This window comes from Leptodactylus fuscus, chromosome 5, assembly GCF_031893055.1.
Source record: "Leptodactylus fuscus isolate aLepFus1 chromosome 5, aLepFus1.hap2, whole genome shotgun sequence".
Lineage (NCBI taxonomy): Eukaryota > Metazoa > Chordata > Amphibia > Anura > Leptodactylidae > Leptodactylus > Leptodactylus fuscus.
The window spans coordinates 207,288,025-207,419,500 of record NC_134269.1 but is presented as its reverse complement, the minus strand read 5'-3'; the positions used below and the strand labels follow the sequence as shown (position 1 = coordinate 207,419,500).

General features: G+C 45.0%; 3 protein-coding genes across 3 annotated transcripts; 1 reads left to right on the top strand and 2 right to left on the bottom strand.

Moving 5' to 3' along the window:
• Positions 1 to 10,624: 10,624 nt before the first annotated feature.
• On the bottom strand, positions 10,625 to 82,881 carry LOC142204002 (troponin I, slow skeletal muscle-like). The gene is made up of 6 exons (XM_075275169.1): positions 82,831 to 82,881; positions 74,127 to 74,258; positions 73,597 to 73,686; positions 72,079 to 72,252; positions 68,734 to 68,848; positions 10,625 to 10,644 (listed from the first exon to the last, which is right to left on the bottom strand). The coding sequence occupies exons 2-5, from the start codon at positions 74,250 to 74,252 to the stop codon at positions 68,753 to 68,755; spliced, it is 486 nt and encodes a 161-aa protein (XP_075131270.1). The 5' UTR covers positions 74,253 to 74,258; positions 82,831 to 82,881; the 3' UTR covers positions 10,625 to 10,644; positions 68,734 to 68,752.
• BPGM (bisphosphoglycerate mutase) lies at positions 41,604 to 53,886 on the bottom strand. Its single transcript, XM_075275109.1, has 3 exons — positions 53,709 to 53,886; positions 49,071 to 49,709; positions 41,604 to 42,625 (listed from the first exon to the last, which is right to left on the bottom strand). Exons 2-3 carry the CDS (start codon positions 49,669 to 49,671, stop codon positions 42,447 to 42,449), a joined length of 780 nt encoding a protein of 259 aa, XP_075131210.1. The 5' UTR covers positions 49,672 to 49,709; positions 53,709 to 53,886; the 3' UTR covers positions 41,604 to 42,446.
• A 15,220-nt stretch (positions 82,882 to 98,101) lies between the features above and the next one.
• On the top strand, positions 98,102 to 116,427 carry CWF19L1 (CWF19 like cell cycle control factor 1). The gene is made up of 14 exons (XM_075275108.1): positions 98,102 to 98,198; positions 100,020 to 100,104; positions 100,476 to 100,560; positions 101,984 to 102,085; positions 102,424 to 102,638; positions 103,915 to 104,033; positions 105,838 to 105,922; positions 106,303 to 106,446; positions 108,081 to 108,186; positions 108,708 to 108,787; positions 111,195 to 111,404; positions 113,658 to 113,777; positions 113,997 to 114,094; positions 114,325 to 116,427. Exons 1-14 carry the CDS (start codon positions 98,176 to 98,178, stop codon positions 114,467 to 114,469), a joined length of 1,617 nt encoding a protein of 538 aa, XP_075131209.1. The 5' UTR covers positions 98,102 to 98,175; the 3' UTR covers positions 114,470 to 116,427.
• Positions 116,428 to 131,476: the final 15,049 nt, after the last annotated feature.

The following is a 131,476-nucleotide window of genomic DNA, read 5'->3' as shown; positions in this document are numbered from 1 at the left end:
CTGCGCAGTTGGCTCTGCCGGTGAGACACTAGTAAAGCCGACTGCGCATGCCCGCGGCCATAGTTCCGATGCCGCAATTGCGCGCATGCGCAGTCGGCTCTACTAGTGTCTCACTGGCAGAGCCAACTGCGCAGGCGTCGGAGGTGACGTCCAAGAAAGATGAAGAAAGAAGGGGAGGATCCAGCCAAAGATAGAGGCGTCGCAGGATCTTGTTTTTGAGCAGCAGTGGGGACACCCCCATAGCATTTCCAGCGCTGGGGCCGCCCCCATCGCTGCGAGATAACTAATTTGCATACCAGTAAAAACTGGTATTTCTAAGGAACGGCGCAGCGGAGATCACATCTAAAGGTAAGAGACGAATAGCCTTTCTAAAGGCTATTCCAACGTCTTATCTGCAAAAAAAAAAGTTTTTAATGGTAGAATCCCTTTAACTTCATTCCGTCTATTTGTTTACATAGAGTCTGAATCTGCGTCCAGCTCACACAGAAGTCTACAGAGAGGGGAGGAGGAGGAGGAGGAGGAGAAGGATGTTAACTGAATTATTGCCTCATTCTGTGCAATGGTAGAGTCTTATCTTGAAGATTAGCATTATAAGGATGTGTTCACATAGAGTTTTTTGCAAGCTGAAAAAATCTGCTTCAGGAATTAGGAAGCGGGGTTTTTTACACATTTTTTTTATATGATGTGTTTTTCTTGCGGTTTTTGCCACGGTTTTTATTTTCGCTCTAGCTCACAGTACAGACCTGGAATCTTCTCTTTTAAAAAAAAGGCTAGTTTACAAAAACCGCATCAAAAAACACGTAAAAAAAAAAAAAAAAAACACGGCGAAAAACGCTAGTGGTTTTTCCGTCTCCCATTGATTTCAATTTGTTTTTCAAGGCAGAATCCGCCTGAAGATTGGTCATGTCGCTTTATTTTTCCGCTAGTTGAAAGAAATTCACTAGAGGAAAAAAACTGCTACTGATTCTCACTGAAAGGAACGGAAGGCGTTTTTTCAGGTGGATTTTGAGGCGGATGCCATTTCAAAATGTGCCCTTAAAAAACTGAGTGTGAACATCCCCCCTAAGAGCTCCCTCACTCATACACTATACTGCGTATGGAGGCACTAAGGGGCAGCTACTGTATCTGGGGGCATTATACTGTGTATAGGGGCATTAACGGAGCAGTTTACCATGTTTGGGGGCACTAAGGGAGCATTATACTGTGTATAGGGCCATTGGGGGCAGAAAGTTGCTATATATGCGAGCACTAAGGGGGCATCATACTGTATATGGGGGCACTAAGGGGGCAGCATACTGTATATGGGGGCACTAAGGGAGCATTATACTGTGTATAGGAGCATTAATAGAGCAGTGTACTGTGTTTGGGGGCACTAAGGGGTTGTTATACCGTGTATATAGGCATCAATGGAGCAGTTTACTGTGGTCAGGGCTACTAAGGGGGCATTATACTGTGTATATGGGCACTAGAGGAGCAGTTTACTCTGGTTGGGGGCATTAAGGGGGCATTATATTGTGTATAGGGACACTGGGGTCAGCAAGCTGATATATATGTGAACACTAAGGGGGCATCATACTGTACATGGGGGCACTAAGGGAGCAGTATACATTGCTTGGACCCCAGATATGCCATATCAAGCATTGGATTATATGATATGAGCCTCCCCTCCATTAGAACGCAATGGAAATCTAGGCCGTTACCCAAAATGTTTCCTATTTACTTTGAGTGTGGGAGTAATTGACAGTATACACAACACACATCACGCAATGGGCAATGTGAGTCACATGAGCCGCCCCTGGCCGCCATTATACTAACTGTAGCTATAGTCTGTCCCCGGCCTAACATTTCCATCCTTTTCTCTTCGCTCTCCGGCGCTCGGCTCACATGTGTTTTGCATGTGGAATAACATTGAACATTTACTAACAGACTCCGCTAAGTAATACCCAGTGGCCGCTCTTTCCTGCCGCCCCCGGGGGCTTCACTTTTAAATATTTACCATCTCCGGAAAGACAGAGTTATGACTAATGGACGTCTTGCTCGTGACAATTTCACTTTACAGCCTTTTAGATGCACATGGAGCGCTGGTGAACACTTGTACTATCACTTGGAGGATATTGTTCAGCGCTTATTCGGAAATTTATAGATCATATTTTTTGGATTATAAGAATATAGAAGACTCTTGAAGCTCACTAAACAGTGTGCATGTCTTATAGGAGGCCGGCATGGGATCCATTGCCACGGTCATAGAGAGAACTCTGCAGCTGCCCTAACACCCAGAGAACGAAATAACATCCCCTTATTAGAGCCTAGGTCACCGGATATTAAAGGGATTTTATATTATAGGACTTCAGTGTCAGGTGGGATCCTACACTTGGCACCCTCACTGATCAGCACATTGAAGTGGCCACGGAGCTTGGGTGAGTCCTGCGGACTCAAGCAGAAGACCATAAAACGTGTAATGGCGTGAATGTAGTGAATGGAACTGGGTTACCAAAGGATCATGTGACCGATGGATGTCAGTCACTAAGAAGAGGCCCAAGCAATGCAACCCCTTAAAGGGATCCTATGATTGAGAATGAATTTTTTGTCCCTAACACGTCGGAATAGCCTTAACATAGGCTATTCGTCTCCTATCTTTAGATGTTGTTTCTGTGCCGCCGTTCTGTAGAAATACTAGTTTTCGCTAGTATGCAAATGAGTTCTCTCGCAGCACTGGGGGCGGTCCTCAGCGCTCAAACAGCACTGGGGGCGTCCCCAATGATGCCAGAGAACTCTCCAGCGCCGCCTTCTTCAGGAACGTCATCTTCCTGTGCCTTCTTCCGGCGCAGTCTTTGAAACTTGTCGGCCTAGGCCTCGGGCAGAGCCTACTGCGCATGCCCCACGGCCATAAGAAAAATGGCCGCTTACACAGTAAGTAAGCGGCCATTTTCTTGTGGCCTGTGGGCATGCACGAGGTCCAAGACCTACAAGTTTCAAAGCCTGCGCCGGAAGAAGACACAGGAAGATGACGTTCCTGAAGAAGATGGAGGCGGCGCTGGAGTGTTCTCTGGCATCATTGGGGACACCCCCAGTGCTGTTTGAGTGCTGAGGACCGCCCCCAGTGCTGCGAGAGAACTCATTTGTGAAAAATGGTATTTCTACGGAACGGAGGCGCGGAGAAGACATCTAAAGATAGGAGTAGAATAGCCTTTCTTAAGGCTATTCCGACGTGTTAGGGACAAAAAATTAATTCTCAATGATAGGAACCCTTTAAAACAGCTGATCGGTGGGGGTCCAAGCTGTCGGATTACCACCAATTATATATCGATGACCTATCCAATAGGTGTCCAGTATCTGGTTAATCAAGATTATCATTAAGGTTGAGGGCAGAGTTTGTAGATCAGACTTCAGAGTTTCTTTGTAGTCTGTTACCATGGAGACACATAGATCTGCTTGGGACCCATAGACACAAAAAAGAAGGAGGTTTTTAATCAAGACTATTTTCAAGGTTGCTTCATTTTTTTTTATAATTTCGCTACCATTTCAAGGGTCATAGATTATAATGTAAACATTTCAGGGGCAAATCTTATCTATGTGTGCTGTCTCTTTAAATGGCGAAAAATAACCCAGAACTGCTGCCATTCCCTTTTATCGGAGGACCTGGAATATTTCACACAAAATATTATCGGCTTTGTTCGATTCTAAACTAATCCACATCGTAAAATGAGGAAAACATCCTACAGAAACTAAAGACAGAGATAAGTGCGGTCTCCAGCTAGAAGATTGTTATCTCGAGGCATAATACGGTGGCATTAGGGGTGTATTACTAGGAATAACCTCAAGTTTTTGACTGAGGGAACTTAGTTCATAGGGAAGGAGGGATACAATCAGGAATATAATAAGTTGTCACCCCATTTCTGTCATGAAGCCAACCTTACGATAGGAAATAACTAAAAAAAACATGGCGGGCATTTTAGACATAGGACAGTCTCCTTAAATGGCCACTAACTTCTGAGACACCTTAGTCTCACTTAATAGAACATTCTAGACCGAAAATGTAATGCACTTTATATAAAAAGATTGCTGTTTTCTGCCTGATAAGCCTTTTTCAATTTCCTGCCACTAGGTGTCTCCCTCCTTCCTAATTTGATGTTTCTTCCCTTTTATAAATCCGTCTTTAGAAACCAACAAACACAAGACAGGACACAGGAAGTGGAGGGGGAGGGATATGTCTTTCTTCAAAGCCTCTACATCCTTAAACACAGCTTTCCCAGTCTGTATACTGCACAGAGAGGATTCTGAAGCTTCTCACAGCTCAAGGCGAGTCTATGTACTTCTATTTACTTCTGACTAGCTACTTGTGTTATAGCTGATAGGATGTTAGTCAGACAGCGAGTAGATTTCCTGATTGTGCTCAGATTTCTCTTTTTTTCTGTTTCAGGATTTTTTTTAGCTGAAGCATAACCTGGATTTGCAGTCTAGTATCCCTGGATCTAGTACATTATGTTTACTTGGGTTTTTCTCATCTATTTGTTTGAAATGTCACTGTTATTCCTGGCAGAATTGTATGTAAAGAAACCAGTAGTGGTAATAATGGATAAGGAGTGGGCAGACAGCTCTGTATTGTATATGCCTCCTGCCTCAGAGAGAAATGCGAAATGAATGTGCTGCAGCCATAATAGGGCTATGCTATGAAGACTTATACAGCCGGAGAACAGACTACCCAGCAAGACACTACAGATATTTCATCTTCTGATGAAAACTGAAGTGGCCTTTAAGGAGACATAGCATGCCTTCAACCCTCATCTACGGCCCATGACCTAGCCACCTAATACCCTGTTTTGTGCTGATGAAGGACAAAAACCCCAAAACAGGTGTCTACAGATGAGTAGATGAGTCTCCCTTCGTATTGCAGGAGATATTCTGGTTGGGCTTTAATTCCAGGTCTTCCCAGGTCTCTTGAAAAACAGGCATTGATCTATAGGGAATTGCCCTCCAAATGGTGGCGCTAGAGCAGGTTTTCCTTTCTCTAGCAAGGATAAATCATTTGCATATTCTTTTCCCAGAATACTTGGAAGAGCCCGGTTTGTAAGACTCGGCACAGCAAAAGGTGGCCTGCAAGGACAGTCTTCTTAAAGGGATTCTACCATTAAAACCTCTTTTTCTGTGGATAAGACGTCGGAATAGTCTTTAGAAAGGCTATTCGTCTCTTACCTTTAGATGTGATCTCCGCTGCACCGTTCCTTAGAAATACCGTTTTTTACCAGTATGTATGTAGTTCTCTGGCAGCGATGAGGGCGTCCCCACTGCTGCTCGAGAACACGATCCTGCGACGCCTCTATCTTCTGCTGGATCCTCCCCTTCTCTGTTGTTTTCCTCCTTGCTCACCTCCGACGCCTGCGCAGTTGGCTCTGCCAGTGAGACACTAGTAGAGCCGAGTGCGAATGCCGGCCAGCGGCCATTTTTGGGAGGCCACTCTTGCTCTTGTAGTTCAATGCAGGAGCGGCCTCCCAAAAATGGCCGCCAGCCGGCATTCGCACTAGGCTCTGCTGGTGTCTCACTGGCAGAGCGAACTGCGCAGGCGTCGGAGGTGACGCAGGAGGAAGACAACAGAGAAAGGGAGGATCCAGCCGGAGATAGAGGCGTCGCAGGATTGTGTTCTCGAGCTGCAGTGGGGACGCCCCCATTGCATTTCCAGCGCTGGGACCCGCCCCCATTGCTGTGAGAGAACTAATTTGCATACTGGCAAGAACTGGTATTTCTAAGGAACGGCGCGGCGGAGATCACATCTAAAGGTAGGAGATGAATAGCCTTTTTAAAGGCTATTCCGACATCTTACCCACAAAAAAAGAGGTTTTAATGGTAGAAACCCTTTAAGGAGACATAGTGTTCCTTTTGACCCAAAACTTCTACAAAAATTAGGTTTAATGTATACAGTCTCAATGCATATCTGTTTCCATGTTACAGACTACAAGCATACCTCATGTAGTCTGATTCTGCAGTCATGTGTTACTTTCTTCTATTTGTCCCAATGGACAATGGAATGGGAGGCCGAAGGAATGGAATAACTCATTAGGCATTATATCCTGAATGGGACCACGGATTAAATCAGCTACCAGATCCCTATATACACCGTATACAGCCCAGGTTATCTTCCTCCTGCTTCTGATCTATTATTAGGTTTGTGAATTACAGGAGTGTATGAAACCAGCCCTGAAAATAACCAGAGTATTAGGTGTTAATCCGGCCGTGTAGCCCACATGCCTTTGCAATCTCCAGCCAGCTAAGCCCCCAGAGACATCCTCCTGCCCCGCACCAATGGGGCTGCCGGTATTCATTAGCTCCAGATTTCTCTAGCTGTTGGCGTTTTCTCGTACAGTAATTTGAAAGTCATGTTTGCCGTCTTCCTGCGCTTTTCATCTTGGATACGTTCTCTCTACACAAGGAAGCAGCGATATTTTATAGGGGGTGGACGTACAATGTTCTAGATGTAAACCAGGAGTTGATCAATGATAAGCGGCAATTGACATTTATCAGATATTAGATCCTTGGATAAATAAATGGAGGTGGGACGGACCTGTGATAAGTTTTCAACATCTGTCGAGAAAAACATGGCTGCTCTCAACATCCTCCGTCGTCTTCTAGATGATTTATGTAGCGTGCCTGAGGGTGCAGTGTCGTAGCGGTATATTTTATGTACAAACGTATAGATGTTATCTCGGATGCTGTGTCTGTCATTGAAACCCTAAGAGAGTTGTTATGTGGACGTTCAGACCCTAATGATATAATGTCAGCCTATTGTGCCCGTACACATTAGCCAAACCATCAATTTTGGCAAGACTGGCCAACAGGGTAATGTATATGAGTGTACCCGCAATGTAAATGTCAGGGAAAAGTTGCACTCAATCCTTTGTTACCACTGTCGGAGGTATCTATTAGTGGTTTAATACCTATTTCCCACTGAAAACACAAGCATAGGGAACATCTTGGAGGAATATCTGTCGACCAATAGCTATCTAAGATGCACCTTTCACCAACTCCAACTCTTTACACAATGCAATAGGCCCTGCTCTACTGATTCCGGCGCAGTTGGAATTTTTTCTCTAGCCCTCACCGTTCCTGAGTAATCGTTGTTAGTTTCATCACAAGTATACTCTCTCTGCTGTCTGGTGGGCGGTGCCTGAACCTTCTGCTTCAATCTAGGACCGCCCACCGGATAATAGACAGCATAATTGTGCTGAAAATAACAGAAATGATTGCTCGAGAATGGTGGGGGCTAGAGAAAAAATTCTAACTGCACTGGAATCAGTGGAACGGCAACTATTGAGGAATGCAATCTATTGTCATTGGGGGAGATTGTGAAAAGTCCCCTTTAAGCGGTTGTTTACATGTAGGAATTTGATGCTGAATTTGTAAAGCAGAAAATTTCTGCTTCAGGAATTTGAAGCAGATTTTTTCTGCTTGATGATGCTGAATTTGAAGGATTTTGAAGTTGAATTTGGAGAAGGGTGCATTGTATTTTTCCTATTTTTCCTTTATTGGGCAAGGTCAAATTCCAAATGACACAAGCAGAATTGTGTCAAATTCCACATCCAATACCATGAATTCCAGAATGGCCTAGTAGGGTTTTGAAATGGACTTTCAAATCCAGAGAACCTTTGAATATTCTCTACATAGAAAATTCTATTTCATGACTTATTTTGTACTTTTTATGTGGTTTTGGCATTGAATATGCAGCTGCGAACGGAGACGGTTAATCATTGGGTCAAGGGTTTAGGAACGTTTTTGTTGTCTATCGTGCAAGCTCCTCTACCACCAGAGGTTAGGTTGACATCAAATCTGAGGGGGTCCTATTGGAGGAAGGTAGCATCCTGTAAAATGGGTAATCTCCAAAACCTTTAATAAAAGTGAATTATGAACGTAAGTTTCGTTGGACGTCATTTTTATTACAAATATTTATGTTCCTTGGATTGCTAATAATCAAGGACCAGAACACGTCGCCTCCTGTTGAAGACCATTAGGTAAAGATCACTAACAGCTGTCAAAACCATGGAGTCAATAGCCCCAGTCTTTCCCCGTGTTCTTACCATTTGATGCTAAATTCCACCGCCATCTCTAATAACAAAGACGAGTCTACAACGAAAATACAATATAAATATTATGACCCTTGATTGGGATCTTCCCTGCACCCCTGTCCATAAGTATGGACATCTGCATGGATATCTTCCTACACATCTTCAATCCCTAAGGAGAATGGAGACCTAGAAAGACATCTCCTTGTCATCGTCCTCATAATTCAAGCAGACAACAAAAAGTTTTATCGACCATTGGTTATTTTTGTAAATTGGCTTCTAAAGATGGGGGCAAATGTCGGTGCAAACCTCAAGGCGGTAATCTGCAAGATGTACCCTCTAAGAGGACCTTTCCCCACCACCAAATTCTGTTCTTTGTTACCTTTAACCACTTCCCATTTGAGGTATTTTTTGATTTTTTCATTTCGTTTTTGACTCTCTCCTTCCAAACCCCACAACTTTTTAATAAGGTTGAGCGATCGGGATCAGGAAAGATAGATCCCGATCGGTGATCGAGCAAATTTCACGATCGGGATTGGCTGGAAAATGATTGGAAATCGGATTTTAAAATTGATCCTGAAATCTCGAGATTGGCTCAACCCTACTTTTGAAATTTTTATCCGAGGCAAAACGGTGAAAAAAATGGCAGTTCGGAACTTTTGATTTGAAATATATATATATTTGTACACTGTTTTTGGACATGGATACCTAAGGAATACCCCCGCCATTCCCGAGCAATTGGTGCTATTAATTCCAGCACCCAATATGCTAATTAGGTGCTGTACTGTCAGATGGGCAGTCCTTGGCTTAAGCAAACAGACCTGACTGTAGAGAGCCTAAGTAGCATATTGGGCGCTGAAATTTCCAACACTGATTGCTCAGAAATGGTGGGGGCTAGAGAAAAAATTCCAACTGCGCCAGAATCAGTGAAGCGGTGCTTATTGAAAGCTAAATAGTCAGATAAATGATACCATATGGATAAGTTTGGCATATACACCAGGAGCTTTTCCAAAAAAATGCTCTCCAGGGCGTGACATCTAAAGCGTAAAGGACTTAGAGGGTACCAATGAGAATTCTATAATGGGCCCGACAAGAAGAATCTTTGGGTCCCCTCAAGGTCCAATGCCGGTGGCAACTGCTACTGCACCACCAATAATAGCTCAGCCCCTGGTGACCATAGTCAGTGTTGAACATGTCAGAAGATGCTCTTTAACAATGGAAATAATTAGGAGAACACACTCCTCCAATCTTAGAAGACTCTTCTCACCTCAGTTGACTTCCTTATGGAACAAAAATTCTCACATGATAAATCAGGGGCTGGAAGTTCACAATGGAGCCACCACTGGTCTCCATGCCTCCTAGAAGGATCTGTAGACTATCTATGAAGCTTAGGCATTATCCTCAGTCTAGTGGGACCTTTATTTTCCCAGCTGCGCGTTTTCAGGAGACGTCCATAAAAAGAATTAACTCTTGGCACGTAATATTATTATATATTTGGGAGAAATTTATTTTTTTGTGCTGACTCAAGAACACTCCCTAAAACAGTAACCGATAAGGCCAAAAAGTAGACAGATGTAGTCCATCAGCAGGAACGAATGTGAAAGAGAAAGGTCTGGTCCAATCCAAAATCCCAAGTTTACAGGGGGTTTCATCAAGAAGTACTAAGTGAAGAAGATGCTCAACATCGGGTAGTATCAAAGAACCCGAAACAAGTACGGAAAATAACTTTAAGCAAGCTTTCCAGGTAAAAAAAATTCCCTTAATTTGAAATTGGGCCTATTTATTGTGATGATATGTGCTCCTCTCAGGAGCACTGATGTTCTCGCTACTCCTGTTTCTTGGATGATAAGGAAGTCGATCTCATAATCTGGGTCTATGGGACTCAGATGGCAGCTCTAGTAGACTTACATTGTGAGTTTGGCCCCCTGTTAATACAGGACACACCGTGTACATCAGTGGAGCAGAACAGAGGTCAGTGCTCCAGAGGGGTACACATAACTGTAAAAAAAAGCTGTCAGTAAGTTAATAAAAAAAAAATATTACATTACACGCTGGCTCTTTTTCAAACAATGGGGACAACATTTTTACTAGAGTGCTTCTTTACGAAGGTCTCATAGTTAGAAATAGATAATATATTGAAGGGTAGAGGAGGGGGATGCTGCTGCAGTTTCTCATTAAATGTTTCATGAAGGGAGGGAAGGGAGCGATAGGTACAGTATCTAATCCATAAGGTGTGTATGTTATGTTCCTTTGACCCCATCTTTGTGACTGTGCATGGATGTCTCTCTATTCACTTCTATTGCTGAGAACAGTTAAATGCACTAGCTTTGGGGATCAAGGAACTTCCTAGAAGAAAACAGAGAGCGAGGTGCAGATGATGCAACTTCTCCATTGACTGTAAACCTGGTACCAGTCGTAACAGGGACACTCTTGTGGATAAAGTAACGACAACTAACAGGGTTTGGAACGGTCTTTACTGAAACTGTTTTCAGATAGTTGATAGTACTGCAAACTTATAAGGTAGCTGCCGCTCACTGCTGGTCTTCAGCCACCACGCCTGTGGAAAGGGAGTCTCCCTCTTCTTCTTCTACTCCTAGCTGAAGCCCACTATACACTCTCTGACTTGGGTACAACACTGCACACCCCATCCATCTTGGGCCCCATTTTAGGCTCATTGTGGCTCAATCATGTAGGCTCCCCTAAATTGGTCTCCTCCCTCATTCAGGTATGCGGAGCGTCTTGATGCCAACTGAACTGTCCATGCCAACATCCGGGACTCTACCATCCCAATACTCCACCCACCTTGGACTCATGCACTGGCATTCCAGGGTTGGCTGCCATCCACATTGCGATGTCATGAATGTCATGTGATAAGAGTGCTCCTTTAAGGGTTCCATGGAGAAAGATTAGGCATGAGGTGCCGGAGCAATGGACTTTTTCTGTACCGGAACGTACCTAGCTCTGTCCACGATTATCCTAAGTAATGCCATATTGCGAGATCTTTGATCCACTTTGATTTCTAGCAGAAAGGAATGAGCCGAAAGCTATCAGTCATAAACACAAGTAAAAAGAAAATCATTGAAATCTGCTCCGCGAACTGGAAACATTTCAGGAATTTTGCTGAACGTCGCTGCCTACCCTGAAACAGCATAAATTTAATCATTTTACCTTTGCCTTCAAACCCAAGGACAAGAGAAACAAAGGCGGCCGAGGCCGAGAAGGCATTACCTGAGGAGGTCACGTCTCACAGCTGCGATGTTCAGGAATCCCACATCTGACGGGGGGAGAGAGCATTTGGTGAAAAGTGGGGAACATCAGACATTCCCGAGAATAATCTGGGGCTCGGTATCAAAGAAATGTGTTGGTCGGAAGACAAATTTCGAAACAGATGTGAAAAATCACTGAAACTAGTGAAGTCTGGCCAGAACTGGGGTTTTATGCTCTTAGCAACACGCGGGCGTACTACTGTATCCATTTTCTTATTTTCTTCAGAGTATTAACTAGACTGATTCTTGGCTCGGACGACGCATTTTTTTTCTCTTTTCTTTCTCGCTTTCCACTTTTGTAAGACACATGTGTGTGCATCGGCAGTATAGGTGTGCGAATGTGAGCTTAAGTAGAAATCCGTTCACTATAAACTAGCTAGTAGTAAATGGTAAGATCCTCGGGGGTGGGACATTGCTAAGGGGTGTGGCCAACTGTCAGTTTTGTTTCTAGAATTCAAATTTGAATTCAAATTCAGCAACATTGTAACCCAAAGTGTTTTTCATGGCTTCATATACTGCATATGGCTATGTATTCACACAGAGTGGGAGAGGGGTATTTTTAGATTCTTACCGACTGACTTACCATACCTTTGCTAAGGAGCACTATATATATATATATATATATATATATATATATATATATATATATATATATGCGTTACACAATATCCGGACCATTTCAATAATTTATGCTATCAGCTGATAGTAGGGATCCCAAAGGGCGTACATACCATGAGGCATTTGGTTGGAAGGGCAGAATAAATTACCCTTGATGGTCCCATTCTCTCTGACATTTAGAGAGTAACTACATAGTGTGAGATCATGGAGTCAAGGGATTGGTCCAATGGTCATGGTAAGGGCATGGAGTGGGGGAACAAATCAGGCCCTTACATTTCTGTGTAGCACACTAGGTTTCGCCAGACCCTTCTGTCCTGGGTGGCTAAACCTATTCCAATAATGAAGATCTCATTTTTTGGCCACTAGTCCCCAACTTGGAGACCCATTCTAATAAAGGAGTTGTGCAGATATGTGCACTTATTCCCTATGCAGAGGATAGGATATAACTACCTGGGGGGTCCGACCTCTGGGTTCTCCTGTGGTCAGGTGAATGGGAAACGAAAGTCCCCCTAAGGCCCCCTAAAGCCTCTATCCACTTCTATGGGGCTGCCAGGACTGTTATCTCCATAGAGATAAATGGAACACCGATCACGCACTGGTGCTCCATTAACAAGGAGGATTTAGGGGGTCCCCTGTTCTCCTTATCACTAGGGGTTAGGGTTAGAGATCACGACCCAGGCAATCGGACTCTTATGCCCTGTCCAGTGGGCAAAGGATAAGTGTCCATAGTGGGACAACCCCTTTAAGTCAGTATCCTGTAATAGGGTTTGTGCAGCACTGGCAGGTTACTGACAGTCTCACCTACCAACTCCAACTCCTTTATGCATGCGACTGTTTTTCCGATCCTCATTTCAAGTCAAGCTCTTTCCTTCTCCCATCGCTCTGTGCCCGAAGGGTTCGCACTGGCACTCTCTACTTCTTAATCACCATCACATGCCCCATATTTTTCTTCCCTGACCACCTATTCCTGTCTAACTGAGCAATATAGGTACATAGTGTGTTAGTTTCTGCAAAGCTCCTCTGAATTTGTTGGCTTCTCCATGTCTTGATCTCCATCTTGTGCCTGTGCTTCCCGCCCTGACCTTATGCTTGTTAGAACCCTTAATAGAATCGGCTTGCTCATGAACCTGGCCTATATTTGACTACCCTCTCGCCTGACCTCTGGTGTATCGCACTGGCATCTTTGTCCTTCAGCCTCAGATCCTCATATAGGGGTTAAAGAGTGAATACTGGAGAGACTACTTTGGGAGTGGTCCAAAGTCAAAAGGCTAGGGGGAATGATGGGTCCACACCCACTGCCCAATACAATTTGTTATAGATAGGCAATCATGTTAAAGGGGTCGCCCAATAGCAACAGTCCCTATTCAGCCCTTGGAAAGATCCTCTGATCCTTACAGGTCCAACAGCCGCAGTTGCCCAGGCAAATTACTACTATATGGTGGCTACGGTCTACTTGAGTCTACCAAAACGGGAGATGCTTCTACAGAGCAACTCAAGATTCTGGCTCATACATGGGAAGTCCTAAGTGAAGAACCCCCTCCATGACCTCCACGTGCCCTATAGGTTACACAAAAAAGGTCTGTCTTCAAATGTCAACCCCTTTAAGCCTTAAAAATCTACCTGATAAGTAATGGACGTCCCCACACTAAAATTATGTGAATTTTTTGGCAACCAGCCTTCAGTGATCAAAAGCGGACGGGTGCTTCCATTTAGAGTCAGACCGATGTGGTTGAATTTGCTTCTTACTTCCTCGATCATCATGGGTGGACCTTCTATACGGCATGATGAATAACGGCGGCTGTCAAATATCATATCAAATGCGAGCGTTCACGCTGACGTGGCGATTGTGCCGGGTACGGAGACCAAGAATGTCCATCATTTACAGCATGGCCTAAAAATAATAATAAAAAAGGACCGGTGAAGAATGTCAAAAATACACATTGTTACTCTCTATCCGAATGAGAGCGATACCACAAGCCTGGCAGGAAAGGATCTGGAAAATATTAGGAGTTAGGATTTGACAAACCGCTCTGGACCTTGGTAGGAAATCAGATACGTTACGACTGAAATGGTATTTTTGGTCTATTTTTACAAATGAAATGACTCTGACTAAATAAGCCGTTCAGTGTATGCAAAACAGATCGCCGTATAAACACCAACCCGCTCCAAGACCGATAGCTTTACAATCAATACATGGCCGAGGCCAAGGCCATCAAGAGTCGGGGGCCCAACAATGGCCGAGGCAAAGGGAAAATCAACCCCTGTGTATATTATAGGATAATCCGGGACTATTCATTATTCCAAAATATTTATCATATTAAATAATCTGTTAAAGGGGATTTGATTTTTATAGTGTGTATTATTTTTTTGGGAAAATTATGGATATTTTTGGCTGTTTCAAAAATTTTCAAAAATTTGAAGGAAAACTTACAGATCAAGAGGGTGGGTGGAGTGATGAAGGGCAGCCCTTATACCAGAGACTAAAAAGTCACAGGGTAGCCGTCACACGTTTACACCACAGGGGGCCCCAGCCTTAAAGAGGACCTTTCATTGCCCTCGGGCATATGCAGTTTTATATACCCGATATGTGCCCCAGGGCGGAATTCAGCACACTGTCGGCTTTCCCATTATGTGACCCAGGGCTGGAGATATTGGTGCCATTACCGATCTCTGTCCACTGTCAGAAGGGTGTTCCTGACAGTCTAGATGAACTGTGAGGAACGCCCCTCCTGACAGTACTCGTCCATAGCCTTGTACTGTCAGAGGGGGCGTTCCTTACTGCCCAGCAATGACGTTAAACTGTGAGGAACACCCCCCAGTACTAGTCTATGGATGAATACTGTCAGGGGGAGCGTCCCTCACAGCTCAGCTAGACTGTCAGGAACGCCTTTATGGCAGTGGAGAGATATTGGTAACGACACAGATATCTCCAGCCCTGGGGCACATAATGTAAAAGCCGACAGTGCGCTGATTTCTGCGGCTTTCCCGACATGTGCTCCAGGGCTGGAGATATTGGTGCCATTACCAATATCTCCCCACTGTCAGAAAGACATTCCTGGCAGTCTAGCTGGGCTGTGAGGAACACTCCCCCTGACAGTACTGATCCATAGCCTTGTACTGTCAGAGGGGGCGTTCCTTACTGCCCAGCGATGACGCTAAACTGTGAGGAACGCCACCCCCCACTACTAGTCTATGGATGAGTACTGTCAGCGGGGCGTCCCTAACAGCTCAGCTAGACTGTCAGGAATGCCCTGCTGACAGTGGGGAGATATTGGTAATGGCACCACCATCTTCAGCCCTGGGGCACATGCTGTACTGTCTGACAGTACTAACAGTACTGATCCATAGCCTTGTACTGTCAGAGGGGGCATTCCTGACTGCTCAGCGATGATGCTTAACTGTGAGGAATGCCCACCCAGTACTAGTCTATGGACAGTACAGTCGGGGGAGGGGGGGCCTTCCTCAGAGTTCAGCTAGACTGTCAGGAACAATATCTCCAATATCTCCAGCCCTGGAGCACATGGCGGGAAAGCCACGGAATTCAGCGCACTGTTGGCTTAACCATTATGTGCCCCAGGGCTGGAGATATCGGTGCCGTTACCAATATCTCCCCACTGTCATAAAGACATTCCTGGCAGTTTAGCTGGGCTTTGAGGAACACCCCCCCTGACAGTACTCACCCATAGCCCTGTACTGTCAGAGGGGGCGTTCCTTACTGTCCAGCGATGACGCTAAACTGTGAGGAACACCCCCAAGTACTAGTCTACAAAACCACATGTACTGGAGGACATAAAAGGTCCTCTTTAAGATGTCAAAGGTGCTAGGTCCACACCCATGTTTGCATAAATTAGTTTCAGAATGAAGGGCACAAATTCCTTGAAACCCTTAAAAATACCAACAAAATAGCCATAAACAATTTTTTTTATTTTAAATATACAAAATTTCCAAAAACATCAAATTGTAAAATTTTCTCATGATTTTTAAGAAAACTGACTAGTCATTTTTTTTTCCTGCCTCATTGTTGAAATAGTTGTCTTATCTTGTGATACATCTTGGCTAGAGATTTATTTTTAATCTCATCGAATATTACTAGTTGTAAAATAATGAGGTGTTTAACGTGTCTGGTCTTCTTCCTGCTTGTCCGATTGACTGATGATGAAAGAGCCTTCGAGTCTGGCAGAAATTCCAGAGTTAAAATCCACAGGCCCGGCCTATGAGATGATCTATGATGGATGGAGAGAAAATATTCTAGGCAGAATTTACCGTTTCGACACTGGATATTTAGTAGAAATGTTCATATATGGTTAACGTCTCGCTTCGAGATGGGGCAACTATGATCGGGGCCGTGGTGTGGGCCCCATATGGCATGTCACGTTATAGACGGAACACTTTGGTATCACGATGTGGCATTTTTATATTCTCATAGTACCGTAATGCAGAATATCAATGATCAACCGCTAACTAACGTGGTCATTCTCTGCCCGAGGCCATACAAAATGGGGCAAAACCCAAAAAATAAATCCTCAATCCTATCACTTTCTCAGCAACCTTTTGAAGGAAATGGCTTCTTACTTGGCAGAAGAATATTCTTCATGCTGTTGGCCGGAACGCGTGTACAATATTTTGAGAACCCCTCGGCCTCTTGGTTACGATGGTTTCTTCACCACTGAAAATTGGACGCCGAGATGAAGAACACGACTGTAATTATTAGTGTCAGGTTGTCAGCGTCACTGTCTTGCTGGAGTAACATCTATTTTAGGCGTCTGGTTTTATGGCCAAGTATAACCGCGAACTACAGATCGTCTGTCCACCCAACATCTGATGATCCTTCTGCTCCTCGGCCTGGACATACAAGGTCGACGAAAAATGAAAATTTTTGTTACGGTAAATATAAAAATTGCCGTAAGTAGGTGCATCTTCTCGAGCAGTCACCCCATAAGACGTCTCATAAAAGGAACACTCTTAAAGGGGTGGCTAAATGTAATGGGGGTGAGGAGGTGATCTGTCATTCATGACCCACTCTATGAGTCAGAGGAGAGGACGGGCACAAAAACATCTCTTCTTCCGGAAAACATAATATATCCATGCCTTATTATGACAGATACTGATTTGAATGAAAACTGTATAATTCCATATACTGCACCTCGCCATATTTCTCCCCACAGTATAATGCCCCGTTAGTGCCCTCGCACAGTATAATACCCCCTTAGTACCCTCACACAGTATAATGCCCCCTTAGTGCCCTCGCACAGTATAATACCCCCTTAGTACCCTCACACAGTATAATGCCCCCTTAGTGCCCTCGCACAGTATAATACCCCCTTAGTACCCTCACACAGTATAATGCCCCCTTAGTGCCCTCGCACAGTATAATACCCCCTTAGTACCCTCACACAGTATAATGCCTCCTTAGTGCCCTCGCACAGTATAATGCCCCCTTAGTGCCCTCGCACAGTATAATACCCTCTTAGTACCCTCACACAGTATAATGCCCCCTTAGTGCCCTCGCACAGTATAATGCCCCCTTAGTACCCTCTCACAGTATAATGCCCCCACACATTATAACACCCCCTTAGCACCCTCACACAGTATAATACCCCCTTAGTACCCTCACACTGTATAATACCCCCTTAGTACCCTCACACAGTATAATACCCCGTTAGTGCCCTCACACAGTATAATGTCCCCTTAGTACCCTCACACAATATAATGCACCTCACACAGTATAACACCCCCTTAGCGCCCTCACACTGTATTATACCTCCTTATTGCCCTCACACAGTATACCGTAATACCCCCTTAGTGCCCTTGCAAATACAATGCCCCTTTAATGCCCTTGCACAGTATAATGTCCCCTTATTGCCCTCACACACTATATTATACCCCCTTAGTGCCCTCATACAGTATAATACCCCCTTAATGTGCTCACACAGAATAATACCCCCTATTGTCCTTACACAGTATACTGTCCCCTTAGTGCCCCCACACAGTATAATGTCCCCTTAAGGGTCCAAACACAGTATTGTCACCTGTTTATTAGCCCCCATACAGTATAATGCCCCATTAACTGGCCCTCTCATGGTATAATGCCCCCATTAGGGACTCCCAAGCAATTCAGTGCTGTTTTTATTGACCCTTACACAATATATTGCCACCTTTACTGGCCTCGACACAGTATAATGCCCCATTAGGCCCTTACAAAGTATTAGGACCTATTATAGCCACACACTAAAATGCCTCCTTAGTGCCCCCACACAGTGTACTGTCCCTTAGGGGTCCACACATGGTACTGTATCTCATTTATTGGCCCCCACACAGAATAATGCCCTATTTACTGGCCCTGACATAGTATAATGCCCCATTTAGTGTCCTCTACACAATATCATTGGCCCCAATATAGTTTATTTCCCCCTTTGCTGGCCCACACACAGTATCATGCCCCATGAGGTCCTCACAGAATATAATGACCTACTATGGCACCCACACAGTAAAATTAATCCTTGAGATTTCCGAATTGTTTTTAAAATCCGATTTTCGATCATTTTCCAGCTGATCCCGATCGTGAAATTTGCTTGATCGCCGATCGGGATCCGATCTTTCCTGATCCCGATCGCTCAACCCTACATATTAATAAAGTATCGGCCATTACCTACTGGAATAAGCCAATAGGTACCGACGAATTACAAAAAAGAAATGGAACCCGCTCTCCTGGGGAACCAGACCTGCGGGAGAAGACACAGAAGTGATGGACATCCGAGGGCAATGAATGGTGGGAGGGGGGCAGATTTCTCTTCCATGGAGGAGTCTAAGGTGGTGGCAGACATCTTGAAAAGAATATGACAGGGTGCCAGAATGGACGCACAGAGCTGGCACCGTTGAAACGTATAGTCAAGTTCTAGGTTCCGACCGGAGGATGGCATTAATACACATATCCTAATGATTACTTAAAGGGATCCTCCACACGGCCTGCAGATTTTCCGATAACACTACGTAGCCCTCGATGACAGGTAGATAAGTCGCTCACTCCATGAAGCGCAGAGAACGCAGCTCTTATCTGATGTGGGAACCGCTGTAGTGTGAGGCAGCAGAATTCCTGGACTAGTCCTGACATAGACGCAACGTGCGCTTCATGTTCTCCTGGAATGTTCTGCTGTGACGTTTATAATAACATCGGAATTAAAGGAATTACATTATAGCCGAAAACAAGGATGAAAACCCATCGCAACGCCAGCACCCGAGGTCACTAGCTGGAAGCAAATACAGGATATTCTACCTGGTACTTATAAAGGGGGAATTATACTGATATACAGTATACGGGATAATGCCCCTCCCCCTACTGTGAATTATACGATGATTGTGTTATGGGGTTCTGCAGCAGCTGAGGTGTGTATTATGAGGTTCTGCAGCAGCTGAGGTGTGTATTATGGTGTTCTGCAGCGGCTGAGGTGTGTATTATGAGGTTCTGCAGCAGCTGAGGTGTGTATTATGAGGTTCTGCAGCAGCTGAGGTGTGTATTATGGTGTTCTGCAGCGGCTGAGGTGTGTATGATGATGTTCTGCAGCAGCTGGGGTCTGTATTATGAGGTTCTGCAGCAGCTGGGGTCTGTATTATGAGGTTCTGCAGCAGCTGAGGTGTGTATTATGATGTTCTGCAGCAGCTGAGGTGTGTATTATGGTGTTCTGCAGCAGCTGTGGTGTGTATTATGAAGTTCTGCAGCAGCTGAGGTGTATTATGAGGTTCTGCAGCAGCTGAGGTGTGTATTATGGTGTTCTGCAGCAGCTGTGGTGTGTATTATGATGTTCTGCAGCAGCTGAGGTGTGTATTATGAGGTTCTGCAACAGCTGTGGTGTGTATTATGAAGTTCTGCAGCAGCTGAGGTGTATTATGAGGTTCTGCAACAGCTGTGGGTGTATTATGAGGTTCTGCAGCAGTTGAGGTGTGTATTATGAGGTTCTGCAGCAGCTGAGGTGTGTATTATGATGTTCTGCAGCAGCTGAGGTGTGTATTATGAGGTTCTGCAGCAGCTGAGGTGTGTATTATGGTGTTCTGCAGCAGCTGAGGTGTGTATTATGGTGTTCTGCAGCAGCTGAGGTGTGTATTATGGTGTTCTGCAGCAGCTGAGGTGTGTATTATGAGGTTCTGCAGCAGCTGAGGTGTGTATTATGGTGTTCTGCAGCGGCTGAGGTGTGTATGATGATGTTCTGCAGCAGCTGGGGTCTGTATTATGAGGTTCTGCAGCAGCTGAGGTGTGTATTATGATGTTCTGCAGCAGCTGAGGTGTGTATTATGGTGTTCTGCAGCAGCTGTGGTGTGTATTATGATGTTCTGCAGCAGCTGAGGTGTGTATTATGAGGTTCTGCAACAGCTGAGGTGTGTATTATGAGGTTCTGCAACAGCTGTGGTGTGTATTATGAAGTTCTGCAGCAGCTGTGGTGTATTATGAGGTTCTGCAACAGCTGTGGGTGTATTATGAGGTTCTGCAGCAGTTGAGGTGTGTATTATGAGGTTCTGCAGCAGCTGAGGTGTGTATTATGATGTTCTGCAGCAGCTGAGGTGTGTATTATGAGGTTCTGCAGCAGCTGAGGTGTGTATTATGGTGTTCTGCAGCAGCTGAGGTGTGTATTATGGTGTTCTGCAGCAGCTGAGGTGTGTATTATGGTGTTCTGCAGCAGCTGAGGTGTGTATTATGAGGTTCTGCAGCAGCTGAGGTGTGTATTATGGTGTTCTGCAGCAGCTGAGGTGTGTATTATGAGGTTCTGCAGCAGCTGAGGTGTGTATTATGGTGTTCTGCAGCAGCTGAGGTGTGTATTATGGTGTTCTGCAGCAGCTGAGGTGTGTATTATGATGTTCTGCAGCAGCTGAGGTGTGTATTATGAGGTTCTGCAGCAGCTGAGGTGTGTATTATGGTGTTCTGCAGCAGCTGAGGTGTGTATTATGAGGTTCTGCAGCAGCTGAGGTGTGTATTATGAGGTTCTGCAACAGCTGAGGTGTGAATCATGAGGTTCTGCAGCAGCTGAGGTGTGTATTATGGTGTTCTGCAGCGGCTGGGTGACAGATTTTTATAATACACATTGCATCTACTGAAGAACTCCTTTATAGGGCACATAGGAGCCCCATCTTGGGGTCCCGGCAGTCAGATGGGCATTGCTTCCATGCACCCTGGTGAACCTCTTCTTCTGCCCCAGGAATCAGACACTAAATGTAGTGGGAGAACAATAAAAGTATAGCTGAGAGAAGCGGCCACTAGAGGGAGCTCAATAACCACCAGTAGTATGAAATGAACTGGCAGTGGTAAAAATGAATTAGCTCCCTCTAGTGGCTCTTCCAGGCCATAACTTTAAAACAAGAAGCTGGGTAGCAGTTCATTGCTGGGCCCCCTCTCACCATGGGCCCTACAGCAGTCCTATTGTCTGACATTGGTGCTGGTTTTGGTTTTAGCTCCATGTAGCACACATACCATTATAGTCATACTATTGCTCTACCACATATTATACGGTATATTACATATTTTTACGGTTGCAATGGCCGGGCCTTAGTTATAACTTTGTGCACATTGTATTATATTTTCATGCATTAAATACATATTTTCTAGTAAACCACATAGGACAGGCGTCTGCTTCATCCCCCCATAGTGCGCGTTGGGTTCTCCGTGTACTTGCAGCGAGCTGACAGCCGGATCATTGCAGCCCCCGCTCTGTAGCCGTATATACTGTAATTTTATGTCACGTGGCTCTCTTTATGCCACATTCGGTTAACCACAGAAATTTAAAAATGCAAGCTGGCAAATCGGCCTCGAAATGTAATCCAGCCGTATCCTATAAACCCGTGTAACTAGGGAAAGTAACGCTGGCTACGGCTCCCCTATTAGGACCCTGCTATTGAGTGAAATAGGGATCAGGACGGGTCTAATCCTTACGTTTTTAATGGGATAAGCGGTGTCTGATATGTCTGGAAGCCGCTTATCAGTTTCTTGTATAAGAATAACATGAAATTAACCCGATTGACTTCATTAGGGTAAAAATTACGTTCATGAGTAGAGATGTTTGTAATGTCCAAAATGTTCCAAAAATGAATCCAAAAGTTTTGGGTTTGTCCCCCTGTGAATAACTATTATGAGAAGACTCCATAGTACGTTAAGTGAAGGCCCAGGTGGAGGTGCAGAAATATAATAAACACTGATACTCACCTCTCCTGGGCTCTATCATGGTCCTCTTTGGTCATTTCTGGCCTCTTGATGCCTACTGGGTGATGTCATGGGACTGCTGAGCCCTGTGATTGGGCCTCAGTGGTCACATGGGGTACTTGACTTCATGACATGGTGATGATAGAGCCCACCATGTGACCACTGAAACCCAATCACAAGCCTCAGCCGTCCTCTGGAGCCCATGACATCACCCGGGAGGCCGTAAGAGGCCAGAAAATGAGGAGGCCGCCTCAGGTTCCGGTCCAAAATACGGATAGCTGCGACTGGATGTCGGTGCACTCTGCTCCGGATTAGGCCCAAATGAATGGACCTAGTCAGGAGGGAGTGTCTTCAGGCGGATGTCGCGAGGCGAATCCGCCTGAAAGACTGAGCATGTCGTTTCTTTTTCCGGGAGCCGTTTGTTCCAGCTCCCGGAAAAAAGAACTGGATACGGCCTCAAAATCCTGACCAAAAACCCCGTGTGAACTCACCCTAAGAGGGCCAAGGACAGGGGGAAAGTATCAGCCTCGGGGAACCATTGCAATGTGGCCCCGTTCCCACGGAGTAACACCGCGCTCAATCTGACACGTAAACATGTGTCAGAGTGAGCGCTTCAAAACAGAATCCCAATGGGTTCCGTCTTATGCGCGCTACACATTGAAATCAATGGGAGGCTTTTTAACCCACTGATTTCAATGTGTTACGCGCGTTAAAACGGAACCCATTGAAGTCAATGGGATTCTGTTTTGAATCGCTCACTCTGACACGTGTTTACGTGTCATAGTGAGCGCCACGTTACTCCATGGGAATGGGGCCTAAAACAGCATTTGAAGAAGAGATGAAGGGGGATCCCTAGGGATCGCCATCTTGTCTTTACATAGCTATGCACTATGCGGTGTCGCTTCCAGGCCCCGGATCCTAAAGGGGTCCTCTGACACATATAATATACCATTATTCTAAATGACCCACATAAGTCAGGGCCCCATTACCGATTTTGCATTGTGGCCCAAGAGCTTCCAGCTATACCTCTGATGATGACAACCATCCCAATCCAGAACTGTGTTCGCAGTTGTTGTCGTTTCCCTTCCCCCACACCTGTTCACATTTAATATATTGTAACTAGAGTTGATTCGAATACCTCGCTCCCATAGGAATGAATGGAAGCGGCCGGACAGCAAGGGGTTAAGCGCCGGCCGCTTCCATTCATTCCTATGGAATACTATTCGCTCATCTCTAATTATAAAGCTTCTCCCAGGATATTCAGAATACAAGACTATTTACGGTGACGTCAGTATCCATCGGCCATTATAATCATCCACGTAAAGACGTCAGCGGTCACGCTTACATTTTATCAGTATGAAATTCGCCGACATCTGATATTACGCCCGATGCACATGATGATCCTGTTACCGAAAAACTACTTAAAGGAATATTCCAAAGCTTGAGGCAAAGGAACGCCAATCCGGAACAAACACATTTCACGCCTCCTGGACCCTGCAGGGGTTAAAAAAAACCTGAACCTTTGGAGTATTCGGCCAGGCTTAGATCTCCATCCCTGTTCCATCTGACTTGCATTCACACAGTAATAATGAGCAGGAGCTGGCGCGGCGCCATGTACCACATGCAAGACCAGGCGCAGGCGCTACCGCTGGGAGACGGAATAGCCGAGTCCTGGGACTTTACACGGCCGAGTCTTCTCACAGACCTAAACAAATGTCATTTCCTTCGCCATGGACAGAACGTAGACGGCTTCGCTATGAAAACATGACGTGCGCCCAAACTGGAATGCGGCTCCTATATGGGAATAAATGTATAGATGTACACATTGAGTTTGTTGCAGCTTTCATTTTTCAAAAGGGCGATAAGAAATGAAAGCTGCGCAGTGATTGGGCAACAAAGACAATGCTGTAAATTTGGAGTTACTTGACAACAGGCCGACATCGTGAAATATCGACCAGGACATGTCCTGAAAAAGCACAGAAGTGACACAAACCCCACCGAAATGTCGCCGTCCTTGTTTTTATAGGGTGTTGCTTGGGGTAAAATTTGCGTATAGACCAGACACGTTCCGTTTTCTCAGCACCCGCCATACGCCCCTTTAACAATATTAACCCCGTATCCCTTTAATTACAATAGTCACGTGGCTCTTTAATAACACCAACCAAATCTCCCCTTTAATAGCATCAGCCACAAGTCCCTTTAATATCATGTGCCAAATGTCCCTTTAACAGTATCATCTTCATGCCTGCTTAAAGGGGTTTTATTGAACTGCCCACTGAATACCTAGAACAGCGCCGTATAAATCCTGTGGGCGTGTTTGGTATTGCAGCTCAGTCCCATTTACTTGAATGGGACTGAGCTACTTCTGTACCATGTGGCTAAAGTGCTCATGAGTGGTGCAACCCCTTCATACAACCGATCGGCGGGGTCCGGGTGTCGGACCCCCACCAATCACATAATGGTGACCTATCCTAAGATTCAGGTTAGGTTTACATCTGTACCGGAGTCTCCGTGGGTTCCAACGAAAATCGGGGAAAAGTCCTACATGGTTTCATTATAAAAATCCCAACGGACACCCAACAGACCCCAAGATAGTCTATGGGGTCCACAGGTGACCACTGTTTTAGTGGATGGGCTCTCCCAATGGACATAGCCATCAAGTCATCAATATATACTGAAAGTCATGGAAAATCCCTTTAACATGGGTCATATCACATACCCCTTTAAATAGTCCCACCCACATGCCCATTTATTGGTGTCGGCTAAATGCACCTTTAATAGCACTATATATATACCCCTTTAGTGCTCCTTTAAGGCTGGGTTCACACAATGTATTTTGGCTCGTAATTTGGCACGTAGACGGCGCAAGAGCTTTTACGGGCCGTATACGCTCCCATTGATTTCAATGGGAGCCAGGACCGTATACGCGGCGCTATTTTGCGGCCGTGATTTTGAGGCGGCCGCAAAATAGCGCCACGTATACAGTCCCGGCTCCCATTGAAATCAAAAGCTCCAGCGCCGTCTACGTGCCAAATTACGAGCCAAAATACATTGTGTGAACCCAGCCTAAGAGTGCTGACCACCCCTTTAATAGCACCAGTCACATACATATCGCTTCAGTAGTACCTGCTACATATAGGTCTCCTGCCCCTTTAATAGCAGCCATCACATGCCGCTGTATCCCATGCCCCTGTACGGTTTAGGTGGGCACAGTTTCAGGGGTATGGTGAATTAACCCCTTGGCACCTCGAGATACCTTCATGCATGTAGCAGAGCTGAGCGTGTGTTGCCGAGTACTTGGAGGACAACCCCCATCATCTCTGTAATGGCTGCCATGAGCAGTCTGCTGTAGATGATTGGGATAATGCTCTATGTCATATTACGAGCTTTCATATAGGAGGACATGTCTGGGACTTATATGGAAATACTGCTTAGGAGAACATCCTTGAACTCCAATTGCCCCCGGGGTCACTTCCTGCACCCCACCGAGTCATCCTTAAATTAAAATTAGAGTTATTATGTCAATTGTGAGCTAAGAACGTTGCGAATACCAGAACCTGCGAGCAGCCAGGTGCTAGCCATTACATCTCCCCAGCCAATCCAGCACTATCTGACCATAAATGAAGAGTTGTGGGATGTCACCCAGCTTTCTGACCGTCCTGAAAGGTGCATCTATTTGGTCATGTAACTATATACCGGTGGAGATTGTATGGACGTATAACTAGGCAGATATGACTTTGAGGATCCTAGGAAATATGGGTGACAACTCCTCTAGAAACTGTCATGGAGGCCATATTGGCGGTCTGTCCTCTGATGGGGAGTGATGGACTATAATATGGACAGCTGGGGTGGTTGCCTACGGTTCAAAGCTGTCAGGAAGGCCACGACGTGCCAAGGTGGCCACAGATTTGGCTGTTTTATGTAATATTCTGTAAGACCCATAGAAGGACCTGCACAAAAAATGTCACATGACCAAATAGGTCCTTAAGTCAAAGGAGCGAGCAGCAAGAGACAGAGGAGAACATGAGTTGCTGAGTATGGGGTCTGACCTTTATTAGTTTAGGGGTATAGCTATAGGGGGCCCCCGAGTACACGTAGGGACATACTAGCAGAGAACATGTAGTAAGTGGGAGCCCCATTACATATTTTGCAGTAGGAACAAGGAGCTTGAAGTTACGACCCCAAGTCACATGATCGGAACCAACATCCCAGCCCCCAGATTGCTCCGCCGGCTCCCTCTTCTCCTGTTTTCACAGGAGGCTACCATACTACAGCCCAACCAACACAGGTCATGGGAGACAATGGAGGAGGCGGAGCAACCTGAGGACCAGGGACTGGTCCTGATCAAGTGACCCTGGGTCAAAACCAACCAGACCCCCCAGATCCAGATTTTAAAAAATGCAAAGTAAGTAAAGTAAAGCTTTAAAGATAATGCAACTGAGCTGCAATACCACACTCAACCTGTGGGCAAGGGTGGCGCTATTTTTTAACAAAAGTTTTCTTTTTGTAATCCCTTACAACCCTTTTAAAGGCATATATCAACATGACCTTCATGAGGTGGGATCTCACCGCTGGGACCCCCAATTATTGCCAAAACAGGGGTTGCCTGAGAATTTTCCCATAGATTATTATGTATTAGTTGTTTCTGTTTTATGGCATTTTGGTTTTCTTGATAATAGTTAATATTTTGATATAAAAACAGCGATACAATGTGATTGAACTCTTGTCTTCTCGACGTCACGGGGACATCTGAACGTGGTCAGGATCATTCCATAATCTACTAATTTAGGATTGATTACATCGGCTCCGAAATCAACATGGCCCCTCTGTTTACTATAATCCCCTAACTACGGGTAATGAAATCAGTATGGATTGTATATTGTTTGCACCGCGAATCTCAAGCCCTCGCTCGTTGCGGGACACGTCACAAGCCGTCCCTAATTCTTCATGATTATCCTCAGAGGAGATGATGCTTATCTACAACGGGAAACGTCCCTCATCTGCTTCTATTCCCCCAATTTATAGAAGGATTACCCAGAATCAGTGAAAGTGGTCGTCTACAAACAAGGCCTGGAGATCGGAGGGGTCTAGGATCCATCTACTGACCCATTCAAGGTCCTACAGACTTTATACTGCAGCTCGGTCTGCTCTGATATCTGTATAAGCACAAGCCCACCCAAAGTCATTAAGGGGTTAGCCTTCACCTAGGACAAAGGTTCAGGGAGCGGCCCTCATTTCCAGGCCTTTCAAGCTACAAGTTATACTCACCTCACCCTGGCCCTCTGTTGTACCGTCACAGTCCACTTTACCTTCCGTGCCTGGAATTGCCAGAGGCTCACATGACCGCTGAGACCAATCACTGGCCTCATAGGTTTCTGTATGCAAGTGATGTCACCAGTTCTTCCCCATTCACCAACGGTCATGTGAGTGTCTCCACTGATGAGTCCCGGCACAAGAGGAAAAGGGGACCAGGACTGGACAATGGAGCACCAGGGAGAGGTAAGTATGACGTTTTTTGTTTTACACCCCTATACATTTGTAAGTGATGTCACCGTTCCCTCTCTAGGGATTGGTCCCAGTGGTCATGTGAGCCTCTCCACTTACTCCCGGTTGAGTCCTGGCACAGGAGTGAAAGGGGACCAGGACTGGATAAAGGAGCACCAGGGAGAGGTAAGTATGACATTTTTTGTTTTTCTCCCATCCCAGCCACCTCTAGGTTTGCTATAATTCCTTCTCAACCAGAACCAAATATATATATAAAAAAAAACTCATACTCACCTCTCCCCGGTGCTCCATTGTATAATTACAGTCCACTTTACCTCCCGTGCCAAGACTCAACAAGTTGGAAGAGGAGAGGCTCATATGATCGCTGCTGATCAAGATACCAAGCGAGTGATGTCACCGCTCCCTCTCCAGTGATTGGTCCCAGTGGTCATGTGAGCCTCTCCACTTCCTGTTTGATGAGTCCCAGCACAAGAAGAAAAGGGGACCAGGACTGGGCAATGGAGCACCAGGGAGAGGTAAGTATGACGTTTTTTGTTTTACACCCCTATACATATGTAAGTGATGTGACCATTCCCTCTCTAGAGATTGGTCCCAGTGGTCATGTGAGCCTCTCCACTTACTCCCGGTTGAGTCCTGGCACAGGAGCGAAAGGAGAACAGGACTGGACAATGGAGCACCAGGTAGAGGTGAGTATGACATTTTTTGTTTGTCTCCCATCCCAGCCAACTCTAAGTTTGCTATAACTCCTTCTCAACCAGAACCAAATATATAAAAAAAAACTCATACTCACCTCTCCCCGATGCTCCATTGTATAGTTACAGTCCACTTTACCTCCAGGACTCAACAAGTTAGAAGAGGAGAGGCTCACAAGATCGCTGCCAATCAAGATACCATGCGAGTGATGTCACCGCTCCATGTCCAGTGATTGGTCCCAGTGGTCATGTGAGCCTCTCCTCTTCCTGCTTGGTGAGTCCTAGCATTGGTACTGTACAACAGATCAACATGGATAGGCGAGTATCACTTTTTTTTTCGTTTTACACTCACCCCTGAGTTTGCTACAAACTCCTTTAACTCTGGAATCTCGCCCTTGCAGAAAGTCTCAGAGACTTTTTTTTACACATTGCCAGAAATGAGAAATCTCCTCGGCGCATTCTTGGAGGATAAATGTAAATTCTGTTCATGGATGGAAAGCTTTATACGCCATCCGGGATCACCATCAAAGCCCAAATCTGATAAGTGTGAATTGTGTAAATCATCTCCTAATCTATCACATCTGCAGTTACCGGGAGCGCTGCATGGACAGTCTTCTGTCTATAGGTAATCCCATGGCAGCACAACCCTAACACCCCCACCATCCGTAACTCCCCACACCCCTAACACCCCCACAACCCCTAACACCCCCACAACCCCTACCATCCGTAACACACCCCCACCCCTAACACCTCCACCACCCCTAACACCCCCACAACCCCTACCATCCGTAACACACCCCTAACACCTCCACTACCTCTAACACCCCCACAACCCCTAACACCACCCCATCCCTAACACCCCCACCATCAGTAACTCCCCCACCCCTAACACCCCCACAACCCCTACCATCCGTAACACACCCCCACCCCTAACACCTCCACCACCCCTAACAAACCCACAATCCCTACCATCCGTAACACACCTCCATCCCTAACACCTAAACCACCCCTAACACCCCCATAACCCCTAACACCACCCCATCCCTAACACCCCCACCATCAGTAACTCCCCCCACCCCTAACACCCCCACAACCCCTACCATCCGTAACACACCCCTAACACCTCCACTACCTCTAACACCCCCACAACCCCTAACACCACCCCATCCCTAACACCCCCACCATCAGTAACTCCCCCACCCCAAACACCCCCACAACCCCTACCATCCGTAACACCCCCCCACCCCTAACACCTCCACCACCCCTAACACCCCCATAACCCCTAACACCACCCCATCCCTAACACCCCCACATCAGTAACTCCCCCCACCCCTAACACCTCCACCACCCCTAACACCCCCACAACCCCTAAGACCACCCCATCCCTAACACCCCCACAACCCCCACCATCCGTAACTCCCCCTACCCCTAACACCTCCACCACCCCTAACACCCCCACAACCCCTACCATCTGTAACACACCCCCACAACCCCTAACACCTCCACCACCCCTAACACCCCCACAACCCCTACCCCACTCTCATAATACGAAAAAAGGAGATATAGTCCTTGGAAAAAAAAATGTTCTGCAACTTTCTGACATACTTTGTGTTTCCCTTTAACCCCATTTTCAAGATCTCTGCTTGTTGTCAGTAAATGGAATCCGATTTCCATCCATAGGTTGCCCATATGATAATGTCCTGTGACTACAAAGAGTGTCTCTCTGTCAGGAGGACCCCACGTGTCAGTGCGTTATATGGACAGCCTATTGATTTCAATGGACTCCATGCAATTCTTTCTTTGTCCAGTGGTAGTGCTGTGGGGAATTTGAACACATGCTGCAGTGATCTTTTATTACAGCCGATCACTATGGGATCATTTGTAAGTTACAAGCGTAGATCTTCACTGAAACCGGGAAAATACACCTCAACGTCACTGCGAATGTACCCGAGGTCAAGTCAAGATGAGAGAGTGCACAGGAGTCAGATAGGTGTAAAGTGGGCGGAGGCATCGGCCAAACCACTTCCACTACCAATTCCCCCACTTTTTTGGGTACAATAAGCCGGTCTTTGCCATATCCAGGTGCAAAGGAGCTGAAAGGTGGTACAATGGGAACTCCCATAATGGTGAATGGAGAGGCCACGTACATGGGCGACCATATCTATATCTGAACGTGACAGGGGGGGTCGCCTGATCTGGAAGAGTCTATCAGACATATCCTGTAAAATGCCATAAGAATCCTAGAAGAAAGTTGCTGTAATCCGCCTCATCTCCAGAAGGAATGTTTTTGGCCACCAACCAAAAACCCAAAAATGGCCTGTGATAGATTTATTTAAAGCACAAGTCACATTCCATGTCCAGTTTTCTCCCTTCTCATCCTCGCCGTTTACGCGGCGCCCGCCCTCGCTATATAAATGGGGCTGCTCTCTTGTGGGAAAGGTCATTAGGAATCTCTTACATTCCTCACAATGAAGAAAATGGCGGGCCGGCAGCTGTGTTTTGCCGGCTCACAAGATTGTTGATTTTCCCACTGGGCTGCTGTGTTTGCTTTGAAATGTCGCAGGTATTCGCCATCCCGGACCGCGAGCGAATCTGAAATATGAAAAAAGTTATAAATTGGAAACTGATGTGAAAAATGGAACTAAAGTTGTTAGGCTACGTTCACATCTGATCGGAGTCCAGTCTCAGGCATAAAAAAATTCCCGTAAACCCAACTTTATCAACAGCGAATAATTAACGGACGCTCGACGGACCCTAACAAGTCAATGAAGTCCCTTGAGATCCGTTTTCTATTGTTCTGGTTCTGCGACGGATACTACAACCTACAACATACCTCAGAAGCAGTGTTATTGGTGTAATTCTTTCTGTCACCACTAGGGGCTTTATTATAGACTTCTACAGGAGCTGCATAAATCCTTATGTAGTGAGCTCCCCCTAGTGGCGACTCTAGACAGACAAAAATGTATTGTTTAAAGGGGCATTCCATTAGGGAAAAAACGGCAGTGGGATCAGAGAGAGTTAAAAAAAAAAAAAGAACCGATTGGCTGTGCTGGTGATTGGCACCGTTGTGGCCCCTGATTGGCTCAGTGGGTATTTAGGGGCACTTCCTGTGTACCAGGAAGTAGAGACCAGCAGGGACTTTGAAGGCGTTGGTGTAGGAGTATCAAAGAATCGATGAGGTTCAATTTTTTGGAACCCGTTACCACCAATTTTTGGCCTGCTTGGCAAACCCCTTTAACTGAATAAGCAACAGGGGATTTTGAGCTATGTATCAGGAAAAAACAGAAGTTTGACCCCTCTTATAAACCATTACATGGGATAAAATGATAGAGAGATTCTATCAGGACATGTTCAGTTTTCCAGTTTTCCTGCAGCGCCACCACAGGTGATAAGAAGCATTACATGCAGACCACTGAAAACAAAGGACTATAGGGGGCAATGCTAATATATGCTGGGTCCTCCAAGGAGGAGGAGACACTCTTTATAGCTGATTTCTGCTCTGTTGTATTGACACATCTGATCCATTAACTCCGAATGTGCCATAGGAGTATTTTAAAAACCTTCTATATCAGTATATCAAGAAAATTCTCTACTTTTTTACCATAATATTTCAAGATCACAAATTGCGGTGTTTACATTCCGTCCCCCGGCCTAAAACAAGTTTGGACAATCTTTTATCTCGGCATCATGCTGTTCCTCCGTTATTCCTCCTGGAAATGTGTAAATAAGCTGACAACTGGGCGTTACCCTTCCCTTTGTCAACAACTGTGTCTGAAACCTATTGGGACCATGCTTGGGAAATGTACGGATCCTCTTCATTCACCCAGTTGTCAATTTATTTATTCTTTTCCCAGAGGGGTAATAGAGGAACGACTCAATTCCAAGACGGGATTGTAATTTTATGGTAAAGTACTTACTGAGGGGTGGTGATGGGTCCGCTAAGGCCTCAAGACCATCTGGTCCGTATGTTGATCCCTAGACCTGGACTCCCCCATCATAGTGATCTGTGATGTCATGTTCCCATATATAGTATATAGACCTTATATAGACAGTATATAGTATAGGACAATAGAGCCACGGCGAGGCTGGGACTCCTCGAGTTTGGGCCAGGAAATCCGACTGATGAACAGACCAGATTTTCAGGTCTGGACTCATCCATGTGCACAAGGATTTAGGGATTTTATCATTTTCTAAGACAAAAAAAAAAAAAAATTAAAAAATTTTTTTTTTTAGAAATTAATTGTCCCAGATTTTGACCAGCAGGATATAACAATGGCCGCCTGATTTATTCGCTTACACCTTTTAGCTCATTTTTGCTTCAATTTTTGAAACTGACTACAAGGATCGGTCACGTCTGATTGTTTAGGTCAATGAAAAAGTCAAAGTGACGCGTGTTTTATGGCTGGTATAGGACGCCACCTAGTGGTGAAGCAGGAATTACAGCTATTACAGTCAAAAAGTGGTGAGATTTTTCATTGATAGGAAAATGACATTGTGTCCATGGACATTGATGAATACGTCTCACATGTTTTAGCCCCGCCCACTTTTGTGTTGAGTCCGCCCATTCTCATGAATTTTTTATGTGCCCGCACACAGTATAATCCTCCTACAGTCACCCGTAAATTATATGTCCCCCCTCTATCTCTCCCCAGTTTCATTTACACCCTTCATCTGCCCCCAGTTTCATGTCCCCCCTCCATCTCTGCCCCCAGTATCATGTCCCCTCCATCTCTGCCCCCTGTTTCATGTCCCCCATCTGTGCCCACAAATTCATGTCCCCCCTCCATCTCTGCCCTCAGATTCATGTCCCCTCCATCTCTGCCCCCAGATTCATGTCCCTCCATCTCTGCCCTCAGATTCATGTCCCTCCATCTCTGCCCCCAGATTGATGTCCCCCATCTCTGACCCCAGATTCATGTCTCCCCATCTCTGCCCCCAGATTCATGTCCCCCATCTCTGCCCCCAGATTCATGTCCCCCATCTCTTCCCCCAAATTCATGTCCCCTCCATCTCTGCCCCCAGATTCATGTCCCCCATCTCTGCCCCCAGATTCATGTCCTCTCCATCTCTGCCCCCAGATTCATGTCCCCCATCTCTGCCCCCAGATTCATGTCCCCTCCATCTCTGCCCCCAGATTCATGTCCACTCCATCTCTGCCCACAGATTCATGTCCCCCCATCTCTGCCCCCAGATTCATGTCCCCCCATCTCTGCCCCCAGATTCATGTCCCCCATCTCTACCCCCAGATTCATGTCCCCTCCATCTCTGCCCCCAGATTCATGTCCCTTCCATCTCTGCCCTCAGATTCATGTCCCCTCCATCTCTGCCCCCAGATTCATGTCCCCTCCATCTCTGCCCCCAGATTCATGTCCTCTCCATCTCTGCCCCCAGATTCATGTCCTTTCCATCTCTGCCCCCAGATTCATGTCCCCTCCATCTCTGCCCCCAGATTCATGTCTCCACATCTCTGCCCCAGTGTCATGCCGTCCTCTCCTTCATCTGCCCCCAGTTTCACGTTCCACCGCAGTGTACACATTACACTTACCTTCTCCTCGCTCCCCCGACGCTCTCTCCGCGCCTCTCTCTCTCTCTCGCACACAGAGAGCAGCGGCAGCGGCGAAGCAAGGAGCTGAACTGTGACAGCTCCTTGCTTTAGCCGCGTATGTGTTCAACTCAGATCTGTGTCCTCTGAACGCAGATCTGAGTTGAAATTGGGACATACCTCCCTCCAACTGGGACCGTGGGACACGTCACCGGAATCGTGAATGTCCCGCGGAAATCATGACGGTTGGGAGGTATGTCTTGTGCTGTGACATCACTGTGTGTATTATCCCTGTATTGTGACATTACTTTGAGCAGACAGACACATAGCACTGAATGGAGACCAAACTATTTACAGGCTTATTCTTATTTGCTGCCATCATATTCCGCAGCGCTTTACAGACATTATCAGCCAATGTCCCATATAGGGCTCACAATCTACATTCCTTACCACCATGTCTTGGAGTGTGGGACCCTTGGCATGATCCGAACCCAGGACTCCAGTGTCACGAAGCTAACAGTGCCTACTGCCCACTTGCTGCACATTTGCTACTCAGGGTGGTCATGATGGAGTGGGGCCCCTTACCCAGTTTTGATATTGGGCCCTACAATGACTTGTTCCCCCTACACTAAAACCCCCCCCCGATTTTTTTAGACAATGAGCCCTGAATAACATAGATTTATTTGGGAACATCAGTTAGAGGCTTTGTCCTCCTGTGACGGCCCCCGGACCCCTCCATCTTCCATGTTCTCTCTTTATGTTCCCTCCCATCCCCCATACAGCAGTATTAGCGGCGGTGGCGGCGGAGCGCTTGATACAGTCCATGCCGCTTTTATAACTTTATAAAGATCCCATAAATCTCCGCCATGTATCGTAAGAAGAATTTTGCCTTTTTCAACCAAACAAAACTTCAGGTTTATCCCGTAAAATTTATCGGGCCATTCCTACGGGCTTAAAATATCATAAAAATAGAAGTGAAGCCTAATCTCAGATGTAACATTTCTAAAACATAAAAAATTGTTAAAGCGAGAGAAGAATCTGTCACGTTATACGAGAGATCTCCAATAATCCAGCACCCAATAATAGGGAGAGTCTAAGACCGTCCTATAAAGGTGCCCGTAGATGGCTGCCAGCTGGAGAAGTATTCCTCCCGACTGCCAAGGAGCTGACGTAGATTCCTGTATAGGCGCATGGACCCTGGAGAATGGGCCTACTTTATGATGGGGGTGCACCTACGTGCAAGGGGGCAGAGATTATCATGGTATGGCCCTTCCAGCGCATACAATATATAGGGTTGACATCTAGATCTCTGAAAATCACTGCACAGCTTTACTGTGTAGACTGGAACAGAATGAGCAGTCATCTCATTATATTCAGAGGGCAAGGAGGACTAGATAATACAGGAAAGTAACCGGTGTTGGACTGGCCCACCAGAGTAGCAGAGGATCCTCCAATGGGCCCAGGCTCTAATTCAATAATGGTGCAGCAGAAGGCATCCAATTTAAAGGGAACTATGGTCTATTTCCTAGGTGTTATCATCTATTGTAATCTTGCCTGTGATGTTAATGAGTTGAAAACCCCTACAGAATTGGCAAGTGTTTGTCTATTATTTGGTTTAGTGGTCAGAGTAGAAATTGCAATATATAGTAAATTGCAGGACACCTTTTATCCAGCAGTCTCTGTGTAATAGTGTATGGAGGGAGTATGAAGGTAAAATGTAAGTATTAGTACAACGTGATGGTTTTATGCAGTATCTGCTCTATGTGGTGGTATGAGTTACATGTACAATATGACAGTGTTGTATAGGTGTACTATATGACAACATTATAATTTTACTATATGGTGCAATTATTTATTTCTACAGTATGACAGTGTTTTACACGTGTACTATATGGCACATTTATTTCTACAGTGTGACAGCAATGCATGTGTACTGTATGGTGCAATTATTCATTTCTATAGTATGATAGTGTTATATATGTGTACTGTATGGTGCAATTATTTCTATAGTATGATAGTGTTATATATGTGTACTGTATGGTGCAATTATATATTTCTATAGTATGATAGTGTTATATATGTGTACTGTATGGTACAATTATTTCTATAGTATGATAGTGTTATATATGTGTACTGTATGGTGCAATTATTTATTTCTATAGTATGATAGTGTTATATATGTGTACTGTATGGTGCAATTATTTATTTCTATAGTATGATAGTGTTATATATGTGTACTGTTTGGTTCAATTATTTATTTCTATAGTATGATAGTGTTATATATGTGTACTGTATGGTGCAATTATTTATTTCTATAGTATGATAGTGTTATATATGTGTACTGTTTGGTTCAATTATTTATTTCTATAGTATGATAGTGTTATATATGTGTACTGTATGGTGCAATTATTTATTTCTATAGTATGATAGTGTTATATATGTGTACTGTTTGGTTCAATTATTTATTTCTATAGTATGATAGTGTTATATATGTGTACTGTATGGTGCAATTATTTATTTCTATAGTATGATAGTGTTATATATGTGTACTGTTTGGTTCAATTATTTATTTCTATAGTATGATAGTGTTATATATGTGTACTGTATGGTGCAATTATTTATTTCTATAGTATGATAGTGTTATATATGTGTACTGTTTGGTTCAATTATTTATTTCTACAGTATAACAGCAGTGTAGATGTGTACTATATGGTGCAATTATTTATTTCTATACTTTGATAGTGTTATATATGTGTACTGTATGGTACAATTATTTATTTCTATTGTATGATAGTGTTATATATGTGTACTGTATGGTGCAATTATTTCTTTTTTTTTTTTTTCTTAATGTAGATTGTCAGCTCCACATAGAGCTCACAATGTACATTTTTCCCTATCAGTATGTCTTTTTTGGAATATGGGCTGGAAATCCATGCAAACACGGGGAGAACATACAAACTCCTTGCAGATGGTTTTCTGCCCTTGGCGGGATTTGAACACCAGGACTCCAGCGCTGCAGTGCTAACCACTGAGCCACCGTGTGGCCCCATACAATTATTTATTTCTATTGTATGATAGTGTTATACATGTGTACTATATGGTGCAATTATTTATGCAGTGAGATAGCAATGTATATGTGTACTGTATTACTTATAAGTAGAATATGGCGGCATTTTTTGACAGTAGGCGCTTGTTTTGTGTTGCCTAAGCATACTCGTACCTGACAACACCTCCTAAACATAATCCACTATACACTCCTGCCCTCAATACGTTAGTCACGGTCGGTCGGCCAGCACCATTTAGTCTGAGCGTCCGTTTCAGCACTCGGTATATAGCAATGAATCTGAAGGAAATTGTAAACTGCTTGTATTTGCCAGCAACCTTAATGGCCTAATATATCATATGATACGTGAAATCTCATTTATACCCTGAAGAACAAATGTTCCCCGTCAAAGAATCGCGTCGCCTCCGATGTACTTCGTCACGGACAAAGCCCTGGCCAGAAATGGTGTCTGTGTATACATGGGACAGGCCACTTCTGGTGCACACGTATAAACCCGCTGATGATTTATGGAGGGGGCTGTGAATGTTTCTCAGTGTTACCTCAGTTGATCTCCTTTTGGCGGTATTTTTTTACATCTGGCTTAAGGCTCAAAAATGAACACAGAAGGTCAATGCAGGGGACAACAAGGTCATGATAGCCACATTAGATCTGGTTGTCCATGAGAAGCCATTACTAACTGCTTCTGCACCGCCCAACCCCTTCCCTAAATGGCGCTATGGCAGAGGTTAGGTCTTTTAGATCTGTGGTGCTCAACGTTGTCAAGCAAAGTACCCCGTAGTGAGAAAAGATCCCAACCAAGGACCCCTAAAGTAGCCACCACTTATAAATGTGAATAAAATAAAGATTTCTGGAGCTTTCATTAATAACTATCAAATGGCCCCCTCATGTAGCATAATGGCCCCTCAGTGCCCTCACCTCAGTGGACTATCCGTGTCAGTGCCCTCATACTCAATATAATAGTCCCTTCAGTGTCCCCACATGTAGTATAATGGCCCTCACACACCAGTGGCCTACATGGTTTGGGGGATATTGTCACTCCTTAGGGAGAGACCACCATATAGGTGTGTGGAGACTTGTTAAGCCTTTAGCACTCCACTTTGCAAGGAACTATGGGAAGAATATGCAAATCTGCCTTCCATGATGTAATTAGGAAGACAGTTGCTGCCTCATTGTTGCAAACCAATAGAGGGCGCTCACTGGAATGTGCAAGCCCGTCTTAAGACAGGATTCCAGTGAAACAACCCAATAATGGCTGCTCCCTTTAGCCTCATGCCCGACCTTCCAAGAGGCCTTTGTTTAGCAATGACGCTGGGATTATTACCAGGTATAGTCTCTCAATCGAGGACAGCTGTTTCGATCTGGTTGGATCTCATCAGCCCGATGTAGAGAGGACTATAACCTGGTGGCCTACATGTAATATAATGGCCTCCACAAGTAAGAATAATAACTTCCACAGTGCCCCCCCCCCCCACACACATATAATAAAATGGCCCCCACAATGCCCCTTGGGACAGAATAATGTTCCATAGTGGCCCCTCCACACAGTATAATGTCCCATAGTGGCCCCTCCACATAGTATAATGTCATATAGTGGCCACTCCATAGAGTATAATGTCCCATAGCATAATGTCCCATAATGGCCGCCATAGAGTATTTTTGAGGTTTGTCACTACTATTATACTCCGGGGTCTCTTCAACAATCCTTGATGTCATTTATGGAGGCCAGAACATCACAGGGAGCAGCATCAGAACACAGGAGAGGTGAGTACCACTGGTACTTATGTTCATCACCTTCCCCGGGGACAAGGTGGGCTCTCACTGTGAAGCATACCCCTGGGAACAGCTGGACGTACCCCCAGGGGTATGCGTACCGTGCCTTGAGAACTACTGTTCTAGATTTATCCCGTTCTAATAGTATGGACAGAGGTTTTCTCTACTTCTAAGAGAGGATTGCTGTATATGTAGTACATCCCCAGGATACATCTCCACTATTATAAGAATGAAGACGCCCTTCCCCCCTGCAACAGCATTTGCATACAAAGAGGAAGATGCACAAAAATAGCAAATTCCACCCCCATCCCCAATATAATGCCATATATTCTGCAGTTTCTAAAAACAGATGAAACACTAAATAAAAAGTTACAAAAATTCCTCTAATTATATATACTGACTTGGAAGAACTCTGCCGTCCCCTAGTGATAACTCTAAGTACTGCAGTCTACTCTGCACTAAATCTGGGACATAGTGTATGAAGGAACATTCACACCAAACCGCCTCAATTTGTGTAATATTCTTATATAATATGGCAAAAAAAAACAACCAAAAAGGGATGTATTGTTTTATTGTAATGGTATACAGGGCATGGAGCTACCCAATTCCGGGTCAGTGCACTGTATAGCACGGAAAATTGGATGCACTCCACCTGTTAACCACCTGAAGTCCTATCAGTTTTCTGCTGCTAATAGCCCCATTATGGCTGCAGCATATTTTTCATTTCTCTCCAATGCTGGGAATGTCTGCTCCCATCCATTACTACTACTACAGGTTTCTCTACATGTAATAACTGGAATAACTGTAAAATAGCAAACAAATGGCTCAGAAAAAATGTGATCTGCACTGCAAATACATGGCATGACGCATCTAAAAATATCTGAGAACAATAACAAAAGTTACTCCCTGTCTATGACAAACATCCCATCAGCAAGGGCAAAAACAAGTAGTCAGAGGTAGAGACTCTCCTGCATACTCCTCTGTGCAGTGTACAGGAGAGACCAGTGTAAAGAGAGCCCAGCCCCTCCTCCTCCACTCACTGTGTTCAGTTTTGTGCCTGCTAGTGCCTAATGACGGAATTTCCTTAGTAACCGGGAGTGAACAGCAAATAAATGTGAAGAGACACTAAGGTAAGTTCACGTGGGTTTTTTGGATCAGAACATGAGATGGAGGCCGCCTCAGGCTCCGATCCAAAAGCCGGGTAGCTGCAACTGAAAGCTGGTGCACTGCACCGACATCCAGCCGTGCGCTCCGCTCCGGATTAGGCCCAATGAATGGGCCTAGTCCGGAGGAGGGAGTGTCTTCAGGCCTGAAGAATGAGCATCTTACTTCTGATTTCAATGGGAGCCGTCTTTTTGATCAGGATTTTGAGTTGAATACAGCCTCAAAATCCTGACCAAAAAACTCTGTGTGAACTTACCCTTAGGCCGGGGCCCCACGGGACATAAACGCCGCGATTTGCCCGCAGCGGAGACGCGGCGGGAAAAATCGTGGCATTTTACAGTGCAAGCAAAGGGGATGGGATTCATGCAAATCCCATCCCACTTTGCCGAAGAAATCGCAGCATGTCAATTATATCTACGGAAACGCTGACGGCTTTCCCATAGATATAATTGTTACAGAATATCCGCAGAGGAAAACTCCGCGAACTTTCTGTTGAAAGCGCTGCGGAAAGAACCGCAGTGCGTTCACGCCGCGGTTCTTTCCGCAGCGCTCTAGAGCTGCGATCACGGCCCGTGAGGCCTTAGCCTTAGAGAGGTTTTTCGGGCAGAAAACAGCAACATATAAGACCAAGAGAATTTTTGCTACCATTAACTCATATTTCCCCACTAGGATATACAATTTTTTTAAAAAAACCTTTACAAAACTGAAAAATAAAGCCAATACATATTATATACAGTAGTTTTGCACTTTTATTATACAATCAGGACAGAAGGAAAATAAAACTTTTTTATGCATACTCCATACAATCTAAACAAGGAAAGCAGAACAAAAACAGCCTACAATAAATGAAAAATACTTAGAAAAATATAAACAGTAAAACAAAAAAAAAATTCTATTCATTTGGGATTAGTCAACTAATCGCTCAATATATCCTACAGTGTACTTTATTATTTAATAAATACAATCCTAAACCTTAAGGAAAATTCTGCAATACTTGTTCATATAATGCTACATTAGGCTTTGACCTTTTTTTTGTTTTTTGTTTTTTATTTTTAAAGATTTTAAAAGCCCACCTCGACATATGGCCTAATGCAAGGAAGAAATGGCGGAGGTCTGTGCTGTTATTAAGGATTTGTCTGGAAAAAGCATTAAGGATTAAGAAAACAAATCCCATTCCAAATTAGACAGGAGAAAAAAAAAAGAATAAATAAAAAAACTAAAAATAAAATTAAATGAAACTTTGGAGTAAAAAAAAAAAAATTGTTATAGCTTTATATAGTGAACAAAAATGTCACTGATAAAAAATAAAAAAGAAGAAACTTCTGGGGGGGGGGGGGTTTGGGGAGAGAATAAAAAAAAAAGAGGGCGATTTAATAAATCCCCCAAAAAATACGGTTTATTTTTTTAATACAGAAATAAATTAATGTCAGTTTTTATTTATTTTTGGTATTCAATAGGCTTCAAAAAAAAATAAAAAATTTCACCACTCAAAAATATAGCAACGCTTTGCATTTTAAAATTTTCAAGGGGGGGAAAAAAAAAAAATACACAAAAAAAATAAAAATGTAAAAATGTTAATATAGTTAAGGTGCGAAAGTCAACTTGCCATTTAAGTGCCAATTAATAAAACATTTAAAGGGGCTCAGGGGCAAAATGATGCTGACAGAGCCCCACATATGCGTGAGTAGCCTTTAAAGAGGCCATTTAGGCACCGCTAAAGTTATATTAAACTACCCCCCCCCCCCGTTTTAAAAATATTGCACTAAAGAAGAATATGATAATCATACCGTAACGTGTACGCTGGGCGGGAATGCATAGTCCGACGTCATCTTTAGCCACGCCTACGTCTTCTTTCTTCTTGCTGCGATGTCCTTGGGTCCAGTCTTCCTTGCCTTCTTCTGGCGTCACTGCTTGTAATCCTGCGCCGGCGCAGTAGCAGGGGAACTGAGCATGCTCAGTTCCCCTGCTACTGCGCAGGATTGAAGACGAGGAAGACAGGACCAGAGGAGTAGCAGGGAAACTGAGCATGCTCAGTTTCTCTGCTACTGCACTGATGCAGGAATACAAGAAATGACGTGGGAGATGGGACCCGAGGACATCGCAGCAAGAAGATGTAGGCGTGGCTAAAGATGACATCAGACTGTGCATGCCCGCCCAGCGTGCACGATACGGTATGATTATCAAATTCTTTTTTGGGGTATTATTTTAAAACAGGGGGGTAGTTTAATATAACATTAGCAACGCCTGAATGGCCTTTTTAAAGGCTACTCACGCATATGTGGAGCTCTGTCAGCATCAGTTTGCTGCTCGAGCCCCTTTAAGGAATTCTAATGACATTATAATTTGCCAATATGTACGCAAAAAAAAAAAAAATTCAGTCAACAAAGGGAAATCTATTTACATAGCTTGCTACAAATAAGGAGCTATTTACTGTGAAGCACCGCTGGTTAATGGGGTGGTCCAGGATTAGAAAAACATGGCTGCTCTCTCCACAAACAGCGCCACCACTTGTTCACAGGTTGAGTGTGGTATTGCGGCTCAACACAGCCATGATTTTTTAATTCTGGACAACCACTCTACCTGGAAGCATCTTAGTTATCGACGGGTTTAACTTTGCCTTGATCTTCCACTTTCTTTATAGCAGCCTGAATAGCTTGTTGGTCACCCAAAAATTGGTGAGGTTTGGCAGCTCGTAGATTCTCGTCCAGTTCAAGCAGCACAGGAACACCGGTGGGAAGCGATAGATTTATGATGTCCTCATCCGAGATCCCTGCAAGAAAGGAAAAATTAAGTTGTGAAGCAACGAGAGCTTATGGGAATTTCATTCAGAACTGTGTAATACTTCATTTCCCCTTTAGAGGCGCTGCAGGAAAACTGAACAGTTGCTGATTGATTCCTTTAAAGTCTAGCTAATCTTTTGATGTTTATGGCAGCTTTTGTGACATTAAAATTTTAAGATAGATATATAGATATGAGATAGATAGGAGAGATAGATAGGAGATAGATAGATAGGAGATAGATAGATAGATAGATATAGGAGATAGTTCCGTGCGGTAACAGATTTTTACTTTATAAAGGTCACTGGGGGGACGAAGGAGCAGATATAGATATAGTATATAGTTACACCTTGAACTTTGCTTGCTAGTCGTCTGACACAAGGAGAAAGGTCATTCTACGGTCCTGGACAGACACTGCCAAGAAATCTCTGACCACACAAATCTGCCTGCGAGCGGTGCGTGCAGTGTCAGTATACACACAGATATACTGTATCTGCACTAGTGTATATACAGGACTGCCGGAGAGGCCTCATTACATACAGACACAAAGATAGGCTGGAGACATTTGTTATTCTGGAGTCTGGGAAAGCTGAGTGACCACTGTTAGAACTCCTGGTAGTGACCCAGCTTTATCAGAAAGAGATAGGGATTAGAAACAGCCAAATACAATTTTTAACAATTTGAGGATAAGCCAAGGATTTACGGGAGATTAGAGGAACGATAAATAATCTGGTCCGTCCTCCCCGATCAATGAACGTTCTGAGAAAGTTACTGCAGGTAATAAACAGATGAATAGCCCACCCGGGGTATCAGTCATGGCTGCATGGAATAGCACAGAAGAATGAGAAGTATCTATATACTATATTGGGATTAGGGTAGATCGACGTATATCCTGTCACAGCTATCCCATCTAATATCTATGATATCTAATTCTATTATCTATCATAATATCTATTATCTAGCAATATCCATCATATGTAATATATCTATCCAATATCCCTCAAATCTTGCCATACTATTAATCATACCTCATATCTATCCAATACCTAGCTATATGCTATCCATATTAATATCTATCATATGAAATACCGGTATATCTATCCAATATCCAGCTATATATCATATCTATCCAATACCTAGCTATATAATATCCATATCTACCATATGTAATGTATATCTCCCTCATATATATCTAATACCTACCTATACTATCCATATTAATATCTATCATATGTAATAACGGTACATCTATCCAATATCCATCATATCTAGTTATATATCATATCTGTCCAATACCTAGCTATTTAATATCCATCTCTACCATATGTAATGTATATCTCCCTCTTATATATCTAATACCTACCTATAATATCCATATTAATATGTATCATATTTAATATTGGTATATCTATCCAATATCCATCATATCTAGCTATCGTATATATCATATCTAGCCAAGGTCTATTACATCTATCAAATACCTAGCTATATAATATCCATATCTACCATATGTAATATATCTCTCCCTCTCTCATATATAGCTAATACCTAGATATACTATCCATATTAATATCTATCATATGTAATACCAGTATAGTTATCCAATATCCATCATATCTATCATCATATATACTATCCATATCTATTCAACATCCATCATATCTATCAATAATATATTATATCTATCCAATAACCATCTAATATCTAAGAAATTTCTAATACCAATATATATCATAGCTAGCAATGTCTTCAGAATATCTATCATATCTAATATATATATCACACTTGGCTATCTATCCTATTTATAGCTAATCTATTCAATATACCATATCCATCCAACGTCTTTCTAATATCTATATGATATCCACCCGTTGTCCATCATATATCTATTACATTTATCTAATCATACCCAATAAATTCAATAATAATATTCATCATATCGATCTCCATAATGTATTTATCATATATAGATTACACACCAGGTCTATAATGCTATAGATAACGGATATATAACAGATATCATGTCCTTCTACCTATCTATCTACTCATCTATCATATCCATCTCCCACTTATTATATTATTACATACCTAGGCTGATATATACACGATAGATATGTGCAGATATCATCTCCTACTATCTATCTAATACTATGCATTACAAATGACACACCTGGGCTATATACGTGTATATATAAAGTCCGGCATGTGCTGACCTCATCAGATACGGCGTGCCAGTCCTCATACATAGTTCGCGCAGTACCACCGAGCTGTTTTTAGAAGAGATATTTTTACCTTCCAAATCTGGCCCTGGCCCCGGTCCCATATACACTGCCACTTACTATACAAGGTATACAGATGTACCATATACATGAAGGAGAACGTTGCCATGTACACTAAAAGGCCACATAGACCTTATACGTCTCACGGCTGAGCCTTTGTTACAGTTGTCTCCAGTATAGACAAGGCCAATGGACGTTGTAATGGTTTTGGCGATGGTCACTCAGCTTTCCCCGAAAATCCTAAGGCTGGGGAATCTGCCATGATGGGTGATAATCCCTGAGGAGGAGTAAATCCAGATGTATGGGTTATCACCCAGCTTTCCTGAGAACGGAAATTGCAAAAAACGGCTGAAGTGAATGAGGACGACCAGAGGGAAATGTTCTGTAGTGTAGGACGTAACGTAAAGGATCACATCAAGGTCAGCGGCCATTCCTCCGAGTCGCGAGTTGTCTTTGTAGTGTCATTATGTGATCCTAATGACGGGGTAAGGATTCTAGGATACACTGGGCAACAATAAGGCTTCCTACAAAAACAGGATAAAGGGGCGCCCCGCAGGCCTTCCTGCTGCAGATGTCTAAGGACCCGGAGTAGTATGGCGGTGTTCACATCTGCATTGGACTCTCAGTCGTGGTGTCGGCCAAAGCCCATTATAGTCTATAGGGTCTGCTGTGCTCTGTGGGTAACCGCTGTTTTAGATGTCCGCCTCTCCGTTTCATGGGTCCCCCAATGGACAAAGAGGCAGAGCCAGTAAGAACATAGTGTTAGGGCTAGTTCACACAGGACCGCGAATTTTGGTCCTTATTTTCACGCGGGAATCCGCGTCAAAATAGGACCAAAATGCGCCTGCCGCGGATTCCGACAGTTGTGGCTTCCCGCTCTGGAGTAGGCCCAAATGAATGGGCCTAGTCTGGAGGGTGCTGTCGTGAGCTGAATCAGCCTCGGAATCTGCCTGAAGAAAGGGCAGCTCGCTTCTTTTTTCTTTTGTGAGGGGGCGGATTCTGAGGTGGATTCGGCATCAAAATCCGCCCCGTGTGAACGAGCCCTAAGAACCAACTGTATTGGCCCCGTCCTCCTGAGCAATGGGGATAATAAACTATATTAAGAAATGAACGGGGACGGCGCTGATGACTTGTAGTCCGCCGCGCCACCAGTTACGCAACGTCACAAGGAACTAAAAGTGGAATCTTTCTTTCCTAGGCCAAGCAATTATCCCGTATAAAGCTCGCCATGCGTGAAGAGCGGCTCCGTGTACGGTATTATTACACCCCCAGGGCGGATTTTCACCTAGAATAAAAAAAATTATTTCCTCTTAATGCAAGACATTACCGGCCGTGGTGTCACGTAGACTTCTTGACCCATTGCCAGTTGGACTAGGAGACTATAAACAGAACTTTGGATTTGTTAAAGGGACACTCCGTGCAAAATTTAGACACTGAGGGCCGGGGATGCAGAGGACACCAAAATCGGCCTCAATGGAGGGACTTACTATTCCCCTTATGCCAAAAAACTGGTGTTGAGCGGTATAGTTACGCCCCTTATTTGCAGCACTTTACGAAAATGGGCGGAGACTAGGACAATTCGGTGCGACAAGTTTACTATAATTGGTGCATATTATATAGCAAAGCTACACCAGTCAGGACATGGCATAGATCACCTATACGAGAGGCCGGAGCCCCTTAATAACCCAGGCGCCTCCCCCGCCTGCTGGAGAACTGGTTAAGACTCGCGTACGAAATGACAGTCTTAATAAATTTCCTTCATTGAGTCCTGGGGGCTGGACTATCAATTTAAACTGCTGCTTGGGTCGGCAGACAGGGGCCGGCCCTACCGGGCAGACAGGGGCCGGCCCTACCGGGCAGACAGGGGCCCCTCCCCCACGACATTAGTCAAATCGAGGCTAACCCCTAACTATTAGTCAAAGCAAAGCTGCCCCTCACCCCCATTAGATAGACCAAGGGCACCTGTTGCAGGACCTACTAATGTATTGAGGTCCTACTGATATCCATGGGGGCTTGTAATGCCTCATTTCTCCTCTAGGGGATACAAGGACTCTCTAATCACTGACCATAGGGATACACTTAGTAGACACCTGTTCACTAGTCCAATGGTCCTGCTTGGACAGCTGCTTGTTTTTGGCTCGTTCCTGTCTGAAAGCGAAGGAACCCAATGTACATATTGTATCAGGGTGTCAATACTTATGCAATTCCCTAAACAAACCAAAAGCGGCGCTTCCCTTTAAGACCCAACATTGTTGGCAGACGTTAATATAACACAAGTATAAACTTTTTGGCCGTGGTCAGTATCACACAATAAAAGCGACCTGTCAGCATTTGTGGTCTGCTGCTTGCTAGGAATGTGTACATGGTCTGGCTCCAAATTGTTTCGAGCGATCACCCAAGCTTAGTCTTGTGTCATGCTGCCATCCGGGACAAAAGGGGCATTAAAGGGAAAAACAAAGAAAAGCTTGATACCCACCCAAAAAACAGCGCCCAATAGCCTAACCTGCAAAAACAACCTTGCACCCAGGAGTACCCAACCAGCAACGCTTCATAACGTATTTGTTGGATTGATGTTCCCCAGTATTCGGAGGCGGCTGGGGGGTGTATACTTTTGCAACTTGGTAACAGACTACAAACCAACCTAGTGTAGTCTGATCCACAAATCACAACCAAAATCTGTCACCTACTTATGTTCAGATAGGGGTAAGTTGGCCTGTGAGTGGTGGGGGTAAGTCAACATGAGAAACATCCAACCCAAGGACTTGGACAAGGATATCAAAAATATCTGGGCCACATCTGTCGGTCAGAAGATGTCACCCCCTGCTTAGTAAACCGTAACAGGGCTAGGAAAATTTTTAACAAAAAAGTACATCCATGTTTTTAAAGGGGTTGTCCACAGGATAAGTGTCTCTGTGATGGAGGTGGGGAGGTCCTACTACGACCACCCATGAATCATACTGATGGTGGCTCAAGGTCCTCGCCCTACAAGACCGACAAAGATAGCGAAGCATAACCCCATCAAGACTGACCAAAGCCCTCACTTCATCGAAGCAGGACCTCCACCCTTGTGGACGGTGGAGGTCCTAGCAATGATCTACTATCTAGAGGGTTAATATGGTGGGACAGCCCCTTTAACGTCAAAGGTTAACCAGGTGGGCTTCAGAAAAATGGAGCAGTGGATGATGAAGCCACCCCCTCCCCAATTTTCTATGCATCGTAGGTAGTTCACCCTAACAAATACAAGACATGGTGGTACCAACTTGACCCGATAGATGGCGGGTTATTGGACATACCTGCTAGGACCACCCACCGATCATACCGATGGTGGCTCAAGGTCCTCGCCCTACAAGACCGACAAAGATAGTGAAGCATAACCCCATCAAGACTGACCAAAGCCCTCACTCCATCGAAACAGGACCTCCACCCTTGTGGTCGGTGGAGGTCCTAGCAGTGATCTACTATCTAGAGGGTTAATATGGTGGGACAACCCCTTTAATGTCAATGGCTAACCAGGTGGGCTTCAGAAAAATGGAGCAGTGGATGATGAAGCCACCCCTCCCCAATTTTCTATGCATCGTAGGTAGTTCACCCTAAGACAAGACATGGTGGTACCAACTTGACCCGATAGATGGAAGGTTATTGGACATACCTGCTAGGACCACCCACCAATCATACCGATGGCGACTTAAGGTCCTCGCCCTACAAGACCGACAAAGATAGCGAAGCATAACTCCATCAAGACTGACTAAAGCCCTCGTTCAATGGAAGCAGGACCTCCACCTTTGTGGTCGTTGGAGGTCCTAGCAGTGATCGGGTCCTTATCTACTATCTAGTGGGTTTTTACGGTGGGACCACCCCTTTAACGTCAATGGCTAACCAGGTGGGCGTCAGAAAAATGGAACAGTGGTTGATGAAGCCTCCCCCTAACCAATTTTCTAGGTATCGTAGGCGGTTCACCCTAAAAAAATACAAGACACGATGGTACCAACTTGACCCGATAGATGGCCGAAATATACAAGACTCACTCATGCGGCAAAGAACCTTCAGGAAAAATAAATCAAAAAGTTCTGGAGAAATTTCCAAATTGGGTCTCTCCCGTATATTGTAGATCGGTGGCTACAAAAAATTTAGACAAAAAAAAAAAAAAATTCCACTCTACCTTCCAAATGTTTTAATAAAGCCCTCGTGCTGTTCCCGTGTGCGGATATAAGAACCAGTTTCCCTTTTTTGATTTCGGGTGCAATCTCCTCGTTCCAGTAGGGAAGGAGCCGTTCCAGGACTTGCTTCAAACTCTCCGATTTCGGCAGCTTATCTTTCTGTATGTCGCAACAAGTATACCTCCGATCCGTATGGATCTCCTGATAGTAAGGATGACTCTCATTGATGGGAGGAGGAGCTACATCATAACTCCTCCTCCAGATCTTCACCTGCTCTTCTCCGTGGTTCAAGGCCAGTTCGGCCCTGTTCAGGCCAATGAGCGCCCCGTAATGTCTCTCGTTGAGCCGCCATGAGCTCCGGACGGGGACCCATTCTTGCCCCAGTTCTTGCATTATAAGCCAAGCTGTTTGGATGGAGCGGCTCAGGATTGACGTGAAGACCAGATCAAACTCAAATCCCAGAGACTTTAAATGCTTGCCGCACCTTTCGGCTTCTCGGAGTCCATCCTCGCTCAATTTTTGGTCAACCCAACTGCAAAATCGGTTCTCGATGTTCCAGGCACCCTCGCCGTGCCTCAGCATTATAAGTTTGTATTTGGACATTTTGTAGATCACTTCTCCAGGGGAGTGAAGGCGTTTACCTGATGGAGAAAGAGACAAGATATTATGTCCTGTGCTCTAGTCACATTCAAAGCGGCGTTAAACAACCTTCTGTCATCCATACGTTAAAAAAAGCGACGTTCCACTGATTCTGGCGCAGTTGGAATTTTTTCTCTAGCCCCCACCGTTCCTGAGAAAACGGTGCTGCAAGTTTTAGCATTTAACATGCTAATTAGGTTATCTGTTGTCAAGTGGGTTGTCCTGGGCTGCAACACTGATTTCTCAGGAACGGTGGGGGCTAGAGAAAAAATTCCAACTGTATTAGGAAAGGCAAAAAGTTGGCGCTGAGCTCACATAAAATGCAACATATTTTGGAAAACTGGAAATTTCTCACAATGCAATAAGAATCAGATGAAGCTATGGGGCCCTGTCTTTTTTTTTTTGCTCCAAGTCTGGGACCGCCCACCTGACAGCAGAGAGCATAACTGTGCTGACACTATCAGCGCTGATTGCTCAGGAAAGGTGAGGGCTAGAGAAAAAATTCCAACTGTGATGGTATCAGTGAGGCGCCACCTATTGAACAGTGCAAAGAGTTAGAGTTGGCGAGAGGTCCTTTAACCTGTTGGAGAACCTATTAGCAGGTGTTCAGCTTTCCCTACAGCACCTCCACAGGAGAAATTGAGTATTACATGGTGCCCAATGGAAATCAATGAGCTGCAGGTCCTCCAAATTATAGATGTTTTTTTTCTTGCTAGTCTCCTTCCGGTCTAATTGATGAAGGTCCTAAATAAGGGACTCCCAGCTAAAAAAAAAAAAATTTGGACTAGACAATCCCTTTAAATTTTACATGAATGGCGTGGAGTTACAGCTCCGTACCATGTATGGCTGGAGCTCCACTATTCAGGGAATAAGCCATAACTATCTTGTTCCCTTTATTTTCTACATCAACAAGGGGGTCTCAGAACCCCCCAGCCACCAATGGCAGTATAGATAACTTAAAGGGAAACACCGATGATTTTAACAGAAGCATTTGATGACGGATTTAAAGTGACAGAACATCCATAGTGTACACGTGCTGGCTGCCCTCGCTCCTAATAGTATCTGACATTTAGAAACCCGGAATATCAGGTCCATGGATTTGGCAGAAGCAAACAGAAGCCCGAGGCGGAATTGTGCCGCGTCCAACGCGCTCCATATATAAAGTCAACAGCTAAAACCTGCTGTACACGGTCCGGTAAAGCTGGGTGTATACGGAATGTTTATCCAACAGCATGAACATAATACACTGCATATAGACACAGCAACGTATTTGCAGACATAGCAGAGAGGAGTTTGTCATTCACCTCTTGCACACTGCCCTGAGACTAACAATTCATATTTATATGATCAACTCCTCTCCAGCCTGGCGTGCACCCTATAGCGATGGTAGCCATTTTGTCGGGTGACTTCACTGTGGACAATAACAGGGGTAATTGAAGATGTACCATTTTATTATTCGATTTTCTGTTCCGCCATAGGTGTCAGCTCCATCACATGACGCCAATGGACCCCACTGACTTTTACCTGGGTCCATCGGCTTCCAACATCAGGGCGGTAGACATTTTTGACTGAAAGAATACCAAACTCTATATAGGACAACATCTGGGACTGAGGCTCCTGACGCTACCGCGACAACATACAATCCGATATATCTAAAGCCTCATTAAAGAGGACCTTTCCCCTCCTAACACTTCTCACCCTTTAATAGGTGCCCCTTCACCGATTCCGACGCAGCTGGAATTTTTTCTCTAGCCCCCACCGTTCCCAAAAGATCAGTGCTGTTAGTTTTGGTGCCCGATATGTTAACTAAACTCCCTAATATAACGTGGGTGAAGTCAGGCAGGGGGCGTGACTCAAAGCACCAATCAGAGACAGACAATGTAACAACTTGAAGTCACTCCCCCTCCAAGTTGTTACATTGTCTGTCTCTGATTGGTGCTTTGAGTCACGCCCCCCTACCTGACTTCATCCACTTTATATTAGGGAGTTTAGTTAACATATCGGGCTCCAAAACTAACAGCACTGATATTTTGGGAACGGTGGGGGCTAGAGAAAAAATTCCAACTGCGCCGGAATCAGGTTGAGGAAGCTGAGATACGAGGTGATGTTTGATGTCTTCTTTACTAGTTAGAGTAAGGGGATCTCCAGTGACCGCAGCTTTTTGGGACAGATGGTAAGGCAGCTCTACTATACAAGGTCCTCACCTAACAGGACCTTATATCTCAGATTCCTGGGCCCCTTGAGTATGATATGGGGTGATTCGCACTTACTTAAAAATTTACTTATAAACCGCACCTGATGTGAGCCGTCATCAGCTAAAATCTCCATGAGTCAGGGCGAGGAACAGAAGCATGACACGCAGATTTCCTGTCTGACAACCATGTCAAATAATAACAATAATAAAGAAAACATGTGCAGATGTCAATGCGAGGAAGTGACTGATACTCAAGGACGTAAGATGGAAAGTAGAAGACCGGCCAGGGGAAGACATAGTGAGAAGTTATGGGAAACCAGAAAAAAAACCATGTAGTAGAGCTGAGTTTGTCAGATGGTAAATGTCCAACTATTCAGCACGTCTATGAATGTAGCAGAGCTGACTTACTATCACAGCTATGTATTTAATGCAAAAAAAGAGAGCAAGTCGTCTCCAGTACAGCTAGCAAAGACCAACTCAGCTCTACTACATGCACAAACAATGCAACTCCCCACACACATCCAGCTCTGCTACATCTACCAATGTACACAGCAGATCTAACACGGCTGACTTGGTCTCTTGAACATGCTCACTTACACAGTGCAGCATCCCGTACAGTAAAACACACACATGCAGCTCTGCTACGTCTACCAATAAATACACGTAGCTGAGTTGGTCTCTGTGGTATGTACAGTACAGAACCCATACAGTTAACACACATTCAGCTCTGCTACAGCAACCAGTATGTAGCAGAGGTATCCCCAATTTCTGCAATTGCCTGATAGGACACAACAAAAAACAATGAAACGTCATGGAAAAAACAATTGCAGAAGTTGAGCTGGTCTCTGCACCAGTCACACACACAGTCAGCTCTGCTACATCTACCACTATCTATAGTATATAGATGTAGCACACCTCAGTTGGTCTCCACACCGTGAGCACACACATTTAGCTCTGCTACATTGACCAGTATATAAATTAAATGCAGTCTGCAAACACACATTCATCTCTGCGGGTCACTGAACCGTACACACATTCAACTCTGCTACATGCACCAGTATATAAGGTATATACAACTAAGTTGTTCTCTGCACCTTGCGCGCGCACACACAGCCAGCACTGCTACATTCACCAGTATATACAGTATACAGATGTAGTAGTGCTGTTGCTCTGTACACCAGGCACATACATCCAGCTCTGCTACATGCACCAGTATATACAGTATACAGATGTAGTAGAGCTAAGTTGCTCTCAGCACCAGACACACACATCCAGCTCTGCTACATCCACCAGAATATAGATGCAATATACCGAGTTGCTGTCTACACCATACACACACACATCCAGCTCTGCTACATCCACCAGTATATACAGTTGTAGTAGTGCTTCTTGCTGTCTGCACCATGCACACACATCCAGCTCTGCTACATCCATTACCAAATACAGTATATAGATGTAATACAGCTGAGTTGCTCTCTGCACCAGGCACACATAGATGCAATATACTGAGTTGCTGTCTGCACCATACACACACACACATCCAGCCCTGCTACATCCACAAGTATATACCATATACACATGTAGTAGAGCTGAGTTGCTGTCTGCACCATACACACACAGCTCTGCTACATCCATCACCAAATACAGTATATAGATGTAATACAGCTGAGTTGCTCTGCTACATCCACCAGTATATAGATGCAATATACTGAACTGCTGTCTGCACCATGCACACACACACCCAGCTCTGCTACATCCACCACTCTCTAGCCCCTCAGCATCCAGTGCCTTTGCTGCCATGGCTCACCTATTGCAGTAGACAGGTGCTGCAGCCTACAGGAGGTCAGTCCAGGCTGTGCGGCTGGGGGCTCCTCATGCAGGGCAGGGCTATTTGTGTCAGGGCCCGGCTCCAGTGGAGGGGTGCAGGGTGCAGGGTGCCGGCTGTGTATAGGAGGCTTGCAGCCAGGGCTCTAGTGCTTGTGTTGTTGTTGTGCAGGGCAGGCTTTGCTGCTGCAGCCACTGGCCCCGCCCCTCCTCTCACCAGGCCGCTCTGCTCTAGACTGTGGCCCCGCCCATGGGCGACTGTGATTGACAGCGCGGGCAGCCAATAGCGTGCGGGGGATTGTGGGCGCCATGTAGAAGAGCGGCGGCCGTGTTGTCTGTGACACAGTTCAATGGCTTCTCCTCAGGAGATGTGACTGAGCTGTGTCCTGACTCATGTTATCAGTGCCTGGTGTATATACTGTGTATAATATATACATTTATTATATACCTGGGGCTGTATATATATGTAACACACATAAGGGACATATTACTCAATGGCCGCCGCGATAAATACCTCATATTTTACGGTTTCTATTTCAAAACTTTATTTTTTACCTTTTGACCATTTGGTGACAACATGGCGGCTGTCCATATACCCATACGGCTTCCGCTAAGTTCACGCTAGCGTTGTCTGTCCGTTGTTCTGATCCGTCGGCGACGTGGACCGCTAAAATCGCAGTAACATACAGAGACCGGCCGACCCTACTGACTATAATGGGGTTCGTTGTTTTAAAACTGAAAAAAAAAGTCGCAATATCCAATTTCAGGCGGATATTGCGACGGACGGCGCAAATGTGAACGTAGCCATAGGAGTTTTCCGCATCTGTCCGTTCTGATCCTACGATGGAAAAACGGGCGAGCTAATGACAAAACATATGAGGGACCCCATTGACTATAATGGGGTACATCGGGTATCTGTTTTTTTAGTTCGGGATTTTTGGCGAGACTCCGACCCAGATGTATGGAGCTTTGTGTGCCGGAGTCACCTATATGTAGATACTCCGACCGGACCCCTAAATTACCACAGACCGGACCCCTAAATTACCACAGACCGGACCCCTAAATTACCACAGACCGGACCCCTAAATTACCACAGACCGGACCCCTAAATTACCACAGACTGGACCCCTAAACTAATATAGGTCATACTCGCCAACTCTCCAGGCACATTCAGGAGGCTCCCCCCCAAAAAAAAGGGGGTGACCTCCCAGACCCCTGAAAGAGCTGGCAAATGTCCCGGGTCCGGCAGATACAAGAGCAGTCATTTTATATGATTTGGGCAGCAGATGTGTCAGTCATACCCGAAAAGGGGGTCACAAGGAAAGGGTGCGTGACCAGGACATTCTGTGCCCACGTCACTGGGGAAAGGGGCCATGGTGATGTAGAAAGAAAGGGACATGCCCGAAAATTTTTTATGGTTGTTCGCCTCCCTCAGATGACACGAAATACAGACCCCAAAAAAGAATTTCTAAATAAATACAGACCCCAAACAAGGTCCCCTAAATAAATACAGTCCCCAAACTATGCCCCCTAAATAAGTACAGACTCCCTAAATAAGTACAGGCCCCCTAAATAAGTACAGACCCCAAACCAGACCCCCTAAATAAGTATAGACCCCAAACCAGAACCCCTAAATTAGTACAGACCCCAAACCAGACCCCCTAAATAAGTATAGACCCCAAACCAGACCCCCTAAATAAGTATAGACCCCAAACCAGACCCCCTAAATAAGTATAGACCCCAAACCAGAACCCCTAAATAAGCATAGACCCCAAACCAGACCCCCTAAATAAGTATAGACCCCAAACCAGACCCCGAAATATATACAGACCCCAAACCAGACCCCCTAAATAAATATAGACTAGACCTCCTCTCCTTCCAGCTCATTTCAGGTTGTGCCCCTTTGTTCTCGTGTTTTGTTCTTGGGGGATTTTTTAAATGAATGTTTTATTAAAACACTCCCCTCCCCAATTCAGTAGGCAAATCCCTAAAATTCAATAGGTCCTCGCTAATATTGGCTGCCAGGAAGAGCTGAGGGAGGGAGGAGGAGGATCCTCTGTGAGATAGACAATGTAGCCCCATGAGAAGGCCCACACATCGTAGCCAGAGATGGGGCAGATTTTAATTTTTTGATCGGGCCATGTTTTCCGGGAGGTTCTCAGCCTCCAATATGGGGTCAGTGTGTCCTTCTGCCCGGTAACGTGATGAGATACTTGTGTAAGATGTCTACAAGCTGGGAGTACGCGCCAGCCAAGACTCCTTCATGATAAGATGCCATCATCACCCTGGCACTTTCCTTAGCTTCTCACACTGCTCATGTATACTGTATTGTAGTTTTTGGCACCTAAGAGGCAACTTCAGAGGTGTAACTTAAAGCTCTAGGACCCTTAATGCAAAAACGGTCACAAGGCCCCACTCCAGGGACTATAATCTCAACGGCAACGTCCACAACCGCATAGAAGTGAATGGAGAGCCAGTCAGGCAAGTCCACCGGTGCACAAGGAGGCTATAGGGGGACCTTGTGGATAGAGTCCATAACGGCACAACCCCTTTAATTGGTCAGTACTCAGATCAGGGGCAATTACAGACAAGGCATCGCAACTTGATGTAAAGCAACTGGCGTAACTATAGCGGTCACAACCAGGCCCAGAAGTCAGGGGGGCCCACAGGTCGTCCTCACCACCTGGTTATACCTCTTTGATCGCCTCTCTGATTCCCTGCTGGTCACGGTCTTTACATCATTATGTATTCCCCCTGCCTTCTGGTGCACTGGAGTGAGAAGATTTATGATACACAGCCTTCCACTGTCAGAAAGGAGAAAACTAACCCTGTAATGGCAAAAATAGGAAGGGTGAGCAGTGTATAGTCAAGGAGGGATTGGCTATTTCACAAAGGGGCATGATCTCGATGTTGGGGGCACGACAGGGGATGGGAATGAAGGGACATGGTGTGAATGAGCCGTCATGGTGGTCTGGGCCAGATAGAGAGGAAAGGGGAATGTAAATGCAGCTAAAGTCTATACACGGAGAGGAGAAGTTGTGCAGAGGGGCCTTTGCACCAACTCCAACAACTGTCAGAAGAGATCGGCTGCGGTGCTCACTGGGGGGGCTGAAATTAGCCAAAATATAATAGTAAAAAATATGGTATATTTTTTAAAAAAATATGTTTTCATCACTTTTATCTCATGCTAGAGAATGGTGAGTGACAACCCCGAGGGCCGCATTATCAGGGCCGCCACCCAGCCCCTATCAGCCTCGGCCGCCTCATAGAAACTCCCTCTAAACTTTTAACCTAAACAAACAAAACTTAGAATTGGCGTGTTGTCGCCTTGTCCCCCCCCCCCCTTCCCCCAGATGATACTGTCGACGAAGGGTTAATGGGTAACATGTAGCTAATAGGCTGTCTCATTCAGTTCTGAGGATGACGTCGCTTCCCATAACCCATATATGTGCTGGTCTCTTCATCCTTGACATGGAAGACTCAAAAATTGGATTCGCGCGAGGTCGCCCTGACTATTAATAACATGTGTCAGTCACATTGATCGATCTGATGACTGATGACCGGCGGGAAGGCTGGACCTAGAGGATCCGTGCTGGCTACGACGTGGGGTCTCCCCTGCCCTTCAGCTCCGGAGTCGCGTAATAAACTGCAAGTGCCAGTGGCGTCCTTAAGGCAGAGGCCCACGCCACGCACAGACCCAGGAAGGATGAGCGAAAGTGAACCGTCACGAGAGGCGTCAGAAACGAAGCGCTGAATCCGACGCAGCCAGACTCCCCGAAAAAAAAAATAATAATAACATCGGTCAGGGGACATCGTGTTGAGAACAGTCAAGAATTCAGGATCTTCCGAAATACTAGGGGTCATAAACTTTTGCAAACCCCCCCTTTTACCTGTCCTATGGGAATACTTATTGTTCTGCCCCAATGGGGTTCCTTTAAGGATAGGTCAATGAATATTAGATTGGTGCAAGTCGGACTCTTCACACCCTAACTGATCAGCTATCGATGGTGAAAGAATTTTGGTACATGTCTAAGGTCTTATTCCCGGTTCCCCCACATCCAGTATCAGACTGACCCACCAGAGTACCAGAGGATCCTCCGGTGGGCCCAGGATCTAACACCGTGATGGTCAAGAAGACACCCAAATATGAAGAGTACTATGGTCTGTTTCCTAGGGGTTGTTGGAGTATGGACCCCCAGAATCAAGGGACCTCCTAAGCATCCCATGATGTCTTATGCCTTTGCAGCAGCTACCTGGCACTGGTGCTCAAGTTATGTTTACTGTCCACCAATGTCGTCAAGTTCTTTCCAGGGTCAGTTTTACTTCCTGCAAGGGTCATTGCAGAGGACTGCAGAAATGAGCTATATAACATATATATCTAAGTGGTTGTTCAGGACCTATCAAAGTCCTACACCCGGCCCCCGCACTGATCAGCTGTATCGCAGGTACCAGTTGATGGTGTCGTACCCTGGCCTATCCGATACTGATGGCCTGTCCGGTGGATAGCTCATCAGGATGCAACTTTGCTAGTCCTGGACAACCCCTTTAATATAGTTCTATTGCTGGGGAACATCTGGGACCTTTATGTGACACCATCAGGACAGTCTGGGAATGTCTTCTATGTGATGGTTTTAGTCGGCGCACTCATCTTCTGGTGTTTGCCGTCTCCTCCTTAGTTGGGTGTAAATGACATACATATGTTGTCAGTCTTACTCGCGGTGACATGCCTCACTATGACATCTCGTGCAGACTGCACCTCCTCCGTGGTTGATGTGAACAAGCTTCAACAAGCCACAGCTACTAGAGAGCATAGAAAGCCGTCATAGGTTCATTGGTGGCGGCCATTTATCTGCCCCCTAAGTGCCCCCCTTCCAGTGCTAAGGCATGTGAAGCAACACAGTTAAGGGAGGGGCTTAAAGGGGAAGTTACCCTATATCCAAAGCATAGGGGGTAACTCTGATGGGGGTAACCTGCAATGATCACATTAACTGGGGGGTTTGCACATCGGTTTGAATGGAGTGGATAGTTGGAAATGCCAATAGCACAGAGCTCGGCCATCTTCAGTAGTTCCCACTGACATGAATGGGGTGGCGATTCATATTTTTAACCTACCGCTCCTTTCCATCTGGGGCGCAAAACATCTCAGGTCCCGGGATGAGTGGGGGTGCGACTAGTGGATCTGCGGGATGTGCTGGAAAAACAAGTGACTCCGGGGGAAATTATTTATACTGTGTGGGGGCCATAGAGGGGTTATTATACTGTGTGGGGTCCACAAGGATGGGATACAAAGGGGATATTATGCTGTGGGGGGACCATTATAGTGTGTGGGAACACAAGGGGGTATGACACTGTGTGGGGGCCACAAGGGGGCATGATACTCTATGGGGGCATTATACTGTGTGAGGGCCACTGGGGGGATGTTATACTATGTGGAGGTCTGTGAGGGGATATTATATTGTGTGGGAATACAAGGGGGTATGACACTGTGTGGGGGCCATAGAGGGGATATTATACTGTGTGGGGTCCTCAAGGATGGGACATTAAACAATGGGGGATACAAAGGAGATATTATGCTGTGGGGGGCCATTATACTGTGTGGGAACACACTGTGTGCGGGCCACAAGGGGGCATGATACTCTATGGGGGCATTATACTGTGTGAGGGCCATGAGAGGGACATTATACTGTGTGAGAACACAAGGGGGTATGATACTCTGTGGGGGCATTATACTGTGTGAGGGCCATAGGGGTGATATTATACTGTGTGGAAACATAAGGGGGTATGACACTCGGTGGCGGCCACAAGGGGGCATGATACTTTATTGAAGAATTATACTGTGTTGGGGCTACTAAAGGGGCATTGGAAATGTAGGGGTATAAAGGGTCTTCGTTGGGAGGAAAGGAGGCATGGGTGGGGTTAGAGGTGTGGCTTATTATACGTAAGTTCGCCATAGCATGCTCCGCAGTCCCTCTTTTGGTCACGTAAGGTTTTAATGTTATGGCTAATGGGTACATGGTCCCTAGTGATGCAGTCCTGGAGCTGTAGAGGTCGGAGCTGCTCCTTTAAATGTAACCTTGTCCGGGGTCCTTAATTGTTTGCACTTTTGTGTGCGGGGGCGTCCCGCCATTCGCTCGCTTCCTCTTCTCTGACTCATTTTGTGTCCTCATTATGTATACAGCTAACCTAGAATAGTGTCCATCTGGACAATGTGGTTTACCACCGTCTAATGCCATGAAAGCAAAAAGCAAGAGCGAGACGCTGAACTGCAGCTGGTCAATGTGTTTAATCAGAAGGAAAAAATGTCTCCGGGTGAGAGGCCCTGTGACCTGAGAGGACACCTCGGGGGACCGCATGCTACACTCAACCTGAGGCTCAGCTCCGGTACGGCGCACCTACTGGTTATAGGATACAACGCTGGAATCACGTGGACTGAGGTCTCCGGTGATCACGACCTCAGGGCAATTTTTGAAAAATTAGGAAAAATTTTTATATATAGTTCCGACCTCTCTATGTATAGGCCATACACCCAAACATAGGAGCTATACAAGAAGAAGTGGTTAGATTTCTGGGTCTACTGGAAGACATCTTGAAGGAAGAGATTGGGACGGTGTAGTCCTCCGAAGATCAAAGTCCTTGGTCCCAGCATCCAGACCTTACACCCATCAGTAGGACATCAGTACAGTCTCCAGCATAGACCCACTAGGTCTAGAGAGTTCAAGCCCATCACCCAGACCTTAGTACCATAAACATGGCACCTAGACTCTAGCAGAGAGACCTCAACACCTAGATCTAAGCACCCAAGACCCAGAACCTAGGCCCAAATACTTCAGCAAGCCCTGTACCCAGACCTCAGCAGCACCCAAATCGCTGCACCCAAACTCTAGCTTAGAGACCAGCCTCACAACCTAGGCCCAGATACCTCACCCCCTGCACGAACCCCTTAGCACCGTAAACATAGCCTAGACTCTAACACGCCAGACCCCACCACCTAGGCCCGGATAGTTCACCAAGCCCTGCACCCAGACCCCTAAATCACTGCACCAAGACTCCAACCTAGAGACCTAACCACCTAGACCTAATCACGTAGACCCCACCACCTAGACCCCACCACCTAGACCCAATCACCTAGACCCCACCACATAGACCTAATTACCTAGACCCCACCACCTAGACCCAATCACCTAGACCCCACCACCTAGACCCAATCACCTAGACCCCACCACCTAGACCCAATCACCTAGACCCCACCACCTAGACCTAATTACCTAGACCCCACCACCTAGACCCAGTCACCTAGATCCCACCACCTAGACCCAGTCACCTAGACCCAATCATCTAGACCCCACCACCTAGACCTAATCACCTAGACCCCACCGCCTAGACCTAATCACCTAGACCCCACCACCTAGACCTAATCACCTGGACCCCACCGCCCAGGCTCAGATATTTCAACACCCTGCACCCAGACCTCAACACCCAACTTGCTGTATCTATACCTGGACCTGAGCATGAGCTCAAAACCTAGGCCTAAATAGTTCAACTGTACTGTATAGCAGCAGTATTTATGTGTACAATATGGCTGCATTACATACTTCTACTGAATAAGAATGTAATTTATTTGTACTGCATGGCAGCATTATTTATGAGTACCATATGGCAGCGTTATATATTTGCACAATCTGACAGTGTTATATATTTTTATGGTATGACAATGTCATTTATTTGTACTGTATTGCAGCATTATTTATGTGTACTGTATGGCAGTTTTAGTTATTTGTACTGTCTGGAAGGCAGCATTATATCATTATAAAGTATGAGAATGTAATTTGCTTGTTCTGTATAGCAGCAGTATGTATGTGCACTCTAAGGCAGCGTTATATAATTGTACAGTATGACAACTTATTTTGTTTGTACTGTATGGCAGCTGTATTTTTGTATACTGTATGGCTGCATTATTTATGTGTATTATGGTGCAGTATTACATAATTGTATAATATTACAATGTAATTTATTTGTGCTGAATAGCAGTATTTAATGTGTATTGTAAAGCAACTTTATACATTTCTACAGTATGGCAATGTCATATATTTGTACTGTATGGCAGCAGTATTTATGTATACTGTATGGAAGCATTATTTATGTGTAATGTAAAGCAGCTTTATACATTTGTACATTAGGACAATGTCATTTATTTGTGCTGTATGGCAGCAGTATTTATGTATGCTGTATGGCAGCATTATTTATATGTAATGTAAAGCAGCTTTATTCATTAGTACAGTATGACAATGTTATTTATTTGTGCTGTATGGCAGCATTATTTATGTATACTGTATGGCAGCATTATTTATGTGTACTGTAAGGCAGCATTATACATTTGTACAGTATGACAATGTTATTTATTTGTGCTGTATGGCAGCATTATTTATGTATACTGTATGACAGCATTATTTATGTATACTGTATAGCAGCATTATTTATGTATACTGTATGGCAACATTATTTATGTGTACTGTATGGCAACATTATTTATGTGTACTGTAAGGCAGCATTATACATTTGTACAGTATGACAATGTGATTTATTTGCGCTGTATGGCAGCATTATTTATGTATACTGTATGGCAGCATTATTTATGTATACTGTATGGCAGCATTATTTATGTATACTGTATGGCAGCATTATTTATGTATACTGTATGGCAGCATTATTTATGTGTACTGTAAGGCAGCATTATACATTTGTACAGTATGACAATGTTATTTAGTTGTGCTGTATGGCAGCATTATTTATGTGTACTGTAAGGCAGCATTATTCATTTGTACAGTATGACAATTTGATTTATTTGCGCTGTATGGCAGCATTATTTATGTAAATTGTATGGTGACCATATGGAAACCAATCCAGTTTATTTGGAATCCTAAAAGCCATTTCGGTACTCCCTCAGGAGTCCCAGCAGTGTATCCGCTTCAGATTATAAGTAAAACATGTCTGCCCTCAATTACGGCCCACTTGTTTTGTAATAAGGAGAGCGGTCTCCACATGTCCCGATTGTGTTTCCTTGGCAGGATTAGTCAACCTACAGTAAATGGGTTTCCACTGGTCGAGTGCATTTGGCGCCAGGACAGTATGAATGAGTCAGCCAGCGCCCGCAGCTAGAAATAAAAAGCCGTGCACAATTCATTAGGACGACAAATAAGAATGTTGTGTTATGTCTGACTGCGAGCAGCACAAGTATCACATTGCACAAGGTCCCTTGTAGTGGATTGTACACTGGACATACACGCCAAGGTGGGACAGGAGCCTAAGAAATGATCCACCATCCCATAGAGGTACATAACTAAGCAGATTTGCCATTCAGGAGCCAGGAAAAGCTAGGTGGAGATCCATTTTTTCTTCCCAAACAATTCCTAAGCCCCATCGATTGTAATCTGTGGGGGAATCCTACAGGAAGTGTTCAGATTCCCTACAGCGCCACCACAGGTGAAACCGAAGAATTACACAACAGCAATCAATAGTGTTTAGGGCCCTGAATGGAAGGGCCTACTTCTTTAAAGGGATTTAAAATCACATTTTTTCTCGATCACACGTCGGAATAGCCTTAAGAAAGGCTATTCTTCTCCTACCTTTAGATGTCTTCTCCGCGCCGCCGTTTTTTGTCTGTATGTAAATGAGTTCTCTCGCAGCACTGGGGGCGGTCCTCAGCGATCAAGCAGCAGTGGGGGAGTCCCCAATGCTGCGAGAGAACTCTCCAGCAACGCCTCCATCTTCTTCAGGAACTGCCTCTCTTCGTGTCCTCTTCCAGAACTGGGTTCAAACTTCTAGGTCTCGGGCAGAGCCGACTGCGCATGCCCACACTCCACACAGTAAGCGGCCATTTTCTTGTGGCCTTTTCTTGAACCCAGCTCCATTTAGTCAGAAAAGAGCAAAAACGACGTTTATTGGCTCACTTTATTATTAGTCTTATATGATCTGTGGTAGACAAACCATCCTTCTGACAAGTCCTACAAATTTTCCTCCCCTCCCAATAAGGTTCACATGAGCATAGACTATTTATTCGGGAATGCTCCTGCACTGCGAATCCTTCGTGGGGCCTCTATGGGTTCTATGACCTGGTCCGATCCTGTCCCTGTTCTGATAGACCGGGTTGTACCCAATGTGTCTACTAGAGTCTGTCACTGGTGGCTTTTTGATGACCCAACTTTGGTCATCCAACTTTGGAGAGTCCCGGCGTGGTCTACCCTTATTTTGGATATTTATCACATTCTGTCACCCATATAGGCGGCAGTGATAGGGTCACTTAGGTCAGATCTCTCCTTGACCATGATCTGGAGACGATCCACCAAGACTTCTCGACGTATTACATACAAAGAGAATCTCTATAAGACGCTGCTCCATTGTTACCTCCCGGCCTTGCTTCATTCTGTCAATGTCACCAAACCAGATGCTTGCTGGAGGTGCGGTGCTCCTGGGGATAAGATATTTCATCTTTTTTTGTTCGTACCCTCCAACCATATAAAAAGCAGGGTCATATACTGTGGGGGGCAAAAAAAAAGTTGGTCATTTACCATGTGGGGGACCAGAAAGAGGGGGTCATGTATCGTGTTGTGGGTGTTGTATTTCATGTAGGGACCAAAAACAGTGGGTGTTATACTATATGGGTGGCCAAATTTTTTGATCATCCAATGGGGGGCCTGTACTAATTAGGGATGTGCCCAATGTCAGGCTGAGGTTCCTTGGACCCACCCCCGGGATATAGACTATAGTGCCCCCCACATTTGGGTGCCCTCTGCTGGACCATTGTTGTATTAGGGATTGGGCCCCCCTGAGGATCCTCTGGTACTCTAGTGGGCCAGTCGTACACCAACGGTATATGCCCATAATACAAGTACGATGTGTCCTGTATACAGGTGACCGAGGAGTGTGAGGACGTATACATGAAGACACAAGGGGCGACCGACTGAAAATGATCCAACAGAAATTTTATTAAGATCTTCGAAAAAATAAAATTCCTCTTCTTCTTTTCATCTGCAAAACACAAAGTTAAATTATGATCGCTGATGTCCATTTTTTAATAATGCGTATATCCAGACTATTACATTACAAGCCACATAAAGGGGACCTCCAACTCTTTGCATCCTTCAATAATCGCTGATTCCGACACCGTTGGAATTTTTTTTCTAGCCCTCGCCATTCCCGAGCAATCAGATCTCTTACATTCAGCACCCAATATGCTAATGAGGCTATTTATAGTCAGGTGGGCGGTTCTAAATGACCTGTTCCGGCTCAGGACCGCCCACCTGACAGTAGATTGGATGCTGAAACTACTCAGGAATGGCGGGGGCTAGAGAAAAAAGTTCCAACTGTCCCGGAGTCAGTACAAGATACAGTAAAAGAAAGAACGTGAAACATGGGGCATGAAAGCAACAGAAGTAATAGAGTCATCGGGGATTATCTCGCCCCGCCTTCCTCCTGTGTATACGGCGTATATCCAGTAGAGCCTTCACCTGCTGTTATGTTACATGTATAATGACGATGGGTGTAACTCACCTTTCAAATGAATACAATTGCTGGCCAAGAGTCAACTATTTCATCTGCAGATTTTGCATTCCATATACTAAACCATAGCTGTGGGTTATTCTAGTTTCTCAATGTGGGCGGAGTCTATACATGACAGTCTATGTTAGGTCCTGTTCACACTGGTCTTGGTTACCCATTCTAAGTTAAAAGAATCTGGTAGGATGTGTTAGTACTGGTTACATAAGGAATGTAAAGCTGACCTTACACTTAGGTCATCCTATTGATGATGGGTTTGTTCCTACGTGGGGTTGAGCCAATCTTGAGATTTCAGGATCGTTTTTAGAATCTGATTTTCGATCATTTTCCAGCCGATCCCGATCGAGAAATTTGCTCAATCGCCCATCGGGGTCTGATCTTTCCCGATCACGATTGCTCAACCCTATTACTACGCCTATCAACATAAAGGTACCTCTCGGCCAAATGTTCCCCAGACCCCCTTACCAGGCCGAATAGCGGTCTGTGGACTCCCTTTCTGGAGAGGTGGGACCCACATCTGGAGATGGAACACTCCTTTAAGAGGTTGTCTGCTTTGGACAATCCGTTTTAGTTACTGAGTCCCCCTACCAATAAGCAGATGCGATCTATTGTGATCTGTAGTGGTATCCACCATCCAAGTGTTTGATCTCCCTGCAGCACCTCTACAGGCAGAATGATGAATTACACTGCTCCCTCCAGAGATAGCCCTTGTATCTGCCCTCCCCTTTGGCTAATGGATGAGGGTCCTAACTCAGTAACGTCCTTCTATAAACCCATAACAGAACAATTGATGGGATTTCTAAACCAGATAGCCATTTTAAGGGACCAGGGAAGGTCCAATGGACAAATGAGTGGGAAGGAAACAGAGGGAACACCTGGGGCTGATGAATCGGTCATCTGTCACCCTGAGCATTTTGGTGGTTTGTTTATCCAAATCTGTTCGACTATTCCATAGATATAAGCTCTTTTATTGTTGATGTAAATCCTTTTGATTGCACGGAGCTTGGAGAATCTCTCTGATGGAGATGGCACACACGGCTCACTTGCTGGCTCCAAGATGTGACAAAGTTCCAAGGTATTCCCTGTCCTTTGTCCCAGTCCTGGATTGTGCTTAGCCAGAGTGCCCCCCTCCTCCTACTCCCTGAGGTGGGGGGACTAATTCATCAACACCCTTGGAAAGTTGGCCATGGATTGTTCTATTTCCACCCAGGAATTTGGCCTCTAGGGTTATCTCTGGTCACGACTCCCTTATCCCATTACATCGGCGTGAACCTGGCAGTGACAAAGAGTTGTGAAGCCACAAATCTGGCCTGGTCTTTATTATGTCAAAGAACTCGGTGCCAGACTGGGTCATAAAATAGCCCACTCTTGGTCAATCCCAGGCCCTTATATTGATGACACATGGATACACAACACATTCACGTTCCGGAATGATATGTACAGAAGGGGGTCACTGGCCACTTGGCTAGCAGACCCTAATGTGCATACTAAAAGGGCTTATATCTTTGGAATAGCTGAACAGGTTTAAATAAATAAAACAGCAAAATGCTCAGGGTGACAGCGCCGATCAGATGATGGTAGTCATTGGGCTTTTCAGACCTCTTAAAGGGGCATATAAGGTTTTGTCATTTTGTGGCCAGTGTTGAGGAGGTTATACATGGTATACCTAATATTATATACTGGAGCGTATTCTTGTAACATGTAGATATAAGCGCCATATAACGCTGAGTCATTTTACAGCTACGATACACTGCCCTGCGTTATCATGTCCATATGTTATTTCCCATTCATATCCGTGGCTCCATTCACAATTCTGCCGCCCGATACATAGTGTTGTATATATCAGCAAGGTCCTGCCAAACACATGTGGCCTTAGATTCTAATCTGTACCGCCATCGCTACTTGCAGTTAACTTGGAAAGTAGAATTTTACAGTAAAATTTCTTTAAAGGGGTTTTCTGGAATTTACATCCTTACAATAGTTCATCCATATGGGATCATTGGGGGGCTGACACCTATGACCAGACCGATCAGGTGGATGAGAGGGCCGCAGTGTTTCTTTACAGTGCCATATGGATCATAGTGGCTGTGCTTGGTATTACAGCTCAGCCCCATTCCCTTTAATGAGACTGAGCATCTGCTGCACCACGAGACTAATAAACATGACGTCATCAGCACAGGGAAGAGGCCACAGCTTATTCAGGTAGGGGTCTCGGACCTCAGGTCTAGGATAGGTAATCAGTATGTGATGGTGGGGGTGCAATGTGACTAGTGATATAGGCAGTTGGACTAGTGACTATAACAATGGGACTAGTGATATAGACAGTGGGACTAGTGACAAAAGCAATGGGACTAGTGATACAGGCAGTTGGACTAGTGACTAAAGCAATGGGACTAGTGATATAAGCTGTGGGACTAGTGACTAAAGCAATGGGACTAGTGATATAGGCAGTGTAACTAGTGACTAATGCAATGGGACTAGTGATATAGACAGTGGGACTAGTGACTAAAGCAATGGGACTAGTGATATAGGCAGTGGGACTAGTGACTAAAGCAATGGGACTAGTGATATAAGCTGTTGGACTAGTGACTAATGCAATGGGACTAGTGATATAGACAGTGGGACTAGGGACTAAAGCAATGGGACTAGTGATATCTGTGGGACTAGTGACTAAAGCAATGGGACTAGTGATGCAGGCAGTTGGCCTAGTGACTAAAGCAATGGGACTAGTGATATAGGCAGTGGGACTAGTGACTAAAGCAATGGGACTAGTGATATAAGCTGTGGGACTAGTGACTAATCCAATGGGACTAGTGATATAGACAGTGGGACTAGTGACTAAAGCAATGGGACTAGTGATATAAGCTGTGGGACTAGTGACTAAAGCAATGGGACTAGTGACACAGGCAGTTGGACTAGTGACTAAAGCAATGGGACTAGTGATATAGACAGTGGGACTAGTGACTAAATAAATAGGACAAGTGACATAAGCGGCAAGACTAGTGGCTGAAGCATTTGGACTAGTCTTAATGGCAGTGGGGCTAGAGACTAAAGCAATTGGACTAGTGATATTGGCAGTGGGACTAGTGATTTTGGCAGTGGGGCTAGAGATGAAAGTGATAAGACTAGCAAAATACTGGAACTAGTAGTTGAAGCAAAGGGACTGGTGAATATTGCAATTGAGTGACAATGTGACTAATGACTAAATGACTAAACCAGTGGAACTAGTGACTATGACATTGGACTAGTGATTTTAGTTCTAGAATAAGGACATGGGGCCAGTACCTAAGACAATGGAACTAGTAACTGTAACATGGGGACTAGTGACTGTCAGTGGTGTTAGGTAATATGATCATGGGATTAGTTACCAGATCAGTGGGACTAGTGAGACTGGTAATGGGACTTGTGACTTAGGACATCACGCTCAGGCCAGGGCGGTGGGTGTTGGGTATTACCTGTACAGTTTGTCCTATTTTATGCGTTACTGGTGTCAAACTTCTTCTTCCTGCCCTCCATACCGGACATGGCTTCAATGTTTTTACGCCAATCGGTAACCTCGACCGTCTTCTCCTATAAGAGAGCAGATAATAGCCAATGAACCACAAACAGTAGCCGAGAAGGTTAAAGCTCGAGAATCAATGACATGGTAGCCTGAGGTGCCCGTCATTATGTGTCGCCCACTAGCAATATTCATGGTGCTGAGGGGGTTGTAATGTCGGGTATGTGGGAAGCCAGGACATTATACTTACCACTGAGCCAGCAGGACATAATACTCACAACTGTGTCACTAGTAATGATACCACTGTATCACTGGCATATAATAATAACCACTGTGTCACCAGGATATAATACAGTAATCACTGTGTCACCGGTAATGATACCAGTGTATCACCGGAATATAATAATAACCACTGTGTCACCAAGATATAATACAGTAATCACTGTGTCACCGGTAATGATACCAGTGTATCACGGGGATATAATAATAACCACTGTGTCACTGGGACATAATAACCACTGTATCACCAGGATATAATAATCACTGTATCACCAGCATATACTGTATAATAATCACTGTGTCACCAGGATATAATAACCACTGTATCACCAGGATATAATAACCACTGTGTCACCAAGATATAATAATAACCACTGTGTCACCAGGATATAATAACCACTGTATCACCAGGATATATAATAATCACTGTGTCACCAGGATATAATAACCACAGTGTCACCAGGATATAATAATCACTGTGTCACCAGGATATAATAATCACTGTGTCACCAGGATATAATAATCACTGTGTCACCAGGATATAATAATCACTGTATCACCAGGATATACTGTATAATAATCACTGTGTCACCAGGATATAATAACCACTGTATCACCAGGATATAATAACCACTGTGTCACCAAGATATAATAATAACCACTGTGTCACCAAGATATAATAACCACTGTATCACCAGGATATAATAACCACTGTGTCACCAGGATATAATAATCACTGTATCACCAGGATATATAATAATCACCGTGTCACCAGGATATAATAACCACTGTGTCACCAGGATATAATAATCACTGTGTCACCAGGATATAATAATCACTGTGTCACCAGGATATAATAATCACTGTGTCACCAGGATATAATAATCACTGTATCACCAAGATATAATAACCCCTGTATCACCAGGATATAATAATAACCACTGTATCACCAGGATATAATAATCACTGTGTCACCAGGATATAATAATCACTGTATCACCAAGATATAATAACCCCTGTATCACCAGGATATAATAATAACCACTGTATCACCAGGATATAATAATCACTGTGTCACCAGGATATAATAATCACTGTGTCACCAGGATATAATAACCACTGTATCACCAGGATATAATAATAACCACTGTATCACCAGGATATAATAACCACTGTATCACCAGGATATTATAATCACTGTGTCACCAGGATATTATAATCACTGTGTCACCAGGATATAATACTTACCGTACTACTGTGTCACCAGTAATGATACCACTGTATCACCTGGACATAATAATAATCACTGTATCACCAGGATACAATAATTGCTGTATCACCAGGATATAATAATAACCACTGTGTCACCAAGACATAATACTTACCACTGTGTCACCAGGATATTATACTTACTACTGTGTAACCAGGACATAATACGTACCACTGTGTCACCAGTAATGATACCACTGTATCACTGTGACATAATAATAACCACTATGTCACCAGGACTTGATAACACTGTGTCACCAGTTACGACATCAATATAACGCTAGGACATAATAATAACCACTGTGTCATCAGGACATAATTACAACTGTGTCACCAGGACTTGATATCACTGTGTCACCAGTTACGACATCAGTATAACGCTAGGACATAATAATAACCACTGTGTCACCAGGACTTGATATCACTGTGTCACCAGTTACGACATCAGTATAACGCTAGGACATAATAATAACCACTGTGTCACCAGGACATTTTTCTTTTACTATTTACTATGTCACTTGGGTTTGCAAAAATATTACTGAGTCACCTGGGTTGGGCAGAACCTTGATGCAGGACCAGGGGACTAATCCCATGGAACAATGCACTACACCACCGGGCTCTGTATAACTGTGCTGGTGACAGAGACTGTCCCTATTTTACCAAATTTGCCCCGGGCACCAACACAGCCCTGACACATAAATGTTACTAACTCCAATAAAAGCAAATCCGTGTGTGACTAGTGATTGCAGAAACCTCCGGAGCCGCATTCCGACAGGAAAATTATTAATGTTACTACTAGGAGATTCCTGAGAATTACTCGCTGCACCCAAACAACGGGTTTATGGGATTAGCACAGGAGTAAATCATATAAGGATCTATAGGACCAGGGCCAGTATAGAAACTACAGATGGGATATAGAGGACACAGGATATAGACACGACGAGAGGTCAAACCAGATCCTAAGGACCCGAAAACTTGCCGTATCTTGCCTCTGTCTTTCCTCCTGGAAATGTATCACTTAAAGGGGACCTTCCACCCGTTCCAACTCTTTACATCCTTTAATAATTTCTGCTCCACTGATTCTGGAACAGTTGGAATTATTTTTCTAGCCCCTACCATTCCTGAGCAATCAGTGATGACAGTTTCAGCAGCCAATAGTCTAAGTATGCTCCCTACTGTCTGGTGGGCGGTCTTAGAAAAAAACCCGGGACCACCCACCTAGCAGTAGGGAGCTTAATTTGCATGTTGCAGGATGAAATGAACAACACTGATTGCTCAGGAATGCTGGGGGCTAGAAAAAAAATTCCAAGTGTTTCGGAATCAGTGGAGCCGTGGCTATTGAAGGGTGCAAAGAGTTGGAGTTGATGATGGGAATTAAAGGTCCTGTTTAAAAGGGTTTTCCCATTCGCTAGAATGGGACTGAGCTTCTGCTATACCATGTGACTGATGAATATGACATCACACGAGCACTGTGGCCTCATCAGTCACTTGGTATAGCAGCAGGAGTACCATTAAGGGAATGAGGCTGAGCTGCAATACCAAGCACAGCCACCATATAATGTATGGCGCTGTGCTTGGTAGATTGAAAAGATCAATGAAAGTTGCAGCCTCTTCAACTGGCTGGTTTGTCGGCCTGCCATGATCACATATATAAGTATATACATATATATATATACATGTCCCAGAAGAACCCCTATAAGTTGTCCATAAATGGCGCCATATTGGGATTCGTCATGAACCAATGTAAATTTACCTTCTCGTCTTCCTTTTTGACTGACTTCAGGTTGGCCCTCAGATCTAAAGAGACCTTGGTAGTGGAGCCCAGAAGGGCCTTAAGCATGGCGTCCGCGGATATACGCACTCTGCGCAGATTGGGACGCTTGAATTTTCCCTTGAGGTCAAAAATCTTCTGATTTAAGCTGTCAATCTATGGGGGAGAAAATGTAAAGATTTATATGGTGGAGGGCAGCAAGGATAGTGGGGTGGAGGGCGGCAAGGGACACTAGTCAGCGGGGGTACATGGATGGTGCCTGCAGGGCAGTGGTAAGGAAATTTATATAGTGGTATTATCTGAGCATTGTGTGTTTGTATTATTTGAGAGCTGTGTGTTGGTATTATTTAAGCACTGTATAGTAGTATTATTTGAGCACTGTATAGTATTATTTGAGCACTGTATAGTATTATTTGAGCACTGTATAGTATTATTTGAGCACTGTATAGTGGTATTATTTGAGCACTGTATAGTGGTATTAGTTGAGCACTGTATAGTGGTATTAGTTGAGCACTGTATAGTGGTATTATTTGAGCACTGTATAGTGGTATTATTTGAGAGCTGTGTGTTGGTGTTATTTAAGCACTGTATAGTGGTATTTGAGCACTGTATAGTGGTATTATTTGAGCACTGTATAGTGGTATTTGAGCACTGTATAGTGGTATTATTTGAGCACTGTATAGTGGTATTATTTGAGAGCTGTGTGTTGGTGTTATTTAAGCACTGTATAGTGGTATTATTTGAGCACTGTATAGTGGTATTATTTGAGCACTGTATAGTGGTATTATTTGAGAACTGTATAGTGGTATTATTTGTTCACTGTATGTTGGTATTATTTGAGCACTTTATGGAGGTATTATTTGAGCCCTATATGTAGGTATGATTAGAGCACTGTATGGCAGCATTATTTGTGCCCGATATGTTGGTATCAAATGTGCACTGTATAGTATGTTGTCATTACTTGAGCACTGTATGTTGGCATGATCTGAGCACTGAATGGCGGCATTATTTGAGCTCTATATGTTGGTATAAATTATGCACTGTTTGGTGGTATTATTTGAGCACTATATATTGGTATTATTTCAGCAATGTATGTTGATACTATTTGAGAACTGACTGGCAATTTTATTTAAGCAAAGTATGGTGGTATTATTTGAGCTCTGAATGGTGGTATTATTTGAGTACTCTATAGTAGCATTATTTGAGAATGGTATGGTGGTATTATTTGAGCATTATAGTGACAATTTTGGGCAGTGTGTGGTACAATGTTTCCAGTATATGCTGATGACAGCACTGTATAGCATTATTAATAGGGCAGCTGCGTGGAAGCGTTATTTTGGGCACCATAATGTATGATGTTTATAATTAGGCGCTGTATGGCATCATTATGTGTGACAGTATAGTATATAGGGGAGGACGGACTGATGATGTCACTACATACACCGTGCTCCTCTATATGTACTTATAGGGATAATCTGATCACAATCTGATCATTCTTACTTCCAGAGAGTTCTTTTTGACTTTTTCCTCAATATTATAACGCTCTTCATCCACCACGTCAATCTGTTTGTGAAGTTTTGTGCATAATTTCTAAAAAAAAGACAAGAATAAGTTACGTAAAGCAGAGTCCGAACCCCAGGGGTCCCCAGGTAAAATCTGTATTGGGGCCACCGTCATTTACAATGATGTAAGTGGCCTAGAGGTGCTTGGGCCCCATATAATAATACCTCTATATACTTCAGTGTCTCGATTTTATATAAGTAAGGGTAAGGCCGGGGATGGACAAGGTTACTTTAATGCACCCTCATGGCTTCTGTAGGCCTTGCCTAAAAATCCATTATTAGACATTAGAAAAAAGGATCCAATATTTTCCTTAGAAACAGCGCCACATCTGTCCAAAGGACGTGTCTGGTATTGCAACCAAGTTCAAGTAAATGAAGATGATCTGCTGAATTCCTGAGAATGGTCACAGAGGGGAGGCGCAATATCCCCAATGTCCCAGCACCTACAATAGATCTGCAGATTGTTACCTGTAACTCCTGGAGGCTCAGCCCATGATGCTGTAATGGAGGGACCTTCTCTGACAGAGTCCGCGCCTTCTCCTCTTCTGTTTGTTTTATCTCTCTTTCTAGATCTTCACTGGCTTTTGCCAGCATAAGAGTCTATGAGAGAAAGAACTCACTATAAGAATCAGAGGCAAGAAATGTAATAGCAGAAACCAGATTGTATAATTGTACACTAATATGTGGTCTATCTATCTATCTATCTATCTATCTCCTATCTATCTATCTATCTATCTATCTATCTACCTATCTATCATCTATCTATCTCTCTATCATCTATCTATCTATGTATCTCCTATCTATCTATCTATCGCCTATCTATCTATCTATCTCTCATCTATCTATCTATCTATCTATCTATCTCCTATCTATCTATCTATCTCCTATCTATCTATCTCCTATCTATCTATCTATCTATCTATCTATCTATCTATCTATCTCCTATCTATCTATCTATCTCCTATCTATCTATCTCCTATCTATCTATCTATCTATCTATCTATCTATCTATCTCCTATCTATCTATCTATCTATCTATCTATCTATCTATCTATCTATCTCCTATCTATCTATCTATCTATCTCCTATCTATCTATCTATCTCCTATCTATCTATCTATCTATCTATCTATCTATCTATCTATCTATCTCCTTGTAGTGTTGTAGTGAGGATGGAGGTCTTCTGGAATAAGTCCACTATGAGATGGTTACTCTTGTAGATCAGAACACTTTATTCCATGCTCCATCATGGCTCCCTGTCTAACAACTCCTCCCCCTAAGCTCAGCTCCTCCTCCCTTACTACCTCACTGTTGCTAGGCAGACAAAGCAGAATAAGTAAGCAGAACAGAACATACAGAACATACTTATAACAACATCACATCTCTCCCCTTCTTATAAAAAAAAAAATAAAATAAAATGCAAACATTATAAATGAACAATAAATAAAAGGTCCGAACTGAAAAGAAAATTTTACTGCAGAACATAGTCCCTGAGGTGCGTTGGTGGCCTTCGACTCATCCTTGTCGGGTAGCGTTGAGACATCTCGTTATCAGAAACAGTCTGTGAATTTTCGGAGGTGTCTCTTGTTGGTGTTGCTGAACCAGTTGTACCTGGTGAAATGTCCTCATCATCTGTCTCCTCTGCACTTGCTCCTGGGTTGTAGTCACGAAGCTTTTTAAAATGGGAGACATTTCGTGTCACTTGATGACCCTGGCGTTGAGCAGTAACCATGTTGCCTTTGACGTGTGTGACTTGAAAGGGTTCTGGATGATAAGGGGATGATAACTTGTCACTGGGTCTCAGCCTTTTAACAAGGACCCAGTCACCCACGTCCAGCTGTTTGAAGCGACAACTTCTCTTATCTGCATATCTTTTCATCCTGCCTTTGGCAAGGGAATCATTGAGGACCAATGGAGTCTGGACGTGAACTACTGGGATGTTTGGAAGCTTAATGCGCAAAGGCCTGCCGAAAAGCGCAGTCGCTGGCGGAGTTCCTGTAGTAGAGTGTGGGGTGGCTCTGTACTGTCTAAGGAATCTGTACAATTCTTGCTGCAAATCCTTGTGTTCCATGGTAGCAATCCAAAGAGTTTTGTTGATTGATTGCATGAAGCGCTCCACTTCACCATTGGCTTGAGGCCAGTAAGGAGTTATTTTCCTGTGGTTAAAACCAAGATAAGTTGCAAAAGACTGAAAATCTGCACTATTGAAAGGTGGCCCATTGTCAGTCTTCACTGTTTCAGGTATGCCATATGCAGAGAAGATTTTGTCCAGTTTTGGTATGACAGCTCTTGCAGAGGTGGTGGAAACGGGTTCAATGACTGGAAACCTAGAAAAATCATCTATGACAACCAGTAAATAGGAATGATCCGGCAAAGTGCAGAAATCAACACTCACAGCAGTCCATGGATTGTCTGGTAGAGGTGTCATTTGTACTGGTGCTCGGCTATGGTCCACCGTAGTTGCTTGGCAAGGTATACATGTGGCAATAAGTGCTTCCACTTGTTTATCTAGTCCAGGAAACCATACTTTCTCCCTAAGTAATTGCTTTGTTTTAACTATACCTTGATGGGCCTCATGGGCCAGATCGATCACTCTACTCTGAAGTTTCTGAGGAATGACCAGGCGGTTGTCACGTAGTAGTATGTTTGAGTCAGATACAGAAAGAGAGTGTCTTGCATTAAAGAAGGCCTGTAAATATGCTGTTTGGCCCTGCGGTTGAAGACGAGTCTCAGCTAGAAAAGAGTTCCAGTTCTTAGACCGAACAGTGTCAATTACCAACTGAAGTTGGGGATCAGAATCCACCGCATGTTTAATTTCTTCGAGGGTCATTGCTCTTGGCACAGAATGTGTAACAATGAAATTTACAGGCTCCTCAGCTAAGACAGTGGCAGGCAAGTCATCTTTGGTAGACTGTGGTGAAGGGTGTCTTGAAAAATAGTCTGTAGGGTTCCCAGCTCCTGCCTCATATCTCAAGTGAAAGCGATAGTTCTGCAGGCGGAGTAGCCAGCGTTCAAGTCGTGGGGGTGGCTTTGATGAATGTTTATTGAAGATTGGAATGAGTGGTTTATGATCACTGACCACTGTGAATGGACGACCAAAGAGGTAAAGATGAAAATGAAGGCATCCCCATACAACTGCAAGAGCTTCCCTCTCAGTTTGAGAATAGCGCTGTTCCGTTTCTGTTAAAGCCTTGCTCGCATAGGAGACTGTGGAGATACTGCCAGTTTTGGACACCTGAGTTAAAATTGCACCAAGGCCTACAGGACTGGCATCCACAATGAGCTCAGTAGACTTTAGTGGGTCAAAATAGGCCATGACCGTGTCACTAGAAAGACTGGACTTTAGTGTGTCAAATGCTGATTGATGTTCAACTGTCCATGACCAAGGAGTATCCTTTTTAGTGAGTTGTCGTAGGGGTTCAGAAACAGTAGCCAGATCAGGTATGAATCGTCCACAGTATGTGACCAGACCAAGAAAACTTCGAACATCTGAGACATTTTGTGGCTGGCTAGCAGAGGTTATGGCTGCTACTTTCTCAGGGTCTGCAGAAACACCATTTTCAGAAAAAATGTAGCCAAAAAAATTCAATGACGTCTTGTTGAACTCGCATTTTGATGGATTAACAGTTAAATTGCAGGTTTGCAGTCTCTGAAAGACTTGTTCTAGGTGATTGTCATGTTCCTCTTGGGTTGTGCCAAAGATAAGGATGTCATCACTAACATTGAGGACTCCAGGTATTCCTGAAAGAACCTGCCTGATAACATTCTGAAAGATTTCTGCAGCCGATGAAATGCCAAAATTCAGCCTCTTGAACCTTCTTAGACCGACATGAGTGCTAAAAGTTGTGATATATCTGGAGTCTGGATGCAATTCAAGCTGATGATAACCAGATTTTAGATCAATTTTTGAGAATACTTTTGCACCATTTAGATCTGTGAGAATATCATCAATGGTAGGCGTAATGTGCCTTTCTCTTTGAATGGCTCGATTGGCATGTCGCATATCCACACATAACCTGATTTTACCAGGCTGCTTAGGTTTAGGCGCAACAACAATTGGTGAGACCCAGGGAGTTGGGCCCTCCACACGTTCAATAACATCATCTGTCTCCAGGTCTTGTAGCTCTTTCTCCACTAGCTTGCGGACATGGAATGGGATGCGCCTGTGAGGTTGAACTGACGGCTGGACTGACTGGTCAATGTGTAATTTCACTTGAAAGTCTTTCAGCTTTCCTATGCCTTGAAAGAGTTGAGGATATTTCTGCATAACATTTTGGACAGAAGAGTGTGTTACGCTGTTTGCCAGTTTCACTAGGCCCAGAGATACCGCACTATTGCAGCTAAGAAGAGTGTCTGCAGAACACTCCACTACATAGAAAGTGTCCGTGATGGATTTCCCATCAGCCGTTAGTAATGCCTGAAATTTGCCACATAGGGGTAATGCAGTAGCTGAACCATAAGGATATATCTTCAGGTTAGTGCCTTGCAAAGCAGGTTTGTTCTTTAGCTGGCTATAAGTGGCATGACTAATAACATTGACAGACGCCCCTGTGTCTACCAGTGTCTCCACCGGATTGCCATGTATTAAGATGACTTGTTTGGGATTAGACATTGTATGCACATTGTGAGACCCCTCAGTCACTGAGAATAAGTAGGTGCTGCTGGGCTCATCCGCAGGGGACACTGACTGCACTGCCTGAACTTTCTGTGGCAAGGCTTGTTTAGCAGAGAGAGAAGATTGTGATTTTGATCTGCAGACTTTTGCAAAGTGATTTTGTTTCCCACAGTTATGACAAGTTCCTCCCTTTGCTGGGCATGGTTTCTGATGAGGATAAGGACCTCCACAGTTGTAGCAGGCTGCAGCCTGTGTGTGAGGCACATGTGGCTTCTGAGTGAGCTTTGCTACAGAAGATGGCTGCTCTAGTATACAGTCTGTGTTCTCTATAAGTTTAGCTTGATTCTCTGCTGCATCATGAATACGTGCAATGTCCAGTAGCTTTGTTAAAGTCATGGTGGGATCTCTGAGTGCTTGTCTCCTTAACTTAGAGGACACACAACCTTGTATGATTTGCATCAGAATTTCCTTGTCTATATCTGCAAATTCACAGTAAGCTGCAAGTTGTCTTAAGCGGACATGATATTCATCAATGGTTTCTGTTGCTGACTGTTTTGACTGTCTAAACTTGAAAATTTCAAAAGCTGCATTTATGTATGGAGAGAAATGCTTAGTTAGTGCTGCTTTGCTTAGCTCATAGTCACTGTCCTCCCCTGTATTGGGCAGAGTTGTGAAGATATCATAGACTTGCTCCCCTGCATAGTGTAACAACATGGCTTTCTTTCTTGCATTGTCAGTAATGTTCATTGCTTGCAGGAATATCTCAAAGCGTTTCAGCCATTTATTCCAGCATGCTGCTAAGTTTGCTTGGGGCTGGTGCACATCAAATACAGCAAAGGAGGGTAAGCAGGCCATGGCTGGTGCTAGGATTGCAGTCTTGTACACAGTTTTCTGTAGCAGTGAAATACCTTTAGCTGATTATTCTTAATCCTCGTCGCCAATTGTAGTGTTGTAGTGAGGATGGAGGTCTTCTGGAATAACTCCACTATGAGATGGTTACTCTTGTAGATCAGAACACTTTATTCCATGCTCCATCATGGCTCCCTGTCTAACAACTCCTCCCCCTAAGCTCAGCTCCTCCTCCCTTACTACCTCACTGTTGCTAGGCAGACAAAGCAGAATAAGTAAGCAGAACAGAACATACAGAACATACTTATAACAACATCACACTCCTATCTATCTATCTATCTATCTATCTATCTATCTATCATCTATCTATCTATCTATCTATCTATCTATCATCTATCTATCTATCTATCTATCTATCTATCTCCTATCTATCTATCTATCTATCTATCTATCTATCATCTATCTATCTATCTATCTATCTATATTTATCTTGTATGTTTTTTACTGTGAACACCATAAAAACAAAGCCTGTATGAATGCCGTGCAAACGCAGTTTCTCTCCAATTCCACCTCATTCGTAATTTCTTTCCAGCTTCTCAGTATATCATAGGGAATATTATTATTATTATTATTATTATTATTATTATTGTTGTTGTTGTTGTGTTATTGTTATTATTACTACTATTATTATGATTATAATTATTAGTATATTATTACTATTATTACAATTGTATTATTATTATTATTATTAGTAGTAGTATTATCATATTTAATTTTTTTATTCTTGCCTTTTTTTTACATATACTGTATATATATTTTTTGTGGGTTTTTTTCTGTCAGATATAAATCTGATATAAAAACTGTCTCATCATATAAAATTACTTAAGATGTAGAAGCGGCAGGTAAGACATCGTGCTGATACTACATGTATATACAGTATATATCCTGTATGCGATGTCCGAGTCAATCACAAGGATTATGACTCTGCGCGGTTTGTTTGTTACTTGCTGATTCATAGAGATGTTTTGTGGCATTTCTGGACGAGGAGATAAGACAGATCTGGTTGGTCGAGATTACTCCATAGGACATCACAAGAACACTACAAAACAGCTTTATACGCGAGGCTCAGTGTAAGGGCTACAAGTTAAAGGACATGTTCACCTAAATGTATTACAACTCCTAAAAGGTGTATTCTATTAGATTTCTACAGATAGATACAGTAGGTTAGTGTCACCAGAACCAGCATATCACCCCAGTCCTGCAGATAGATAGGTTAGTGTCACCAGAACCAGCATATCACCACAGCCCTGCAGATAGATAGGTTACTGTCACCAAAACCAGCATATCACCCCAGCCCTGCAGATAGATAGGTTACTGTCACCAGACCCAGCATATCACCCCAGCCCTGCGAGATAGATAGGTTACTGTCACCAGACCCAGCATATCACCCCAGCCCTGCAGATAGATAGGTTAGTGTCACCAGACCCAGCATATCATCCCAGCCCTGCAGATAGATAGGTTACTGTCACCAGACCCAGCATATCACCCCAGTCCTGCAGATAGATAGGTTACTGTCACCAGAACCAGCATATCACCCCAGTCCTGCAGATAGATAGGTTACTGTCACCAGAACCAGCATATCCCCCCAGTCCTGCAGATAGATAGGTTACTGTCACCAGAACCAGCATATCACCCCAGCCCTGCAGATAGATAGGTTAGTGTCACCAGAACCAGTATATCACCCCAGTCCTGCAGATAGATAGGTTACTGTCTCCAGAACCAGCATATCACCCCAGCCCTGCAGATAGATAGGTTACTGTCACCAGACCCAGCATATCATCCCAGCCCTGCAGATAGATAGGTTAGTGTCACCAGACCCAGTATATCACCCCAGCCCTGCAGATAGATAAGTTACTGTCACCAGAACCAGCATATCACCCCAGCCCTGCAGATAGATAGGTTAGTGTCACCAGAACCAGCATATCACCCCAGCCCTGCAGATAGATAGGTTACTGTCACTAGAACCAGCATATCACCCCAGTCCTGAAGTCTGCGTATTGTAAATGTATTCCCCCTGCCCTCTGGTGCACTGGAGTGAGAAGAGTTATGACACTCAGCCTTCCACTGTCAGAAAGGAGAAATAGGACCCTTTCATGGCAAATATAGCAGTTTTTCAGCACCGTATGATCAAGGAGGGATTCTGTACCAATATAGTACTAGCTATAGTACCAGCTATAGTGGCACTTTTTATGGGTCCTATCTAGGGGCATGACTAGAGGGTGTGGTTACACCAGGGCCCAGAGTCATAGGGTGCCCATACAGTCTATCTTGTCAATATGAGTAGACCACTACTAAACAAGACATTGGGGAAGGGGGGTTGGTACTGATTTTTGTTATGGGGCCTATGAGGTTTATGTTCTACCTTTAAGCCCATCCAAATATTTCTTTACTAAATTTTACACTGATCAACTTTCTAATAAATTTCTATAGCAGTCGGATCTCAATTCTTTCAGAACCCCCTAGATATAAAACATGATATTCTAGCCACCTGCTGTCACCTCTAGGGGGAGCATACTGCATACAATATATCATTGAGCTGAATGATAAAACAGTATGCAGTAAGTTTCTTAGCACCCTCTAGTGGTGACTGCAGGCACGCAGAATTCTTTTTATTATTTTATGTCTATGCAGGAGGTTTGGAGCTCTGTATTAGAAAAGAACGGGCACGAAATTTAGGAAGTAAAAAAAGGACATGGTGTTAAAAAATTGAGCTTCCCTTTAAGAGGGTGTTTTTAGTTCTGCTTGGGTTGAAGCTTTATTTCGTGGCACCTGGCAGACGTGTAAAGACAATATTATTGCCCTGATTATTCCCGGCCGGAGCGCGGCGCGGTGATGGGAGTTGTAAGCCGCCCTCGGGCTGATGACAATTGTTCTCTGTTCACATCTGTCACTTAGGGCTGAGCTCCATGATAACATCCATTACTTTCTCAGACGTCGAGGACATTCTGGAATTTTCTGTGTGTGCCAGCCATATCTTTTGGCAAAGTTTCTTCTCTTTTTTTTTCGAATTTGAGACTTTTTGGCAAGGCCGCTCTTCCAAAATGTCCGTAATAAAGTGGAACTGATAAGATTATATGAAGCTGTGATAAATCTAAGTAGATGACGTTACGTGGCAGAGTATCAGATTTGTCTGTACATTTGCGTGAAAGATACATTACGCGTTTCACCTCGCAGTTATTTATTAATTCATGTTCACACCACAGTTTTTTTGGACAAAAACATCTGACAAGGCCTTAGTAGTTCTTTGCGTCTGTATTCACACCTTTAGCGAGTACAGCAGATATGGGCTTGTTCTGCCCCCGTCTGCAAGCAGTTTTATTAAGAAATTAAGAATCTCCTCTCCTTCTGTGGTAACAACTCCTATATAGACCTATGTATTGCCATAGTCAGTGGCGTAACTATCACCGAGGCAGTGGTACATGTCATAGGTTCCAACCAATATGGGAGAAATACATAAGGGCAGCAGATTTTTAATTAAGACCGTTTACAATTTCTTTTCTTTCTCTTCTTTTTTTTTAATTTTTTTTTAATTTTTTAGATGTATTGGACAAATTTCGCAAAAATATTTCAAAGGGGGCATAGCCTTTACATGGAGGATATGCTGCCAGATATCATAACCACGTAGCGGCGATACGTTTTATAGTCTTACCTTAAGGAGCAGCTTTCTGGAAGCTGGAATTTTAGATTTCCTCTGAAATAAATAAATGAAGTGTTAGATATTTGTAGGCCGAGGGGGTCGTCAATTATTAAACCAAAAAATGAATATTTAACTTACCTCACCGCTGTAGAAATCACATGAAAATGCCCAAAGGAAAAAACAAAAACAAAGGGAAATTTAGAATATGGATGATGGATGGAAATGTGTCATAAATCTGGAGAAGTGCTTTAATGAATGTTTTATTTTTCTCACTTGCCTCCATATCCCTCTGCATATACCTAACATAATCGTATAGGTGGACAGGTCTCCTATAAGATAAATAGTATTGACCACCATGGATCAATCTCTGACTATACCAATGACCACCATGGATCAATCTCTGACTGTACCACTGACCACCATGGATCAATCTCTGACTGTACCACTGACCACCATGGATCAATCTCTGACTCTACCACTGACCACCATGGATCAATCTCTGACTGTACCACTGACCACCATGGATCAATCTCTGACTGTACCACTGACCAACGTGGATCAATCTCTGACTGTACCACTGACCACCATGGATCAATCTCTGACTGTACCACTGACCACCATGGATCAATCTCTGACTCTACCACTGACCACCATGGATCAATCTCTGACTGTACCACTGACCACCATGGATCAATCTCTGACTGTACCACTGACCAACGTGGATCAATCTCTGACTGTACCACTGACCACCATGGATCAATCTCTGACTGTACCAATGACCACCATGGATCAATCTCTGACTGTACCACTGACCACCATGGATCAATCTCTGACTCTACCACTGACCACCATGGATCAATCTCTGACTGTACCACTGACCACCATGGATCAATCTCTGACTCTACCACTGACCACCATGGATCAATCTCTTACTGTACCACTGACCACCGTGGATCAATCTCTGACTGTACCACTGACCACCATGGATCAATCTCTGACTCTACCAATGACCACCATGGATCAATCTCTGACTGTACCAATGACCACCATGGATCAATCTCTGACTGTACCACTGACCACCATGGATCAATCTCTGACTGTACCACTGACCACCATGGATCAATCTCTGACTGTACCACTGACCACCGTGGATCAATCTCTTACTGTACCACTGACCACCGTGGATCAATCTCTGACTGTACCACTGACCACCGTGGATCAATCTCTGACTGTACCACTGACCACCGTGGATCAATCTCTGACTGTACCACTGACCACCGTGGATCAATCTCTGACTGTACCACTGACCACCATGGATCAATCTCTGACTGTACCACTGACCACCATACTATAACACAATACATGTGACTTACCTTTGAGACATGATGGCGGTATTACAGTTTCTGAAAGAAATAAAACAATGTATAGTAAGAGAAGCCGGGGCGGACAGGGCCATTATTCAGTCAATTGACAACTGTTTAGGGTGGCAGAGATGTAATGGCGATTTACCCAGCAGTCAGTTCAGTATTTCTGGATGACTGTCACGGCTACATGGGGCAACTCATCACAGAAGGGAAGTAGTATTAGAGTCCATTGGTATAATGGGGGGGGGGGGGGGGTCCTGTCCCTTCCAAGAACTACGTTTCGGTCCTAGGATGTTGGACCTTTCTCAAGCTTGAGGCAGTTAGATGGATAGACAGATAGATATTAGATAGATAGATGATAGATAGATAGATAGATAGATAGATAGATAGATAGATAGATAGATAGATACGGTAGATAGATAGATAGATAGATAGATAGATAGATAGATAGATAGATAGATAGATAGATAGATAGATAGGAGATAGATAGGAGATAGATAGGTAGATAGATAGATAGATAGGAGATAGATAGATAGATAGATAGGTGATAGATAGGAGATAGATAGATAGGAGATAGATAGATAGATAGATAGATAGATAGATAGATAGATAGATAGGAGATAGATAGATAGATAGATAGATAGATAGGAGATAGATAGGTAGATAGATAGATAGATAGATAGATAGATAGATAGATAGATAGATACTGTAGATAGATAGATAGATAGATAGATAGATAGATAGATAGATAGATAGATAGATAGATAGAGATAGATAGATAGATATGAGATAGATAGATAGATAGATAGATAGATAGGAGATAGATAGATAGATAGATAGATAGATAGATAGATAGATAGATAGATAGGAGATAGATAGGTAGATAGATAGATAGATAGATACTGTAGATAGATAGATAGATAGATAGATAGATAGATAGATAGATAGATAGATAGATAGATAGATAGGAGATAGATAGATAGATAGATAGATAGATAGATAGATAGAAGATAGATAGATAGATAGATAGATAGATAGATAGATAGATAGATAGATAGGAGATAGATAGATAGATAGATAGATAGATAGAAGATAGATATCCAAAGAAAAGGAAGCACTCCAAATATCCCATAAAGAGAAAAGTGGATTTATTCCATAGATAGACAGTCATATTATAACGTATATATAATACTGTTTAAAGCATCTGAAGGTAGCAGAGAATCACATTGTCTTTGGATAACGGTGTCTAGCACCACCTAATGGGGAAACACTGACAGTACAATTTTCAACTGGAATTTGAACAATTCAGATTTGCGCCATCATGAGACACCACTGAAGTCTCTGCGCCAGTTGTCAGCCTTCTATTGTATTGATTCTATTGTGTAAGTGACTGATGTGTCAAAACTCTGATCCGTCATATCGTATTTTTATCACTGGTGGAGTTTATTATACAGTTGTAATTTATGTATCACGCCCAAACAATGCAGATAGATAGATAGATATGAGATAGATGGATAGATAGATAGATAGATAGGAGATAGATAGATAGATAGATAGATAGATAGATAGATAGATAGATAGGAGATAGATAGATAGATAGGAGATAGATAGATAGTTAGATAGAAAGAATCTAATCTATCGTTATCTATCTCCTATCTATCTATCTATCTATCTATCTATCTATCTATCTATCTATCATCTTTACTATCTATCTTTCTCTGTATCTATTTAGTTTACCTGTATAGCTCCATCATATTCCTTAGCCCATTTTGCAGACATTGTCAATCTCATATAGGGCTCACAATCCCTATCTATCTATCTCATATCTATCTATCTATCTATCTATCTATCTATCTATCTATCTATCTATCTATCATGCCCTATCTATTAAAAGTCACCTAGCTTTGCCCATACGTATAAAAGTAAAGGGCCACAGGCTGTATCTATATACCTGTCACATAATTCTATGGTGGCTCCTATTTTATTACAATTGATAATAGTAGAGGACACGTTCATTAAAATACACACCCTCCGGGTTCTGCAGCAGCTGGGGTGTGTATTATGAGGTTCTGCAGCAGCTGAGGTGTGTATTATGATGTTCTGCAGCAGCTGAGGTGTGTATTATGATGTTGTGCAGCAGCTGGAGTGTGTATTATGAGGTTCTGCAGCAGCTGAAATGTGTATTATGAGGTTCTGCAGCAGCTGAGGTGTGTATTATGAGGTTCTGCAGCAGCTGAGGTGTGTATTATGAGGTTCTGCAGCAGCTGAGGTGTGTATTATGAGGTTCTGCAGCAGCTGAGATGTGTATTATGAGGTTCTGCAGCAGCTGAGGTATGTATGATGAGGTTCTGCAGCAGCTGAGGTGTGTATTATGATGTTGTGCAGCAGCTGGAGTGTGTATTATGAGGTTCTGCAGCAGCTGAAATGTGTATTATGAGGTTCTGCAGCAGCTGAGGTGTGTATTATGAGGTTCTGCAGCAGCTGAGGTGTGTATTATGAGGTTCTGCAGCAGCTGAGGTGTGTATTATGAGGTTCTGCAGCAGCTGAGGTGTGTATTATGAGGTTCTGCAGCAGCTGAGGTGTGTATTATGAGGTTCTGCAGCAGCTGAGGTGTGTATTATGAGGTTCTGCAGCAGCTGAGGTGTGTATTATGAGGTTCTGCAGCAGCTGATCACAGCTCTTACAGTGTCAGCTATAGGTTATTATGGCTTTACCTTGTCTAGTCCTTGTCCTGGTGCGAGTGCCGGAGCTGCTGCTGGAGGTCGCTTCTCCTTGTATTGCCTCCCCTGTGTGAATGGTTTGTTAAAATAGCATCTTTTTGACCATGGCCTTGTCTGCTGGAAATCTGATCCGGGCTCATTGTGGGCAGATCTGCCGCCTGCCGTCCCATCCTGTATCCTATATGGAGCTTCATGACAAGGTGCCCTTTGTAATGGAAACAGGCCGGGCCCTTTTACACATTCATTGTACCTAAAATATCCCCGGTAGGGACATGTGCTGGGGTGAGGTTACAGCCTCATTCCTTAAGCCCAATTTGCCGCTCACGCATGGGCCCGGATGCCGGTCAGTCCCGCGCTAATTACCTTCTAAACCTTTGCTTATCTAGGCCCGAAGTGGAAGAATAACACCAATTACTAGTAAGCCGGGGGGATTTATGTATGACGGCCTGTCTACCGGGCCGTACAGTGCCCGCCGACACATGTATACCGCCCGGGTATATAGGGAGGATGCAAATACCACCTGCCAGTGCCATAACATCCTGCTGGATGACTGTGGTGGTCCGACCTTAGGACACCCCCACCAAGCAGCACTATTCTCTCCACATGTCTCGTGCGGAAACCACACGGACCCCCGTGGACCTCCCCGAACGGAATACCAAACGCAGATGTGAATCGGGCCTTAGTTACTTGTTTTTAAGAATTTTTCATATATATATATATATATATATATATATATATATATATATATATATATATATTATTTTTTAAATTTCCACTCTGGCCACTAAGCCTAATAATAGACTGACACTTGCCAATTCCGTAGAGGGCTTCTTTTGCAACAATCACTTCATTTATATCATAAACAGGATTACAATAAAAGATAACACCACTGACCCTTCATGACATCACTGCTGACAAGAGATGATGTCACCGCTTATCTCCTCCCCTTTCCTGTACGCTCAAGGAGAGCTGTGGTCATGACTAGGCTGTAAAGCAGATCACTAAAGGCTGTTAACAGTGCAGAGGAAAAGCTCAGGCAAGATGGCCGCCCCCATTATCAAGGACAGAAAATAGTATATAACGTGGGCGTGCCATTATGTATTCAGGTGCAGGGCCAACACATTGATGTGACACACACAAAAAGGGACGTGTCACAGCCTTAAAGGCCTCACCTGAAAAATTTTACGATACACTCCTTGCACTGGTGTCTTGGAGGCCAACACCATGACATGTTAACTACTTAGGACTATAGGATTTCTGGAAATACTATGCCTGGCAGTCCCATAGAACTGAAAGAAGTAGTGGTGGAGCATGCGCACCGCCATTCCTTTCACATAGGGCACTAAGAACAGGTCCCATTGTCATGATAGTCATGGTCCTGTTAGTCAGATCCCCTAACAAATGAGAGATTTATCCCCTATCGTGTGGAAAAACCCCTTTAAGGGGAGCGGGTCACCAGAACCTAGTATATCAACCCAACCCATAGATAGATAGGTTAGGGTCACCTGAATCAAACAGTGTTTACCCCTTGTGAATCGGAGCCTCCATTGCTGAGATATCGCCATTTTAGTAAATATGCGAATCTCTGGAGTAGTAATGGCGGCGCCCTTGTCGCTTCAAAGAGCTTATTTGCACTTGACAAAAACAGCGATATCTCAGTAATGGAGCCAGCGATTCACAAGGGGAAAAGACCGTTTGATTCGGGTGATCCTAACCTATCTATCTGCAGGGCAGGGTTAATAAGTTGGGTCTAATGACAAACTCCCTTTAAGTGATGGGTCCCCTTTAATCCCATGTGAATGTGTTTTTTTCAGCTTGCCCGTGTTCTCCCTTTGATCCCCTGGTGGCTGCTTATCTCCCATAAATACAAAGCATTGGCCCTGTTCACTCCACTCCCATACTTCCCAACCGTCCCGATTTCCGCGGGACATTCACGATTCCGGTGACGTGTCCCGCGGTCCCGGTTGGAGGGAGGTATGTCCCGATTTCAACTCAGATCTGCGTCCAGAGGACGCAGATCTGAGTTGAATACATACGCGGCTGAAGCGAGGAGATGTCACAGGTCAGCTCCTCGCTTCGCCGCTGCCACCGGCTACTGGCTTGTAGACGCGATGTGATGACGTCAGATCACGTCTACAACTGTGCACCAGTGAAAGAGAGAGGTGCGCAGAGAGCAGCGGGGGAACGAGGAGAAGGTAAGTGTAATGTGGAGGTGGAATGTGAACCTGGGGGCAGATGAAGGAGAGGACGGCATGACACTGGGGGCAGAGATGGAGGGACATGAATCTGGGGACAGAGATGGAGGGGACATGAAACTGGGAGCAGAGATGGAGGGGACATGAATCTGGGGGCAGAGATGGAGGGGACATGAATCTGGGGGCAGAGATGGAGAGGACATGAATCTGGGGGCAGAGATGGAGGGGGCAGAGATGGAGGGGACATGAATCTGGGGACAGAGATGGAGGGGACATGAATCTGGGGGCAGAGATGGAGGGGACATGAATCTGGGGGCAGAGATGGAGAGGACATGAATCTGGGGACAGAGATGGAGGGGACATGAAACTGGGAGCAGAGATGGAGGGGACATGAATCTGGGGGCAGAGATGGAGGGGACATGAATCTGGGGGCAGAGATGGAGAGGACATGAATCTGGGGGCAGAGATGGGGGGACATGAATCTGGGGGCAGAGATGGAGGGACATGAATCTGGGGGCAGAGATGGAGGGGACATGAATCTGGGGGCAGAGATGGAGGGGACATGAATCTGGGGGCAGAGATGGAGGGGACATGAATCTGGGGCAGAGATGGGGAGGACATGAATCTGGGGGCAGAGATGTTGGGACATGAATCTGGGGGCAGAGATGGAGGGGACATGAATCTGGGGCACAGATGTGGGGACATGAATCTGGGGGCAGAGATGTGGGGACATGAAACTGGGAGCAGAGATGGAGGACATGAATCTGGGGGCAGAGATGGGGGGACATGAATCTGGGGGCAGAGATGGAGGGGACATGAATCTGGGGCAGAGATGTGGGGACATGAATCTGGGGGCAGAGATGGAGGGGGAACATGAAACTTTGGGCAGATGAAGGGTGTATATGAAACTGGGGGAGAGATGGAGGGGGGACATATAATTTACGGGTGACTGTAGGAGGATTATACTGTGTGCGGGCACATGAAAAATGAATGAGAATGGGCGGAGTCAACACAAAAGTGGGCGGGGATAAATTTGCTGCGGCGCGCTATGCACGCCGCACATTTTGTTCCTCTTTCAGTTCTTAGAAAGTTGGGAGGTATGCACTCCCATCATCTGCCTTACAGGGTAATTCAGGGCACCACCGTACACATTAAGACGGTCAACTAGTCCTGCTGTAATCGTGAGGTTTGGCCGGCCTTCATCTCAGCTGTGTATGGCCATCTTTAGAAGGTGCGCAGTTGTCTATATGTAGAACAAAGCCGAGGCGTCTATTGTTACTCGTTCCTCTGACCTCACCCTCCAGTCCCTAATAACCATGACTGGACTAAAAATAATCCCTGGAATCTCCTAGAGCAAGAAACCGAGGTCCGCCACCGATGACCCCAGTCCTGGGAGGCGATGCATGTGCTCCTGGCAGCTGTGGCTCTGGAGGATCTGACGTTCCTCACAAAGGGCAATACTCCCTAAAATCACATAACCCCTAGTAAATATCTGACTCACAAATCCCTCTTTTGCGCCGACCTCTCTCGCATGGCACATCGTGAACTCCTCCCCCACGGGCTACCGAAAGTCGTCTTGCGCAGCCCCAAAAACCCTCCTCCGTGTCCTCCCTGCTCCAAAGCCCTGTGCACCCCACTGTCCCCCCTAATCCCTCTCCCCAAAGGCTCCACACGTGCCCCTCCACCTCTGGCGGGGCCGGAGCTTACTACGGGTGGCGGGTAAGAGACAGAAGTTGGCGGCATTGGGAGACGGGGATGCCTAATATCTATGTAATAACTTTTGTATGTGTTCTTGGGATAGGGGCGGTGAATGTTTTTGTGTTTTTATTCTTGGTTGCTGTTTTTACTTTTTTTTTTTGTTAAATTTGTTTGTGCATTTCCTACGCTGTGTTTTGGGGTCTTGAACCCCAGGGTGTCTGATGAGCAACGCAATGCATTACAATGCATGGCAGTATTATTCGAGCAGTATAAAGTATTGTTATTTAGTCCTATGTGGCAGTATTATTTAGATATCATTCAGCAATGTTATTTTAGTCTTGTGTGGCAGTATTATTTTGGATATATATAGTATTAGTATTTGAAAGAAACCTGTAAGGCAGTATTATTTAGTTACTGTGCAGCAATATTATTTTCGTCCTGTGTGGCGGTATTATTTAGACACCATATAGCACTGTTATTTGGGTCATATATGGTGCCAATATATTGACACTCTATAGTACTAGTTTTCACTGAGCACCAAATAGTATTGCTATTTCCAATGGTATTATTTGGGCATTGTATAGCACTTTTATTAGGGTTCTATAAAGTGGTTTAGGTAGTACGTAGCACTGTTATTTGAGTTTTATATGGCAGTATTATTTAGGCACTATATACTGTAGAACTGTTATTTGGTTTCTAGATGTCAGTATTATTTGGGCACTAAAGCACTATTAGGGTGCATGCACACTGAGTAACGCCGGGCATGTATGAGAGCCGTACACGCCGGCATTACGGCAGACTGCCGAACACTTCCCATTCACTTCAATGGGAGCGCTCGTAACAGCGGCGTTTACGAGCGCTCCCATTGAAGTGAATGGGAAGTGTTCGGCAGCCCTGCTGTAACGCCGGCGTGTACGGCTCTCATACACGCCCGGCGTTACTCAGTGTGCATGCACCCTTATTTGGGTTTTATACTGCGGTATTACCTAATTGGGCACTATATAGCACTGTTATTTGGATTCTACATGTCAGTATTATTTGGGCACTATATAATACTGTTACTTAGGTTCTATATTCCAGTATTGATTGGGCACTATATAGCAGTGTTATTTGGTTTCTATAAGGCGGTATTAATTGGGCATTATATAGCACTATTATTTGGATTATATATGTCAGTATTATTTGAGCACTAGAGCACTGTTATTTGGGTTTTATACTGTGGTATTACCTAATTGGGCACTATATAGCACTGTTATTTGGATTCTAGAAGGCGGTATTAATTGGGCATTATATAGCACTATTATTTGGATTATATATGTCAGTATTATTTGAGCACTAGAGCACTGTTATTTGGGATTTATACTGTGGTATTACCTAATTGGGCACTATATAGCACTGTTATTTGGATTCTATAAGGCGGTATTAATTGGGCATTATATAGCACTATTATTTGGATTATATATGTCAGTATTATTTAGGCACTATATAGCACTGTTATTTTGGTTTTATATGGAAGTATTAATTGGGCACTATATAGCACTGTTATTTGGGTTCCACAAGTCAGTATTATGTGGCCACTATATAGCAGTGTTATTTGAGTTCTATATTGCGATAATAATTGGGCACTATATAGCACTGTTATCGGGGTTCTATATGAAGGTATTTTTGGGCACTGTATAGCACTACTATTTGGGTCCTATATGGCGGTATTATTTGGACACTGTCTATCACTATTATTTTTTGTAGTCGATGGTATTATCTGGGCACTCTATGACAATGTTATAGTCTTTGGGACGATTATTGATTTCCCTTTCAGCTAGACCTTACACCTTGTGTTGCCCAGGTCCCCCACTGATCCTTACTCAGTGTCCCCCACCAGTTTGAGAGAGAGGTCCAGTCTGATTTTCTCGTGGCATTAGGAACCATCTGCTACCTGTAGGTACACCACGGGTGGGAGAAGTCCCAGATGGCCACCTTTAGCCCACATCTTCTCTAAGAATGGCATAAAGAAAATGTCAAGCCTTCCTACAACAGATGCGAGCCCCCTACTTGCTGACCGCTTCCATACCGATAGTGTCCATATGTCAAGTGCCTGACACACATTTCTAAGATGTTTACATGTGGGGAGGAAGCCTTAATGGGATGGTGCAACTACAAAGAGACAACTGTGACCTTGACGACTAATTAACCGTATTAATTATGACTGTAAAGCTATACGCCGGCCGCCACATAGCGGCATAGCGACAACGTCACGGCTAAAAATAAAATCATTATTTCCAATCATTTTCCGCCTAATATGCAACTTAACCCCTTAAACACCAGGCCCGTTTAAGGATGATTTTTTTTCCGGGCGCCCTTTCAGATCCAGAGACCTGTCTAAGCCCCCAGAGCTGATATTCTGGGGAACCCGGTGACCCATTAATAAGGGGGGGAGTCCCATTTGATCATGCCGCAGTCATTTTTGACTCGCGGCCACAAGAAAAATGGACGCTTACACAGTAAGCTGGTGTAAGCGGCCATTTTCTTGTGGCCTGTGGGCATGCACAGTTGGCTCTGCCCAAAGTCCGAGGCCTAGAAGTTTAAACCCAGCTCCTGAAGAAGACAGGCAGAGAGGCCGCTCCTGAAGAAGATGGAGGTGGCGCTGGAGAGTTCTCTGGCAGCATTGGGGAAGCCCCCGGTGCTGTTTGAGCGCTGAGGACCGCCCCCAGTGCTGCAAGGGAACTCATTTGCATACAGACATAAAACGGGATTTCTACGGAACGGTGGCGCGGAGAAGACATCTAAAGGTAGGAGAAGAATAGCCTTTCTTAAGGCTGTTCCTACGTGTGATCGACAAAAAAAAATGTCATTTTAATGATAGAATCCCTTTAAGGGGTTAAAAGGGGAATCCATCTAATAAAGCCTAAAATTTCCCACTGACAAAAATCCATCCACATAGAGCCGGGCATCAATATCAAAGTAGTGGGGGCAGACATCAGGCACCCCCGCCGATCAGCCGATTAAAGCAACCTCTTCATTGCATACCAAGCATAGCGCCATAACTTGTATAGTGGCTGTGCTTGGTATTACAAGCAGCGGTTTTCTCTCCATATTTTTCGTGCGGAAACCACACGGACCCCATTATAGTCTATGGGGTCCACGGGTTTCCTGAGGTAACCACTTATTTATGCGGACTAGGTTTCGATTTGGGGGGGGTCCCCAAGCAGATTCCCTGAACGGAAACCCAAACGCAGGCCTAAATCTTACAGACTGAGAGCTCTTTTTACTGGTTTGTTGCTACAGCATCCTATGACGGATCCCCTGGACCCCTCTGACTTATAATTAGGGTCTCTCTTCATGTTGATGGAGGCTCTACAGAATGGCGTCCTCCCCCCATTGAGGCTTTGAATACCTACGTGAACACATATACCCAGACTGGGAAGCTAAAGGGTTAATCCCAGTTGAATTCGGGAGATCCCTTTGACTATGACAGGTTTGGATCGTTCATTTGGGAGCGATTTGGCGCAGTTTATTTCCAGACGGCGTTACGTCCCCTGCTGACATCCCGGATCGCATGGAATGGAGTTTATTGTCTTTCCAGCCCCTCGCCTCACCTACAGCGGACCCTCTGCCTTATTTTTGCTGCGGCTATTTTGGGGGCGGCTGACGGCTGGCACTTCACTCACATAGCAGGTCAATACCGTTCAAGGTCAGACGTCATCCATCTTGCACTTTCAGCACTTGACACGAAGCATTTCAATGTTGTATTTGCGATTTTGCATTGGCATCGGACCAGGCCTTCATTCCTTTCGACTACCGATTTTCTCGGCCCGTGAGCTAACAATCTAATGGTTGTACATAGAAGCCCCAGTGTAAAATCTGTAACAAGAACCCCCCTAGGTGACATATATGTGGCTGAGGGACCTATGGGCACCTGCCGATGCTAGGGCCTAGGTCATGTGACTGCTATAATGTCACCCCCTATAGCTACGACCTTGGTTGCCTAGGTTATGTTATAAATCTGTACATTGACTACCTAGTAGCCATGGTGGTGTTTATAGCGACCAATCAGATTCCAGCTCTCATTTTCCAGAGGCCACTTGTAAAGTGAAAGCTGGAATCTGATTGGTTACTATGGGCGACTTCTCCATTTTTCCATTACACCAGTTTCTACATCTCCATTATTGGGATAAGACACAATGGGGAAGATTTCTATAGCCGGGCGTTGTCAGCCCCATCACGGAGGGTGCGCCATACCTCCTTATAAATGGGGTACACCCACCGATGGGCAAGGGTGAAGGGACAGAATGTGCTGTATGCGTTGTAGTTCACTTAGCCCCTTCATCTGCCCCAGTTTAATGTCCCCCTTCATCTGCCCCCAGTTTAATGCCCCCTTTATCTGCCCCAGTTTAATGTCCCCCTTCATCTGCCTCCAGTTTAATGTCCCCCTTCATCTGCCTCCAGTTTAAAGTCCCCCTTCATCTGCCTCCAGTTTAATGTCCCCCTTCATCTGCCTCCAGTTTAATGTCCCCCTTCATCTGCCTCCAGTTTAATGTCCCCTTCATCTGCCCCAGTTTAATGTCCCCCTTTATCTGCCCCAGTTTAATGTCCCCCTTCATCTGCCCCAGTTTAAAGAGGACCTTTCACCACTTTTGGGCACAGGCAGTTTTATATACTGCCAGAAAGCTGACAGTGCGCTGAATTCAGCGCACTGTCGGCTTTCCCGATCTGTGCCCGGTGTGAAGAGCTTACAGCCCGGTACCGTAGCTCTTCTATGGTCAGAAGGGCGTTTCTGACCATTAGCCAGGAACGTCCTTCTGCCTCGCGGCGCCAATCGCGCTGTGCTGTGGAGCGGGGAGGAACGCCCCCCTCCCTCTGCTCACACAGCTTGTCCGTAGACGAGTATTATCAGGAGAGGGAGGGGGGAGTTCCTCCCGGCTCCACAGCACAGCGCGATAGGCGCTGCGAGGCAGAAGGACGTCTCTGGCTAATGGTCAGAAACGCCCTTCTGACTGTAAAGCGCTACGGTACCGGGACCGATAGCGCTTTACACCGGGCACGGATCGGGAAAGCCGACAGTGCGCTGAATTCAGTGCACTGTCAGCTTTCTGGCAGTATATAGAACTGCCTGTGCCCAGATATGGTGAAAGGTCCTCTTTAATGCCCCCCTTCATCTACCTCCAGTTTAATGTCCCCCTTCATCTGCCCCAGTTTAATGTCCCTCTTTATCTGCCCCAGTTTAATGTCCCCCTTCCTCTGCCCCCAGTTTAATGTCCCCCTTCATCTGCCCCCAGTTTAATGTCCCCCTTCATCTGCCCCAGTTTAATGTCCCCCTTCATCTGCCCCCAGTTTAATGTCCCCCCTTCATCTGCCCCCAGTTTAATGTCCCCCTTCATCTACCTCCAGTTTAATGTCCCCCTTCATCTGCCCCAGTTTAATGTCCCCCTTCATCTGCCCCAGTTTAATGTCCCTCTTTATCTGCCACAGTTTAATGTCCCCCTTCATCTGCCCCAGTTTAATGTCCCTCTTTATCTGCCCCAGTTTAATGTCCCCCTTCATCTGCCTCCAGTTTAATGTCCCCCTTTATCTGCCCCAGTTTAATGTCCCCCTTCATCTGCCCCAGTTTAATGTCCCTCTTTATCTGCCCCAGTTTAATGTCCCCCTTCATCTGCCTCCAGTTTAATGCCCCCCTTTATCTGCCCCAGTTTAATGTCCTCCTTCATCTGCCTTCAGTTTAATATCCCCCTTCATCTGCCCCAGTTTAATGTCCCCCTTCATCTGCCCCAGTTTAATGTCCCCCTTCATCTGCCCCAGTTTAATATCCCCCTTCGTCTGCCCCCAGTTTAATGTCCCCCTTCATCTGCTCCAGTTTAATGTCCCCCTTTATCTGCCCCAGTTTAACGTCCCCCTTTATCTGCCCCAGTTTAATGTTCCCCTTTATCTGCCCCAGTTTAATGTCCCCCTTTATCTGCCCCAGTTTAATGTCTCACTTCATCTGCCCCCAGTTTAATGTCCCCCTTCATCTGCCCCCAGTTTAATGTCCCCCTTTATCTGCCCCAGTTTAATGTCCCCCTCCACCTGCCCTCACAGTTTAATGTTCCCCCTCCAGCTGTCCCAATATTATGCCCCTCTCCTGGTACCAAACCTAAACCCCCCACTAATCCTCCCCTCTCCCCATTCCTTGTTCTTCTCATGACATCACACCTACAGCTCCCGGAGCAGAATGGTGGAGCAGGGAGCGGACGGCTGCTACTTCCTCTTTCTTGTATTCGCCTCTGACGCAGATGAGATGAACCCGGGACATACCTCCCACTGACCGGGACAGCACCCGCAATCTGGGACTGTCCTGCTGAATCAGGGACCGTTGGCAGATATGAATCTATGACATATCACAGCTGTTTTAGATTTCCAGCATCATTTACAACACATTTCTGGTGTAATTGTTAATATATATCCCCCCTCCTTACCTTAGGGGGTCTTATACTCTGTGGGGGCACTAAGGAGGCTTCTATTACTGCATGGGGGCAAAAAAGGCACTTGAGGGGGTCAGAATGTGACTGGGCGGGGTTTGGCTTGGTTGGCAGACCCAAGTCAATGAACCTTCGGATTACGAGTCAAGTGGTCACAGGTGGTCAGATAATGCCAGGTCTTGGTCAGGTAGACAAATATAGGGGGCACTCTCACGTTGCGGCGGTCACATCTATTATGGTGTGATCATAGGGGGGCGCACAATGCTGCCACAGGAGCAAGCTGAGGTCAAAGGTCTCTGATGTGGACTCAAGGTCGCAGGTCAAACCAAGGTCAAATATGGCAACACAACCGCAAAGTCGTAATCTAGGAAAACAACAGCGCCACTATTGTCCATAGGCCGCGCCTGGTATTGCAGCTTAGTCCAAGGCAGCTCTACCCCCTAGGGATTGGTCATTGACATTGCCATGGACCCCTGAAAAGACTGAGACCCCAAGGTTAGAGAAAATAGATGGTTCTAGCCTAGGGGAGGACAGTCTCACTCAGCTCCATGTTACTCTTAGCAATGATGTGTCTTCTGCCTTGGATAACAAGTCTTCTCTATATATTTAAATACCAAACCACGCGCATATTATAAAAACCACGCCCATTGAACAAGCCCCTTCCCCATGATAAGACTTGGCCCTCATACTATCCAATCCCTATACGTACATGTGAGGCATTATGGGAATCGTAGTTTTCTTCCCAGCCCATCTTTAATATCGCGAGACCACTGCAACTACAAATCCCGTGAGCACTCGGGCGTGTTGGCAGGTCACATGATGCCTCTTGTCCTATCAGGTAACAGCACGGCCGGAAGTTGTCTTGTGTGCGTTCCATGGTGTAGCTAGTAGAGGGATTTTTGGACGGGTGTTGTGCGGTGACCCGGGGGAGATGTCGGAGAACACGCTGAGGGTGTGAGTATGGACAGAGGGGGGCGATAGTGAGTGGCGTGCAGGCGTTGTCAGCAGCCTCTCTGCCTGGCCTATACAATGATGCATATATTCTGCTGTGTTTTGCAAAATGGCGCAAAGTTGTGAATTGCAAGCAAGAGCAGAGAGCTGCTAGATAGTGTCTGCGGCATTGGAGGACCCGGCATGTCTGCAGTACACCAATAACATATTGGGCACCATGTAATGCCTCATTTCTCCTGTGGAGGCGCTGCAGGAAAACATTTACAGCTGAATTGGGGGCCACTGCACCAGGACATGGGGACGTATAACCAACGGTACATGAGATCAAGGAAAGGGTAACTTTAAAAATTAGGAATTCATGAGCAGGAGCGCAGCTGTACCATAGTCAAAGTGAATATCCCAAAAATAATTTGACAATAGTAAAAGGAAAATAACATCACCTGTAGGGTTGAGCTGATCTTGACTTTTCAGGATCGATTTTGAAATCCAATTTCCGATCATTTTTCATTCGAACCCGATCTCGAGCCCAATTCCGATCCCAATGCAAGTCAATGGGATTTTTTTACTAACCGGAGATCGGATTTTAAAAACAATCCTATTCACTATACAGCATGGAATCTAACCATTGAACACTTTAATTGTTAGAATCCACGCTGTGTAGTGATTGTTTTAAATCACTAAGTAGCCAGAGGATTTTTTTTTTGTAATCCTCTGGCTACTTAGTCCCCCCTGGTGTCCACTTACCTGCAGAGATGGCTGCTCCGGTGCCCGGTGTTCTCGTTCTTCTTCGCCTCGCTAACCCCTGCCTCCCAGGTTAGGAGAGTGTGGGCGGGTACTGGGAGGGGAGATGTCACGTCTCCCTGCCCTGTACCCGCCCACACTCTCCTAAGCCACAAGCCCCGCCTTCTTCCTAGCTCTTTAACACTAACCTGGAAGGCAGGGGCAGCGAGGCGAAGAAGAACGGGAACACCGGGCACCGGACCAGCCCTCCCTGCAGGTAAGGAGCTACTAGAGATGTTAGCTAGTCTCCCATTAGAATGAATGGAGGCAGCCGGAGCGCAGGGGGTTAAAGCTGTGTGCCGGCTGCTTCCATTCATTCCTATGGAACCACAGCGGAGCCTTCATACTGAGTATACACTCCACTCAGAATGAGCGGAGCGTATACTCAGTGTGAAGGCTAACATTGTTAGCTTTTCCCACAATGCTTGGCCAGTAGCAAAGCATTGTGGGAAATAATCACCGATCTCGATCCCACCTAAAAAGATTGTGTTCTCAATCACTCAACCCTACTCACCTGTTATACAGAAGACAACTATAGTCTGTTAGTGAGGTAGATGAAAATCACTTCTGATCAGCCTGAACAAATGAATCTATGTATACACACTAACTTCACTGCCTGGAACGTTAACTGTATCCCTACATATATACTATCCTTAAATAGGTTATCAATTGAAGATCCGTGTGTGTGTGGGGGGGGTCCCTGGAAATCCGTGCTCCTTAGCCAAGTCATGTCCCGTTCATCAGTCACATGGCCTGATCGCAGCTCAGTCCCATTCAAGTAAACAGGATGAGCCGTGATACCAAACACAGCCACTATGTATTCTATGGCGCTGTGCTTGGTAAGCCCTAACCTGAATGATTGGAACAGAGCCCAGTGAGTCACTGATCACTTATCCTAACGATAGGTCATTGATTATTTACCCTGGAATCCCCCTTTAAGAACAACAGAGTATTGCAATAAATGGCTTTACATGCGGCTTATCATACCTAATTCATTGTGTGGAGGGGTCCTCACTGTTCTGATTTTGTGTCCTCCCTTTACAGATTGGCCTGTGGTGACGTCTACGGAAAATTCGATGTTATTTTCAACCGAGTTCGGCAAATTCAGAAGAAGAGCGGACAGTTCGATGTAAGGAAATGCGAGATGGCGACGTGTCATCGTACAGGGCTCTGGCTTCCAGGTGGCCCGCAGCTATCTGATGTTTATGGCAAGCCTTAGGGCATCTGTTTAGATTGGTGGTCGGTAATATTTGGCATTCCAGTTATTGTGGAACTACAACGCCCAGCATGCACAACAGCTGGCGAAGAATAGGTCCTCAGTATTACAAACCCAGAAAGTTTTGCAAGCCTCTGTGTTTTCCTCAGGCATGGGGGAGTCTGTCAGGTGTAAAAATGCTCCTTATATCATACACCCCCCCCCCCCCCCCCCCCCCCCGCCATCTTGTTTCTGTATACTTTCATTTAGTCTATCATTATTGATCAGTTTTATATTTTTTGCAGTTGTTGTTATGTGTTGGAAGCTTCTTTGGGACAGGCCCAGAAAGTGAAGCTCAATGGCAGGAATACAAGTCTGGAGCAAAGCAAGGTACCGGATGTAATATTGTGCAAATACAGGCGGAGTACCCCTTTTAGGAGTTTGCTGACATGTAGCCTATACACTTCCCTTTAAGAAGGCCCTTTCACCACCTGGGGCACATGTAGAGTAATACACCGCTAGAAAGCCGATACCGCAGCTCTTCAGTGTCAGAAGGACGTCTCTGAAAGTCAGGAATGCCCTCCCTCACAGTATCGTCTATAGGGCTGTACTGTGAGAGGGGGGCATTGCTTCCCACCCAGCGATGATGCTGATCAGTGACAAACGCGCCCCCCCCCCCAATACTCATCTACGGACGAATACTGTGAGGAGAGGGAAGCGTTGCTCCCCGCTGTCACAGTACAGCGCTATAGACCCTGCTGTGAGGAAGGCCGTTCCTGACTGACTGTCAGAAACACCCTTCTGACAGTGAAGAGCTACGGTGCCGGCACCAATGGTTCTTCACCGGGGGCACAGATTGCGAAAGCTGACAGTGCGCTGAATTCAGCGAACTGTGTGCTTTCTAGCGGTATATAAAACCGCATGTGTAGGAGGGGAAAGGTCCTCTTTAAGGATAGTACCCACAGTATAGTGGACAAATGTTACATCACTTGGGGTCTGACCTCCAGCTTCCCCAGTGATCAGGAAAGCAGAGGATTTAAAGTCCCCCACGCCTTCTCCGTGTGAATGGAGATTCTAAATATTGGCCGTATTACACAGCTTGGCTGATCTGAGCAGTCATGCTTCGCGCCGTTCAGTTCAGCCGCATCTTGCAACCAATACACGGACCATTTTTCTCACCCGTGTCAGACCACTCTGTGGCCAATAGTTTATACGTAAACCTATACGCATTAAAAAGTGGTTACCTAAAGGAAACCAGTGGACCCCATAGACTGTAATTTGGTTTGCCATTCTAGTTTATGGGGTCTGCAGGTTGCCCAGGTCACCGCTTTTTAATGCGTATAGGTTTCCGTTCGGGAACTCCTCAAACACCGATGTGAATCGGACCTGAAAGGTGTTGTCCTGTAAATGGTCAAATTGAGACTGGGGAAGGGATCACATTAAAGAGGACCTTTCATATCCTCGGGCACAGGCCGTTTTATATACCGCTAGTACACTGAATTCAGCGTACTGTCAGCTTTCTAGCGGTATAGAAAACCGCCTGTGCCCGAGGATATGAAATATGAAAAAAACAAAACCTGTCCGCTTCCGAGGTGCTGTTACCGCCAGATGTCCTGCACTACACATGGCCGCTGAGGCCAATCAGTCTGTGCCCTCTCCTGTGGCGACTGATGACTGTGGCAGATAGCATGTCCATGTGGACAGGAGACTATGATTTAATTTTTTAGAAAATTGCCGAAACTAATCTCTCTCCCCTGTCAGAACGGCCTTCCAGCCGAGCATCGCTGACTCACATCTCTGTATTTCCCCTCAGCTCCTATTCAGACTTATGTCCTGGGGGCAAACAATCAGGAGACGGTAAAATATTTTGAAGATGTCGAGGGCTGCGAGTTGGCCCACAATATAACCTATCTGGGTAAGTGATTCTCTGTACTTAAAGGGGTTGTTTGATGTTAAATAATGCTGTCCATGAAATTTTGCTGACTTCTCCCCAGGCCTCCGTTCCTACCAGCGGCAGGTCCAGCCTTCAGTTTTCGGCTTTGCAGCCAATCACAGGCCTCAGCCGTGACCATTTCACAAGTACTGAGTGTAGAGGTCGCTGCTGAGGCCTGTTATTTGTCACCGAGCACAAATGGGGTGTCACTGGTGACGTCGGCCAGGGAGTCCATTACCAGGAGACTGGAGCCATTTTTTTTGTAGCTGTGATTTACTACTTGTTTCTTTAGCCTAAACTGGTCAAATGTTCACTTATAGGCCGTAAAGGAGTCTTGACCGGTACCTCCGGCCTCCAGATCGCCTACCTAAGTGGCCTCCAGTCCTCCAGCGAGCCGGCTCCTTCCTTCTGTTTCGCTGCCAATGATGTCAACTCGCTGAAAATGTCCCTCGCCTCAAACTCCAAATTCAAAGGTGTGGATATCCTTCTGACGTCACCATGGCCCAAAGATGTCTGGATTTACGGCAACACTCCGGTGTGTAGCTATTAATATTATCCGTACAATGACTTTTCTTAAAGGGGTTTTCTTTAAAACAGGGCATCAATCAGTTATCATTGGGGGGAGGGCAGAGCGCTGGGAACCCCATGGTGAGCAGGTTAAAGAGGCCTCTTCTATCCTAGGGATAGGCCCTGGTGGAAAGAACACCTTTAAAGAGGGTATTTTCTGTCCTTGGGGATGGTATTATACACCGCTTTAAAGCTGACAATGCACGAAATTCCCAGCGCTGACGCTAAGCTTTAAGGCCCGTCTTTCTGACAGTGGAGCAATATCGGTGCCGAAAATAACAGCACTGATATCTCCAGCATCCGTGTGCATACAATCAAAGCAGACGTTGTGCTGAATACTGTCAACTCTCTGGCAATATATAATACCGCCGGTGTCAGGAGATGTGAAAGGTCCTCTAAGTTTCATAGAGAACCCCGTCTATTATGGAAACGGACAACATGTTGATATACACAGTCCAGTCACGTTAATCTTACCACCTGACACAATCCAGAATAACCCCCTTTGGCAGAGCGGACCGCTGCGAGACGTGCAGGAAGAGAGGGGACGTTGTGATGATGATCACTGGGATGTTGAACCATGCCGACTCCAGTGCCGTGTCCCGCTGCGCTAGGTTACGCGGTTGAGCATCCACCGATCGAGGTGGTCCCTCAGATTCTCCATTGGGTTCAAGTCCTGGGAATTTGCTGGCCAAGGGAGTACGGTAAACTCATCCTGGTGCTCCTCGAACCACACACATACACTGCGAGCTTTATGACACGTCGCATTGTCCTGCTGGTAGATGCCATCATCCTGAGGAAAAACAATTCGCATGTAGGGGTGAACACGGTCTGCAAGGATAGATGCATACTTGTGTTGATCCATCGTGCCTTCCACAATGATGAGTGCACCAAGATGGCTGATGACACGCGCCTTCTGCCATTGGTTATTAAAGTAGGCGGCGCTCACATTAATAGGACTGGATTGTATATAAGTGCTATGTAATGCTTCATTCTACCTGCGGTGGCGCTGCAGGGAAACTGAACACTTACTGCCAGGATTCCGCATAGATCATCGCCTGCAATTCCAGCAGAGGGGCAACGTGCGAGTAGATGCCCCCTAACCCATTTACACATGCATGTTAAACACTACACTAAATATATTTGGCTCTTTGGACACTATTATAATACCGCCCTGTAAATGAATAGGAGAATATTTAGGTGACAGATCGCACTTACTACAATACTCAGCTCTCTCTTGTCCTCAGACTGACGTAGACATGAAAACCTGTGGATCTGCTTTGGTCGCCAGTCTTGCAGCCAGCTTAAAGCCCCGATATCACTTCTCTGCCCTGCAAGGCGAAAACTACGAGCGGCTTCCATACAGGTAGGTAAGGACTCTTTACTATTACTATTTAGTCTTTCAGGACTTGTGTTGATGACCTATCCATAGGATAAGTCATCAGTATCAGATCGTTGGTGGTCCAGCACCCTCACTGATCAGCTGATTGAAGAAATCGTGGTGGTGGGTAGTCACAGCCTCATACATTTGGTAGTGAATGGGAGAGAGCTGCAGTACTGTTCACAGCCACTATATATGGATGGAGCTGTACCTGGTCCAAAATGTTGGGGCTGATCAGTTGGTGTGACAGGAGTCTGACCCCACTAATCTGATACTTCTCAATAATAGTGATCTCTCTCTCTAGCTCTCTCTCTAGCTCTCTCTCTAGCGCGCTCTCTCTAGCGCGCTCTCTCTAGCGCGCTCTCTCTAGCGCGCTCTCTCTAGCGCGCTCTCTCTAGCGCGCTCTCTCTAGCGCGCTCTCTCTAGCGCGCTCTCTCTAGCGCGCTCTCTCTAGCGCGCTCTCTCTAGCGCGCTCTCTCTAGCGCGCTCTCTCTAGCGCGCTCTCTCTAGCGCGCTCTCTCTAGCGCGCTCTCTCTAGCGCGCTCTCTCTAGCGCGCTCTCTCTAGCGCGCTCTCTCTAGCGCGCTCTCTCTAGCGCGCTCTCTCTAGCGCGCTCTCTCTAGCGCGCTCTCTCTAGCGCGCTCTCTCTAGCGCGCTCTCTCTAGCGCGCTCTCTCTAGCGCGCTCTCTCTAGCGCGCTCTCTCTAGCGCGCTCTCTCTAGCGCGCTCTCTCTAGCGCGCTCTCTCTAGCGCGCTCTCTCTAGCGCGCTCTCTCTAGCGCGCTCTCTCTAGCGCGCTCTCTCTAGCGCGCTCTCTCTAGCGCGCTCTCTCTAGCGCGCTCTCTCTAGCGCGCTCTCTCTAGCGCGCTCTCTCTAGCGCGCTCTCTCTAGCGCGCTCTCTCTAGCGCGCTCTCTCTAGCGCGCTCTCTCTAGCGCGCTCTCTCTAGCGCGCTCTCTCTAGCGCGCTCTCTCTAGCGCGCTCTCTCTAGCGCGCTCTCTCTAGCTCGCTCTCTCTAGCTCGCTCTCTCTAGCTCGCTCTCTCTAGCTCGCTCTCTCTAGCTCGCTCTCTCTAGCTCGCTCTCTCTAGCTCGCTCTCTCTAGCTCGCTCTCTCTAGCTCGCTCTCTCTAGCTCGCTCTCTCTAGCTCGCGCTCTCTAGCTCGCGCTCTCTAGCTCGCGCTCTCTAGCTCGCGCTCTCTAGCTCGCGCTCTCTAGCTCGCGCTCTCTAGCTCGCGCTCTCTAGCTCGCGCTCTCTAGCTCGCGCTCTCTAGCTCGCGCTCTCTAGCTCGCGCTCTCTAGCTCGCGCTCTCTAGCTCGCGCTCTCTAGCTCGCGCTCTCTAGCTCGCGCTCCCCTAGCTCGCGCTCCCCTAGCTCGCTCTCCCCTAGCTCGCTCTCCCCTAGCTCGCTCTCCCCTAGCTCGCTCTCCCCTAGCTCGCTCTCCCCTAGCTCGCTCTCCCCTAGCTCGCTCTCCCCTAGCTCGCTCTCCCCTAGCTCGCTCTCCCCTAGCTCGCTCTCCCCTAGCTCGCTCTCCCCTAGCTCGCTCTCCCCTAGCTCGCTCTCCCCTAGCTCGCTCTCCCCTAGCTCGCTCTCCCCTAGCTCGCTCTCCCCTAGCTCGCTCTCCCCTAGCTCGCTCTCCCCTAGCTCGCTCTCCCCTAGCTCGCTCTCCCCTAGCTCGCTCTCCCCTAGCTCGCTCTCTAGCGCTCTCTAGCTCTCTATCTGTATATAGAGATATACATGGATATAAATACATGAGATAGATATCCATATATTACATAACTTTTCTTTCTAATACAGAAACCATGTGGTCTTACAAGAAAACGCCCAGCACGTCAGTCGCTTCATAGCATTGGCAAGTGTTGGCAATCCTGGTAAGAAAAAGGTAAAGTAACCGCGGGGTGTTTTATTGGGGACACGTTCTCTTCTAAAGCCATTTTTACTGTGTACAAAAACAATGGCTGAAGCAATTTAGCAAATATTGGTTCAGTGTCTTCTATTGTTTTGTGTCTGATGCTGTTTGTTCTCCTTTTATCCGCCCGTTACCCTGTATAGTAACCCCCAGTAATACATCTGTATGTGGTAAGCCTTACCCAGGTGAATGTTACTAGACACAGCGCCTTGCATGTAGTAGTGGCTGTGTCTGGTATTGCAAGTCACTGCAGATCAGACCCCTAAAAGTAAATGGGACTGAGATGTAATACGGAGCAGAGCGGCTACAGGTTATTTATTGGACAGAGTCTAATCCTCTATTTCCCATTGCAGTACCTCTATGCGTTCAATATCGTGCCCCTTACTCAGATGGATTCGGCAGAGCTGGTGAAGCAGCCACTAGATGTCACCGAAAACCCATATAGGAAGTCAGGGAAAGATGCCAAGAAGACTCCGGGGACTAAAGCCTTAGAGGAGGTAACATAAGCTGATGTTATGCATAGAAATATATGGTTAGAGCTTCAAGGGTCTCGGCCTAGAAACCTGGGGGCAAGATGGACGGTAAGTGCTTAAAATGGCGCAGGGAATTGCTCCGAGGGCGGGGCTGGGCACCCTTTGGTAGAACGGGATTGTGCCATTCTAGATACTTCTCTTTATCCACACAGTAGGGAGCCCCCCTCAGAAGAACAGGGCTGAAAACCCCCCTCCATGTGAATGAGGTGTCGGTGCTTAATCGGCGCTCCAATGATTTCTATGGGGTTGGCAGGGATCGCAGGTCACACAAGCACTCTGGTTATACAGGTGTACGTAATGGCACAACCCCTTTAAGGTTGGGTAAAGATGTGCTGCATCTTTGGTTCATGACGCATATTTGTACCACACATGGCCGTCCGCTTCATCCAGGGCCACGTTTGTTGAATATTCGGAGGGCAGAGGTCGTGGTGGGGCACTCGTCGGATTTACGGCACCTCACACCACAAAACTGCAGTCAATTTATACCAGTTCTTGTCTGCTGTAAGTTTCATTGTGGCACATGGGGACCCCCTTCCCTTCCATATTGTTCCTGACGTAAGAGGCTAAAGCTGCTTAAAGGGATCCTATCATTGGATACCCTTTTGTTTCTCACTACCACATAGGCTATTCTTCTCCTACCTTTACTAGGCCTCAAGCCGAACCGACTGCGCATGCCCAGGCCACAAGAAAATGGCCGCTTACACTGTAATCTGGTGTAAGCGGCCATTTTCTTGTGGCCCGGGCATGCTCAGTCGGCTCTGCCCAAGACCTAGAAGATTGAAACCCAGGACGGAAGAAGACACAAGGAGAGGGTGTTCTAAAAGAAGATGGAGGCGACACTGGAGAGTTCTCACAGTATTGAGGACACCCTGAGAGCTGTTTGAGCGCCGGGGACGCCCCCAGTGCTGCGAGATAACGAAATTGCATACAGAAGAAACTGGTTCATGTGACACCAAGGTTGCAGGAAATGGCAGAATGTGGTCATGTTACTATATGGGATGTGACCAGCAAAGTGCGACATGTCAGCACAACTCCATCGAAATGTACTACATCTCTTAACCCTTGGTATGACGATGCTACATGTGATACCCCACTAATGGTGGCTGAAAGCAGTGGTGTTACGTTTCTATTATCTTTATGTTGCCACTTTGGATCTTAGGGGGAGTATATTGATCTCACATGGGGCCCCAGGGATGTGTATCAGAGATTTGGAGCTGCTTTACTTTATCCCCCCCCCCCAGCTCTGCGTGCGGGTTTTCTCTCCACAATAGGGTTAGTGTTCCTGAAATCCATTAGTATGTGGTCCTGTTTGGGTTATACCCCGCTCCGCCACTAGATGGCAGTCCTCTGGTCGTCCACACACCGCTCTGAGCTTCTATACAATATAGCTTGGTGTTCATCTCTCCTCATGGACCAGGCCGTCCTCATTGCCTTCTCCCTGGCGTTCCCATAAAGCCCCAGGCCCGCGGTGACCTTGCCCTCCCTCTTGACCTTGCGGGTTCCATGTTGTTCAGACCTTTTCCTAATGACTAGTGTAATGTGGATGATTCTGCTGGTTCCAGACACCACTAATAACCTTCTTTCTCCTATATCTGCAGGATGAGCCGGCTCAGCAGTTCTTCTATGACCTGAGCAGACAGCAAGGAAAGAAACGTCACTCGGACGGGAGGGGCGGGCACCAGACGAAGCAGCCCAAGAAACACCGTGAGTCACTAAGCATCCTCGTCTTTCTGATTTTTGACTTGTTAAAGAGGTTTTCAAGGCCTATGATATTGATGAGTTAACCTTAAGATAAGCCTCCAATATCAGATGGGCTGCTCCAAATAACAGGTGAGCACCGCGGCCTCTTCACTGCTTGCCAAGCACAGCGCCGTACATTGTATAGTGGCCATGCTCGGTATTGTCACTCAGTCTAGCTGGAGTATGGCCGTGTCATCATTAAAGGTGATGTCACCGGTCTGAGAAGAGGTAACCGTGCTGACCAGAACGCCCCATCCTTATAATAATCTTATTACCAGTGGGGTTAGGTGTCAGACCTCTACTAATCTGATATTGATGTCCTGGAAAATCTATGAATTTGACCCTTCTAACTCCGTCATGGTAAGGCAGCTCAGCCCCATTCATGTTCACATTAGAGCTGAGCTGCCCGTCCCCCTTGCCGCCCCGTCGTCCTCCTACAGTTTAGTTAAATCTTTTATTAACCAGCATTATCTTCTTCCTAACAGCTCAGCCCACCGGACCCTGCTGGTTTTGTCTTGCCAGTCCTGAAGTGGAGAAGCACCTGGTGGTCAGTATCGGGGAACATGTAAGTATCCGGGGGCCACAGCGACAACTTACCTTATTTACAGGGAACCTGTTAGCTCCATTTGGGACACTAAACCTGTTAGTGCCCCGAATCGCCCTGTTGTAAAGTCATCCGTGTCTGCACTAAAAATAAAAAGACCTTTATACTCCTCGGACTTCTCTCTGGCCCCTGAACAGTTAAAGGGATCCTATTATTGGATTTTTCTTTTTTTTTTCTTTTTCTTGATAACGCATAGGAATAGTCTTAAAGAGGACGTTTCATCAGATCGGGCACGTGCAGTTTTATATACTGCAGGAAAGCTGACAGTGCGTTGAATTCAGCGCACTGTCGGCTTTCCTGATCTGTGCCCGGTGTAAAGCGCTATCAGTCCCGGTACCGTAAGGCTTTACAGTCAGAAGGGCGTTTCTGACACTTAGCCAGGAACGTCCTTCTGCCTCGCGGCGCCTATCACGCTGTACTGTGCAGCGGGGAGGAACGCCCCCTCCCTCTGCTCACACAGCTCGTCCATAGACGAGTATTATCAGGAGAGGGAGGGGGGAGTTCCTCCCGGCTCCACAGCGCGATTGGCGCCGCAAGGCAGAAGGACGTTCCTGGCTAAGTGTCAGAAACGCCCTTCTGACTGTAAAGCCCTACGGTACCGGGACCGATAGCGCTTTACACCGGGCACAGACCGGGAAAGCCGACAGTGCGCTGAATTCAGCGCACTGTCAGCTTTCCAGCAGTATATAAAACTGCATGTGCCCGATCTGATGAAAGGTCCTCTTTAAGAAAGGCTATTCTTCTCCTACCTTTAGATGTCTTCTCCGCGCCGCCGTTCGGTAGAAATCCCGGTTTTCTTTGATATGCAAATTGGTTCTCTCGCAGCACTGGGGGTGGGCCCAATGCTGCAAGAGAAATATCCAGCAACACTTCCATCTTCTTCTGGAACGCTCTCTCCCTGAGTCGTCTTCCGTCCTGGGTTTCAGTCTTCTAGGCCTCGGGCAGAGCCGACTGCGCATACCAGCGGCCACAAGAAAATGGCCACTTACTCAGTAAGCTGTGTAAGCAGCCATTTTCTTGTGGCTGCTTACTTAGCATGCGCAGTCGGCTCTGCCCGAGACCTAGAAGACTGAAACCCAGGACGGAAGACGACTCAGGGAGAGGGCGTTCCAGAAGAAGATGGAGGTGTCACTAGAGAGTTCTATCGCAGCATTGGGGACGCCCCCAGCACTGCGAGAGAACTCATTTGCATACCGAAGAAAACCGGGATAGAAACATCTAAAGGTAGGAGAAGGATAACCTTTCTTAAGGCTTTTCCTACATGTTAGTCAGAAAAAAAGGGTATATAATGAGACCCTTTAAATAAAAAACTCAAAAACTTAAAAATGCTATAAAGTACTTCATATAATAGGTCACTTCCTGCCAACATGTTCCCTTTAAGTAGTTGTACAAGGTGATGGTAAACATATTAGATACAGGCTGTGGCGCCCGATCTCAGGATGATTGTATCTGCAGTAATGTGGTGCGGTCACAGAAGACATTTCCCCGGACTACCTGACGTCACTCTTGCTTTTTGCAGAGCTCAGACATATTAGTTTGTTTTTTTCTTTATTTAATATGGAAAATATAATGTGAACCTTATGAAAAAGAGCAGAGTGGCGGCTGCGCGTGCATCAGGAGAATCGCGGCTGCGCGTGTGTGCATCTTCATTGTGGTGACTGTGCCAGATGAAAAGCTTCCAGATTGCTGTGATTTTGGGGTTAGCCAGTTTCATAAAGTTTTTACATTAGCAGAGACCCCATCAGGACCCCTGCAGATCAGCTGCTTATACATGCCCAGGGCTGCACTGCTCACTCGCTGCCTCTTTTCGTATCCTGCGGCGTGTGTCAAAATCTTTGCTCAAAGAAACCCAAAAAGTTGCAACTCTACTTTGCTACTGTTTTATATCTGGGTGCAGCGCTTGATAAATTCCACTCAATGAATTCATTGTTGAAGAGACCGGATCAACTTTAGAAGTTATCCACTTCTGATAGGGTTGGTAGGATAACGCCAACCACTCAGGCCCCCACTATCCCAAAAAACAGGGATCTTGCTCCCCCCCAGCCTGATGGAACAATAGGTACCCTGCCGCACTATATAGAAGTGGCCGAGATAGTGAAGTATAGGGCTCTGCTAAAATGGTTGGCGCGTCAGGGAGCATGCTCAGACTGCTGCTCCAACAGGACCCCATTCTCGGGATCGGGGCTTTGAGCATTCGCAATCCCACCTCCCCTATCAATAGGAGAGAACTTATAAAGCTGGTACCGAATCCAGTTTTCATAGTGACGACCTATCCACGGGTTTTCAGCCCTATCACCCTACTTTCCACTAGTAAGGTTATAGGACTGGCCGTGACCTCCGACCTTAACCTTGTCCATTTTCCTTCCAGTGCTACGTTGCTCTCGCCAAGGGCGGCCTGACCTCCGACCACATCCTCATCTTGCCCATCGGGCACTACCAGGCCATGGTGGACCTCTCCTCGGAGGTGGTGGAAGAGTGTGAGAAATACAAAGCCTCCCTGAAGAAGTTTTACAAGTCAAAGGGGAAGCGCTACGTGATGTTCGAGCGGAACTACCGGAGTCAGCACCTCCAGCTACAGGTACGTGGCGGTTTTCTTGCAGCCTCAGTTTCTTTGAAAGCTTTACCACAAAGGAGGAAGGATCTGCGTGCGTCCTGCTGGGCCTGACCTCAAGGGTGCGAGGATTAACCATTAGGTGTACGAAAATAACACTGCCAACTATTACCGAGCTGCGATGAGTCCGTAAATGGGATCATCCAAAACCACGACTGGTCCATGAGGGAGATCAATGTGTTCACATCAGTGAGGGGCGATTTACCCTAATTTCGTAGAATACGTCTTATTTTGACACTCAATAGGTCATCTTAAAGGGATAGTCCCTCCATAACATTTTAGGATTGATCAAGTGTTTGGGATTGAGCAGGACCATTGAATTCTTTATAATGGATCTGGGGTTTCTGACCACAGGTCACGTGATCGGGAACCATCCCCCCAACCCACTGCTGATCTTCACCTGTGCTGTGGGGCTGGCTTTACTTTAGTAAAGGTAAATTTAATTTTGCCAAGCCCCTCCCATATGTCCTTTTTTAGCAGAGTTGGCAGCAAAGGAATAGGATCGAGCTGCAATACTAAGTCTGACCACTATACACTGTATGGCGCTGTGCTTGGTAAGATTAGCATAAGTCATCAATCTCATAGTCTCGGAAAATCCCTTTAATAGCGAGAACCCTGGTAAGTAACGTTTCGCCATTCCAATGAGGTGAGATTGTGACGTTACCGCTGCGGCTCCTCCGTCTAGATTGCGGATTAGTCTGGTGACGTCACATAGACTATAAGAGTGGGGGGGCGCGAGGAGGTCACGTATAGACCTGTGCCCTCTGTGCGCCCGTATCCACTCTGACAACTCAATACGTCTCATTAGTTTAAGTCTGTACGGACGGATTTCTCGTCTGTTGTGATGACTTAAAGGGTCTGAGGGATGAACGGTCCCGGTGATGACTTACCTCTTAAAGACACACTACCTTGTTTTGTTTGCGATTATCTGCAGCTGTTATGATAGTTACTATAGGGTTGGGGTAGGAAACCCCTATAAGTTGTCAAACTACAACTCCCAGCATGCATACTTGTTCTGCTCTACTTGGAAGTGAATGGAGCATGCTGGGAGTTGTAGTTTGACAGCAGCTGGAGTGCCGGAGATTGCTGACCCCTGCTATATTGGGCCGTAACTGTCTGATCATTGTGGGGGCCGACTGCTGCAACCCCCACTGATAACAGGGGCCCTTCCGTATAAATGAAACCGCCATCGAGCATGCACGCTACCGCTCCATTCACCTCCTATCTATCATTGAAGATTGGCAGGAGTCCGACACTAAGGGCCCCCACTGATCAGCTTTTTGTAGAGGCGTTGTGGTCTCTTCACTGCTTCCAAAGCACAGCGCCATACATTATCTAGTGGCTGTGCTTGGTATTGCAGCTCAGCCCTCTTCACTAAGCAGTGCACAGGTCATGTGACCAATGAATGTGACTTCAAAAAGCCTGAAGTGGAAGTGTCACTCCAGAAAACCCCTTTAATATTGATGGCCTGTAGTTGGGATAGGTCATAAAGATCCCTGATCAGGGGATTGAAGGATCTGCCTGTCCCACAGCTCCATACATGTTGTAGTGGCCGGACCTGGTACTGCAGTTCAGGCTCACGCCCCAGATCTTTATTCTGCCCTGGCAGTACTGATGCTATACCGTTTGCCTGCTTGCAGGACATGGTGCCTGGCACATGGTTTCAGAAATCCTTCACACCCCCCAATAGACTACGGCATAACTTGGTGTGTCGGTTTAGGAGCGCCCCTTTAAGGAGAGTAGAGGCAGCGCCTACATGTTGGCCTTGCGAGTTCTGGCTTCCCTTCCGGGGGTTGTGGAGCTATTTTTGTTATGTACAGTGATTCAGCTTGCCCGATGCATCTGCCAACATCAGCAGCGACTTCCTGTGGGCCTGCAGCGCCGACTTCATCATCATCATTGCCATCACTTTACTGTCTGAGCTGATCTGAGTCTTCTGTCTACAATCGGCAGACATGTCTCATCTGGCAGGTAGGTGATAAAAGGGAAGAAATTGGAGAGAACAGTCATGAGTGACATGTCCATTTCTCCCTGTAGGGGGCAGTGTTGCATTAAGATCAGTTAGTTATCTGTTGCTTGGAAAAGCTGAGTGATCCAGGGCGGAGAGAGTAGAAACTTAATGAAGAAAGGGGGACACCTTCTGTCACCCCCGTTGGTGCCCCCAGACCATGTTCTTTTTGGTAATTAACCCCTTGTTATACCGGTGACTGCCTCTTCCAGGTGGTTCCTCTGCCTTTAAGCTGCTGCACCACAGAAGACATCAAAGAGTCCTTCATCGTCCAAGCTCAGGAGCAGAACATCGAGCTGCTGGAGATCCCGGAGCACACCGACATCAAGCAGGTGAGATCTCCCGCACCCTCATTCACCCCTGCCTGCTGACGGGGTCTGCCCTGTAGCGCCCTCTGAAGGGGAAACGTAGTATTACATGCTGACCTTCTAATACGTTAATTGCTTGGTCCTTCAGATCAGCATTGAATGGGTGGAAGGGGGGACCTCTGACGTCCATATCCCTAAGTGGGAAGGGGATGTCCCATGAAATTGCGAATTTTTGCTTTGTAGATCGTACAGCCCGGGACTCCGTATTTCTATGTCGAATTGGATAACGGAGAAAAACTGTTTCATAGGATTAAGAAGAACTTTCCGTTGCAGTTTGGAAGGTAAGAGATGATGGGGGGGGGGGGGGGAGGGGGGAAAGAAGCGAGCTGCCCTTTCTTCAGGCGGATTCCGAGGCTGATTCAGCCACGACAGCACCCACCGGACTAGGCCGTTACAATCTTCACCAAAATACGTGGTCCCTAGCACCGTGTGCACTAGCCCTTACTTCTCTTCAGGTATTGCGTCCATAATACTCCCATCTCTTCTCACCGCTCTGTCCCTTTAATTACAGGGAGGTGTTGGCCAGTGAAGCCATCTTGAATATCCCGACCAGGTCTGACTGGAAGGCTTGTAAACTCAGCAAGGACGAGGAGGAGAGTCAGGCCATGGCCTTCAGGAAAGACTTCGAACCGTTTGACTTTTCGTTAGAAGACTGAAATGTGGTGGTTTTTGTGCTTTTTACAGTTTTTTTTTTATATAATGGATATTATTCATGGGCATCATTGTGGTTAAAGGGGATGTCCAGGAATATTATGTATGGCCTATCCTTGCAGTGTATATAGTACAGGATCAACTGATCTGCATAGGCCCCAACATACATATGTTATATTAGGATAGGCCATAAATAAATCCCCTTTAATGTAAACCAGTAGCGTGCAATTGAGCCGTCCCCTGTCATGTCATGGACAAGATGGGGCTGAGCAATCCTTTGTTGTGGCTTTGCACTCTGGCCCATCGGTGGGGGTCCCTTTAAGAGTCAATGGAGTCTACCACATGGCCAGCGTTGCATGTCGCGTATCCTCTGCCCCTTAGGACCTATAGGTTGTGTCCATATGGGGGGGAAGCAATCCTTCTGCCACCCCCTTGCACCCTATATAATAGCACTTGGACCCCCACTATAGTCCTTTGAGGACCCCTAAGGCCTAATACACATGACCATAAGCTTTGGTTCCATTCCTTTCTATGGTCCCGTACATACAGCGGCAGTGTTCAGGGGTCTGCTTTTAGGGCCATGACCCCGTGCTACAAAAACTCAGGACGTGTCGTGTACATTGGATTGAGCAAACGTAAGCTCTCACCCCTCTACGAGCCCCGGCCTTACCCCGAAAATCGTCCCCCAATATTTTTATACTATACATTTTTCATAGGTCTTTATATATAGGGAAAATTATAAAAGGTGTATTCCGTTAATTTGAAGTTTCCTGGTTAGGGTGTGACTGATGGGTGGGCCTCCGACTGCTGGGACCCTGACCCATTACGGCCTAGCATTCGCCCTGCCGCCTTACTCATTCTATGGGAGACCACTGGAGATCCAATAGAAGAGCGCAGCACTCGGCTATTTTGGCAGTCCCATAGAAATTAATGGGGCGGCCCAGTTCTTGTGATCGATGGGGGTCCCCACAGATTGGACAGTTACCCCCCCCTATCAGTCAATAGGGAATAACTTTAGATTACGGGAATACAATTTTACAATCCAGATATTCGTGAAGACTCTGATGCAATAAACACTTGGTATGATCCAATTTTTTGTATTGTTCCTCCATTTTTTTTTTTTTTTTTTTTTCAATGTAAAATTAAAGTGACCCTTCAGTTTTTACAATTTTTGTAAGGAAAAAAATGCATCAATGGAGTCCAGAGCTGGATACGCCCCCTGCTGGAAAACATGGGACCAGTAGGGTGCATGAGTCGGGCCCACCTGAGTGTTCAGAAGTGTCACTTTATACATCCCACTGGTACAATCTTCCAAAAAAATCTCATCTAACCTATTGGAGGACTGTTAAAGGGACGTTACACCCCAAGCCAAAAATGTTGCCGTATCATAGTAAATCGGAAGTAATATCAGCAGCCAAAGTTTGGTTATTCTATTTCGTTTCCTTTAGGAGATATTAACATTTTTGTCTCCTCTACGCAGCGGCCATTTTGGAAGTGGCAACAGGAAGTATGGCCATTAAGGTTGTATTTTCTGCATTGTCTTCCCATAAACTGACCCGAAACCTCAATAATTGTTCACGATTAGTTTGTGAGATGATAATCTTGAAGGAGTCAACCAATATGGCTGCACTTCCTGTTGTCACTTTAATAAAATGGCCGCCAGAACAATACAGGAAAATGCCCATATCTCTGTAAGTAAAATAAATCTAATCGCCAAACTTTTACCTATTGGTGTCATTTCTAATATATTACTCTATAGCGCACTCTACACTTCTGGTGAAAATTATCCTTAAAACCAGAGGGTCACAATAATTCACCTCGCACCGTCTCCCCATATGTTGGTTTTCTGTAGCTGAATGGTTTTTGGACACAGATTTCTATTCTGGCAATAACGTAAGATCCATTTGTACATTTTATCTTGGTAATTGGAGTAAAATAAATGTTTTTGACATGTATTTAAATAAACGTGAATTTTTTTGGATAAGTCTTGTGGATTTTCTTCAAAAAATTAGATTTCTAAAGGATATTAGAGAAGTAGTAGGGGTTTGCTTCCCCCCCCCCCCCCATCTTTGTCCATGGTTTGTCTGGTATTGTAATGCAGCCACATTCTTGGAAACTGCAATACCAGATACAGCCAGTAGACCAAAGTGGCGCTGTTTTAGGGAAAATATATATACTTTTTTTTTTTTTTTTTTCTTTTTTTTTTTTTTATGCAGCTTTTTGTATTGTTTGCCGTATTTGATTTGGCAATGTGTTTCGCATCTGCTACGTTATGGAATAGACGAGGAATGTCACATTCCATGCCTTAACCTTGTACAGAGATTCCTGCAGACAGTGACACATGGCCGCTTTCTTCATCCTGGCAGATCAGAAAGTTTATGGCCCCTTGTTAAAATTTTTGTGTGATCTGTTCTGTAACATTCTAATATATCGCGGGGCAGATTCTGCGCCTCCATTTTGGCATAAAAAGTCGCAAACCAGCCAGAAGACAGGGCTGATTTTAAAGGGATCCTTTCATTTAAACATTTTTTTTCTGTCATGTAGGAATAGCCTTAAGAAAGGGTATTCTTTTACTACCTTTAGATGTCTTCTCCGTGCCGCCGTTCGGTTGAAGTCCCGTTTTTCGCCGGTATGCAAATAAGTTCTCTTGCAGCACTGGGGGCGGGCCCCAGCACTGGGGGCGTCCCCAATGTTGCGAGAGAACTCTCCAGCGCCACCTCCATCTTCTTCAGGAATGGGGTCTTCTTCTAGGGATTGTCTTCAAACTTCTAGGCGTAGGGTAAAGCCGACTACGCGTGCCCACCGGCCACAAGAAAATGGCCACTTACAATACTGTGTAAGCGTCCATTTTCTTGTGGGCGTGCGCAGTTGGCTTTGCCTGAGGCCTAGAAGTTTGAAGCCAACCCCCGGAAGACTCCGTTCCTGAAGAAGATGGAGGCGGCGCTGGAGATTTCTCTCGCAGCATTGTGGACGCCCCCAGTGCTGCGAGAGAACTCATTTGCATACCGGCAAAATACAGGATTTTAACCGAACGACGGCGCGGAGAAGACATCTAAAGGTAGGAGACGAATAGCCTTTCTTAAGGCTAAACCTACGTGATAGGCAGGAAAAAATTGAGTTTAAATGTTAGAACCCCTTTAAGACCAGGCCTGCACGACCGGACTTCTTCGTCGGTACAGTTTGATATCAAGATTGGCCCAAAAAAAATCTGTGGGTCCGTTTTATTAAAACCCCTAGCAACCAATCACAGCGCAGCTTTCATGTTTCAGGAGCAGAATACAGAATGAAAGCTGCGCTGTGATTGGGTGCTAGGGGAAACCAAGACCGTTCTAATAAATCTGGCCTAGTCTCTATTAATCTCATTTTTACACCATAATTCGGTAGTCACTGTGTAGACCCTCTTGGCTGCAGACGTCCCTGGATCCGCAACGCCGTTCGTTAGACATTCCCGAGGTGGCCTTTAACATTTTCCTCTGTTTTTTCCCTTCTTAAAGGGCACTTCCTCTCCAGGCTGACTGGCCGCATTGTGCTTCACTCCGCTCATAGCTGTATTCTGCCCTTTACAAGGAATCTGTGGTATGGGCCTAGTCCTCGCTTATTTATGTACCGTAATCCTGATCTTACGCCAAAATACGGAGATTTTTTGCATTTAAAGAAGCTCTGACATGTCTGCCCATGAAATAACCGCTCATAGAGCGCTGGGTTGTGCTGTTCCTCTGTTGTTCCTCCTGGAAATCTATGAATATATCGCTGGTTACTAGCTGTTGTCTGAAAAAGCTTTTGCTAGCCATAATCTAAGTTATACAGCAGAATATCGATTGTATATTAGATTGCAAGCTCTTCGGTGCAGGACCTGTATTGTATATTAGACTGTAAGCTCTTCAGGCAGGATGTGTGTTGTATTAGATTGTAAGCTCTTCGGGGCAGGATGTCTTTCTTTCCTTACAAGGTCAGCTCTCTGGAGCGTAGGACAATATACAGACCGTATATTTACAGCAACATGCGGCAGGACTGACGTGATCCGGGGAGAGATCCGATCGCCACATCTGGGGTCCGGAAGGAATTTTTTGCCCCCCTGATAGCACAACATAAGCATGGCCATAGGAAGTATTGGGGTAAGTTCACACGGGGTATTTTGGACCGGAACCGGAGGCCGCCTCCGGTTCCGATCCAAAATACGGGTAGCCGCGGCTAAATCCGGTGCACTACACCAGCATACAGTCGCGCACTCCGCTCCGGATTAGGCCCAATGAATGGGCCTAGTCGGGAGGAGGGCGTGTCTTCAGGCCGAATCGCGAGGTGAATCAACCTGAAGAATGAGCATCTGACCGGCTCCCATTGATTTCAATGGGAGCCGTCTTTTTGCTCAGGATTTTGAGGCAAATACGGCCTCAAAATCCTGACCCCAAAAAACCCCATGTGAATTTTCCTTTAGACTGCAGCTGACTCATTGAAGTCTATGGGAGAGTTTTCTAGACATGCTCTGTACAAGGAAGGGGAGAAGATAAGCTGTGACATCATCTATTGTCAGTAGTGATGTAATGATGGCTCAGTGGTGTTTCCTATAGAGGTGTTATCGTCTATTGTAATCCTGCCTGTGCTGTAAATGTGACTGCTGCAAAGAAAACCCATACAGAATTGGCAAGTGATGGTCTATTATTAGGCTTAGTGGTCAGAGTGAACATTGCAGGTCATAGTACTTTTCCAAAAAAAAAAAGAGAAAATATTGAAATTTTAAAGAATTATTTAACATAAAAACTTAAAAAATAGGTAATTATTTTGGTGACTCGTTACCTTTAACTGATCACTGACTGTCACAGCTAGGGTTGAGCCGATCTTGAGATTTCAGGATCGATTTTATAATCCGATTTCCGATCATTTTCCAGCAGATCCTGATCGTGAAATTTGCTCGATCGGATTCCAATCTTTTCCGATCCCGATTGCTCAACCCTAGTCAATAACCCTAGTATGGGAAAAGTCACTTTTAGGGTTGAGCCGATCTTGAGATAACCTCCGACCTCGATCCCGCTGGAAAAAAAATCGGAATTCCGATCACGATCTTGAAAGTTACTCGATCGCCAATCAGAATTTGATCTTTTCCGATCCCTCAACCCTAGTCATGGCCTATCTTGTTCTTTCCCATAAAACCCTACATTTCTTTATGGGACCCAACTCTTGTGGCCACTATGATATTCGGATTGAGGAGGGGACGTGGCAGTGGAAAATTGAGGGAAAATCTGTTGTGAGTCAAGAAAAGGCATTAGAGACAGAGGGGAGACCAAAATAGTCATGGATTTGGACTCATCGCTGAAGGAGGTCGTGGTGGCCCCATTCCAAGGTTTAATATAAGGCCCCTGCTGACCCACCTAACAGGGCATGAGTTGTTGCTTGGGCGCTCCTTCCAGTTGGCTCATCACCTATGTCCACCTAACTAGTCAGTTGTAGGATACGCCTGGTCCAAGTACAAAGTTTGAGTAGTGGTCACCTAGGAGGTCATAGAAGTTTGCCCCGTCTACAGGAATAGATCGTCCTCAGCTGATGTTACGTCACCAGGCTGGAGAAGCTTTAGAGAAATTATTTCCATCCTTCAGCTAAACAAATCCTTATTTGTCGACTCGAAATGTTGAGTGTGAACAGGCCAAGGTCCTCATGTGGAGTGACTGGTTATCATCATCCATGAGTAATGGCCGCCTGACCCCAGTGTTTATAGTCCTGGACAATGGAGAAGCTATTGAAAGGGGAGAGATAGAGATAAGACCAAGAATGATGAGGGGACTTTATTCACAAGGGCGAGACTTGAGGGCTGTTCCTTATTTGTTCTTGATGGGTTCGGGAATTGTCCTATTAGGGACAATGGTGTGCGGAGATCATAGAGTCATTGTGGGATGTTATCTGCTTATCTAGGATTATAGAGGATTATAGCATGGACCCTCGACTAGGACTGCCCAAAACAGGCCTTCAGGGTTACCTGTAGATGTAGAAATGGGAGGACCTCATGAAGTTTCTTTTGCCGAATACGCGTCGGTCATCCATCTACTTCTTTTTATTATTTTACTGTGGGGTCTGAGAGAGTTTTTCTTCGGCAATGAACACCAAAGGTTTTGGGTTTAGGTTGAGCCCGAAACTTTTTGAAAAATTGGGTCAAATCCATATTGATCTAAACTGGTTCATTCATCTCTTGTAAGATGGTGGTGGATCTCGCCGTCCTATAAGGTGCATCTGTTGCATTTGTAATGGATGTAGGTGTTGTGTAGCTGGGTATAAAGTTTGGTGTCGAATGGCCGTGAGGAAGTGCAGCCCTATGTGAGACACGACCTGGTTCTCTTATTACATAGGACTGGTTACTATACTATGTGTATACCGCCATATCATATATATGCTATTATACCACACTTATTGTTAGTCTGTCACACACCTGGTTCTCTTATTACATAGGTCTTGTTATTATACTATGTGTATACCGCCATATCATACATATAATATACTACACTTATTGTTACTCTATGTCACACGCCTGGTTCTCTTATTACATAGGACTGGTTATTATACTATGTGTATATCACCATATCATACATATAATATTATACCACGCTTATTGTTAGTCTGTCACACCTGGTTCTCTTATTACATAGGACTGGTTATTATACTATGTGTATACCGCCATATTATACATATAATATTATACCGCACTTATAGCCTATGTCACATGCCCCGTTCTCTTATTACAAAGGACTGGTTATTATACTATGTGTATACCGCCATATCATACATATAATATTATACCGCACTTATAGTCTATGTCACACACTCGGTTCTTTTATGTTCTCTTATTACATAGGGCTGATTATTATACTATGTGTATCCCGCCATATTATACATATAATATTATTCTACACTTACTCTATGTCACACGCCTGGTTCTCTTATTACATAGGACTGGTTATTATACTATGTGTATACCGCCATATTATACATATAATATTATACCGCACTTATAGTCTATGTCACACACCCGGTTCTCATATTACATAGGACTTATTATTATACTATGTGTATACCGCCATATTATACATATAATATTATACCGCACTTATAGCCTATGTCATACGCCCGGTTCTCTTATTACATAGGACTGATTATTATACTATGTGTATACCGCCATATCATACATATAATATTATACTGCACTTATAGTCTATGTCACACACCCGGTTCTCATATTACATAGGACTTATTATTATACTATGTGTATACCGCCATATCATGCATATAATATTATACCGCACTTATAGTCTGTCACACGCCCGGTTCTCTTATTACATAGGGCTGGTTATTACAGTCGCTTCTGTAGATACAGAACATCTGTTATTCTGGCTACAGTTCAACATTATAATAGGAAAACTGGATTTGTGCATGTAGTGTATGGCCGCTGAGTCGTCCCCGGGGAGCCATCACTTACACCCTGCAGCTTTCTTTCTTGTTTCCAGGGTAAGATGTTTTGGCAATCTGATCCCATAGAATACAAGGAAGTGTCGAGTAAAGCCTCGGAAGCTATTAAGAAGGATTTCACTTGAGTGGCTTTTACATAGAGATGTTATCAGTAGGGGCAATTGTTGGGTTGTGAGCTTTGTGGGGACTCGTTTATTTTTGATCGTATTCTTAGTTTGCAGTATTTTTGCCTAAAATTTTTGCTCAGTACTGAATGTGGCGAGTCTCGTGGGGTCCAGGTCCCAGAGGAGGGCAGGAATCTTCCACACATATCCCTTTGTGTATGGCCAGCCATACGGTAACGATAGGTATCTGACCCTACAAGGTGAGGGCTCGCACTGATACCTGGGGTTGTTGCGAAATCTCATGTTTTAGGACCCCCATAATCTACAGGTGAAGTACCAGACTTTTTTTTTTTTTCTCTTTATTCGAAGGGTTACATAAAAATAATAAGAATTTATTACATTTGTGTGTTGTTTTAGCCAATGGGTGCCAAACCCTGCCCTCTAGGAAAGCCAATGGGTGGCAAACCCCGCCCACTAGGATCTCGTTTGTCAAAATTCCCTCCCCTGCTTAAGAGCTGCAGCATTGGAAAGCTGTGTGGTAGCCTGAATGCTGTGACCAATGGAGATAAAATAAAATCTTCAGCGCAAGAGCGAATCCATATCCTTGAGAGGCCAGGCTCATATTGGATAGACCAATCATGGCAATCTAGTACTTCAAGGGAATGTGTCACCCAAAAACTACCTAATTTTTTTAAACTAAGTTTTTATATTAAACCAATTTTTAAGATTTTTTGATACTTTTTTTTTTTTTTATTAAGTCCATGTCACTATATTTAGAAAAAAGTGCTTTACCCTACAATTTTCACTCTGACCACTAAGCCTAATAATAACCCAATGCTTGCCAACTCCACAAGTGGAAGCAACCGCCACATTTTAATCACAGACAGGATTACAATGGAAGATAACACCTCTATAGATAACACCACTGACCCATCATTACGTCAATTCTGACAATAGATGATGTCACAGCTTATCACCTCCCCCTCCCCGCACAGAGCATGTCTAGAAAACTCTCCCATAGACCCTTAATGAGTCGGCTCCAGACAATTCAGGCCTATGGCCATGACTGTGCTGTAAAGCGTATTGCTAAATGCTGTTAACAGAGCAGAAGAAAAGTTCAGGCAAGATGGCCGCCCCCATAATCATCTGATTCAAATACGCAAAAAAAATAAAAAAATGGGAACACTTTCCCTTTAAGGATTTTTTGGTTGATGTTGAAATATTAATTTTTAAAAACATTTTTTTACACTATTTTAAAATAAAAGTTTCTGGCGGAACAAAAAAAAGTAGCAAAAATATAGTATATACTTATCCCCGTCCCCCTCCAGATTCCCGGCCCTTCTCTCACCACCAGGTGTCCTTCCTGCCCCTACACAGCACAGTACACACAGCGTGGAGCCAAATCCAGGTTTTTTTTAGACTTAAAAAATAAACTTTATTTAAATATTGCTTAATAATTCCTTCTGGAGCCAAAAAATGGAAAACTGGGGAACAAGTAACATGTTATTTCCTGTAATGAATGTTTCCTAAATGAGGGAAAGCAAAGCAGAAGCTGCCAGGAGAATCCGACTGCCATAAAGGCCGAGTCAGGAGGAAAATGTCCACAATCCTAATGTAGGAGGTATCATAATGGACGGAGATAGATAGATAGATATAGATAGATAGATAGATAGATAGATAGATAGATAGATAGATAGGAGATAGATAGGAGATAGATAGATAGATAGATAGATAGATAGATAGATAGATAGGAGATAGATAGATAGATAGATAGGAGATAGATAGATAGATAGATAGATAGATAGATAGGAGATAGATAGATAGATAGATAGATAGAGATAGGAGATAGATAGATAGATAGATAGATAGATAGATAGATAGATAGATAGGAGATAGATAGATAGATAGATAGATAGATAGATAGATAGATAGGAGATAGATAGATAGATAGATAGATAGATAGATAGATAGTAGATAGATAGATAGATAGATAGATAGATAGATAGAGATAGGAGATAGACAGATAGATAGATAGATAGATAGGAGATAGATAGATAGATAGATAGATGATAGATAGATAGATAGACAGACAGACAGACAGATAGATAGATAGATAGATAGATAGATAGGAGATGGAGATAGATACAGTTAGGGCCAGAAATATTTGGACAGTGACACAATTTTCGCGAGTTGGGCTCTGCATGCCACCACATTGGATTTGAAATGAAACCTCTACAACAGAATTCAAGATTGTAACGTTTAATTTGAAGGGTTGAACAAAAATATCTGATAGAAAATGTAGGAATTGTACACATTTCTTTACAAACACTCCACATTTTAGGAGCTCAAAAGCAATTGGACAAATAAACATAACCCAAACAAAATATTTTTATTTTCAATATTTTGTTGCGAATCCTTTGGAGGCAATCACTGCCTTAAGTCTGGAACCCATGGACATCACCAAACGCTCGGTTTCCTCCTTCTTAATGCTTTGCCAGGCCTTTACAGCCGCAGCCTTCAGGTCTTGCTTGTTTGTGGGTCTTTCCATCTTAAGTCTGGATTTGAGCAAGTGAAATGCATGCTCAATTGGGTGAAGATCTGGTGATTGACTTGGCCATTGCAGAATGTTCCACTTTTTTGCACTCATGAACTCCTGGGTAGCTTTGGCTGTATGCTTGGGGTCATTGTCCATCTGTACTATGAAGCGCCGTCCGATCAACTTGGCAGCATTTGGCTGAATCTGGGCTGAAAGTATATCCCGGTACACTTCAGAATTCATCTGGCTACTCTTGTCTGCTGTTATGTCATCAATAAACACAAGTGACCCAGTGCCATTGAAAGCCATGCGTGCCCATGCCATCACGTTGCCTCCACCATGTTTTACAGAGGATGTGGTGTGCCTTGGATCATGTGCCGTTCCCTTTCTTTCTGGTACAGGTTGATCTTTGTCTCATCTGTCCATAGAATACTTTTCCAGAACTGAGCTGGCTTCTTAAGGTGTTTTTCAGCAAATTTAACTCTGGCCTGTCTATTTTTGGAATTGATGAATGGTTTGCATCTAGATGTGAACCCTTTGTATTTACTTTCATGGAGTCTTCTCTTTACTGTTGACTTAGAGACAGATACACCTACTTCACTGAGAGTGTTCTGGACTTCAGTTGATGTTGTGAACGGGTTCTTCTTGACCAAAGAAAGTATGCGGCGATCATCCACCACTGTTGTCATCCGTGGACGCCCAGGCCTTTTTGAGTTCCCAAGCTCACCAGTCAATTCCTTTTTTCTTAGAATGTACCCGACTGTTGATTTTGCTACTTCAAGCATGTCTGCTATCTCTCTGATGGATTTTTTCTTTTTTTTCAGCCTCAGGATGTTCTGCTTCACCTCAATTGAGAGTTCCTTTGACCGCATGTTGTCTGGTCACAGCAACAGCTTCCAAATGCAAAACCACACACCTGGAATCAACCCCAGACCTTTTAACTACTTCATTGATTACAGGTTTACGAGGGAGATGCCTTCAGAGTTAATTGCAGCCCTTAGAGTCCATTGTCCAATTACTTTCGGTCCCTTGAAAAAGAGGAGGCTATGCATTACAGAGCTATGATTCCTAAACCCTTTCTCCGATTTGGATGTGGAAACTCTCATATTGCAGCTGGGAGTGTGCACTTTCAGCCCATATTATATATATATAATTGTATTTCTGAACATGTTTTAGTAAACAGCTAAAATAACAAAACTTGTGTCACTGTCCATATATTTCTGGCCCTAACTGTAAATAGATAGATAGATAGATAGATTAGATAGATATAGATAGGAGATAGATAGATAGATAGATAGACAGACTTTAAGGTTTGCTAGTATAAAACCAGATGCACACACGGGTCTTGTCAGGTTTCTGATGCAAATTCTGCCCGCTCCAGCGTACAAACACCACAAGGCGCTATAAATAATGCCGCGCTGGATGTTATTATTACATATTTTATTACATATTCGGCAGCCAAGCAAATATTCTGCAGAGAAAAGAGTTATTTAGATAAATCCGCCTACAACACGGAAAATGTGTAAGGAGAGGAGTGCGCGGCTGGGGCAGGAGGTGACGGATTCACCGCTTGTTAGGTGATTTGTAATGCTGTGACTCTGCTCATCCTGAGCCTCCTGGTTCATGACCAAACTCCTACTCTAATAACTTGTATACATGGTGCAGCATCACAGGGACCCCAATATACAGGGGCATTAGATGACGATATTATGAACAGTGTGGGTCCCTTTAATCCCGGGGCGTTGTACTTTGATCTCCCGGGTTGGACTTGCTTTGTCATCTTAGATACCTTTGTGATGCAAATATTTATTTGTATAGTCAAACCTGGCATCCGCTGCCCGCTCATGTCTCACCTGCTCTGGAGCTGAAAATTGGCACAGACGTCTTCTGATATAGGGTAAGGCGGGACAGAAATGTCTCCAGAGCAATGGCCGCTGTGATACTACAACTCCCAGCAAGTCAGAGACTGTCAACAACTATAGAAGGCACAAATAACACTGCCATGTAGTGCCTAAGTAGTATAGGTAGACAGGGTACAAATAATACCAATATCAATCCTACGCCATATTATAGCGTATTACATTGCCCATATAATATCGCCATATAGTGCCCAAATAACAGCCCACTATTCACGGCTCAGACAACAGCGTGGCCCAGTACTGTACAGTTATCAAAGGATGTCACTAAAACAGAAACATGACACTGTCATACAGTTCTCAAGTGGTGCCATATTGTGTCTACCAAACAGTAACTGTGCATAGAGTCCAAATCAAACCGCCATACAGTATCCAAATCATATCACAGCATATAAGCCACAACAGGATCATAAATTTCTCAAACGGAGCACTATGGAATCCATCTATTCATATTAACTGTTGAAAGTGTTCAAATCATACCGCCATACATAAGCAGCAAATTATATCGCTGAACATCAAGCAACATAACAGTGCCATACAGTTCTCAAACATTGCCATACTGTATTCACCTAAATCATACTGCCATGCAGTGTTCAAATCATATAATCATACACCAACCACATTAGTGTCCATGGAAGCTCTAATAATACCACCATAGAAAACTCAAATAATGCTGCATACAGTGTCCAAATAATACCGCCATACAGTTCAAATAAAACCCCCATACAGAGTACAAATAATAATGCCATACAGAGCCCAAATAATACCACCATACAGAGTCCAAATAATACCTCCACACAGAGTCCAAATAATATCGCCATATGGAGTCTAAATAATACTGCCATACAGAGTCCAAATAATACTGCCATATAGAGTCCAAATAATACCACCGTGCATACTCCAAATAATACCACAATATGGAGTGCAAATAATACTGCCACACAGAATCCAAATAATTCCGCCATATAGAGTCCAAATAATACTACAATATGGAGTCCAAATAATACTGCCATTCACAGTCCAAATAATACTGCCAAACTGGGTCAAATAATACTACCATAGAGAAACCAAATAATTACAAAGTCCAAATAGTACCACCATACAGAGTACAAATAATACCGCTATACAGAACCTAAATAATACTGCCATACAGTGTAAACGACAAGTGGAAACGGGAATTGTCGCACCAGCGCTGATCTGGATGGGCCACAAAATTTAGTGGAGCTGGAGATCTGGAACCTGTAGCATGTAGTATGGGATTATAATCCAAACCATTCTCTAACACAGTATTATGTAACAGACCACAACTCCCAGCATCTATCAGGCTGCCAGGGCTTGCTGGGAGTAGTAGTCCGCCGCCCGATCCCTCTAGGCTTAATTCTGAGCAGATGACCAGTATTGAGAGCGCGTGACGCTCAGTCATACCAGGCTCATCCCATAAATGGCTGAAATACAAGTAAAAACACATTTCGAAATTTAGCAATTTTTTGGATTTCTTTGTCAACTGAGAGTCTGGTCCCCAGATGGACCCCGTGAAGTTCAGAGCCACAAAGTCCCATTTACAAAGCTTCCTGTCCGGTACGTGCTTATAGTTTCATTATTTTTAATTAAAAAAATCTAATATAATTTCTGCCCATATAATACCGCCATATAGTGCACCTATAAAATACAGTTTTATGTGTGTGAGTTCTTCAGAGTAGGTCCGCTCTGACGCAGACAGGTCCTTTAAGGTGACACATCAGGGTCAGGTCGTGTTGCCGCCATTTTGTCTTCCTTATGACCGCCGGTAATTAAACGCTCCTTATAGCGCCTTCATTGCTGATATTAGGCCTCGCTTTATGGTGCCATCTATCACCCGTACCCCGGACAATGTGCTCTTTGTATCGAGAAAACACTGATGAATGCCAAGCAGGACACTTATTATCCGGAGATCGGTGCCCTCGTTCCCAGGCCGCCCCTCCCTCTTGTTTTCCCATTTTTATGTGCTCCTTTGTGAAATGCTTCGGGTAACTGTATAAAGTTTCCAGCCGCCTTGAGTATGTCAGCTCGTAAACCCTGCCAAATCCTGCAAGAGATCCTCTCGCAGCACATGACCATTGTTTTGAGTCGAGAACCGTCAACTCTCCGCTCTCACTGTATAAACATGGGAATTACCTGGAGCCGCTGCAAGGTCGACCCATTCACCAGGGACGTGAATCGGGAGGACAACGGGGCCGGCTCAGGACGAATTTTACAAGTTAAAACTCCATTAACATCCAAAGCTGCTAAAAACGTGGCCAATCCATTGTGATACCTTACACCTGTTGGCACATTCCTTAAAGGGATCCTTTCATTAAAAGTCATTCTTTTGTCCCTAACACATGGGAATAGCATTAAGAAAGGCTATTCTTCTCCTACCTTTAGATGTCTTCTCTGCTCCGCTATTCGGTATATAATCCGGTTTTCGTTGGTATGCAAATGAGTTGTCTTGCAGCACTGGGGGTGGGCCCCAGTGCTCAAACAGCACTGGGGGCGTCCCCAATGCTGCAAGAGAACTCTCCAGTGCCGCCTCCATCTTCTTCAGGAACGGGTCTTCTTCTGGCGGTGGCTACAAACTTCTCGGCCTCAGGCAGCCGACTGCAAATGCCTGCCAGCCACAAGAAAATGGCCGCTTACAATACTGTGTAAGCGGCCATTTTCTTGTGGCTGGCGGGCATGCGCAGTCGGCTTTGCCCCAGGCCCGAGGCCTAGAAGTTGGCTTCAAACTTCTAGGCCTCGGTCAGCCGACTGCGCATGCCTGCCGGACACAAGAAAATGGCCGCTTACAATACTATGTAAGCAGCCATTTTCTTGTGGCCGGCGGGCATGTGCAGTCGGCTTTGCCCCAGGCCCGAGGCCTAGAAGTTTGAAGCCACCGTCGGAAGAAGACGCAAAGAAGACGGAGGAGGCAAAGAAGATGGAGGTGGCACTGGAGAGTTCTCTTGCAGCATTGGGGACTGCCCCCAGTGCTGTTTGAGTGCTGGGGCCCGCCCCCAGTGCTGCAAGAGAACTAATTTGCATACCGACGAAAACCGAATTATATACCGAACGGCGGTGCGGAGATGACATCTAAAGGTAGGAGAAAAATAGCCTTTCTTAATGCTATTCCCATGTGTTAGGGACAAAAAATGACTTTTAATGATAGGATCCTTTTAAAGGTTATGTCTAATTTCGTAAAGAAATTTTTTGGTGTGGTCCCGACGCATTTCCAATGAAATATAAAGCAAATCTACAAAAGCCTTTGATTAAACAAATTCCCGCCGTTTTGTTTGTACAGCTCCAGTGCAAAACTATGTGTCACTATGATAACAGACAACAAGCAAACGCTGTGTAGTCTGATCCTAAGATCACTCTCTTCTTTCTATCCTGTACTCGTGGCAAAATATGCTAGCAAAAAAGTGAAGCGAGCATGACAGCAGGGTCTGACTACACAACAGTTTTGTAGTCTGTAACCATGAATACAAGATGCCATATAATGCAAGTCGCATATCTTCTCTATAGTGCCGATACTGGATCTCCTCATGAGGTGTCCATTTTAGTGTCGCCCATAGTTGTTGGTGATGTGGCTAAATTTCCTTCACCGGGGCAAAGATTTATTTTGCCAAAAGAGGCTGAAAGATGGACCATAAGAGGACCCCTAAGGAGTGTAGGGGGCCACAAGGGAGCCCAGGAGAGGCGATGGAACGTACCAGTGTTTATTATGTTTCGGCTCCTTCCCTGGACCATTATACTATGGGGTCTGACTAATAATACATCCGGATCAGACTGAACAAGTTTTGCATTGGGGCCGTGGGCTATTTTGATGTGGGAACACTGTGGTTCTCATTGATGTGGGGGCAATGAGGCTGGGCCTGTTATATATAGGGGAGCTCCATGGATCACCATATTATGGGGATACAGTGGGTACGGAGGAGTCCCCGGGGTCTGTACAGCTCAATAACACAACACCACTTTCTGCTTCTAGGGGCCAATGGGGTGGACCAATGGGGACAAGGTTTACTCCGGCATATGGGATACGCATGGAACGGTGAATCCCTCTAAATGGTATCACATGTGGGTGTAGTTAGGATAAAGAATTACGGCCACAACTAAATATAAACCCGCCAGACTATAATTTACCATGCAAGGGTCAGCCAATGTTCAGATTCCTGGATCGGAGAGAGTAGTCTCCATAATACATACAGTATAAATCTCCTCGAATGGTGACCAGGCTCAGTATATACAGTACTTTATGGAGTAGTAAGAATAATACCGCCATTGGGTTCTGCTACCCCAATGTCCTAAACTTCTGTATGACTGGACGCGTCACCTTCCGAGCTAAAGAGATGGTAGTGGAGCACATGGATAATCAAGGGGAATTGCACCCAAGCCCTGGGGCCTTTGGGGGTCCATAAGGTGTCTCTTCCCAATATATGAAGACCAGTACCATAAACAATACATTATAGTTTGGGCCTAGTACAGATTTTGTACTGGGGCCCAGGAGCTTCTTGTGAATCCTTGGTTGAGGACATATCTACAATATCAGAAACAAAGATGGCTGTCTATGCGCCAAATAATGATGACACTTTGATGGGATTGGAACAAGCGATAAATATTTAATCCCATTTATCTGAAATAATTTGCCACTAAAAGGTATCTATCTATGTTCCTCTGTGATGGATAGTGATGAGGAACTCATGATGGCCACCAGGTGCAACATGGGTAACCCCAAAGTCATCACTCTCCTAGTGGATCCCAAGAAGTCACCAATATTGAAGATGGTTCCTACATCCACAACAACAAAGTCTCATCTTGATGATAGCCTCAAGAGGTCTTCATTGGAGGTGCCAACCCAAGAGGTCATCTTCTGAAGGTAACCCCATTGACAAAGGGTATGGGTTTATGGGTTGCAGATATCCAGTCAATATAGAAAGTCTTTCAGGCAATATGTAAATTAGCTCTCCTCCTTAAGGAGCAAAACTCTCCCTCTAGTGTCACCACCAGAAGTCC

Excerpts from the sequence above, each read along its gene's own strand:
- BPGM (XM_075275109.1), bottom strand. The coding sequence starts at position 49,671 with ATGTCCAAATACAAACTTATAATGCTGAGGCACGGCGAGGGTGCCTGG. Across the intron at positions 42,626-49,070 it reads TTTATTAAAACATTTGGAAG|GGATCTCGGATGAGGACATC; the intron begins GTAGAGTGGAAT and ends CCTTTCTTGCAG.
- LOC142204002 (XM_075275169.1), bottom strand. The coding sequence starts at position 74,252 with ATGCTGGCAAAAGCCAGTGAAGATCTAGAAAGAGAGATAAAACAAACA. Across the intron at positions 73,687-74,126 it reads TGAGCCTCCAGGAGTTACAG|AAATTATGCACAAAACTTCA; the intron begins GTAACAATCTGC and ends TCTTTTTTTTAG. Across the intron at positions 68,849-72,078 it reads TCAAAAAGGAAGACGAGAAG|GAGAAGACGGTCGAGGTTAC; the intron begins GTAAATTTACAT and ends GCTCTCTTATAG.
- CWF19L1 (XM_075275108.1), top strand. The coding sequence starts at position 98,176 with ATGTCGGAGAACACGCTGAGGGT. Across the intron at positions 98,199-100,019 it reads TCGGAGAACACGCTGAGGGT|ATTGGCCTGTGGTGACGTCT; the intron begins GTGAGTATGGAC and ends CTCCCTTTACAG. Across the intron at positions 102,639-103,914 it reads GGATTTACGGCAACACTCCG|ACTGACGTAGACATGAAAAC; the intron begins GTGTGTAGCTAT and ends TCTTGTCCTCAG.